Source organism: Pinus tabuliformis, chromosome 8 (assembly GCF_031772625.1).
Source record: "Pinus tabuliformis cultivar Carrire ecotype Pingquan chromosome 8, CPIR1, whole genome shotgun sequence".
Lineage (NCBI taxonomy): Eukaryota > Viridiplantae > Streptophyta > Pinopsida > Pinales > Pinaceae > Pinus > Pinus tabuliformis.
The window spans coordinates 71177929-71322107 of NC_142294.1; positions in this window are offsets into that span (position 1 = coordinate 71177929).

A 144179-nucleotide genomic window follows, 5' to 3' on the forward strand; every position below is an offset into this window, starting at 1 on the left:
CCTGGATATGAGAGAAAAAAACACTAGTTTACTATTTTGGGAAAATGGGCAGAGGTGCATGATTGAAACGGCCACAAAAGGCACTGGATCAAACTAGCTTGGCAAGGAATGGAAGCATGCTATTTTTTTTCCTTATAGGTCAAAGATCATAGCTAGATTTAGCTGAGAAAATATTCATGAAATGTAGAACTGATGGCAGAAATGACACACACAGAGAGGCCACAAAAAAAGTGGCTCAAATTTGGGCAAGATAGGAATACACCTGCAGCTCTGATACCATGTTAAAGACATACATGGTGAAAGCCGAATACGAAGGATAAGCATGATATTTCATCTATTATTCACAATGATACATATATAGTACATTGGTGTGACCCTTGGATTCATTTTCCAATTGTTCTCTTGAACTCCAGTGGCTGTTTACATTCCACACCAACCCATAGAGGATTAGGTGTCCAACAGAATATTGTGAGTATTTTATCCACATACTTTTGTTACAATAACATGACCAACCATTTTTCCTATCTCTATGTTTTCTATACCAAAGATTTGTTTTGCTACTCCTATATCCTTCATATCAAGTAATATCCACTTAAGCATTTAATATCAACCATCACTAATAGAAAATGGTGAAATTAGTGACTAGGTGACTAAAAAAGTTAGTCACCACAACTCTTCCAAGTGAAATACTACCAAAAATTAGCAATATTAAGAGAACCAACTAAAAATGACTAACATAGATGACTATTCTAGTCACCAGTTAAAATATACAACAAGCTAATAAGTAATACTACTAAAAATGACTAACATAAATGACTAATTTAGTCTAGAAAAAAAAATATGACTACCTAACAAAAACTACAATAATATGAATTAGTCGTTTATGTTAGTCATTTTAATTGCGTCACTTCAACAATATAAACTTACAAGTCATAGGGGATTCAAAGGATGTTTTAGATTGGGTGAAAGGTTATAATTCCTTTTACACTTCTTTGTTGGATCAAAGGATGATTAAAATTATGGAGCTTATTAGAATCTTTAGGGTCATATCATTTGATCACATTAACAGGGAATCAAATTCAAAGGTTGACAAATTATCGAAAAGGGGAGTAGGCCAACACCTCCTTTTGCAACAAGACATGACCACCTCTATATGTTGCAATAACATTTCCAACTTATTTAGTTGGTTGCACATGAGAGGGTATGAACTTTGATCAAAGAATGTTCACTTAGTACCAATACCAAATTTCCTTCATGCAACTTGCATGATGATAAATGGATGACATTTGAATGTTACAAATGTATAAGTAGTCGACATTCAACTTTGTTGTCTTCATTGTCCTTAGTAACAACGACAAGTTTGAATATTTCCTTTATTTATCATCGCAAACACATAACTCTTTGTTGTCCCAAACATAGTTAATATTGTTGGTGTATGATCTCTTAATTTTGGAATGGTATCTTGATGATGATAACGAACTCTCAATCTCTAATGCTCATGAATACGATGAATGAATGATCTAATTCCTTACTTGTATGACAATTTATGATTCATTTTCTATTTTTATTGTGCCATTTTATATATGCTTCACTAGCATCTCATGCTATTGAGCAAGATTTATCTTTCTTTTTTCAAGTATAATTTGGTTGCATGAATAAGCATAGCTGTGTAATTAATATCATTCAAAAATTTTAATAATTCATGGTTTGTTTGATTTCACACGCACTTATCCCTGACCTTTTACTTTGAGAGTGAGTAGTGTCAAATCACTAGTCTTCGTTAAGGAACTTCCTTTCATTACTCAATGACCTAGCTTAGCTCGATATTTAAGGATTCCCCCTAGATAAGGATATCCTTAAAGAGTGAGAGAAGGCCACCAAGGTGACATTGGGTGGCTTGCTTGATCGGTGGGGTGAAGACTCTTTTTTTCTATGAGAGTGTTTGAGTGGAGATACAATTTAGAAAATTCTTACAAGAAAATTAGTTTTCTTTATTTCCATCACCTAAACTACTTCCAGTAAAATCATGTTCTTTTAATGAAATCTAATTTTGATAAACAATTAATTCAATAAAATTAAAAAATAAGATTATTAGTATTATTGTTATTTTTTTTTTATATGAGAGAATAGACAACTATAGCATGTTTGTACTTAAGGATCGGTTCTATCCACTACCACAATCACCTCCAAGTGTACCCACATTGCCTCACACGTGGCACACTAAGCTAATTGAAGTTTAAAACAATAAAATCATAAGAAATGCCTTAAAAACCCATTCTATTATCAACTAATATACACCATGGGGAAAATTAAAAATAACTTTTAATATTAAAAAATATAGCCAATTTATTTTATTTGAAAATCAATTTTAACATCTAATTTGAGGAAACTCCGTAAAATAAAATTTAATGTGAAAAATGTTAAGAAAAATAAAGTTGGGGTAAATTATAAAAATAAAAATAAGTAAAGTGAAATATAAAATTAATAATTATATTATAATTAATAATACAATCATATTACTCCTAATTTACCAAGTGTCAGCCCCGGATGCAGGTGCTTGAGGAGATGGGACATGCGATCACCTGTAGCCACCTGCCTGCCATGCGCAGAGGAGCTGTCTACACATGGGAGAAGGGACACTCTCAGCTACAAGGGATAGGAATTAAAGGCATAGAGCAGAGGAGCATAAATGCTCCGTTCACCTCTGCACGCGAAGAAGGGTCAGGCTCCTCGGCTCCCACGAATGCCATCGTAATGGCGGGAGAGCCTCGAGGCAAAGGCAGATGTGTTATATATGTCTGCGGTATGGGACTAACAATGTGAATTTAGGGTTTGTTCCGTTTGTTTATGCTGGTCGCTCCAAGCTTTCGTCTTTCTGCCTGGGCCACTCACCCACATGCATATGGTCTTTCCTTGGCTGTTCTGGGATTCAATTCTACGGTGAGCTCATTCTCGGCCTCAGACATAGAGACTCTGTTGGGCTCTGCAATCATGGTTTGGCCTCGACAGAGAATTCTCAGCCATCGAGGCACCTCCCGAGGCAGGTCCTCGCACCCCCCAGTCGACGAAGACTCTCCCCATCACTGCCATTGCCACTGCCCTCACTCTAAAGGAGCAAGCCTCCTTCGGTCCAGCCAATTTCTGGATGCTAGCACTCCTGGGTCCTCTTCCTCGCCCTCCTTTGGCTCAACAATCTTCAATTTTAACAGTTCTTTGAACCGTCCCCGGATCAACGCCCACGTTTCGGTGCTCTTCATTGAGGAAACCCAAGATGAGGGCGATTCCAGAGCCCAACGGGGGATGATGCCTTCTGAGGGCTCTGCAAGAGCCATGGGGACACCCTCTGCAGATCTTGTGAATGTTTCGGATAGCCCATTTGCTGGTCCCACGAGTGCAAGGGAGATGATGATCAACCAGAATGAGGATGTCAAGATGGAGCCCGTTCCGACAGCTACGGAGGAGGCTTAGGACATGGAAGAATTCAGGTGGTTCAGGGTAGTGGAAGAGGATCCAGAAGACTAGCTGCAACTTCTTTTCAGGTCTCTGCAGCCCAATAGTGCGGGCATTTGGTAATTCTTGTTGTTTTCAGATATGCTCCTGTGTCAAAGCTATGGTGTTACTGTCTGTGTCAAAGTTGTTGGGAATTTGTCTATGTTTAGGTTCTGGGACTTTTTTTCTCTGTGGTTGGGAAAGTTTTTGGCTCCCCTGCGCGGGATTAGTTTGCTGTTCCACTGGCGCCCCTGTGTGGGATTTCTTTTTGGTCTGGTTTGTCCTCTGAGACTGCAGACGCTACTGTTCCATGCTGCCACCACCTCCAGGCAGCTGGTTCTTCTTGCCATGTAATGATGTAATTGTTATTTGTCAATGTAAATAATAGAATAGTTTTAATGAGAAAAAAAAAATTACCAAGTGTCAGAGGCATAAAATCTCTTCATATACAAACCTTTTTTAAAGTGAAAAGAGATTTGATTCCCTCTTCCCTTGGTAAATCCAAAATTCAGATAGATCCAAGCTAGTTTTATATCAATTTATGTAATTGAAAGTAAGGAATTATTATTTTAATGAAAAGTTACTTTCAAAAATATTTGTAATTTCCTTAATTTTAAAATAAAGCGAGCGTAGTTCCATCTTAACTCTGCATCTATCAACCAACGAGAGGGATCACATCTCTTGATGTGTAAACCTCTTTTTTGAGTGCAAAACTTGAGGAGAGGTTTGTACCTCGAGAGATTTGATCCCTCTTGGTGCTTGATAGATCCAGACTTAAGATGGTTCTAGGTTGGCTTTAGTGATGTGCAGCCAAAGAAAATATAATGAAGATATGATTAATTTTATCAATAATACATAAGTTAATCTAATATTAATATAATCATTTTAAATATGCTAATATGTCTCAGATTAATCTGTATATTTTAATTTTAAATTTTCTTAGTTGCCTCAGTTTGTTGTGATGATAATAACTTTAATGATGAAAAATGATGAAATATAAATTTTGAATGTAAAGAGACAATATAATAGTATTGAAGGATATAAAATGTGAATAATAAGAATATAGTCAATTACAAATAGTCTTCATTGTGGTTAATCTAAAACTATTTTTTTCTATTATTCTTATTGTCACCCTTTTTACTTTTTTCATCTTTTCATATTGATTGTCATATTTTCATATTGATTATATGAAAAGGACAAGTTAAACCATAAACCATTTAAATCCTTAGCTCAATCTATTGTAGTAAACATCATTCCTTGTCTCTCCTTCTCTCCAATATTAATAGGTTGAATTACTATAACACAAAAATCAATGTACATTATCAATAATTGTTTGTGCTTACACTGAAATCAATGCACAATGTTAATCCAACCACTTTAAAATTAATGTACCATCATACATCCAATTACATCAAAACAAAAATCAACATTTACACTGAAAAAAATTAATCTAATGCAAGCAATTAAATAAGATTAGAAAACAACAATTACACTAAAATCACTACATCTAATGAAAGCAATCAAATAAGATTAGAAATCAACATTTACACTCAAATCAATTCATCTAGTGCACGTAAGAAAATTGGATTATAAACCAACATCTACACTGAAATTAATGCTCCTAGTGGCAGTAAGAAAAAAGGATTATAAAGCAATATCTACATTGAAATCAATGCATCTAGTGCAAGCAATCAAATAGGATTAGAAATCACCATCTACATTGAAACCAATGAATTTAGTGCAAGCAATAAAATAATATTAGAAATCAGAATCTACACTTAAATCAATGCATCTAGTGCAAGCAATCAAACATTATTAGAAATCAACATCTACATTGAAAACAATGCATCTAGTGCAAGCAATCAAATAGTAATAGAAATCACCATCTACATTGAAATCAATGCATTTAGTGCAAGAAATCAAATAGGATTAGAAATCATCTACATTGAAATTAATGCATCTAGTGAAAGCAATCAAATATAATTAGAAATCAACATCTACACTAAAATCAATGCATATAGTGCAAGAAATCAAATTGGATTAGAAATCACCATTTACACTGAAATCAATGTATCTAGTGCAAGAAACATTCTTCCTTCTCCCCACACTCCCCCATATATATTTATATCTCCCTCCACCTCTCCTTTTTTTCCACTCTATCTCAACCCCCCAAACTCCTTCCATCTCTCCTTATTTTCCACTCTATCTCAACCCGCCAAACACACATGTTATTTCACTTCATATCTATCAATCTCTTTGTTCCTTCCTCCCTCTCTCCATGTCTCTCTTCTTTCCTCTCTTCACTTTCCATCTATATCTCTATCTCCATTTGCCTCTCTATATCACCACCAAAACATACACTCTATTTCTTCAATCTATCTACCTATCCCTCACTCCTCCTCTCTCTCTCTCTCTCTCTCTCTCTCTCTCTTCCCCTTCTCTCCATCTCCCCCGCTTCTATCTCTCTTCCCTACTTCTTTCCTCTCTCCCTCTCTCTCCATCCTCTTTATCACTCCCTCTCTCTCTCTCTCTCCACCTTTCTCTCTATATTTCTTTCTTCTTACCTCTCTCTCTCTCCCTCCAACTTCATCTCTCTTTCCCTCCCTCACTTCACTCTTTCACATCGTCTCTCTCTTCCTTCCTCTCTCTCTCTTACTCTTCAACCTCCAACTCTGTTACCATATCCCTCGCTCTCTCCTTCTCTCCCCCATTCTCTCCATCTCTCCTTTATCTTTATCTCAACCCCAAACATACACACTCTCTCTCCATCTCTCCATCGTTACTCCCTCTCTCTCTCTACTTCTCACTCTCTATGTATTTCTTCTTCCCTCCCTCTCTCCCCTTCCAACTCCATCTCCCTATCCATTCCTCTCTCCTCCTCTCTCCCTCCCTCTCTCCTCCTCTCTCTCAAATCTCCTCTCTTGTACTTCCTCTTTCTCCCTTTCTCTCCTACCTCCCTCTCTCTTCCCTCATAACTCTCTCTCTCTCTCTCTTTTCCCTCTAATCCTCTCTCTTACCCCATCACTATCCTTCTCTCTCTCAAGTATTATCTCTCATTCTTCCTCTCTCTCTCACTCTCTCTCTCTCTCACTCTCTCTTTTCCCTCTAATCCTCTCTCTTACCCCATCACTATCCTTCTCTCTCTCAAGTATTATCTCTCATTCTTCCTCTCTCTCACTCTCTCTCTCATTCTCTCTCTCTCACTCTCTCTCTCTCTACCCTCTCTCTCTCTCTCTCTCTCTCTCTCTCTCTCTCTCTTTCTCTCTCTCTCTACCTATGTTACTATATCCCTCCCTCTCTCCTTTTGTCTCCTTATCTCCCCCATTCTCTCTATTTCTCCTTATTTATCTCTTTATCTCACCCCTAAACACACACTCTTTCTCTCCATCTCTCTCTTGTCATTCCCTCCCTCTCTCTCCACTTCTCACTCGCTATGTCTTTCTTCTTCCCTCCCTCTCCCCCCCTCCAACTCCATATCTCTATCCCTCCCTCTCTCCTCCTCTCGCTCATCCTTCCTCTCTTGCCCTTTCTCTCCTGCGTTTATCTCTCTTCCCCCGTCTCTCTCTCTCTCTCTCTCTCTCTCTCTCTCTCTCTCTCTCTCTATCTCTCTTTATGCCCTCCAATCTTCTCACTATCTCCCTCCCACTCTCCTCTCTCTCCCCCCTCCATCTTTGTGTCTCCCTCTCCCTCTTTTACCCTTCTGTACCTCTCTCTCTTTTTATTCCTCCTCTCCTCTCTCCTTCAGTTTATCTCCATCTCTCCCTTGTCACTCCCCCTATCTCTCCACCTCTATAACTTTATGTCTTTGTTCTTACCTCCCATATATATAGAGTTAATATATATAATGATATATTAATATATATTATAATATAACAAATTTAATATTGGATTAAAACAAAGTTATTATATTTAATAGTATCAATATTATGATATATTAATATGAATATTAGATTTAATAATAATAATAATAATATTTTAATAATAATACTATGGTTAATAGTATTTTTTGCATGGTGTTAATAATAATTTGGCCCATGGTATTTTGCCCATAGGCTTCACATAAATAAAACCTATTTTTTGAGTGTTAGTAAGTGTAAAGAGTTTTATGGAGCAAATATAAAAAGATGTTTTATTTATTTACCATTCCTCTTGTTTATTTATATTTTTATTTATTTATCATATTTCTTTTATTTACAATGGTCTTTGGCCCATAGGCTTGGTATATAATTAGATGTTGATTTCTAATCTTATTCAATATGTTTTTATTTATTTATCATAGATCTTTATACCTCTTTATAAATATGGTAATTGGCCCAAATAAAACCTATTTTTTGAGTTTTCATAAATATAAAGAGGTTAATGGAGTAAAGATAAAAACAGGTTTTATTTATTTACCATACCTCTAGTTTATTTTGAAAGAAATATATTTACCATACCTTTGGAGTAAATATATATAAAAAAAAGAGTCTTATTTATTTACCATACTTCTGGTTTATTTATATTTTTGTTTATTTACCATAGCTCTTTTTTCTACTATTCATAAACCTCTTTATATTTTAAATTTATGTTGTGTTTATACATAATAATAATTAGATTGATTTTTAAATAGGGCCTACATTAGATTAACAATGTTAAATGTTAAATATTAACGTTTACATTTACATTTAAGTTTACATGTTTAGGTTTTTATGCGAGATCTACCCACGGGCGCAATAATTTTCTTAATTACAAATAACTTTGAAAAATACATATAAATAACCAAAAACAATTTTATATTAATTAAAATAAAATAAATTTCAATTAATTGAAAGTTAAAATAATATATTTGAATGAAAAGTTTCTTTCTATTTTCAAAGAGAGTAAAGATTTATAATTATTTTATTTAAACTTTGAATTACAAAAAGTTTAATAATTTAATAATTTAAACTGCCGTAAATTTGGGGTTTTGGGTGATTTTTCCCTAAACTATAGGGGCTATAGATCATCTTGCCTTGATAATTGGCAATGTAAAGACATTGTTTTTTTGGGTGATTTTTCCCTAAACCATAGGGGTTACAGATCATCTTGCCTTGATAATTGGCAATGTAAAGACAATTTTTTACATCTGGCACTATTTCTACCAAGGTAACACCTATCCAAATCTTTGGGAGGATAAAACTGATCCAGATCATGCGGCTTGATTTTCAGTGGATCCATGTGTTTAGTGCCCCTAAAAACCAACATCTCAACCATCATAGTGATTTCAGATTCTATCGGCATTGAACTAGCGACAACTAGTTGGGAACTAGAGAAAGAGAGATGCAGTGAGCTGCTGAAACCTGGAAAAAAACTAGTAGGTTTTTAGATTCGAAGTTCCTTGTAATGGAGACATGGTGGGTGCTTTAGATGTTGGTTACATGTTTGGCAGTTTGAACCACTGCCGATGTATCAATTGATGCTGAGGTTTCATCAAAAGTCGGTATTTGACAAAGTTGAGGAAACCTTCAATCCGATGCTGGATTACTCTCACATTGTTGTTGAGCTAAATCAAATATTCAACTTGCAGAATGATTGATCCAATTGTTATGCACTATGGCAAAGGTGAACTATCTTACTTCTTGTCTGATCCAAATACTGTGCTAGATTTGGTGAGTAACTCTTAATAAAGTATGAAAAAGAATTTCGTAATTAATTTCAGATTTTTTGGAGTATATCCATCCATATTAATTTGTTTTTTATTAGATTACATTTTTCATCTATATCTGGAAGATGACAGTGGATGGTTCCAAACTTAGATTTGGCATTTTTAAATTATTTATATCATATTTATTTGATTTTTTTTGAGCTTCTCTACATTATTTATTTCTTTTGGGAGATCAGATCTTCCATATATGTTTTCAAAAGATCAACCCAAAAAACCATTATCCTTTTTCTTTTAAATGTGTTATTTTTTTGGTTGAATTCAAATTGGAGATATGACGGACATGGTTGCGAATGCAACTTTAGCATCCATGGCCGAACACATAGGAAAGCATGGCGTAAAGGTTTATCAGGTTGCTTCTTCGATGGTAAATCCCATAACAATTCAAGAATTTTTAAAAATAATATTTGAACATTTTAAATGTAATCCCTACATTGATCGCAAAGGAAACCCAGTAAAATTGTTGAAGCAATTTATGGGCAGGCTTTGGACACAACGGTTAGTTCGCCAAACAACGCAAGTTGTAAAGATACTCTGTGTTTCTTACTCGAAATTTTCATGAATATAAGTGGAATTTGAAAAGCTAAAAATTTACTCATGTAAGTTTTGCTTTGCATATAATTTCTACATATAATCTTTGTTTAAGGAGTAGATTTGTTATTTAATCTAAAGAATTATTGATTCGGCATAATTATAATAAAAAAAACACATAGAATGAATCATTGCAAACTGATAGTCATATTGCAGCGCGGTTATCAAGATCATCTATCAAGACCATCTATAGAATATATGTTACAACAATTGAAGCACTTGGAAAAGATCTATGAGCCATATGCATTCTACGAAGGAAGGTGAATTATGTGCAATGGAGATGAAATAGAAATTTATTGGTGTTGTACTGTTTTAAACATTTTGATTGGTAATCAAGCATCATACATTAATCATTTTTTTAATATATTTGTGCAGATACAATTCTAAAAAATTGTTTCAAGAGCTCTTTGAAGATGAATGAGACAATTTCAGATTTGATGTGAAGATGAACGAGATAGTTTCGGATTTGATGTTAAGATTATCGAGTGGAAAAATTACATCGGAAATATTCATATTCCCTTACTTGGTGAATATATCTTAAATGGATGAATATGTATCAGTGGACCACAATGGTTGTAATAGCCATGAAGACATCAATTTTCACTTCACTGGGTTTACTATTTCTAGGAGAGTGATGGGGGCTGTTGGAGCAGAAAGTTGTCCAGATATAAATGGAGGTCATGCCAATGTGAATGTTGAACTCATTTCCACCAGCAATGATCTCATTAATAATGTGTTTACGTCACAGGGAGGCAGTTACATGTTTATAAATATTACTCCAAGGAAATATAGGTTGGTTTCTTCCCATCATGAATATGTAAACTTCATTAATGCTCAAGCAGTATGAGCAGTATACAAATATCAGGTCATATTGATGGGGCCAGCCCACGTGGTCCTACCGTCGTTACACCCCACTTGATGTTGTACTATCAATTGATGTTTATAATCACCAGATTTCATATATACGCAACTTGATTTTCAATCTATGTTTAATTAAGAGGTTCTCCGGTAATGGTACATTGGTTATGTGTTGAGCGGACACCTGTCCCTTCTTGGAATCCTAAAAACCCGCCTTGGTATAGGGTTTTCGCCACCCTTGCGTTCATTTCGTTTTGTGTTTCCTTCGGTCCTTCAGTCTGCGAGCTCTCGGTGACCCTTGCGATTTCACTGTGATTTTTTTCTGTGATGCTTTCATATTTGTTCGAAACTCATCCACCTGGTTCTCTGAGCTACGAGCTGGTAGTCTGCAAGTTTTAATGTGGGTTCTTTTAGCTGGTCCGGGGTTTTGTTGCTCCAAGTTCTTCGAGCTGCATGCTCTTGGCGGTCTTCATGGCTCCATTGGTTCAGAATTTGTTTTGGAAGTGTCTCGTTCGTCTGTTGAACTGTTGAACCCTCGTAAGGTTTGTTTCTTTGCTTGTGTCTAGACTGTTCCTGTGTTTTCTGTTGTCAACTTTACGGGTCTCTGCCTCTGTGCGTCCTTTTCTCGATTTGTCACCTGGGTTTTCACTATTGTCACCTCTGTGTGTTGGTTGATGAGTATGTGGTTCTCAGTCTCGTTCTCCAACACTGATTTGGCTCATGCATGGTCTCAACAAACTAATGGTGGCGTTCTCCGTCGATTCCTCTGCCAACTTGACTGGTAAGCTTTCCTTCTATGCTATATCTTTGTACTTGTTCTTCTTTCTGGTTCTAATCGTCTTCGGCTCCTTGTGAGTAGGAAGACAATCCGAGGTTACGGTGGTCACGGCTTGTCTGTTAGGTAAGCGGAACCCCTGTGTAGTATTTTCTCATTCAAAAATAAAATTGTTTTAATCCTCTGTATTTTGTTTCCACTGTAATTTGAATCTCGGTTGTTGGTTTCCCTTGTAGGTGGAGCGACCGAGCGTTTCAGTGCTTGGACACTCGACTATTCCGAAGGAATTCTGGGTAGCATCATTCTGTTTACTTGTGGTTTTCTTGCCCTGAGTCTTTCGGCGTGTGGTTTGGTATGGTTGTTGGCCTCGAGCCACTGTCTATGCTTAGTTCTGTTGTCGAGTAATGTCTCTGTCGAGTCATAGGAGTGGGTTTGGGGATTTATGGGGTTTTGGTTTATGTTAGTAATGGTTACGGTTCCCAAGTCCATGAACTGGTTTGTTCTTAAGTTTTTGCACAAAATGTAAATGGACAATAACTTTTTGATGACTGTATATGAACTATCTGGAATTGAATTTTGGTTATGCTTTTAAGTTCGCATACCTGGATTTACTGTGGTTGTTCTCTTTACTGTAATGGCAAACTCTAATTTCGTATATAGGAATTTGTATAGACGATTTCTTGTTGTGTGTTTGGTTATTCTGTTGGAGTCACCTGTAGATGGGCGCCATTACTCCTTCTCCAAATTGAACGACCTCTGCATTCGAATACCTCCCTTTTTCGATTTAAGTTCTGTGACCATGCATTGATAATATTCACACAGTCATTCAATACAAAAAATATTTCAGAAATGAATAGGATGCTGTAAGGATCTATGTGCACAGAAAATTGTATTTTTTTCTTTCTATAAATCTCTCTCAGTCCGAACCCCCGTATTGTGATTTTATCCACTATTTAATAGCATTGTTTACAAACCGTTCTAACTGCTGTTAGTTTGTTCAGTTTGTTCAATTAGTTACATCAGTTATGTCCCATACGGAACTTTGTCTGGTTGTCTAGTACATTTTCTTTTCATGCTTTTCACAACAGTAACTAAACTGTTTGAAAACAATGACTCTAATCTAATTATTACTACTCCTAATTACAAGTTATTACAATAAATTTTAAGTAACTTGATAAAAGAAAAGAAAAAAAACAAGTATGTTTTCCACTCAATGAATTAATCTCTCTGTCCTCTTCAGAAACCATATTCCCTCACTTTTGTCTTTGCCCTGTCAGCTAGATGCTCCTGCATCAGGCTCCCGGGGTAAAAGAAATTCATGGCTCCGTTCCATGAGCTCCTCCACCGAATAGCCAGCCTTCTGTATCTGTGCCGCGTCGAGCCATGAGCTGTCCTCCATTGGACGGTCTCTCCACTTGACGAGATATCACAGATATTCCTTCCTACGTGTCTTCTTGGCTACCTGTGTACTGAGAATTCCTTCAATCTCATGGGATTGAGCCGAAGGCATATGCCTCATCCAAGAACTGTCTCCAACTTGGGTGTCCCATTCTGGCCGTACCACACTGTCTTCCTCTGCTTGGGCAGTATATGGGAACAGATCCGCCACATTGAAAATAGGTGATATGCCTATATCAGGTGGCAGCTGAATTTCGTAGGTGTTGGCTGAAAATTTACGTAAGATCTTGTAGGGACCAATTTTCTTATATTTTAGTTTATTATACGTGCCCAGAAATTGTTCCTTGCATAGGTGCGTGAGAACCTCATCTCCAACATTAAATTTCACTTCTCTTCACTTTGAATCTGCTTGTTGCTTATACTTTTGTACGCTGTCCTACAATTTTAATTTGACATGTTCATGTAGCTCGCTCATTGCTTCGGAAAAATCTTCCCCATCCGTGCTTCTCCGCTCCAACTTTCCCAAATCTCGCAGGTCATGTATTCTCTGAGGATGCATGCCATACAAAATCTAGAATGGGCTGTGTTTGGTGCTATGGTGGGGTGAATCGTTATAAGCGAATTCTGCCTGAGCGAGAGCACGATCCCATAACCTTGAATTTTCTCCAGTCAAACTCCGTAATAAATTCCCCAAGCTCCTGTTCACCACTTCCGTTTGTCCATCAGTCTGCGGATGATATGCAGAGCTGAAATTCAATTGCGTGCCCAACTTTTTCCACAGGGTGTGCCAAAAGTGTCCTGTGAATTTTACATCCCTGTCTGAAACGATAGATCTGGGTAGGCCATGTAATCTAACAACCTCCATGAAAAACAGGTGAGCTACGTACGTGGCATCACTAGTTTTCCAGCAAGGAATAAAATGAGCCATTTTTGAAAATCTATCTACCACCACCATCACTGAATCATATCCCCGCTGCGTTCTAGGCAGTCCTAAGACAAAGTCAATGCTGACTGAGTCCCATGGCCTGCTTGGAACAGGTAGCGGCATGTAAAGTCCAGTATTTTGACTGTGTCCTTTCGCCAGCTGGCAGACTTTACACTTGTTCACATATATTTGTACATCCCTGCTCATTTTGGGCCAATAATAAAAATGTCCAAGTTGCTCCAAAGTTTTGTTGATGCCAAAATGTCCCGCTAGTCCACCACTATGCTTCTCCCATACAATATTTTCCCTCATTGAACAGTCCGGGATACCTAACTGTCCACCTCTGAACAATAATCCTTCCTGCAAATTGTAGTCTAACCATGGACTTGCATTCCTCAAAACTGGATTTTGGCAGGCTTCAAAAGCTTCTTTGAAATCTGTGTTGGTCTGGTACAAATCCTTTAGATGTTCGAATCCCATCCCCTGTATTCTACTTTCCTGTAAGAGCAATGCTCTTCTGCTCAAGGCATCTTCCACTTTATTGGCTTGCCCACTAATGTTCTTTAGCATGAAGGTGAAACTCTGCAAGTATTCTACCCATTTGGTGTGCTTATGGTTTAATTTGTGCTACTGCATTACATATTATAATGCTGAATTATCGGAAAATAATACAAACTCGTTGCCCAGCAGGTAGTGTCTCCAATGCTTTAAAGCTTGGACCACGGCATAAAATTCTTTGTCATACAAGGAGTATTTCTGCTGCCTCTCATTTAATTTCTCACTAAAGAATGCCACCGGTCTCTCTTCCTGACTGAGCACAGCGCCAATAGCTATCCCACTTGCGTCACACCGAACCTGAAAGAGTTTATTAAAGTCAGGAAGCCTTAAGATTGGCCTCTCCGTAATCTTCTGCTTCAAAAGCTGAAAACTGTCTTCTACCACCCTAGTCCAACAAAAAGGCTGACTGGCCTTCTTGATGGTGTCTAGCATTGGTGCACAGATTTCACTGAAATTTCTAATAAACTTCCGATAAAAACTTGCCAATCCGTGAAAGCTACGTACCTCAAACAAGCTCTTGGGTGATGGCCAGTTGATGATTGCTGCGATCTTTTCTGGATCCATCTTCAATTCATTTTCTGCGACTACAAACCCCAAATAAACCAGTTCCTTCTGCAGGAAAGTACATTTTTTAAAGTTTATCAGCAGTTTGTTCTGCTGTAACTTCTCTAGCACTCTTCGAACATGCTGAAGGTGTTCTCCCTTCGTTTTGCTGAAAATTAAAATATCATCAAGATAAACTATCACAAACTTGCCAATAAATTCTTTTAACATCTCATTCATCAACCTCATAAAAGTACTAGGAGCGTTGCTCAAACCAAACGGCATGACTAGCCACTCATACAGCCCTTCATTGGTCTTGAAAGTTGTCTTCCACTCATCTCCTTCTCTAATCCTGATCTGATGATATCCACTCTTCAAATCAATCTTAGTGAAATAAGCTACTCCGCTAAGACAATCCATCATGTCATCCATTCTGGGTAAGGGAAATCTGTACCGAAAAGTGATTTTATTGATAGGTCGTGAATATATACACATTCGCCATTCTCCACCTTTCTTAGGTGCGAGTACTGTTGGTATCGCACAAGGGCTAAAACTTTCTCTGATCAGTCCCTTATCCAGCAACTCTTGCACCTGTTTACGAATTTCTTCATTATCTTTCGGGCTCATTCTATATGTTGCCTTGTTCGATAGACTTGCTCCAGGTATAAAATCGATATGATGGCTAATGCTCCTCTTGGGAGGCAACTTATCTGGTAGGTCGTCAACTACAATGTCTTTAAAATCTTCCAATAGCTCCTGAATCACTACAGGCCATTCTGACTTTTCTGTGTTCAGCAACATCATTTTTGTCCTCCTTACAATCGCATAATTGACCTCGTTTTCCTCAATCTGCTTCACAAACTGTTTTCCTCCTATTAACAATGCTTTTGTTCCACTTGATTCTGCTGCATCCTCCTCTTTGATGGGTACAAGCGTATGTTTGACTCCATCTTTCACAAATTTGTAACAATTCGTCTTCCCATCATGTGTCACCTTCCGGTCATACTGCCACGGTCTCCCTAGCAGTATATGGCATACGTCCATTGGCATAATATCGCAGACAACTTTGTCTTGGTATTTGCCAATGTGAAATTCAACCTCACATTGTTCATCAACTAATAATTGGTGGCCTTTCTGTAGCCACGACACCTTGTAAGGTGTGGGATGCTTAAGCCGCTTTAATCCTAGCTTTTCCACCATCTCAGTGGCAACTAAGTTATCTGTACTCCCGCTGTCTATGATTAATTTACAACACTTCCCATGTGATTTGCAAACTGTTCGGAACAGTGCCTTCCGCTGGGTCTGCTCAGCCATCTCCTTTGCTGGCTTCAACAACACTTTGTTTAAAACTAATGCCTCTCCTGTTTCTGCCACATTTTCTACTTCCCGGGGCTGTGCTTCAGCTTCCTCAAGCTGCGCAACAAATGCTCCCCTCTAGCCAGCATGCTCGACTTCCGGGCATTCGAAGGATCTGTGCCCCCACTTATGGCACCTGTAGCACTGGACATTACTCCCTCTTCCGTGACCATTTCCTCTTCCCCGCTGATATGGCCGACCTCCTCTAGTGCTATCTCCATTCTTTACTGTCCCTGAAGCTCTGGAGCTGCTGCCTTCCTCGCTGTTAGTAGCAGTTCTCGCTCTGCTGTAGGACTGTCCTCGTCCTCTCCTATTGTCCTGTTTCCTGTTAATTTTTTCTTCAACCTTTACAACACTATGAAAGGCTTCTTCTATATTTCGTGGAGAGAGAATACTGATCTCATCCAGTATTTCCATCCTCAATCCATTCACATATCTCGATGTCTACTTTGGGGTATCATCAGTATAACCAGCCTGCAAATTCACACGATAAAACTCCTCTGTGTATTCCTTTACGGTCACACCTTTCTGCCTTAGATTCTACACTCATCGATAAAGTTTGACCTGATAGTCTTTAGGCAAAAATCTACCCTTCCGTTTTTCCACCATTCTTGGCCACTTCTTTATCGGTAGCTTGTTCATCCTCTTCCTGTCTGCTTGGACACTATCCCACCATAAATCAGCGTGTCCTTTTAACTTGGTTGCAGCAAATATAACTCTTTTGTCCTCAATGATCTCTTCATTTTCAAAATACTTATCTAACTAGCTTACCCAATCCAGCAGAACATCTGCGGATAGACTGCCATCGTAGTTAGGGATCTCAGGTTTGGGTTTGCTGCTGGCTAATAGTACTGATCTCAACAGTTTTATCTCCAGGGTTTCTTCCTCCGATCCTTCCGTAGCAGTTGCTGTTTCTTCCTCACTATCATACCCAAGTTATGGGTCTCTTCTCCTTCCTGCCTCCACTGCTTCTAAGAGAGCAGTAAGGACTCTCAACTCTTCTCTCAAGCCCTCGTCCGCTACTCTGCGCACACCTCTTCCACGTCCCCATCTTTGAACTTCCATTTTTTTCAATTTCCTGCTCTGATACCACTTGATGGGGCCAGCCCACGTGGTCTCGCTGTCGTTATTCCCCACTTGATGTTGTACTGTCAATTGATGTTTATAATCACCGGATTTCGGATATACGCAACTTGTTATATATCATTTTGGGATTCAACTGCGTTAAGTAAGTCATTCACGTATGACCATTTCCATGAGAGGTAGTTGTAACTGACTAATTTCTCATGATTTTTGAATAGTTCACTTAGCACTCATTGCATCGGGTGATGCTCACAGGGGTGAAGAAGTGGGATTGAAACTAGTGAAATGAATCACATAGCATCAATCATCACTTCCGGGGCTTGCACCTGGTAACTTGATTTTCAATCTATGTTTAATTAAGAGGTTCTACGGTAATGGTACATTGGTTATGTGTTGAGCGGACACCTGTCCCTTCTTGGAATCCTAAAACCCCACCTTGGTATAGGGTTTTCACCACCCTCGCGTTCATTTGGTTTTGTGTTTCCTTCGGTCCTTCAATCTACGAGCTCTCGGTGACCCTTGCGATTTCACTGTGATTTTTTTCTGTGATTCTTTCGTATTTGTTCGAAACTCGTCCACCTGGTTCTCTGAGCTACGAGCTGGTAGTCTGCAAGTTTCAATGTGGGTTCTTTTAGCTAGTCCAGGGTTTTGTTGCTCCGAGTTCTTCGAGCTGCATGCTCTCGGTGGTCTTCACGGCTCCATTGGTTCGGAATTTGTTTTGGAAGTGTCTCGTTCATCTGTTGAACTGTTAAACCCTGGTAAGGTTTGTTTCTCTGCTTGTGTCTAGACTGTTCCTGTGTTTTCTGTTGTCGGCTTTACGGGTCTCTGCCTCTGTGCATCCTTTTCTCGATTTGTTACCTAGGTTTTCACTATTGTCACCTCTGTGTGTTGGTTTATGAGTATGTGGTTCTCAGTCTCGTTCTCCAGCACTCATTCGGCTCATGCACGGTCTCGGCAAACTAATGGTGGCGTTCTCCGTCAATTCCTCCGCCAACTTGAATGGTAAGCTTTCCTTCTATGCTATATCTTTGTACTTGTTCTTCTTTCTGGTTCTAATCGTCTTCTGCTCCTTATGAGCAGGAAGACAATCCGAGGTTACGGTGGTCACGGATTGTCTGTTAGGTAAGCAAAACCCCTATGTAGTATTTGTTCATTCAAAAATAAAATTGTTTTAATCCTCTGTATTTTGTTTCCACTGTAATTTGACTCTCGGTTGTTGGTTTCCCTTGCAGGTGGAGCGATCGAGGGTTTCAGTGCTTAGACACTTGACTATTCCGAAGGAATTCTGTGTAGCATCGTTCTGTTTACTTGTGGTTTGCTTGCCCTGAGTCTTTCGGCGTGTGGTTTGGTATGGTTGTTGGCGTCGATCTACTATCTGTGCTTCGTTCTGTTGTCGAGTAATGTCTCTGTCGAGTCATAGGAGTGGGTTTGGGGATTTATGGGGTTTTGGTTTATGCTGGTAATGGTTACGGTTCCCAAGTCCGTGAACTGGTTCGTTCTTAAGTTTTTGCACAAAATGTAAATGGACAATAACGTTTTGATGACTGTATATGAACTATTTGGAATTGAATTTTGGTTATGATTTTAAGTTCACATAATTGGATTTACTGTGGTTGTTCTCTTCACTGTAATGGCAAACTCCGATTTCGTATATAGGAATTTGTACAGACGATTTCTTGTTGTGTGTTTGGTTATTCTGTTGGAGTCGCCTGTAGATGGGTGTTGTTACTCCTCTGAATTGAACAACCTCTGCATTCGAATATCTCCCTTTTTCGATTTAAGTTCTATGACCACGCATTGATAATATTCACACAGTAATTCAATACAAAAAATATTTCAGAAATGAATAGGACATTGTAAGGATCTATGTGCACAGAAAAATTGTATTTTTTCTTTCTATATTTCTCTCTCAGTCCGAACCCCCGTATTGTGTTTTTTTCCACTATTTAATAGCACTGTTTACAAACCGTTCTAACTGCTGTTAGTTTGTTCAGTTTGTTCAATTAGTTACATAAGTTATTTCCCATACGGGACTTTGTCTGGTTGTCTAGTACATTTTCTTTTCATGCTTTTTACAATAGTAACTGAACTATTTGAAAACAATGACTCTAATATAATTATTACTACTCCTAATTACAACTTATTACAGTAAATTTTAAGTAACTTGATAAAAGAAAAGAAAAAAAACAAGTATGTTTTCCACTCAATGAATTAATCTCTCTATCCTCTTCAGAAACCATATTCCCTCACTTTTGTCTTTTCCCTGTCAACTAGATGCTCCTGCATCACATATCAAATCTCACTACATTTTTTTTTTCAAAAAGGAAAGGCCATGCTATTTTTCTCTCTTTTCCTTCATTTGATACCCAGAATAAGTTTGGAGATTCCTTAAGGATGAGTGTCCATAGGACACAATAGCCCTCCATGAAATCAAATGTGAACAATTGGAAAGAGCAGGGTTTGTTAGCCAATTGTTAAACTGAGGAAGAAGATATAAGATCATACCTAATGTCGATCCTATCTAGGATGGTGCTATGCATGAGGTACAATGATTGAGGTTTATAGAGTATATTTTCTTTAATATTCTCTTTCAAATATGTGATTCTCATGTTCTCTTAACAATTGTCCAAAGAGGCTCTCCGGAGATGGAGTTGGGATTTGGAAATCTGGTAGTAGATGACATCTTTTATGTCCCACGTTATGATATGGATGGCTTAATTGTTTCTCTCAATAACCCTATTTTAGGTGTTCATGTATACCTTTATTCAGATGGTGTCCATGAGGTGAAGTGCCCTCAAATAAGCTCCTTCGCCAAATCAAGTGCTTTGTCATGCAATATCTAATGCATATGGGAAATTTTCTTTTAATTTTATTCCATGTGGAAAATAAAGGTTGTTGCCATTCTACAAGGGTGAGAATACAATATTTGATGTTCCACTTCCATCTATAAAGATTCTTGTTAAGCACAGTCATGTTAATATATCTCAGTCATTTCAGGTCACAGGTTTCTCAGTTGGAGGACTTGTGGTGACTTCTAAAGGAGTCCATTTTGAAGGTGTTAAGATATTAGTTGATGGACAAGAAAGAGCTACAAAAAATGTGTAGGGATATTACAAACTTGATCATGCAACATCAACATGCTACACAATCAAGGCTGAGAAGGATCACTTTGAGTTTAGTAGTTTGGAGAATTTCATGGTTGTGCCAAACATGGCTTCAATCGCAAAGATAGAAGCAACATATTATAATATTTGTGGTTCCCTAAAATTAGTGACAAATGGTTATTATGGAAATCATCAAGTTGGCTTGACACATGGGCAGACAATGTTCAGCCTCAACTAAAGAGGATTGATGATATGGGAAACTTCTGCTTCGAGGTTCAACCATGTTAATATCGAATATCTCCACTGACCACAACAACAGAATATGATTCTGGTTGTTAGCCTCCTATTGCAATAGGTGTTCATCTTTCATGATTGACAGTTGAAAGTGCCAAATATGTCATACTTTGCATTCTGCAATGCTCCATTTTTCCAAAAGAGGCCAAAGAAGAGGCCATGAAAGTGTGCCAGTCTAAATGCCACTGCTGTATTCCAAATTTTGATGAGTTAACCATTTTTGAAGAATTTTCTATGAAGGGAAGGCCAAACAACTTAATCTTGGCTTCCCTAGGTTTCAATTTCTGGTTGTAGAATGTAGAGAATGAAAATCTGTCCAAACAGTGTAATCTTGGCAGATTTGTAGGTAGATAGAGAAACAAAGGAGCCTAACTGCTTAATCTAGGCCCTTGGAAGAAATAAGTGTAGATTTAGATAGGAGGGCAGTCAAAAGAAAAAAGGATAATCAGGGTCTGCAAGTCCAAGTGCACCCATGCAAAAAGAAGAAAAAATGCTAGGTAAGTAGGCTGGGTAAGTAGTTTTGTGGTTGCAGAATCAAGCTGTGTGATCCATTTCATGTTTTCAAGTGTTATATCTATTCAGATCACAAAGTGCAAGGCAATTCCCCTTCGGAGGAGCTCAAGCAAGGCATGTCTAACTCCCCCTTCTTCTCATTCCCCAAATCACTCACTAACATCCCCTTGAGGACCTTGGGATCTACCCAACCAGTCCTGTTATCACTTCATTTTTTGTAAAGCACCAAGTCAAGCTTTGATTTTCTTTAGTGAAAAGAAGCCACACTTCTTGTGTAAAATCATGTCTCCACAGTCCATTCACTTCCTATGTCTAAGTTTCAGCTCACAAACTTAGCCTCTCCCCTACACTTCACCTCACAAAATCATATTAACTCCTAACTCTACTATCTAGCTCCCTAGATCATCTCCTTATCCCCTATTACACAAAAAGCTATATAAAAACCCCAAAATATTACATATCCCCCCTATAGAACTATAGCTATGCACATACAGTTCTGGGATATAATAGTCCACCTGGGACTATTATGAACCCATCCGTGCCATAACTCTGGGATTGGTCTAAACCTCTGGTTAGATCAATAACCTACATACACCCCTTTACCCTTAAAAGAACCTTATAACTCTACCTCCGTAGTCATTTCCCTAATGTATAATGTTTAATAGTTTGGTTAAACATCAAATTAACCTGCAGAACCTACATTTTCTAAAGTTTTGAACCCCGACGGCATAATATTATTTTTATATTCGCGCGGGCCCCACTCCAAAGTTGTGCGCCACCCCAATCAACCCGCCAGCCGTCTGATGCCCAGCATATCAGATCCGACGGTGGGCGGGTGTTATCATATGCCGATCCGCCGGAGGTTAACGTCCGGGGGATGGGCGGTTTCCCCGTCGTACCCCCGCCACGTGTCAGCCTCCCGGTGTGTTTGGAGGCCCCCTCCCCAATACCGCCTGTGCCGAATGGTGGTGCGGGGAAAACCAGATACCGCCTTCTGCCCTCCTACGTCAGCGCCACGTCATCATGACGTCAGCCTCCTACCATCGTGTCCCTGCCACATCACCGCCGTACTGGGGCCCACCCTACTGACGTCATCGTCAAAAAGAGCGAAGCGTGAAATCTACACCAACGGATGCCTGGAATGAAAAACCAAGGCAGTTTTTGATGCTAATCGCGCATCGCTAAGGGAAATAGGCCAAAATGGAAGCCCTCTCATGGCGCAGCTACCAGCGGGCCCGAAATTCGCAAATTCATAGGAATTTCTTCACATAGGTTCGGAAAAGGGGCAAAGACAGTTCTGAAGGCAACAGAGGGCCGAATAGCAGCCATAAAATGTCGATGGGATAGTTTAAAGCATTTAGAAGACATTAAAGAGCCCAGGTTCAGCGAAAGTGTATCAGAGGAAGCGGCGAAGATTATCAGTTAAATGTTTTTAATGGAAATCTTTATTTCCCAAAGTAGGTGAACATTGAATGGCCTCCAACAAAGTCAAAGAAAGTGGTGAAAGCCCATCAAGGCTCTCCGATCACAGTTGAAGCATTTAAAGCCACCGAACATTAATGTATCAAAACCCAAAGCACAGTTATGGCTAAATGATCAGCACAGAGCCATAAAGACAACACATTAACTCTTTTTTGATATAGCTGCCCCCAGCGCAGCTCGAAGATATTTTCTCGCATTTATTTTAGACATATGTTAGGTTAAAGACACTTATTATAGCATATCTGTCTGAGATCTGATTTTTGTAGATATTTTACTTATAAAACCACCCTAATTTACTGTTTAGGGGGTTGGTTGATTAATGCACTCCAAGAGAGACTCGCTCTATATATCTGATATGTTTTCTTTAATCAAAGACTGCTAAAATCTTGGAAAATGGATTGTGTGTTGTGTATCAATGTTTGAAGAATGAATTATGGAATCCTTGTGTTGCAACATGACTCAATAAGTGCCTCTTATATCTGTTTTAAATTCATATATGTTTATATCATACATATATCATCATCTAAATAGCAGAAAGAAATATTAGCTTAGAACTTGCTTGGCTGCACTCTATGCTCAATTTTTGTTGTTTCTTTATGTTTTCATTTGAATTGGTAATGAATATAAAATCCCTTTGGCTCATATTCCCCCTAATTCACTCATGTTTGACAGTTATCTAGGGATTCTTGACTGCTCCTAGATAGAGCTCATTCACCTTCCCTTTGTTAAGCTGAATGGGAAATTCTTAATTGCTTCTCATTCCTTAGCCCACATTCCATCCTTTTAGCTTGAATCATTGTTTCATGTGCAGCCAGCTTGCTCCATATTTCACTCTTGTGACCAAGAAAACACACCAGCAGTCCTAATCCTTGACTCCATGCCCAATGGTTTGAAACTCTCACACTATACTTACCTCTCTACTTGGAAGCCTCATCCATCCCACCAAACTCAAACAAAACCCCTTCAACTCAATAACTAGCCTAAAATCATCATCAACAAAGTTAAATCATAAAGAGAGAGCTCTCTCTGATTGCAGGTGGGCTAGAACCTGCAGTCCAAAGATTGTTTTGTGGTTACCTCGGTCGTATTCCCTTGGGAGTCAAAGGGAACAACCTAAGTGATAACATAATGGCGACTCCAATGGGGAACCAATGGATTTTCCAATTAAAAATACAGATGAAGCCTGAATGTCAGCCAGGGATCCTTTGAAACTATTCTTGCTTTGCATTTATAAGAGTAAATAAATGTTGCTTCACTCAATCTTCATGCTAGTTTTAAGTTATACATAGTTATTCCAACATTTGATCAGTTCATTGCTAATTCTAAAACAATTCACAGAAAATACCAAAACAGGTTCAAAATCTGGCTCCCAAAAGGAACTCACGTTATACAAGGTCAAATCCAAACCCAAATCCCCCAGCTGCTTTTGAAAATCCCAATTTGATCCAAAGAAACCTCAGGAAGCTAGAACGAAGAGAAGATTTTGCTCATTCTAGTCCTAAAACAGTCCAGCCAAGCTGTGTTCCAACCCTTGTCAAAGTTTTATTTCGTTCAACCCCTACTTCTCCTGGTTCATCATCCACCTCTCAAAGCACTTCTTCCACACCTCCATTCACTGCACATACTCCCATTACCACCACTGTTGTTACAGCTGTTCCGGTTGTTCCTGTTGTCCCACTTATCCCTGTGAATATGGCGAATAGATATGCTCCGTTACAGTTGCCTTCTAATCCAGGGGCTATGCCTCAGGATTACCAAAATAAAATCACATATTTTGATGGAACTGGTTCTTGCACAGCCCTTCAGCATACCAAGAAAACGGAAGACTATTTTGAGAACTACGAAATAGATGATGATAGCATGAGAATGAAGATTTTTGTCCAAAGTTTGACAGGTGATGTCAAGACTTGGTTTAGAGCACTCGCATCCAATTCCATAGCAGACCCAGAAGCCTTATACCAGTCATTTATCAATAGATGGGAGAAAAAGAAAGACCCCTTGCATATATTATCTGAATATGACACCATCAAAAGAGGCCCTCAAGAGTCTGTCTTGGACTATTGTCAAGATTCAATAATGTTTATAATGCAATACCACAGAACTTAAGACCTCGACCTGATCTTGCTTTGTATAAATTCCCTGATGGTTTTGATACTGACATGGCTTATTAGTTAAGGGAAAGAGCCCCTCAAACCCTTGTAGACATGCAAAATGTTGCTGTTAGCGTAGAGGCAAATCTAATTGCCAAAAGAAACATAGCTAGAACTGAGAGAAGAACCACCTTTAAGGAAGAACCCTCAGCCTTAGACCAAAAGCTGGATGTTATTATCACTGGCATGCATAGGCTGGGAGATAGAGTGGAAAGCATTGAGAGGAAATCATCATGGGAAGGAAAACAACCTAATACCATAAGGAACCCAAATTTCTGGAAAACTCAGAACACAAATGCTGGTAGGTCTAGCCCAGACCATGATGTAAGGCCCCCTTTTCATGAAAATTATGCTGAAGCATCTACATCTAGTGAGCCCATAGAGGACACTCACATGAACTTAGTGGATTTGAAGGCTGAGCAACAAATTTTCCTAACCCAACAAGACCAAGATGAGAATGACTTTAATCAATTTCAAACTAAATCTAGTGAGTCTTTTGACTTTAAACATGGTTATGATTCAGCTGTTTATGAGGTCCATAAACAGTATAAGCTGAGGACAAGAACCATAGATGTGCCCGAAAAGGTTAAACCAAATGATACCAAGCAACCGAGGAGATCAAAGAAAAGGTTGCCTTCATAGAAACTGCTGATAAAACAGTCCCTAATCCAAAGGATGTCACCATAGAGGATGTCACAGACATGCATCCCTCAAATGATCAGCCTCTGCCACCTTCTTCCTCGAAAGAGAACTTGAACAGTGTTCCAAAAAGCCCTCATAAAACTGAAAAACCACAAGCAATAACTTCCCATAACGTTGATAAACAAGAGCAAATGGCTCATACTCCAATGGAAAAAGGGAAGACTGCCTCTCACAATAATAAAACCCAATCTGAAAAATCATTTGATTTAGAGGCAGAAATAGGTAACTTGAAGATATCTGTCCCTCTCTCGGAACTTGCCAAGCATGATGTGTATAGGCAACAAATTCAAAGATCACTTCAAATGCCAGAAGTCAAGGATGATGTGAATGTTCTAGATGATACCCTTGAACTGCTATTTGGTCCAGAAGTTAATGGAAAATCAACATATGGATCTGTTCTACCCTTTTATGTCAGTTTGCACATACATGACAAAGTCTTGCACAATGCTATGTTTGACTCAGGTGCCTCACACAACCTTATGCCCAAAGCTGTAATGGAGAAGCTAAACCTTGATGTTATAAGACCCTACAAAGACTTATTTTCCTTTGACTCAAGTCAGGTCAAGTGTTTAGGTTTAATCAAAGACTTATGTGTCTCCTTAGTCCAATATCCCAACAAGACAATCCTCATGGATGTGGTGGTTGCTGACATTCCACCAAAGTATGGCATGCTATTGTCAAGATCTTGGGGAGAAAAAATCCAAGGATCTCTCCAACTAGACCTCTCTTATGCCACTATATCTATCTTTGGGCAACCAAAGAGACTGTATAGAGAAACACTGATGAAGTATGTGGTAACTAATGAGGACAAGCCCCAAAATTTTCCTATTCACTCAATCCATTCTGATATGGATTCTTGTATTTTATTTAATGATGAAACAAGTTCTCCCACTGATGATAATAGAACTGGACACACACATCAATGAAAAATTGGTTGCCCATACTGATGAAACTATCAAAACAATCAGGGCAACCAGCATACAAGAAGAACCTCCCCAAATAGAAAATTGAAATATGCCCACTACAAGAATGACTGAAACTCTTGATACTAACCACAAGCAAGAAATCACATGGTATTTAGAGTTTTATGGCTCTGTCAACAAGTTAGGAGCAGGGGCAGGTGTATGGATTCATAATACACATAACAATCATGCAGAAGGCCATGCCTACAGATTGAATTTCAAATGCAATAATAACATGGTAGAGTATGAGGCTCTCCTTTTAGGCCTTAAACTGCTCAAAGCTCTAGGAGCTGCGAAAGTATCCATTCTAGGTGACTCAGATTTAGTCATACAGCAAGTGAAAGGAAACTTTGTTACTAATGACAATAGAATGAGGGCCTATAGGACTGCTGCCACTAATATACTCAATGCATTCACTGAATCCAAGCTTGCCAAGATCTCAAGAGATCATAACATTCATGCACACAGCCTAGCCACTTTTGCTAGTACATGCAAGATTCCCTTTCAGCCAAATCACCATTTCACTACTGAGATTAAACATAGGCCTGCTATCCCAAATAATGTTAAAGATTGGCAAGTGTTTGAAAATGATACCCAGATTAACAATTTCCTCACTCTTGAGCATGAGTTTTCAAATATTAACATTGACATGGATGCTATGACGGATGAACAACAGCAAACAAATGAAAATCAACAGGCTGTAACCACTGTAACAGCCAAACAAATGCTAAACCCAACTGTTTTTGACAATGCAAACATAGAAGAGCTGAAACAGATGCATTTGGAGGAAATAGCCGAAACAGAGGCCGAGATCGTTGATCTAAAAGATAACTTTCTCCCTGCTGGCCTCACTCCATTAGAAGATATGTTTGATGCAAATGATGTTCCCAAAAAACCAAAAATGCAGCCCTTAAACGCTGCTATAGAAGAACACAACATTGGGACAACAGAGAAGCCCAAAATGATCAAACTATCTCAATCTTTGCCACATGATCAAAAGCCCAAATATGTTGATTTGTTCAAAGAATTCCAAGATGTATTTGCTTGGATTTATGAGGACTTGAAGTCCTATGAAACCTCAGTGATCCAGCACACCATTCCCTTAAAACCAAATCAAAAGCCCTTCAAACATAAACTAAGGAGAATTAATCCTGTGCTTCTCCCGTTGATTGAAAAGGAAGTGAAAAGAATGTTTGAAGCAGGTATCATAGCACCCATCAGATTTTCTGAATGGGTGTCCAATCTTGTTCCCACAAGAAAGAAGACAGGTGAGATTAGGCTATGTGTAGATCTAAGAAATTTAAACCAAGTCTCCCTAAAATACCACTACCCATTGCCAAAAATGGACCACATCCTACAAAGAGTAGTGGGGTCATCTAGAATTTCTTTGCTAGATGGCTTTTCAAGTTTCAATCAAATACTGGTTCACCCGAATGACCAAGACAAGATAGCCTTTACCACACCGTGGGGAACATTTAAATATGTGAAGATGCCTTTTGGACTTAAAAACGCTGGTGCTACCTTTCAAAGGACGATGGATATTGCATTTGCCAAGGAAATACATGATTTCCTAGTTGTCTACCTCAATGACTTAACCCCTTTCTCCAAATCTGATCAAGAGCACCTAAAACATTTGAGGCAAATATTCTTGACATGTAGGAAATATGGCATTTCCTTGAACCCCAAGAAGTCTCTCTTTGGACTGGAAGAAGGTAAATTACTAGGCCATATCATATCAAAAGATGGTATTAGAATAGATTCGGAAAGGATCCAAGTCATTTTGCAAATCCCATATCCAAGAAACATAGAAGAGTTGCAAGCATCCCTTGGAAAGATAAATTTCCTAAGGAGATTTATCCCAAATCTAGCCGAGCTGATAAGACTGTTAAGCAACATGTTAAAAAAGGATTCCAAGGTAAAATGGTCTCTCGAAACCAGGCAAGCCTTTGAGAGTATCAAAATTGCCTTAACCCAAGCCCCAGTCCTCACAAGTCCACAATTTGATAGGGACTTCATCATATTCTCATTTGCATCTGAGCACACCATAGCTGTTGTCCTTTTGCAAAAGGATGATCAAGGAGCTAAAAAGACAATTGCATTTTTCAGCCGAGCCTTAAGAGATGCCCCTTTGAAGTACCAAATCATGGAGAAGCAGGCCTATGCCCTTGTTAAAGCAATCAAAGATTTCCGAGTTTACATTTTATATTCACATGTGATTGCCTATGTCCCAAATGCTGTTGTAAAAGACATATTAACCCAAGAGGGGCTAGAAGGAAAAAGAGGCAAGTGGATTGCTAACATCCTTGAGTATGACATAGAAATAAAACCAACCAAGCTCATAAAGGGACAAGGTTTAGCCAAACTGATGTCCGAAACAAACTTTCAAGCCTTAGACATTAACCAACTGGACAATGAACAGGAGCTGGCGACTCCACAGATCAGTGAAACCTTTTTTCAATTCCCATGGTATGCTGATATATGTTTTGTATTGTTAAGCATATTTTCTCCCCCAAGATTGTCCAGAACCAAGAAAAGATTTTTGAAAATGAAGGCTTCAAAGTTTTGTGTCATAGATGGTGCTTTATTTTGGAAAAATCATGAAGGCATACTGCTTAATTGTTTAACCATGAAAGAAACTAACAATGTTATGAAAGAATTCCATGCAGGGGACTGTGGAGGACATCTATATTGGAAGTCCACTGTGGATAAAATTTTAAGGGCTGGTTTCTATTGGCCCTCTCTGTTTGCAAATGTAAAGAAGTTTTCTATCTCATGTCATAAATGCCAAATCTTTGAGGGTAAAAGAAAGCTGTTACCTCTGCCTCTTAAGCCCATCTCAACCGAAAATCCTTTTCAACAATGGGGTCTTGACTTCATTGGAGAAATCCACCCCTCTTCCTCAGGCCAGCATAAGTGGATTCTAATAGCCACCGACTATTTCACTAAGTGGATTGAAGCCATCCCATGTAGACAGGCCAATGAATCCATCATTATCCAATTCCTTGAGACCAACATCCTTTCTAGATTTGGCTGCCCTGAGAAGATCATTACTGATAATGCCGCTGCCTTCAAATCCAAAAAGATGATCAATTTTTGCCATAAATTTCACATTACCTTGGGCCACTCCATAGCTTATTACCCTCAAGGTAATGGCTTGGCCGAATCATCCAACAAAAGCCTCATCAACATCATAAAGAAAGTGCTAGAAGAAAACAAAAAGAACTGGCATAGAAAGCTCACAAATGCCCTATGGGCAGACAGACTTTCAACAAAGAAATCCATTGGGATGAGCCCTTATGAGATGGTGTATGGCATGGAGGCCAGATTTCCATCTTCCTTGGGCATTCCTATCATCAAGCTGTTACAAGATATCCAAGCAGAACCAAATGATATTCAAAGAAGAATAAACCAGACCATTCATCTTCAGCAAACAATAGAACAGATCTATAACAGAGCTCAAATTTTGCAAGAGAAGCTCAGAAAGATGTTTGATAAGAGAGTTAAAGCTGAAGATTTCTGTGTTGGCAACAAAGTTCTAAGGTGGGACTGACGAAGAGAAGACAAAGGCAAACATGCAAAATTTTATTTTTTATGAAAAGGTCCATTTGTTATCAGCGCTGTGCATGGCAATAACACATACTTCCTCAAATCTGTAGAGGATGGCATAACTGAAGAAGGCCCTGTCAATGGCCGAATGCTAAAGCATTATTATGACCCCTTTTGTTGACTACAACACAGCTGTATTATATTTGTACATAAATACTTGTATTTTCAGCATTTTGTTTCTTTTTTAGCAGGCCGAATAATGGAACACTGCAGCAAAGTTTAAAAAAAAAAAAAAAAAAAGGCAGAACCAAAATCAAGGGAAATGCTCCAGTTTTGTTCCCCTATGTCGTGTTTATTTCAAAGGTAGGTTCTTAGGCACAGGTGCATGTAATAATAGAGCACGCAGAAGAAAGTAGGCGATGCTGCTATGGTATAAAAATTCAGTTGATGAGAATACTGTGTTCAGGTTTCAAAATTTTTAATCATTTAACACAACACAAGGGAAGTTTCAGTCTAAAGCAACAATAGAAGATCACGGTAGTCTGACCTGCTGTTCTTGGCTTTTCACAAGGAAAATCCATCCCCAAGTGGAGCCTCTGTTAGCCTCCTATTGCAACAGGTGTTCATCTTTCATGATTGACAGTTGGAAGTGCCAAATATGTCATACTTTGCATTCTGCAATGCTCCATATTTCCAAAAGAGGCCAAAGAAGAGGCCATGAAAGTGTGCCAGTCTAAATGCCACTGCTGTATTCCAAATTTTGAAGAGTTAACTACTTTTGAAGAATTTTCTATTAAGGGAAGGCCAAACAGCTTAATTTTGGCTTCCCTAGGTTTCAATTTCTGGTTCTAGAATGTAGAGAATGAAAATCTGTCCAAACTGTTTAATCTTGGTAGATTTGTAGGTAGATAGAGAAACAGAGGAGCCTAACTGCTTAATCTAGTCCCTTCGAAGAAATAAGTGTATATTTAGATAAGAGGGAAGTCAAAAGAAAAAAGGATAATCAGGGTCTGCAAGTCCAAGTGCACCCATGCAAAAGGAAGAAAAAATGCTAGGTAAGTAGGTTGGGTAAGTAGTTTTATGGTTGCAAAATCAAGCTGTGTGATCCATTTCATGTTTTCAAGTGTTATATCTATTCAAATCACAAAGTGCAAGGCAATTCCCCTTCGGAGGAGCTCAAGCGAGGCATGTCTAACTCCCCCTTCTTCTCATTCCCCAAATCACTCACTAACATCCCCTTGAGGACCTTGGGATCTACCCAATCAGTCCTGTTATCACTTCATTTTTTGTAAAGCACCAAGTCAAGCTTTTATTTTCTTTAGTGAAAAGAAGCCACACTTATTGTGTAAAATCATGTCTCCACAGTCCATTCACTTCCTATGTCTAAGTTTCAGCTCACAAACTTAGCCTCTCCCCTACACTTCACCTCACAAAATCATATTAACTCCTAACTCTACTATCTAGCTCCCTAGATCATCTCCTTATCGCCTATTACACAAAAAGCTATATAAAAACCCCAAAATATTATAAATCCCCCCTATAGCACTATAGCTATGCACATACAATTCTTGGATATAATAGTCCACCTAGGACTATTATGAACCCATCCGTGTCATAACTCTGGGATTGGTCTAAACCTCTGGTTAGACCAATAACCTACAAGAACCCTTAAAACAACCTTCTAACTCTACCTCCGTAGTCATTTCCCTAATGTATAATGTTTAATAGTTTGGTTAAACATTAAATTAACCCACAGAACCCACATTTTCTAAAGTTTTGAACCCCCGCGGCATAATATTATTTTTATATTCGCGCGGGACCCGCCCCAAAGTTGCGCGCCACCCCAATCAACTCGCCATCCGTCCGATGCCCAGCGTATCAGATCGGATGGTGGGTGGGTGTTCTCATATGCCGATCCGCCGGAGGTTAACGTCCGGGGGATGGGCGGTTTCCCTGTCGTACCCTCGCCAAGTGTCAGCGTCCCGGTGTGTTCGGAGGCCCCCTCCCCAATACCGCCTGTGCCAAAAGGTGGTGCGGGGAAAAACGGATACTGCCTTCCACCCTCCTACGTCAGCGCCACATCATCATGACATCATCATCCTACGTCGGCCTCCTGCCACCGTGTCCCTGCCACATCACCGCCGTATTGGGACCCACCCTGCTGACGTCATCGTCAAAAAGAGCAAAGGGCGAAATCTGCACCAACAGATGCCCGGAATGAAAAACCGAGGCAAATTTTGATGCGCGATTAGCGCTTAGCGCTAATCGCGCATCCCTAAGGGAAATAGGCCAAAATGGAAGCCCTCTCATGACGCGGCTACCAGCGAGCCCGAAATTCGCAAATTCATAGGAATTTCTTCACATAGGTTTGGAAAAGGGTCAAAGACAGTTCTAAAGGCAACAGAGGGCCGAACAACAGCCATAAAATGTCGATGGGACAGTTTAAAGCATTCAGAAGACATTAAAGAGCCCAGGTTCAGCGAAAGTGTATCAGAGGAAGCGGCGAAGATTATCAGTTAAATGTTTTTAATGGAAATCTTTATTTCCAAAAGCAGGTGAACATTGAATGGCCTCCAACAAAGTCAAAGAAAGCGGTGAAAGCCCATCAAGGCTCTCCGATCACAGTTGAAGCATTTAAAGCCACCGAACAACAATGGATCAAAATCCAAAGCACAGTTATGGCTAAATGATCAGCACAGAGCCATAAAGACAACACATTAACTCTTTTTTGATACAACTGCCCCCAGTGCAGCTCGAAGATATTTTCTCGCGTTTATTTCAGACATATGTTAGGTTAAAGACACTTATTACAACATATATGTCTGAGATTTGATTTTTGTAGATATTTTACTTATAAAACCACCCTAATTTACTGTTTAGGGGGTTGGTTGGTTAATGCACTCCAAGAGAGACTCGCTCTGTATATCTGATATGTTTTCTTTAATCAAAGACTGCTGAAAGCTTGGAAAATGGACTGTGTGCTGTGTATCAATGTTTGAAGAATGAATTATGGAATTCTTGTGCTGCAACATGACTCAATAAGTGCCTCTTATCTCTGTTTTAAATTCATATATCTTTATATCATACATATATCATCATCTAAATAGCAGAAAGAAAGATTAGCTTAGAACTTGCTTGGCTGCACTCTATGCTCAATTTCTGATGTTTCTTTATGTTTTCTTCTGAATTGGTAATGATATGAAATCCCTTTGGCTCATATTCCCCCTAATTCACTCATGTTTGACAGTTATCTAGGGATTCTTGACTGCTCCTAGATAGAGCTCATTCACCTTCCCTCTGTTAAGCTGAATGGGAAATTCTTAATTGCTTCTCATTCCTTAGCCCTCATTCCATCCTTTTAGCTTGAATCATTGTTTCATGTGCAGCTAGCTTGCTCCATATTTCGCTCTTATGACCAAGAAAACACACCAGCAGTCCTAATCCTTGACTCCATGCCCAATGGTTTGAAACTCTCACACTATACTTACATCTCTACTTGGAAGCCTCATCCATCCCACCAAACTCAAACAAAACCCCTTGAACTCAATAACTAGCCTAAAATCATCATCAACAAAGTTAAATCATAAAGAGAGAGCCCTCTATGATTGCAGGTGGGCTAGAACCTGCAGTCCAAAGATTGGTTTGTGGTTACCTCGGTCGTATTCCCTTGGGAGTCAAAGGGAACAACCTGAGTGATAACACTGGTCTTCAATTTTCACCATCACATATTGATGTGATAGTAACTAGACCAATGTTTGGCATTGAATTTATAAAGTCCCTTGTTGATATCCCTGGATAGGTGATATGCAAGGAAGGATGTGACTCCTCGGTTTCTATATCACTTACTTCTATGGCTGTTGAACTATAGGTTCAGAGAAGATTAACTCTTTAAGTTTAACAAATGAGAGTAGTGACTTCATATTTGAGAAAGTCCTACCTAGTGCATTGCGTGTTGAGGTAAAACATGGAACTTCATATGATTTGTTAGATTGGGATGATGATTGGTGTTGGGAGAGAAAGTTTATTGAGGTCAATATTGGTGTTTCTAATCATTCAGAGATAGTGTTTATCCAAAAAGGCTATTGGTTACGTATTATGTCTACTCATCCTGTGGCTTCTTACATCATACAGCCAAACAAAGAACCAATGAATTTGCTGATTGAGAAAAGATGGTAGCAAATCTATGTAGAAGCTTCTCGTGTGCACATGCTTCATTTCTTGAACTCGTGCATTTTCTTTGGAATGTCTTCATTAGAATTCAATGTACTGAACCATAAGCCTATATATTTGACTGGTGAAAAATATCTACTGATTGGTGAAATACATGTTGATTCAAGTTCTTATCCCAAAGAAAATGAGTTGTCTCAAAGCATTATTATAGACAGATGGCAAAAGGAGGGTGAATTTATAGCTATGATCAATAATGTCGAACTTGTTTCAAGTGCTAATGGACCAAGCAACATTATTGTATCTCAGTACACTCACTGGGCCAATCTTGAAGATGAAATGGTCTTTTTTATGAGAGATAAAAGCAATGCTAGTGAGAAAAATAGTTTTGAAAAGGTCTTGTTTTATCCAAGAAGTCGGCACGTTGCTATTAAAACTGATGGGTGCCAACCTGCTATTCCTTCTTTTGTGGGGTGCATAGGAAAGTACATTCAGGGTCAATGCTCCTATAAATCCTAGGTGTTGACATTAAAATAATTGCTCAAAATGACAGTAGCAATGGTCTTCTGAAAAAGGGTGACTTGGTTCTTCAAACTTGAACAGGATCATATGGTCTGTTTTTGGGTGGTCCTTTGTATGATGATACTGAGTACTATGTTGAAGCTTCTAAGGGATATCATTTAAAAGAACTTGCATAGGACCCCTTTTGAAGTTTAGTTGTATGCTCATCCAATTTGATCAGACGCCCAAATCGACTAGCCAAACCATAAAGAATATTTGATCGCCAGTATTCGACCTTCTGTGCACTCCCTGCATTTGTGGTCCTCAGTAGAGGAATCACTGAATTTGTGTCAAACATCCGCTAGATATGGAAAAAACCTCTTCAATCGCATTGCTTCAAACTACAACCATGTAAGTATGGATTTTACTATTACTTTCAATGCTTTACAATGAAACCAATGTAAATGTGGGTTGTATGTGGATAAAATATAAACCATTGTAAACGCAGCATGTCTTGTATGTGTATGAAGGGGCATACATGATAAAATATTTGAGAGTGAATGAGATACTATTTCAAGAGCTTTCATGCTCTATCTTGAGACTCAATATGCAACGTGGAAGTAATTTTACCGTACTGGAAATGGACTCATATCCCGATAATGCATACAATTTGTTTGTGTACATATTGATTGAGATGATGGGGAGCTTTAAATCATTAAAGGAACTGGTCATATGTGTTGTGCCTTTGCTTAAAGAAATATGTGTCTTGGATTTCAGAGATCTGTGGTTTGTGTTATTTGAATTTTTGATCGGAGAACCCACAGTAATAGAGTTTTTACACCAACGTTTCGAATCCCAAATGGGATCCATCATCAGGGAAAAGAGAAAGATGATCAGAGAAAGATGATAAAAGAAGAAGAGCGAGATGGAGGAATAAATACTCATGAGGGAGGAAAGAAAATTAAAGGCAAAGCACAGGTCGGCAGGAAACCTAATTTTAATTTTAATTTTGATTTTAATTTTAATTTTAATCTTATTTATTTAATATTTTAAACCTTATAATTTTAATTCTAATTTTGATTAAAATTTTTAATAATTAATCTTTATTTATTTAATATTTTAAAACCTTATTTTAATTTTAATTTTGATTTTAATTTTGATTATAATTTTAATAAATTAATCTTATTTATTTAATATATTAAAACAAAATTTTTAAACTAAAATCAAAATAAAAACAATAATCTAAAAACTAATATATATAATAATATTAATATTAATATAAAAAAAACTACAAATAACCTAAAATCTATGTAGATATTAATATCTAACAACTAGAATATATATTAATATCATAACTCTAATAAATAACATAAATATTTATATAACCTAAGGACTATATAACCTACTATTTATGAAACATGATTACTATATAACTAAATAATTATCTGACCTAAAGACTATACAACTTAATATATGTTAGAATTAATATCGATAAAGCCTAATACCTATATCAATATCTAAAAACAATATATATATTAATATCATAAACCTATATATAACCTTAAATCTATATAAATTTATTATCTAAAAACTAATATATATATTAATATTAGAATATATGACTCTATAACTTAATGACTATAAATGACAATATAACTTAATAATAATATATAACTAAATATTAATACATATGACTATATAACTTAATATTAATAAATATATGACTATATAACTTAATGATTATGTAACCTAATATTTTTTTTATTATAAAACTTGATCACTATATAACATAATATTTATATAACCTAAAGTCTATATAGCTTAATATATGAAATGATATCAATAAAAACCTAATATCTATATCACTTATCTAAAATTTTTATTAATAAAACCTAAAATCTATATTAATTCAATATTAAAAACTTAGATTATATTAGAACATACATTAATACTTAAATTATATTAAAAACCAATATTGAGGTTATATTAATAATTAGGGCTTTAATATAATATAAATAACCTAGGACAAAATTAATATTAAAATTATGTTAATATCAATATTAATAACTATCTTACCTGTTAGATGACCGACCTGGGGCCGAGCTGACGTTTCTTGATTTCATTGATCAGGGGAAGCCAGCTTCCGCTAATCTCCAAACCGCTGTCTTCTTAATTTGTTGTTCGAGAGGCTTCCTAATCTCCAATGTTTGTTAATGGGTGACAACTTTATCTTGGTAAAAACAGAATTTCTGCTTTTCTTTTACATGTGCAATGAACAACATGTTTCAATGTTTAAGAATGTTTGCATTTGCTACTTAGTTGTTTTTTTTTTCTATGTTAAGACTAACCTAAGTACCCACGGGGGATTTGAACCGGTGACCTATCGCAAGGAGTGTCTTAACAAGGCACCCATTCACCGTCAATCCAAAGCCCCGTGGGCCATTTGCTACTTAGTTGTTAGGTATAGCATAATTTTTTTTTTTATATACAAAGCATATATTGATGTAGCTTAGGTTGACTATTATGTTTTGGTTCATTATTATGTCCTGTTTGCAGATTTAGTATATCAAATAGATATGAAACAAAACCAAGTAATGAATTTGTTTCATATCTATTCCTTAATGAAAATATACACTACCTAAATAAAAAAAGTTAACCGGCTATAAGATGTGAAAATGCCATTAAATTCTTCCATGGTGCTTTTCCATGATGTTCATAATGGATATTTATGTCTTTTACCTCGTAAATGAGTGCAGAGTTGGCTTATTATGGTTTTGAAATGCAATGCAGAAACTTTCAAAATATCCCATACCTTGACGTCTCAGGTCCCCACTCTCTCATCTTCGTATATACAGGTTTATGTAGACATAACTGAAATTCATGATAGGGTAATCAGTGTATTAGGTTTCTTTCTTCATAGCACCCCTGCTCTAGAGATGATAGAACTTCGTTTAATTGATGACTAGAATTATGACGATCCACGATATGTAAAGTTTTTGGAGGAAGTGATGTATTTGAATAAAGTTTAAAATCAAGCAAGGATATTGGTATGAGAATCTTCTTTTTAAATACACGCTTCAAAATCTTTAAACCGTTGACCAGTAAAAAGGCTTTCGGGCTTCATTTTATTTTATTTTTTTCTTTACGGAAGGGTATGCCCAATGCAGGTTGTATGTGGATACAAGTATGAATTCTACTGTGGATACCAGGATGTGGACACCAGTGGAATGACCTGCTTAGTCTTGGGCAACATCGAGTATGGAAGCGTATGGTAGTCTCATGGAGTGGGTATGCGACATTTTCCCTAATTTTCATTTTATTTCTCATTCGTTGTTTGCGCTAGTTCTAATAGTCAGTTTTAATTATTTATATTTTTTGTATTTATATCATTAACATTCCATCTTTCCCAGGGAAGGTAACATCTTCTGTTATATACTTAGGGGGGATAATATGGGGTACCAAGGGAGGTACCCAAGGTAATAATATAATAATGGGATGGGCCATAGTAATAAATAAGGTGGTTAACCCATGTCATGTAAGGGACCACAAGTAGTTAATAATAATGTAATGGGCCCATGGTATTAGTTGATGGTATGAGGGAACCATGGTAATGACCCATGGTCTTGTATGTATGAGGCCTATATAGAGGCTAGAGACTCCACATGGAGAGATATGAAGAGAAGTATTCTTGTATGAGCAGACATATGGCTTGTGGAGTGTTCTCCTTCCTTAAGGAGTGAATGTATGGTGTTGCCCTACCTTAAGGGTTTGATCAATAAAGAATCATTTCATATTATTCTTGGGTTATTTTATATTCTCATATATTTCTGGGTTATATCTATAACAAGTGGTATCAGAGCACTTTCTTGGGCAAACCGTGGAGATTTTTTTTTTCATTTTTGCAGGGTTTCTGGGGCGGCGAATTTGCAGATCAGATCTGTACGTTTTGGTGCTAGATATGCAGAATCTAATTGTAGATCTGTATTCCTTGTGAAAAAAATACCCAAATTCAAAAAAAAAATCAATTGAATCGGAGTCCGTATGAAGGAGATATCGCTGATTTAAAAATCAGTAGGGTTGCAGACAATTTTCAGGACAGTGAGTTGCGGCGCAGATCTAGAAGTCTTGGTGCTATATCTGCAAGATCTAATTGTAGATCTGGAATCTTTGTGAAAAAACACATGATTTCAAAAAAAAATCAGTCGAATCGGAGTCCGGATGAGGGAGATATCGCTGATTTAAAATCAGCTCTTTTTTGGGTGACGGCGGGAGAGTAGCAGCGCAGATCTGAAATTCCAGTGTCTAAATCAGGATTTCTATCACATGGGCAGATGCAGAATGGTTGTTCCATTTCCAAAAACAGGTTATAATAGAGATTCTGAGCAATATTGACAAAACTGTGACATTTTCAAATTTTCGCCAAGTCAGTGAATTTTTTTCCAAACCATTCATGGCTTCTAGCAAGGATCTATATTTTACAGGAAAAGATGATGGTCCTACTATTGAAGAATACATAAATAAATACAGGACGTTAGTTAGACCCATTTGTAAATGGTGGGTAGTGCAGAACTTTAGAGATGAGGCAACCACATGGTGGGGATTACTTAACCAAAAGAAGTGTTCCAACCTGCCCGATGAATAATTTGAAAAGTTACTTTTAGACAGATGGTCTCATGCCAGAAAAAAATATAAGGAGAAACATGTGGGTCTATTTTCTACTGGTATATCCTTATTGCAGGTTCATGGATTGATTCAGAAGGAGAAAATCATTGTGTCTATAAATCCTAGTTGCAAGCATAATTTCATCCATGTTAATTTGGCAAAAAAATTGCAAGTTCCTGCCAAAAACATTAAAAACACACAGGTGGAGGATGAGGATGTTCAAGTGTATAAGGATTTGAAGATTTCGATGGATAAGTATGTGCTTCATGGTGATTTTTATGCTTCAGATATGGATAATATGGATGTTGTTTTGGGATATCCTTGGATGGAATCCGTGGGTACTATCAATATTAATGTGCAGAAGAAATTCCTGAAGCTACGGTATAAAAAGAAGAAAATTACATTACAGGATATTTCCATCCATAAACAGGTACAGCACATGGAGGCTGACGCAGAAGATGTTCAAGGGACTGACATATCAGATGATGAGCCTTTGATGATCAACAATCAAACACAAACAGAGGCTGCAGAAGAAAAGGTTCCAGGTGATGATACATCAGAGGAGGGCTCAGTGGTTGAAGTCATATTGAAAAAGAAGACACCACAACAGGCACCACAGCAGGGTGAAGTCAAGAAAAAGCCATCGTGGGTTAAAACTTCAACATATCATCACCCACATCACCCCGCAAGACAACCATCATGGAAACCAAGTAGTCACATGATGGATAGAAAGGAGAGACGATCCACCTAGTACACATCAACACAGAAGAGCTACCACGGTCAACTTCCATCTCAAGCGAGCGAGGCACTAGCGAGATCGAGGGTTCACCTTTCTCTTGGATGGCTAGATGCACGTGCATGGTATCAGTGGACTACTCTTTTGAGTAGATCTTATTATTTGTGTTCTTCCCATGTTTCGGGGACGAAAAATGCTTAGGGGGGTGGAATGTTATATACCTAGGGGGATAATATGGGGTACCAAGGGAGGTACCCAAGGTAATAATGTAATAATGGGATGGGCCATAGTAATAAATAAGGTGGTTAACCCATGTCATGTAAGGGACCACAAGTAGTTAATAATAATGTAATGGGCCCATGGTATTAGTTGATGGTATGAGGGAACCATGGTAATGACCCATGGTCTTGTATGTATGAGGCCTATATAGAGGCTAGAGACTCCACATGGAGAGATATGAAGAGAAGTATTCTTGTATGAACAGGCATATGGCTTGTGGAGTGTTCTCCTTCCTTAAGGAGTGAATGTATGGTGTTGCCCTACCTTAAGGGTTTGATCAATAAATAATCATTTCATATTATTCTTGGGTTATTTTCTATTCTCATATATTTCTGGGTTAGATCTATAACATCTTCGGTCGCTTTAGATGAGTAGCTTGTAGGATTAGGATGTTCCCAATGAGTTTTGAACGTTTGTCCAATATGATTTTTCGATTTTGGATTTTCATTGCGGGTTATCACTTTAATTGTTATTCGGTATGACATTTGATTCACAATGAAATACCAATATTTTATAAATTATTTGTATGTTAATTTTTAAAAGTATTTAAGAAATTTGTCTTCAGTAGCCGCACTTCAAACAATGGATTCACACCACTAGGTTTAAGGTTTGGGTTATGTATTTGGTTAAAATTTCCCAAGATTTATATCATATCTCAAGTGTCAGGTTTGGGTTATTTATTTGGTCAAAATTTCCCAAGATTTATATCATATCTCAGCCTTTTGAAATTCATGCATTCATTCCATTCAAATGTAACACGTCACGACAAGGATGAGCCCTATTAAGCTCACCAACTCTGTTACTATAGTTCATGAATCATAATTCAAATGGAATTTGAATTTGGTTCTTTTCCTTGACTAAACAGTATTAAGCAAAATCCTCTCATTCAAACTCAACCTCGAGTCATACTCAAAATTTTGACATGTGAATAACATTGGCTCGGTAGCAAGTTTGACACCCAAGTCCTTGCAATTCATTCAAGACTGTCCATTTAAAAAAAAAATGATCATATCCTTAAATTGTTATCTCTTGGACTCCTTCATTAAAGAAAAGATCATTCTATGATCTTGATAATTGGTCTATCAAAACGTGGATGGGGCGAAATATGAGTTAAGGAGTAGAGAAAGAAATTTTCCTTGACATTGCCTAGAATATTTTGAACTTTTCGGGGCACATCACATGAAACTACCATCACGACACCAAGATTTTTTGGTAAAGTTCCACTGCAAGAGGCATCCATTGATTCATGTTCCTCAACCTGTGACCGTAAAGATGATTCTTCCTGAAAATTTTTCCTAGATGATGATAATGATATATAGTCCCTATCATCATAAAGTATGGATTTTCTTTCTTCACCCATGCTCCACCTTCCCCTTCCCAATTGTGTATAAGAATCAATTTCTCTTACATGATTCCCTCCGATTGCAAAGTTATACCCATACCTGAAATCATCGTCTTGATCTTGGTTCTTATGATTCTCTTCTTCTTATAAACTAAGCAATCGGAAAAACATTACCTCCCTACCACCACAAATAGATAAACCATTTTTCCTACACTATCTTTCAAGCTTCACAAGAGGAATACTAAATAATTATCGAGTTGTTTCTCCATCTCCAATCACCATAGCAACATCTTGATTCTGACCAGATCCATCTGTTATGTCTGTAAGATTGGATTTAGAACTATCAAGGTCCTTCAATGGTGGGGCATCTCCACATATTGAATGAAAGGGAGGGACACCTGAATTTCCAAACTGAAGAAAGGTAGCTCTCCGTCCATTCACATAAGCATATGAAAGGAGAAACTAGTCTGACCAAACTTGGAGAACTTTCATCACTCTCTCCTGCAAGGACACCATAATATAAATGTAAAAAAAATTCACAAAAAGATCCACACAATCATTACACTAATTATGATATTTTTTTTTACGAGTAAAAATTACCAGCCGCCTTGCTAATTGATGACCAATAAGGGGCTTGATCTTAATACATGATCTATTTTCATCATTACTATCCTCAACATGTTTTATTATTTAGAGTGATATTTCATGAATTGGTAGGCGTTTTTTTCCACATTTCTGTTTTTATATCCCACACAATTGGAATCTTGCTACATTTGGCCTCCTCTACTTCCCTAGGCTACATGTGTTAAAGAGGGTACAAAACACTAATGATATGTTCTTTTGCCATAAGTTCTTCTAATTTTTTGGATGAATTATGTGGAAATTTTATTCATGCCAATTATGTGGTACCAAATAATGTTCCATTATTCTTTTTTATCATCTCTTGTTTATGAGTTAGCATGCTTCTATTGTACTAGTTCATGACGACTATGTCATGTAAAGATAAAGCTAAGTGGGTTTTATATTTTATTTCCACTATAGTCAAAAACTAAATATATAAGTTTTCTATTAGGTTGAATGATGTGACAACACACTTTGATTTCCAGTAGTGCTCTCTTTTTCATATACTATCACAAGTGCACAAATACAAACTCACTTTTATTTTTACCTGGATAAGTACATGATGACAACTTTATATTTTGTAGTGACAAGGATAACTATGTATTGGAGCTAGACCTTGAGCCCTTCAATTCATCCTTTACTTACCCAACACGACCATCTCTTATTGGTTAATATATTGCATCATTGTATTTGATATTTAATTCATTATTATTCTATGCCAATAAATCTCTATCAAATAGTAGAGAAGGACGACCTCCCTATTTTATAGATATATAATATGAATTAATTAAACATTCACAAGGTTATTTTGATTCCCATCTTTCTTTTTCACTTCTTTAGAGAAAACTATATATTCAAATACCAACTCAACTCAAACCATACTAAAATAGAGAATCCTAGTTATGAAGATGTTTCTCTCTCCATACCTTATAATGACATTATTTTTTTGAATTATACTTGAAGTTCACTGATAATAACCCGGATTTATATATTTCTCTTAGCACCAAATTGAAATCATGGTAAAAATATGAATATCCCATTAAATATGACCTAAAGATGATTCAAAGAATATCACCTTTAGTCTGAGCAAATGGCAGAGTAATTTCTGAGATGTGAAGTTTTATTAGAGGCATTGTTTGTTTATTTGTTTGGTTAGAAAATGGTTTTCTCTTTCTCTTATGTGACTTTCAATTTATCATATCTAGCATGTTGAGAAATGGGAATGAATAATTTGTGACATTTATCTTGCAGAAATTGTTGTTGAATGAAAGGATAAAGAGTTTAGCCAAGCTACAATCCGCTTTGGTAAAGGTAGAGGGACATCTTAAAAACTTACCTAAGAATACACCATATACATAGTTTTAACATAAGTAATATATGGCTTTTTCGTTTGCAGATATATTCTTTTTCTATCCAAGATATCACAAGAAGACAAATATTGATATTGTAGAAATTGTTAGAGGACCTCATTGAGGTCAATTTTCTGATGTTCTACTTGATTGATACATTCTCATGATAGGAAGGCTTTAAATATGAATTAATATGTTACCAAAACAAATTATATTCAAAGTTTATACATATGAAAGATAAAAACAAATGTAAATTCCTTCATTTGATTGTTACTTGACTCTGGTGTGGGCAGGTTACCTGAAAGGTGATTGGAAAAAGGATGGGGAGACAATATAGAGATCATGTCTTGGATATGATTCATTTGTTGTTGGAGATCCTTCAGGCACTTCAGCCATCAACTTTGGAAATGTTTCTAGTAAGTATTCCTATGGTTTTTAATGTTGTGATTCTTTCACCTCATGATTATTTTGGGCAAGCAATTTTTTTAGGAATGCGTGATAAGATATTGATGGATAGGTAAACAATTTTTTTATAATTGCAATGTCCATTCCATGATATCCTCTCTTTATTGTTTTATTGTATTTTGAACATTTATTTCGATTTTTCTTTGTATTGTAACTATGAAATTGACAGTACTTGGTATAATGTCTGTTTAAGTGTGTTTAAACAACAACCAAAGCTTGAAGATGAAATTAATATTACACGATATTGATTGAAATCCTTTTAATTGTTTTTCATTGAAATATTTTCATGATTATTAGAAAAGTTTACTTTCATGATGTTATTTGAGAACATGTTGTTTATATACTTGACCAAGTTCATGCATTAGAAAACAAATTGTTGTTGTGAATAAAATGACAAGGATTAGACATCACACCTCAGATTATTTGTTTTAACAAGTTATTTACAGCTTGAGCTTTTTATCATGTAACTTAGTTGTCATGATTGTGCCTAAGCTTTCCCTGAAGGTTGAATACTAAGTTACTAAGGTGTTCTTTTCTATGGTGACCTTAATTTGTTTATACATGTCATCTAGGCACATAGTGGCCACTATCGATCAACTAAAGAAAACTTGTTCGAGTTTCTTTCTCTTATGGGGAAGAATGGCTTTGACATTGTTGATGTTGAGGTATATGTAATATAAATCCTTTATATTCTACTTTCATTTATATTCTAGTTTTCATCGTCTTTCATATCTTACACTCTACATTCTAGTTTCTTTTGTTTTCAGAAAAGGAACTCAATATTGATGGTAAGCAGAAGGATTTGAAGAAAGAGGAGAGCACTAACAATGGAGCGACAAATGCAAAAAGAGAGAGAAGAGAACCAGTCTATTGGTACCCATAAAGCCAATATCCAGCATAAGACACACACATAGAGACTGATGTTCAAGTCTTCATAGTTGGTTAATTCAATTGCAATGACTTGAAAACACAATGATAATGTTTTATAGTGATGAAACAACATTTCATGTGTAAATTGTAGTTCAGCCAATGTTATGTTGGAAACTCATATTGTAATACTCGATATTTCATATAATATAATTTCTTTGGTTGAAATTATTTGTAGCTGCACCTGATATTGTTTAGTATTTTAACTAACATATGTAATTTTGAATTTTCATATTAGATGAACCAATTCAAACTGTATGATGTTTTTTTAATTTAGTCGAAAAATCATACTAATTAATCTATGTTGATTAATAATGAACACATAAAATCAATCTAAAACTATTAAATTAGTAGTTTATATTGATTAATGATGAACACAAATAAAATGAATATACGACTAAATTAGTCGTTTATAATGATTATTAATGAAAATAAATGAAATGAATATAAAATACTAAAGTAGTTGTTTATATAATGAATATGAAACTACCAAAAAAATATAAATGACTACTGCAAATGATTAATTTTTCATTACAAATGACAACTAAATTTTTCATATATATGACTATTAGTAGCTAATCTACAATATCTTATAACACGACAAAAATTTAGTCATATTTCTTTGGTCATTAATTGGTTTCAAACGATGACTAAAATTTGCATAAATATGACTATTAGTAGCTAATTTATAGTATCGTATAACACGAACAACATTTTTTTCATTAAGTAGTTTTCTCAGATGATCATATAGTAATATATTTTGTTGTATATTTGGTCATTAGTTGTGGCAATTAATGACTAAATCGATAACTAAATTAATGACCAAATTAATGACTAAATATACTGCTAGATGATAAAACTAAGACAATCAATTAATGACTAAAAGTTGGTCTTGTTATAAGATACTATAAATTAGCTACTACTGGTCACCGACTGAAAAATAGTCATTTATATGAAAATTTTAGTCGTTGTTTTAGTAACTAATTAGCCATTTTGTACTAATGCATGTTTTTTCTTGCAAGAAGCATATCATCAACATATAAGATCAACACCAAGATAATCAATATACCATCGAAACTCTTAAAGTAAACAAAATGGTCATACTTACTTTTAGTATAACTCTACTCCACCTCCATGAACAACTTGTCTTACAAAATGGTATTTAATATCAATATCCATAGTCTTCCTATGATAGACTAGATTAGTAGCCAAAGGAATATCACTTTGACTATTTGTTCTTCCAAACTCATCGAAAGTACCCTTTAACCAAATTTCTTTCTTACATGCATGTGAAACAATAATATACTCTGTATCATAAATGGGTATTTTTATTGTATCTTGAAGTTTTATAACCAAGTAATAGGTTCTCCTACAAGGGTAAATAGGTATCATGAACTAGATATCCCATTGTCTAAATCAAGGTCTCCTCTTGTCCAAATCACATGCAAGATCTGGGTTATCAAAGACAGAGGAAAAATACAATTGTCAAACGTTACGAAATAATTACTAGTGCCTCTAATATGCCAAAACAACCATTTCACTACTTTCAAATTCACTTTTCATGGATTTTCCATGTATCGACTAATAATACTAAATTCATGTGAAATATCTTATCTAGTACATATCATTGGATACAATAAAATTCATATTATACTACTATATTTTATATGAGACACACAATCCTTTTCCTATTCACTATTGGGACATAAAATTGAAGAAATCTTAAAATGTGAAGCTAAAGGGATATCGAGAGGTTTCAAATTATTCATATTGAATTTTGTGAGTATTTTATCCACATACTTCTATTGCAATACCATGAGATCACCATTTTTCTTATGTTTGTATATTTCTATGCCAAAGATTTGTTTTGTTGCTCCTAGGCCCTTCATATCAAGTAATATCCACTTGAGCATTTAACTCAACCATATTTTTTCTTGCAACAAGAATATTTTCAACATATAACACTGACATTAATATAATGAATATAACATTCAAACTCTTAAAGTAAACACCATGTTCCTACTTACTTTTAGTATAATTCTAGCTCACTATGAAAGAATCAAACTTCTTGTACCATTTCCTAGGCACTTTAGGCCATATAATGACTTCTTACACCTCCAAACAAAACCTCTTTTGTGATGTTAAACAAATATTTCTCGCTATTCCATGTGTATTTACTTGTCCATATCTCGATGTAAAAATGTTGTTTTAACATATAAAAAATGCACTAATTCAAGGTCAAGTTTCCAAGTGTCCAAAGAGATTTTCAAAGAATCTAGAGGGATCAAATCACTCTAGGTACAAACATTTTTTTTGAGATTTGCACTATAAAAGAGATTTTCACGTCAAATGATGTAATCCCTCTCGGTGCTTACTAAATTCATGATTAAAATGGATCTATAATGGTTCATAATAAAATGAACCATTAATTGCAAGTAATGGTCTTGACAACTTGCGACACTAATCCTTCCTGTACTAAGAACCATTGATACCATTTTCCCCACTTATTTTCATACCAATAACACTTAATCTTGAAAAAAATATTCTCCAATAATAAAATTGTTAGTCAAAACTAAAATTAAAAAATAATAAATATAATTATTAAAAAATATATATTCAAATAATTTAATAGTTTTTTAATTTTCATTATATTTCTATAAATTATTTTATATTATTTTTTTCTATTCAAAAAATATTCATCAATATCTTACAAATTATATTAATAAAGTAACAACTTTTAAATATCTATGAATTTAATATTATTATATATATTTTTTTCTCTCTTTAAATATAAATAGTAGCATAGTAGGAATACATAACATTCTCTTAATTTGTATGTTAGTTTAATTTTGATATTTATTTTTATATTAAAATTAATGAATAATTTTGTTTTAGGTAGCTTTTTTATTTACTGGTTTGTTCATAATTTGCAGGACTAATCCATGGTTTAAGAAACGAGAACCCACATATATCTAATCCATGAAAATCACACAAAAAATCGAACATACCACCCTTATTATTGTTGGATTTGTTGGTGTCCCCTCCTATCAATCATGAGTTTCTATCATAGTACCCATCTTACAAAACTAAACCCTCAAAAGCCATTAATAGAAAAGACTTCAAAAACATTCCCATTTAAACAAATCCATAATTTAAAATTAAAAATAAATAAATAACTTAACAAAATATTAAATTTATTTATTTTTAAATGAAAAAGTAAATATAAAGTAGTTATGACTGTCACCCTATCCACCATCATCATTCTGGTCACCATTCAGTTTAATTCTTCTCATTATCATTCTCATCTACATTCCCTTACTTTATATAATTATCATTATCCACTTTGTCTTATAAGCATATTTTTTATGTCAATTTCATCATCTTTATCATCATAATCATAATCATTATCATTATCATTATTTAATCTTACTTTATATTATAATTATATTTATGGATTATTTGATTTTATTACTTTAAAAAATAATAATTAATATTTTATGTATATTTTTAATAAGTTATTTATTTATAAATATTTAAGAATGTTATAATTAATAAATTTTATTAATTTATATTTAATTTCAAAATTTTCTATGAATATAAATGTGAGGTTAGTAAAAATACATAATTCCCTCTTAATTGTGTTTAAACACAAATTCCAATTTCAACGTTTATGATATAATAAATATAACGAAAGTTTTTAAATTCAAATAATTTCATTAATAAGAAATTGATTTTATTTATTTAAAAAAAAAATTGAATGTAAAATAAATCAAACTTTTCAAAAAAACAAAATTTCTTAATATTTATTAATTTACTAAATTAAAAAGAAATTATAAATAATAACAAATTAATATTATTTGTCGGTGAAAACTAATTTTCATCCTTCTGTTAGTGGATCAATTGAAAAATAACAAATAAATATTTATTGTAGGTGAAAACTAATTTTCATACTTCTTTTAGTGGATCAATTGAAAAATAACCAATAAATATTTATTGTAGGTGAAAACTAATTTTCATACTTCTTTTAGTGGATCAACTGAAAAAATAGTGATATCCAATTTATTATTATTCTAAAACATTTAAATGTATATATCATCTAAAAGGTATCAAATATCCTATAGCATTGGACTTGCATATACTAAATATCACTACACATAAGAGACACAAACACTATAAAGTTATTAATTGAAGGAGACGCTTACTCATTGTAACTTAGGTTGATGATCATCTTCATTATTATTTTGTGCTCTATGAGCATCTCCATTGTAGGGGTCAAGCTTGAGACCATATGATTGTTTCTTAATTGCAACCAAGGAATCTTAACTTGTAATTGGTGAATCTCATCTTCTCATTCATTTTATGCTTCTTCTCTAATGCTTCTATGATTTGTCATCTAGGTTCCTATGCTCTCAAGAGATTGAATCTATAGCCACACCTTTGAGTACCTCATTTAACATACTGTTTTGGGAAAATTTAGTGTTTTATCAAACGCCTAACCCTCTAGGCTTAGTAGCTAGCCTAGAAACAACAAACAATGTAATTCGCTACCTTTTCTTTAATCAACAGATAAGAGAGGTAAGAAAAGAAACCAACCTGTAGCTTTCTCTTGCTTCCTCTCTCCTTTGACCGATTCCACCGCTCCTTTCCGTACTTAACTCGCTTGGAAAGTACTGCACACAAGCCGAGATAGAAACCCATCAAAGCATATAATAAAGATCTGTTAATTAAACATATCATAGAATCTAGAATACGATATACATCATATAAGAACATGAATGCAAAAAGTTTTGAATTCTTTATTGATAAAAGGAAAGATTACAACCCATGAATGTTCATGCTTGATTCGGTGTCTTCCTTCCAGTTTCGATCCCTTCTCTCATCATGAAGTAGCAATTTGACATCATTACAATACTCTTACTAATATCATTCAAACAACATTTCCTTAGCTCAAGAAATTCCAACCTAGACCAGCCTTTGAATTCTTGGTCAATTTATAGCTGAATGGAGGAGGTTAAGCCTTTAATGGCCTTCATGAATGCTCTGCCAAATTTGGGAGGTGGTTCCATGGAGGAAGGGATAATGGATTGAGGTTAATTCATCCTTTTCTTCATCCAAATGCGAGTTCAACCAACCTGGAAACTTCCAGAAGTATCCATTGGATGAGGAATCCAATGGATTCATTTAAATAATTCGTTGAAACTCGCTCAGCACTGGTGAAACAAAGGCTAAGTGTGTTGCAGCGCACCCAGTCAGTGCAGTTCCTGCATTGCAATGTAGCCTGATAGAAGGCTACCTGCGCTGATCTCCTTAGGGGCATTTTTTGGATGAATGGTGTCATGGAAACTCTTGGGAGGCAAGCATGATGTAGATTAACCTCATTAGGGAATGAAAACAACTAAATTAGGGATTGATGGACCCTAATAGTACTGATCTAGAAGTCAGGGTTGATGTGCCCAAATTGACCTGTGATAGTTGCCCCCTAAAGCATGAAGTCAAAAATAAACATGTCGAGTGAGATGCTTTACCATTTGGAGAGAAGGTTTCGAAGTGGAAGGTGATATGCATCAGTTACAATACAAATATCATGATAATTTGATTTTTCCTCATGAACGAGCTAAGGGAAGGCATACCCATGCTCAGCTTATAAACTTTCATTACATGTACAAATATAATAGTCTACAGATATAGACCCATGAATAGATGACCATGAATGTGGAGCCATTTGTACATTTGATATAGTACTCCTGAAAAATATGTCGCAGCTCGGATGGATGAAACTAGATCCGGGGTCTTCAATCTCGTTCAATCTTCACTCAATGTACAAGTCTAACCATGTGAATAGATGATCCGAGGTCGAACATGGAGAGACATCGTCTGATTACCAGCCAATGATGTAAGTCGTTAACAGACACGAGAGGAATCACCGATAATGATAATGACCCTCAAGGTACTACAGTACATTTCGCATGGTGTGAATAAATGATTTCATGTCGAACACCATACGAATTCTTTTGGTCGAAGGCCATTGATGTCAACCTATCACCTAAAGCGAGAAACTTGCGATTGATGTATGCAAGCATCAAGGTACTGGAGGGGTGTTTCTAAGTCAACTTCTTGGATGATGTGCTGATGTCGACAAGAAGCGACTCGTCACAGGAGGGCCTTGATGTATCCCACATCAACGACACGAAACGAGGTAAATGATTTTGGAGATCAAACACCGACTAACGACACAAGGTTCAGGAATGGTGGGCATGAAAATAAAGGTTTACTGTATTGTAAAGGATGAAGTTTTGAACTGAATGACTTCTCTTGAAAATATCGGCGAAATTGAAGTGAATTGGTAGAATTGACCCAAAACAAAGTGATGGATGGTTTGATAGACCAACGGTATGATAACCATCAAGCTGAATGACCCAACCCACATAGTCATGGTGATGAGGTGAAAGTGTCATGTTCAAGAGCGACCTGCTACCATAAAGTGTTCTCAGCTTTTCCCATTTCTCCCAGTCATTTCTAACTAGTACCTCTTTATTTTTTTATCAAGCTTGAGGAGGATAACATATGCTTGTTGTATAATTCCACCCTTTGGGTGAATCTGTCGCTATTTCATGTTTTAACGAGTCTAGAGAAGGTGAAACTCGGTCTTGTATAGATGGACAAGTTTGTCACTATTTAATGTTTTTAACGAGTTTAATGACAAAGATAACTCAGTCCTTTTCACATTTAGAGAGTTTGAAAAGGGACTAAAAGGAAACTCCACAAGTTCTTTTTTGTAAATTTTTCTCTCAAGTTTGAAAAAGCGTAAAACAATACAAGGGAGAACCTATTGACCATGTTCGATCAACGAGTACCTTTTTCATAGTTAATCTACTCAGCCTGAAGAATGGGTAAAAATGTCCTGAGTAGATATCAATTCTAATCCATTAACAAGCTATAAATGACAAGTGATCGGCAATCCTTTAATGTTTAGAGAGTCTGAAAAGAGCTTAAAGAGGACTCCATTTTGAGGAACGAGTGGTGTCTAGGGTAGCAACTAGTTCTCGTAATGTTGGAACTTCTCAAAACATGTTGATTTATGTGAAGAGGTTGGCTAACAAGACCACTCATTGCAACTGTTCCTCAAAAAGGGTAAAACAACCAAGTGAAAGCGTATGATCAGTCAAAGAGATGGTGGTGATGAAATGAAACAACCAAGGTTCATCTGATAGAAAACACTGATAGAATGGCAATCACCAAGGGTTAAAATGAAATGGGTTCATTTTTACACAAGCTTGAACCATAGGGAACTATGCTTGGGTTCAGTTTCATTTATACACAAGCTAAAATGAAAAACTATGCTTTGGATTGGTTTACATGCCCCCAACATGATGAAAGGGAGAGTCTCCTGTAACCAGATGGAAGTCGCTGCGGTGAATCAGGACGGTTATCCAACACCTTTTTGACTTCGTCCAGATATGGACAAAGGTGAATGGGGTGATTCCCTTCACATAACCTACATGAAAACTCAACTTTACCATAATGTGCATGCCCCCCTAGCTTCATTACATTCACCTAAGTAGACTACTCATGGCCATTAGGTGGATGGAATGAAGGTTCGTCTATGAGATCAAGTGAAATACTCAACTGGTATTTTACGAGATCTTGTCAAAGAATCGACTTGGAACTTTGCTCCAGGGGACCTTGTTTCATTTTTTAATGATCTTGGCACAAGATAAGGAACTCTGCTTAATTTCCTTGTTTCATTTTTAACGAGGTTGACACTAGACCAGGAACTATCCTCATGGACCTGTTTCATTTTTTAACGAGGTTGACACAGTAAATGAACTATCCTCATGGACCTATTTCATTTTTTAACAAGGTTGACACAGTAAAAGAATTGTCCTCATATCCTCCATTTCATTTTTTAATGACATTGACACAAGACAAGGAACTATCCTCATAGACCCTTGTTTAATTTTTTAACGAGGTTGACACAAGACAACGAACTATACTCGGAGACCCTTGTTTCATTTTTTAACAAGGTTGACACAAGACAACGAACTATCCTCGAAGACCCTTGTTTCATTTTTTAACGAGGTTGACACAAGACAACAAACTATCCTCGAATTCCTTGGTTTCATTTTTTAACGAGGTTGATACAAGACAAGGAACTGTCCTCATACCCTTAGTTTCATTTTTTAACGAGCTTGACACAAGACCAGGAACTATCCTCGGGCCTATTTCATTTTTTAACGAGGTTGACACAGTAAAAGAACTATCCTCGTGGTCAATCACAAATCATAAGTGGTCATGAAGGAGATATCTGGTTCCAATGCCCCCAGTACATGCTGTACAACATCACTGAATTGATTGTCAGTTGATGTAGGTATGGAACGGGTTGCCACATAATTAACCCGTGGCGGGGATGATACCATCAGAACAAAAGGACCATTTAGGGAAGATGGTTGACTGGGAGCCATATTTGGACTAGGAAATGAAAGCTCATCTACGGTGACAATTCTGCCTTCATGTGGGAAACAAATCACTCGAAAGAGTGTTGAAACAATAGCTCCCATGCCATAAACATAGTCACGCCTAAGAAGTAAATTGTAATTTAATGGGCCCGGGACTACCATCACATTCAGATAAACAATTTTTCCTCCCAAATTAATAGGTAACTGAGGGAGGATCCCTAATGGTTGACTGGTTACTCTGTTAAAACCCAACAGATTCTGGGTAACTGGCACAAGCGGCAGCGAACCAAGTGCTTGCCAAGCAGTTGAGGAAAGGATACTCACTGATGCATCTTCATCTATAATAGTGCCAGGTACAATCATATTACAAACTTGTACTATGATATAGAAAGGCACATAAGAAGGAAGACGAAATCCTGCTAGTCGATTCCAATCAAAGGAAGTGACTAGACTACTTCGAGGGGGTACTGCAGAAATGGGAGAATTAACCCCTTGAGTTACGAGAACAGGAGCATTTTACTCATGTCTTGATGGAACAAGAGGATTTCCCCCAAGCTCATTAGAATCTGAAGAAACAAAAAGAACTTGAGTGGTATCATATTCACTCTCTTCGGGAAGGGTACGATTTACTGAAGGTGAAATTGGGTCATCTGTTACCTCGACCTGTTGATTTGGGTTGGGTATAGACTCATAAGATTCACTTTTATAGAGAGTGGGTTTGACCGACGATTTATTTTGGTTAGTCAATTAATCAACTAGTGAAGGAGTTAGGGAAATTTTCCTATAACCAGATGGAAGTTCCTGTGGCGAAGCAGGACGGTTATCCAACACTTTTTTGGCTTCATATAGGGACAAAGGTGAATGGGGTGATTCCCTTCACATAACCTACATGGAAACTTAACTTTTCCCTTCTTTCCATGAACTTTACTACCACTAGTTGATGGTGTGTCACCAACATGATCTCCAGAAGTTGATGACACAGGATGATGTGAATGAGAAGACCATTCTTCTAAGATCTGAGGAATATTAGGACAATTTCGAAGAAGATGGTCTCCTGCACAAAGTTTGCATGGATATCAAACTTTGTGAGGCTTGATGGATGGTTTCTCATCATATTTTGCATTCAAAGCAATGGTTGCTTGGTTGCCCCTCTGCTGAATTTGCTTCTTCTTCTTCTTCTTCCCTTTCTTCTTCTTTTTAGCCACCTAGTTACTAGTATCAATACTTTCACTAGGTGAAGAGGAAGAAGGGCAGGAAGAAACAAACGAGGAAGAAGGCAAAGGATCAACTTTAGGATCAACTGGAGGTTGATTTTGTCTAGTTGGATGTGTACTCGATTGTGGAGAAATCACGACATTCTGAACCAAGGAGGTTGAAAGCAACCATACTTGCAAGCCAATGGTAAATCCTGGAAGGGACAATGTAGCCATATATGGAGCACCAATATTTCCAAATGGAGGAAAAGGACTAGGATTCCCATCAAAAGGAATTCCTTGATTGGTGGACTCTGGATTTGTTGCCATATGTTTCAACCTAAGATCAACTAAGGAGCAAGCATGGAGGATGTTATCCGTGGTCAATTAATTTTTACGACACTAGAACACAACTTTGCTTTTTCATTTTTAAGGAGTCGAGAAAAGACAAAAGATGACTCTAGTCACTTTCGATGTTTAATGAGCCTGAAAGGACAAGTGCTCAGATGATCCTTTTCTTTTAAAGAGTAAAAAAGGAATGAAAGTGACTGCTTTGGAGATTCTAGACAAGAGGGTTTACCAGACTAATCGCAAAACTGCAATATACACCTTGGTGATAAATGAAAGAGAAATGACCAAGGACTTTACGTACGACAGTCAATCTTCCCGAATGCTGTGTTCGATGCGTTGCGATCAGTAACGCGACAGACTCGACTTCCTATGGATAAAGGATTTCAACCTATTGGGGTCTCCCACCATATACTCGACGGTACAGGGAGCACAAGTCTGTACTATCACTTATCGAATCAGAGAGGAGGAATCACCCAACCTCAATGAAAACGACAACCACTAGGTTTAAAGATGCCAGAACACGTCTCTAGCCTAGAACTCTAGATGTTTTTCGTTAAGTTCCAATGCGTTATTAGATTAATTCAGATAAATTTTAACTTGATCTTCTTTAGAATTTACCTTTCAAGGTTCACCACGTGATGTATGTTTGCAATTCCTAAGAATGTAACTAGAATGAGAAGCACTCTTTCCATTTAATTTCAGCAATGAAAATCCTAGCTACTAGGGATAGAGCGAACAAGTACTTTTTGATCAATCAATAAAGAGCACAAACTAGATGCAATTCCATAAACCATTCCTTTCAAGCATACACAAACTCTTTTCAATGCAATATGCATGTATTTATTTTCAATTTCCCTTAATGTTATGATGAACAAAATGGAAATATGCACAATAAATCTCTTTTCATAAAAATGACGATTTGCGACAATTTCTTTTAAAGGGAAAGGAAGACTGTATGGCACTTTTGATTTTAAAGAAATGAAGATTTTTGACACTTTAAATGAAAATACAAATTAAATGCACACATCAATCAATTGGTCTTTCATGAATGAAGACTTTACGACAATTCAACTTTCGAAAGAAAAGATGATTTTACGACACTTTCTTTCGACAAAGATGAATCAAGTACATTCTAACTTTGATTATAGACTAATAATGACACAGAAAACATTAAAGAAACATTAATCAATCCAATCAAAGTAGGGATGGATTAAGGAGATGAAAAACTATTTTCAGAGATAAGACATCATTGATATTTAGCAAGCAAGCAATCAGAAGAATCTTGGCAAAAACGTAATCCAAAGGTGGGAATTTAACCTAAGGTTGATCAGTGCAGGTCACAGAGGAGCTAGCTACACTACAGAGCACTGGCTCTCACTAAAGACTGCGCTGATTTCAATGATTTCAAAACTGATCAGCACAGGTCAAAGAGGGCCACACTGCACTGATCAAAATATTCCAAGATTAATCAGTGCAGGTCAAAGAAGGCCTAATTGTGCTGCAGCACACTGTCTCTAAGGCTAGCCCTCATTGATTCCTATGTGGCCACTCAAGAGTCATCTAACCTCAAATTTTGACCAAAGTTCAATGAAAAAGGCTAAATTACAACAAGTAAAGTATGTCAAGGTGTCTAAGGAGGTGGATAAGCTACTAAAAGGGTTAAAACGATCCCCAGTGGAGTCACCAATTTGATTTGGGAAAATTTAGCGTTTTATCAAATGCCTAACCATCTAGGCTTAGTAGCTAGCCTAGAAACAACAGACAAAGTAATTCGCTACCTTTTCTTTAATAAACAGATAAGAGAGGTAAGAAAAGAAACCAACCTATAGCTTTCGCTTGCTTCCTCTCTCCTTTGACCAATTCCACTGCTCCTTTTCATACTTAACTCGCTTGGAAAGTACTTGCACACAAGCCGAGACAAAAACCCATCAATGCATACAATAAATATTTGTTAATTAAACATATCATATAATCTAGAATACAATATACATCATATAAGAACATGAATGGAAAAAAGCTTTGAATTCTTTATTGATAAAAGAAAAGACTACAACCCATGAATGTTCATGCTTGATTCAGTGTCTTCCTTCCAGTTTCGATCCCTTCTCTCCTCATGAAGCAACAATTTGACATCATTACAATGCTCTTACTAATCTCATTCAAACAACATTTCCTTAGCTCAATAAATTCCAACCTAGACCAGCCTTTGAATGCTTGGTCAATTTATAGCTAAATGGAGGAGGTTAAGCCTTTAATGGCCTTCATGAATGCTCTGCGGAATTTGGGAGGTGGTTCCATGGAGGAAGGGATAATGGATTGAGGTTCATTCATCCTCTTCCTCATCCAAATGCGAACTCAACCAACCTGGAAACTTCCAGAAGTATCCATTGGATGAGGAATCCAATGGATTCATTTAAAAAATTCGTTGAAACTAGCTTAGCGCAGGTGAAACAAAGGCTAAGTGCGCTGCAACACACCCAGTCAGTGTAGTTCCTGCATTGCAATGCAACCTGATAGAAGGCTACCTGCGCTGATCTCCTTAGGGACATATTTTGCATGAATGGTGTCATGGAAACTCTTGTGATCTGAATTGGATCCATGAAAATTATCGGAGTTCTATGACTGTTTCAAATCATGACAGACTTCAAAATCTTGTAGACAACGAGCTATCAGAACTAACCTCTGTATAATGGAAAATTGCAGCCAGCACAGAGCAACGAGGACCTTTGGTCAAAGCGTGCTGACTGTTGGCCCATGGTGACCGTGCATGGCGCAAAAATGGCAAATAGGGAGTCTGGATTAGAAAACAGAGGCCGTTTTTGATGCACGATTAGCGCAAAACCCCTCGAGAAGGAAAAGCCCTGAGCACACGGTTGTAAGGGAAGCCAAGAAACTGTGGGAAAAGTGCTGAAACAACATCCAGGTCTCGCGTTCCAAAACCAGCGGAATATCGGAGGTATTTCGGGTGGTAAGCGGGTTTGTTAGAGGACCAAGCGATTCCATACGTTGAATGACGCGTGTCCGACGGATGAGAGAGAAAAACCGATCTCATCGTGGGCTAACGTTCGAGAAAGTCACCCATGCGATAAAAGAAATAACCGTAGGATCTGGAGGCCCCAGATCTAACGACAGAGATTGCACCCAATGGGAAACCAGATTTGGAGGGAGAAATAAGCTACGACGCATAAAAGTTTGAAGTCCGATTTGACCGCTGAGCTGGCGGATGAATCATTTCACAAAGTAACTGAAATAACGAACCGTTCAAGGAAGAGCTGGCACTCAGTTCGTGAGAGGACAAGTGGCCACCTCCTGTGAAATGTTACACAGTGGCGATGACATAGAAGCAGGGAATTCCAAGCGAACAGAGGTAGGTGAATCAAAGGGACAGAAGAGGAAGTGAATAGTCAAGGGACGGATTGGCTTTAAGCCATGAACAGAGACAAGGAGACAGAAGAGACAGAATATAGAGTGAAGCAAGAACCAGAGAATAGAAGTCGAGTTGACCTGCAGAGCTAAGGCAACATCGAGCAGACAGAACTGGGAAGGATTGAGAGGTTCAGGAAAATCCCTTTGAGGATATCAGTTGGGAAGTGAGTACCAAATTGGACTCATCCCATTAAGACTAGTTGAGGTCGAGCCTTGGTAAGGGGGAGTCTGTGTACTCTAGTGGCTTGGGGAATCGAAGTACCACCCTACTAAGCATCATCTGTTACAGGAGACTCAAATTGAGCTCCTCATTGTAAAAAATCTACTTAAAGACACAATAAAGAAAGGCCACCACTGACTCCTTATTAATTTGTTGTGTTTTTGTATTTGCTTGTTGTGTTTCTCTTACTGTTTTCCAATGCCTGTGTATTTCGCAATCTTATTGATCCATTGCTTAAAATAACATAGGCACACCAACACATGAGTATGTAATACCTACGTTAATTAACTGAGATCATACATAAGTGATTTTCAGATCAAGTGGTATCAGAGATATTGGTTGTTATGGTTAGACAAGCTTGTGATGGATTTAGCTGTTGAATGCTAACTAGATCAAAGCTCAAATTAGGAGAAGGAGAGTTGGTCAAAACTAATCCTAAGATTGGAAGAGTCTATCCTCAGAAGCCAATGTTAGAGGAAGGTCCTGTGGGGCCAGACCCTCAATTTATAGATAGTTTCCTGGCCATAAGGTCCATGGTGGAGGAAATGTATAAGGATTTTAGAAAACATAAAGAAGAAGACTCATCAGGCTCTAAACAAGATAAAGGAGAAGAAGAGTCTCTCCTCCATGACCACTCAAAAGGCAAAGGGAAAGAAGAAAGCTTTATCACACCTCCTAATAGCCCTGAACATAAAAAGAAGACATCTTTGATTAAACTAGATGTTAAATTTGATCTACCAATATATGATGGAGAGTTGAATGCAGAAAAGTTGGACAATTGGATCAGACAAATTGATGTTTATTGCAGAGTCCAGAGTATTGATTCAGACAAGAGTAAGATTCAACTGGCTAGCCTATGCCTTGGAGGCACTGCCTTGGTTTGGTGGGAAGGCAAAACCCAAGCTGACATGAAAAGACATGGTAAGAATCTTTCTATATGGAGTGAATTTGTTTCTGCAATAAAAAAGCAATTCTATCCACTGGCCTACATGGAGCAAGCCATGATGAGCTGGCAAACTCTTCGTCAATTGAAAGGGAAAAGTGTACAAGATTACACCCAAGAATTTAGGAAGACAACATTGATTCTAGGAATCTCATTAGACTCACCTGAGACTCTGTTGAAGTACATCGGTGGTCTACACAGCTACATGAGGCACACTATCCTCATGTTTAATCTCACTAGTATAGATGAGGTATCTGTTCAAGCTACGCATCTAGAAGCTAGAGGAAAGAATGGAAACCCAGAAGTTGGGGGATCATCCCAACCCAATGCAAGCAAGAATAAGGAGAAAAGAAAATAGAAATGGAAAGTAAGGAAGGCCAATACTGCACAAAAAAGCAAGTCTTCATGCACTCACTGTAAGAAGGATGGGCATGATGATGAGCATTGTTGGATTCTGCATGCGGAGCTGAGACCTAAGAAGTTCGAGGGAAAGAAGAAGAAGATTTCTACAGCTATTCAGAAAGATTTGGGGTTGGACTCAAGAGACGAAACAACCATTTCAGCAACAAGTATAAAAGGTAAGAATTCTGAAGCATCTACTAGTAATTCTGTACAATCTACTATTGATGAAGAAAATGAGAGAAAAATACATGAGCTTTTCCATATTCGAGTTATTTCCAAACATCAAAAGATTGATACTTTGTTTGATAGTGGCTCACAAGTAAATTTAATTTCTGAAGCAATTGTAAAGAAGTTGGGATTACTGACTACACCTCACAAGAAACCATACCCATTAGGATGGTTAAGTGATAAAGCACAACTACAAGTGACTAGACAATGCAAACTCAAGTTTTCTTTTGGGTCAGCATTTGTAGATGAGGTTGAGTTAGACATAATTACTTTGGATATATGTGGAATTGTTTTAGGAAGTCCTTACTTGTATGATAGAAAAGCTATTTTCTATAGAGCTGAGAACAAGTATCTACTCGTTAAAGATGGAATCGAATGCTTTGTAAGAGCTCATAAGCTCAAGAATAATTACACTCTCATAAACTCAGGGAAGATGAAACGAATGATAAATTCATGCAAACAATTTTTACTGATGGTTTTAAAGGAAAAGAAACCTGATAAAACCAATGTATTTGAGGGCTGTGATGCTAAACAGAAAGCTGATTTAGAAAAAGTTATTTCAAATTATGATATCTTGTTTCAAGAACCTAAAGGTCTGCCACCCAAAAAGGAAATAGTGCATGAAATTAATTTGCAGCAAGATGCTCCATTGCCTAACATTGGAATGTACAGTTTGTCTACTTTAGAGAATGTAGAAATCAAGAAGCAGGTGTAGGAGTTGCTCGAGAAGGGGTTCATCAGACCTAGCACATCACCATGTGGGTCTCCAATCATTTTGGTGAGAAAGAAAGATGGCTCGTGGAGAATGTGCATTGATTACCGAGCACTAAATAAGATAACAATAAAAAATCGTTATCCCCTTTCTTGCATAGATGATCTATTAGATCAATTGAAAGAAGCTGTTTATTTTTCCAGGTTAGACTTGCATAGTGGATATCATTAGGTCAAATTTGCAGAACAAGATGCATGGAAGACTGCTTTCAAAATAAAGCAGGGATTGTATGAGTGGTTGGTTATGCCCTTTGGCTTAACTAATGCTCCTGCAATTTTCATGAGAATAATGAATGATGTACTCAAACCTTTTCTTGATGATTTTGTTATTGTATATCTGGATGACATTCTAATATTTAGCAAAACATGGGAAGAACATTTAAAGCATGTTAAGAAGACACTAGATGTTTTTAAAAGAGAAAAAATTTGTGTTAAACTCTCAAAATGTGAATTTGGCAAAACATCTTTGAATTATTTGGGACATATAGTAGGGGGTGGTCAATTGAAGATAGATCCCTCTAAGGTGGTATTCATTGTAAATTGGCCTAAGCCCAAATCTGCTACAGAAGTTAGGAGCTTCTTAGGAGCAGCACAATATTGGAGAAAGTTGATTTCTAACTTTTCCTTAATTGCAGCTCCCTTACATGCTTTAACAGGATTGAGCAAGGTGTTTCAGTGGGGAGGCAAACAACAGAAAGCCTTCGACACCTTGAAAAAAAAGATTAGTACAACACCAGTACTAGCACTGCTTGATCTTCAAAGACCCTTTGAGATCCAAATGGATGCCAGTGACTATGCCATGGGAGCAGTGTTGATACATCACGGTAAACCCATATGTTATCATTATGAAACATTTAATTCTGCAGTAGTTAAATATCCTACATTAGTACAAAGTGTGAAAAAGTGGAAACATTACTTAATGGGCAAAGAGACAGTAATACATACTGATCATCAACCACTTCAATATCTACACTCCCAAACTAAGTTGCAGTAATCAAGACACTATAGATGGATGGGTTTTCTACAACAGTTTCATTTAGTCATCAGATATAAAAAGGGCATACACAATAAAGTTGCAGATATGTTATCTAGACCCATTATAAATGCATCTACTATACTTAAGCATAATTTTGTGTTACATGAGATCTACATTGAACAATATGCTCAAGATATAGACTTTAACGATGTATATGGAACTTTAAGTCAAGGCAAACGAGTAGAAGAATTGGATTATCATATTAAGGACCAACTCCTATATCATTGTGGGAAGCTATGCATTCCACAAACTGAAAGAGTAAAGATAATTCGAGAAGCACACACTTCTCTAATATCAGGTCACTTTGGGGTAAGTAAAACAGTTGCACAACTGCAAAGATATTTTTATTGGCCAAAAATGAACGTGACAGTGTCTAGATATGTAAGAGGGTGTACTATGTGTGCTACAAGCAAGCCCAACAATAGAAAACTAGGCTTGTACACTCCATTACCAGTTCCTTCTCATCCTTGGGAAAGTGTTTCCATGGAATTTGTTGGAGGATTGCCCAAATCTAGGAAAGGTCATGATTATCTGTATGTTTTTGTGGATAGGTTCAACAAAATGTGTATTTTGATACCTTGTAATAAATAGATTACAGCTAAACAAACTGCAAAACTGTTCTTTCAACATGTATGGGTTCATTTTGGATTACCCACTTCCATTATATCTGATCGAGACACCCGATTTGTGGGAAAGTTTTGGTCAAGTCTGTGGGAACTGATGGACACCAAATTGAAGAAAAGTTTCCATCCACAAACCGATGGCCAAAAGTGGTCAACAGGATAGTGATCCAGTTTCTTAGAGGATATTGCAGCAAACATCCTAAGCTGTGGGATGAACATTTGTGTTATGTGCAGCATGCTTACAACAGAGCCAAACATTCTTCTACACAAAGATCTCCTTTTGAGACCTATTTTGGTTTCACACCGAGGTCATCGTTGGATTTTGTCTTTGGAAAGGACACAACAGTTGAGGGACATAGTGATGTGGACAGGAAAACTAGGTTCATCGAACAAATCCAAGAGATTCACCAGGCAGTAGAGGAACATCTGGAAAAGAGCCAGGACAAATACAAGGCAAGGCATGACAAGCATAAGATGGAGCATAGTTTCCAAGTTGGTGATTAAGTCTTGTTGTATATCAGCAAGGACAGGATGCAAGGTGAAGGTAAAAAGCTAAAGCCTATCAGGTATGGACCTTTCAAGATACTTGAGAAAATTGGTGAGAATGCTTTTCGCCTTGATCTACCAGCTTACATGCACATCTACTTAGTCGTAAATGTAGATAGCTTGAGATTGTTTGAACCTTCATTAATTGAGGATCCTGAAGAAGAGAGTCAATTGCCTTTATTGATGACTTGCTACCTGAATATCTTAATGAATTGTAGGAAGACACAGTTGTGGACAGGAAGGTGAGAACGATGTGCAGGGGAGATGTTGAGTACCTTAGAATTGGGCTCAGGGGTTCAAAGCCAAGTAGTGCAAAATGGATAGAGATTGGACGAGTGAGACAATTGTACCCTCACTTAGTAGATACTTGAAAACCAACTTTTGGTGGTCCAAAAACTTTTTCAGTGGGAAGGCTGTGATCCGAATTGGATCCATGAAAATTATCGGAGTTCTATGATTGTTTCAAATCATGGCAGACTTCAAAATCTTGTAGACAATGAGCTATCAGAAATAACCTCTGTATGATGGAAAATTGTAGCCAGCACGGAGCAACGAGGACCTTCGGTCAAAGCACTCTGACCGTTGGTCCATGGGGACTGTGCATGGCGCAAAAATGGAAAATAGGGAGTCCAGATAACAAAATAGAGGTTTTTTCTGATGCACGATTAGCACAATCGCGCATTGCTGGGCAAAACCCCTCGAGAAGGAAAAGCCCCGGGCACACGGTCACAAGGGAAGCCAAGAAACCGTGGGAAAAGCACTAAAATGACATGCGGGTCCCGCGCTCCAAAACTGGCAGAATATCGGAGGCATTTCGGGCGGTAAGCGGGTTTGTCAGAGGACCAAGCGATTCCATACGTTGAATGACGTGTGTCCAGCAGATGAGAGAGAAAAAGCGCTCTCATTGCGGGCTAACGTTCAAGCAAGTCACCCAAGTGATAAAAGCGATAATCGTAGGATCTGGAGGCCCCAGATCTAACGACGGAGATTGCACCTGATGGGAAACAGGATTTGGAGGGAGAAATAAGCTACGACACATAAAATTTTGAAGCCTGATTTGACCGCTGAGCTGGCAGATGAATCATTTCACAAAGTAACTGAAATAACAAATCGTTCAAGGAAGAGCTGGCGCTCAATTCATGAGAGGACAAGTGGCCACCTCCTGTGAAATGTTACACAGTGGCGATGACACAGAAGTAGGGAATTCCAAGCGAACAGAGGCAGGTGAACCGAAGGGATGGAAGAGGAAGTGAACAATCAAGGTACGGATTGGCTTTAAGCCATGAACAGAGACAAGGAGACAGAAGAGATAGAATAGAGAGTGAAGCAAGAAGCAGAGAATAGAAGTTGAGCTGACTTGCAGAGCTAAGGCAACATCGAGGAGACAGAACTGGGAAGGCTTGAGAGGTTCAAGCAAATCCCTGTGAGGATATGAGTTGGGAACTGAGTACCAAATTGGAATCATCCCATTAAGACCAGTTGAGGTTGAGACTTGGTAAGCGGGAGTCTGTGTACTCTAGTGGCTTGGCGAATCCAAGTACCACCCTACTAAGGATCATCTGTTACAGGAGACTCAAATTGAGCTCCTCATTGTAAAAACTCTGCTTAAAAACATCAAATAGTGATGGGTTCACCTGAAGGGTGAAATTATACAACAAGCATATGTTATCCTCTTCAAGCTTGATAAAAATAAAGAGGTACTAGTCAACAATGACTGGGGAAAATGGGAAAAAGTGGAAAAACACTTTATGGTAGCAGGTCGGTCTTGAACATGACACTTTCACTCCATCACTGTGACTATTTGGGTTGGGTTATTAGCTTGATGGTCATGATACCGTTGGTCTATCATACCATCCATCACTTTGTTGTGGTTCAATGCTACCAATTAATTTTAGTGTCACCGACATGTTCAAGAGAAGTCATTCAGTCAAAATCCGTCCTTTGCAATACCATAAACCTTCATTTCCATGACCGCCATTCCTGAACCTTGTGTAATTAGTCAAATTTTGTCTTCAAAATCACTACACTTGTTTCGTGTCATTGATGTGGGATACATCAAGGCCCTCTTGCGATGAGTCGCTTCTTGTCGACATCAGCACATTATCCAAGAATTTGACTTAGAAACACCCTTCCAATACCTTGAGGCTTGCATGCATCAATGGCAGGTTTCTCACTTCTGGCGACAGGCATACATCAATGGCCTTTGACCGAAAGACATTGTATGGTGTTCGACACCAAATCATCCATTCACACCATGCAAAATGTACTGTAGTACTTTGAGTATCATTATCATTATTGGTGATCCCTCTCGCATCTGTTAACAACTTAGATCATTGACCGGTAATTAGATGGTGTCTTCCCATGTTTGACTTCAAATCATTTATTCACATGGTTAGACTCGTACTTGAGCGAATGATTGAACGAGATAGAAGACCCCGAATCTAGTTTCATCCATCTGGGCTGCGATTTCAGGAGTACTAAATCATATGTACAATGGCTTTACATTGATGGTCATTCCGATCATGGGTCTATATCTGTAGATGAATGTTTATGTACATTTAATGAAAGTTTATAAGCTGATCATGGGTATGCCTTCCCTTAGCGATTCATGCGAAAACAATATCATGATATATGTATTGTAATTGATGCAGGTCACCTTCCACTTCGATACCTCCTCATCACATAGTAAAGCATTTCATTCGACATTGGCATTTTTCCAACTTCATGCTTTAGGGGGTAGCTGTTACAGATCCATTTGGGAACATGTTGGCTTAGTGGGGCCTGACCCAGGTTCGGAAGTGATTTAGCTAAAAAAATCCCACTACTACTAGCCCTTTCGGAAATAGTCCACGGAGCATGGACTGAGGTCTCACCCAAAGTAGTATGGGAGGGTGTTGGAACCAAGTTTCCGCACCCTAGGGATGTCTTCATGAAGTTTCTAGAGGTTCGCAATCCGAACCTATGTGCTTGCACTACTCCGCGCAGCTGTCTATCCTTCGCGACCTGACCACTACCTCTGTGCACCTCTATAAGGGCACGAAGAAAGTACTATCCTAATCTCTATTCTTATTGTGCTATTAAATTAGTGCTTAACTTAAATTGTGAGGGCCCAATATTCTTATTACTTCATTCAACATTCAGGTAAGTACGTGTAATCATAAATAGTATAAATGCATAAAGATAAACAGAAACATAGATGCACAATATTCCGAATCAAACTTATCTTTATTAGTATTCATTTTCAAGTACAATACCACTTACAGACCCGACTCCTCCCTACGCACTCAACTGCAAGGGTCCACGCACTCAGCTGCGGACTCTATTAGGCCTTTGCGCACTCAACTACAGAGCCTCTTCCTACCACTATGACTTAGTAAACTTCAAATTCCACTCTATGCTCTAACCATGCCTTCGCTATTCCATCTATTCTCTACCAAGTTAAGCTATCTTTACACTTAGAGCCTCGCTCTATTTGAACAATCCCATGGTCCGCAAACCATGGGTAGGCCGACACAACTTTACATTACATTACAATATTTTAGGGTGGACATCACTATGACTCGATTGTACACTTCACACTTGTGCCCATACTTCGTGGAGTTCTACACCATCTTTGACCAAAACTTTGGATTTTAGCCCCAAAACCGACTACAGGGGATCCCATGCCCAACAAGCCACCAACACAATCATCGTGACTCATCCCGAGTCACTCTACAGGTGCAGCGATCTTGGCATGGAGCCCCTCCAACTGTGCCTATGCTATGCAAAGGTCCGCAGTGCAGTGTTCTGTTGTCTGTTGGGTTTTCTCTACTCTTTCTTCCGAATTCTCACTTTCAGGGGAAAATACCTATCTTAAGGCATGCAACACCTTCATTTGTGCGAGCTTTCCTTTGATATCAACAGTGATGCAAAAGGCCTTATCAATCCAGGGCTGGACGCGTGCTTTAAGTACTGCCTCTTTCTGTCACGCGACATCCACCTATTCCTTCAACAACTTCACCTGTTGTAGCTTCGCCAACCACTGGGTTAGGACAACTACCTGCGCTGTTCCACACACACTATCATACTACACTTGAAGCTCCCACACTTTTGTTTCCAGGTGCTATATGGTGGGGTCCTCTTGTACGGAAGTGAGGACCGCGAGGGAGTCTTCCAACATCATAGTACAGTCCTGCACTGCCTGTCCTATTTCCTCTAGTCCCTTTTAGATAGCATTAGTGAACTGTTCCCTAACTTCCGGGGCCATGGATGACTACGCATTTGATCACAGTTCGGAAATCTAAAGGTTGAGGTCTAGCTGTATCCGCATTGCTTCCTCCTTTCCCTCGCAGAATCCACTAGTCAATCTATGAATTCGCACTCCAACTGGTAGGTTAGTCACAATTTCTAACTCTGGAGCATGGCGACATGCTTCCTCTACTATCTACTCCAGCTATTGATTCTGCGCCAGCACTTCATCACGTTGTAGACTAAGCTACTCAATTTTGATTCGCTGTTCGTTGAGCATTTGTACCATGCGGCCTTCCCTAGTGTGGAGTTCTATTGTCACTGTCTTGTAGCTAGTACAATGTATCCTGCAGAAGGGAAACCAAGTTTAGGCCAAGTCCCTTGATCTGGCCCACCACGGCTCTATCCTCTGTGCTATCTGCTGTCAGTGCTCCTTCTAGCAGTGTGACAATGTTAGCCATCTTGGCCCATAGTAACTGATCCATTGTCGATGTACCCGAGGCACCGTAGGCAGCTACCATTCCCTCCTATGGGGGCCACACCTGAAGTTGCTGCAACTATGCCCTGAGGGCCCCCAACACATTCTGCTGCTCTGTCATTGCTTCCTAGAGCACTTCCCTGGTGACCTCACGAACTGTGTCATCGATGTCGTAAAGGTCACCCTCTGTTAGTGTAATAGGTTCACTATCTAGTTTGGAAGCCTTGGTCTTCTTCCATGGGCTTGTCATTCCATACCGCGCGGCCATTTTAGTTGTGCATATGTCGCACTTGGGTCTGCGCCTTCTTCTGTTCCCTCTGTTCCTTGTCCCATGGTCAAGTTCGGGCCCCATTCCTCCTACGTCGTGGTGGCCCCTGTTGCCGGTGTTGATGCTGCTTTTTTGGTGGCCTTGGTCTGCTCTGCAGTAGCCTTTGCTACCTCGTGGGAAGCCCTTACCTCCTCGGCCAACTGCTCGTTGCACTTCTATTATGCCAGTAGCTTGGTGGCATCCTTCTATTTTTGTATTGTTGTCTTATCGCACGCTGCTAGATCTGGGGCATGCCACTCGAGTGGCCATGATTCAAGCACAGCAAAAATGACATCATCAATCGCGATGAAAGGAAGTTTGGTCCAATTCTACACCGGATCCTTACGCGCCTTGATATACACATTGTGCATATCCGCCTTGACGTCTAAAACACTTCGCAGACTCTCGTACACTATGGGGGATAGGCGCGGGCTTTTGTTGATCCACATTCAGATTCTCACCTCCATGAGCACCCATAATATCTTGGTCTCGTGGATTCACGTGGCATCCTTCGTTGCCCAGAGCGACATGTATTTTGCTGCCTCTGGCAAGTCCTATTCAAGGGGAGGGAACTAACTGCCCTTAGGCAGTTCCCTTGTCACCAATAAGATAAACAAGAGCAACCACGCATAGTGGAAGGTCTTGCCCTGCTCTTGAGCTTCTTTTCAGTTGGTTAGGAATTCCTCACGGAGGAATTCAGCCCAGTTGAATTGGACCCCCTCTGTGCATTTTTCGGCTAGTGCAACAACCATCACTAGTACCTCGTTGCCGCAACATTTTCTCATCACCTTCTTGGCCAACAGCTGGGTGGCTATGCGCACCCCTTTTGTCTTGAATGCTACTAATTACGTAGCCTCTCTTCTTCTTTTCCAAGTTGTATTTCTTCTTCATGGCCTCTACGAGCACAAAATCTCCACTTTTGCCAGCTATTTCTATGGGGTCCCTTCCCATATAGGGAAGCTGAGAAATCTTGTGAATAAGCTCTGTTATGATGGGAATAGGCTCCTCCAGCCATAGGTACCCATCATGCACCAGGAAAAGTAGTTTCCTGATGATAATGATCGTGATCAGTGCCCGGTGAAAGTGTGGAATCCATAGTAGGTGGAGTAGCTCGGTCTCCTTCACCCCGCGAAGCCATTTCCATGGCTCTAGCACTGTAACTGACCCATCCTTGCTCTGTTTCATGAGGTTGCTAGTCTCCAAATGTGGAAACTTTTTGCTGTTAGAGAGGTCCAAATCTTCAAATTTCATCATGGGCATGCGGCCCAGAATTGAACCTTCAAATAGGATTCCATTTGGGAGGAGCGGGGTTTGGAGTGAGCTCTTAACGACATCCAAATCCTTGGGTATATTTGCTTTCCCTTTCTGTGGAGGGACACACTTGGGCAGTTTTGCTGCAACGCGCACTAGCTAAATGTCTTCTTCCATTTCTTCATCTTCCTCGATCTCTTCTACGAAAGCTTGGAGGTCCTCCTCCTCATCATCTTTATCAACGTTAACAATCTTGCCCTTGCCTTCGATAGAATGTTTACCAAACCGCAGATTTCACAGAGACATGTGGACTGGTCCTCCTACCTGTGGATCTGTTTTGGGCCTCAGCATCCAGGGCAATTTTGGAATTTCTGGTGCATCCCCCACTTGCAGCATAGGGCTCTACGCAGCTTCCCCGGTTGTCGACATCATTCTATTCAGGAGGTCTTGCGTCTCCTTCAACAATGTATCAAACACGGAACTTGCTCTCAAAGTCTCCAAATTCGTAAGGTCCATACCCACTTCATAGCGCAACAACTAAATTCTCAAAACGCCAAGGGTTGTTCGCTGGATAGCCACCTGTGATTTATAGGCCTTTTTGAATTCAAATTCAACCATTTCCCCCACATTCGACCCATTAATGCTAGATTGATGGTAGATCGTCCCAAATCTAGTTCTGACTTCATCTCTTAATTGCCCGCCGCCTGCTACTCTTTGCCTTAAATTGGACATATTGTCATGAATAGTGACACCAACGGTCACCTCCCAGCCTACCCACGCAGCAGTGTAGCCCCATATACGTGGGCGCGATCCCTGTGACATACTAATCCTGCATACCCTCCTGACCATGCAGCTCCCACACATACTCTTTTATAGTCCCGTGCTCTCTTTCAACTGCTTCGAGGGCTGAGACTGTGCTCCTTACAGATAGTCAGGTGGTTGCACCACCTGTGCGAGGTTTCAATTCACCTTCTAGCTTAGTCCGTGGGCACTTCTCAATTATCCTTGTGATAGTCAGCACCGCATGTTATTCCTTCTGTGGTGCGCTCCTCTGGTTACTTTGCTTGGTCAAGTGCGGTCACAGCCATGGTAGTACAGTCACAAATGCTCGGTGACAATATTCTAATGCAGTAGTATGGCTACCCATATCTTGTCCTATCATCCTTAGTTTATCAATGCAACATGCTTACGCGATTTCATTTTCTAGTTTTTTGATCTCTGTGTCCATTAACATGCTTTTCTTCCTCATTCGTACCCGATCTTCTTCGAGTTCACGAATTTTACAGTTCCCTCGCTGAACGGCTTCCTGAATCTACATATGTTCATCCTCGTGTAGCTACATAATTCCTTCGTCCTGGTCCTCGTGTGCTTTCCCAATTGTGGGAGCTATTGTGTGAGCATTCCTTTCCTTCAAAAATATGATCTTGACTCCACTCCTCAGCTTTGAAATCATCTCCACGCTCAGGTTTTTTCACATGGCCCTATAGGCCCATAGAATCGCTGGCACGCACAGGTCCCAGTCTGGTTTTCTTGTCTAGTGAACCCTGTTCAGGACTTCGCATACCTTCTTGAATGATCCTACGTGGAACATTTGTGGTGCATGTCACCTCTCCTACTGCTGTGTCCTGTTCTTATTTTCACTCATGAATTTGGGGTGTGCTTGTGTGGACTTCACAGCACATGTCTGTACCCATCGAGACAGGTGGGTGCGCAAGGTGTTCCATCCTTGCTGACTGACTTTTGTTTGAAGCTGGGGACTTCCAAACCATAGGTGCATTATCCTTCTATATTCACGATAGTCCTCAAAGGTTCCTTGATGTGTACCCCACCATCGTGTGAGTGTTGAGCGCAGTGCCCACTTCAGCACATCAAACCATTGTTGTGCCAGTACTACACATTCAAATTTTCTCAAGAATTCATCCACAACTATTAATCCATCATATGTTGGCAACTCTCTTTCTTTCGTTGTCACGTAGTGCAGTGATCTAACCATCATGTAGCAATTCAGCGTTTTCACTTCGTGCAACTGATTCTGCTAGTGCTCTACTTCTTTGTTTGAATCCAAAGTGCAGGAGCTTTCATGCTCCCATGAGATCCTCCCATCTACAGTCAGATTCACCCAATCCTAGTCTCACGCAATTATCTTGTAAATAAAATCAAGATCATCTTCTCTATCATTTTTGCGCACTGGTTCAATGTAGCGTGCTCCTTCCACTAGGTCCAGTGGGACTACTACGCATAGTGACTTTTTCTCGAAGATCATTTTGCGCTTCTTCAGATTGATGACTTTGTTCATATTGGTGGCCTAGTTTATTCCTAACAACACGGGATAGGGATTGTTGTCATCGAAAATCTCTATTACTTCAAAATCCGCCTACATGCTTGAGCCTTCAATATCAACTGTCACCCCTTGCAACCTCCCCATGGGCAAAATCTTCTGTTGGTTCACCATTTGTAATTGAATAGGGGACCACTGTAACGCAGGCCTACCCATGTGTTCCCATGTTTGCTTCGATAATACATTCACGTCCGAACCCAGATCTAGGGTTACCTAATCCATTTCATACTCACCAATCTGTGCAGTCAACCTCATTTCCCTTCCAGTGCGTAATGCATGCTTTCCTAATTTCTTGACTATGCGCAGTTCTCCTGACCCCACACACCTGGTGATCAACTCCTGTAGCCCTTTAACTGCCTTCTTGTCATGCAGCAATTTCATGCATGTCTCCAGAAAGGTAGTGAGCATTGAAGGATCCATTCCTGGCTCTAGTTGATCCTTACTACTTGAAGTGGAGGCCTCCGTGAAGCTCTTCTTAGCTTTCATGAATGTCTCCTTTGCACGTTCTAAGTCAAACTCAGGTTCCTTCGCAGGAGCCTTGTGAACCCATGTACTTTCCTTTGGTTGTTTCCCCGTATCCTCTCCCATGGCTGTACTGCTTCTAAGCATCATGTTTACATTTGGGTCTTCTTCGCGTAGCTCATACCTCATCATTTGTATTTTCTGAGTCAGGGGAGGCTGGAATACCCCTTTTCTGCGCATCTTTGTGATCAACGTAGGACAATATATTGTTTCATGATCAAACTGAGCACAATACGAATAGGATATCCTCGTCAGGTTGGTATAATCATGGGCATAGTGCCCTGGTCCTCCGCAATTGTAACAAATTAATTGTCCGCAGCCCCTTCCTGGTCCCATTCCACCTCATCCCAAACCTCGCCCCTAAAATCCAGCGCATGCCATCCCCGCATCTGGGTCAAGGGCTCGCGTTTTGGTCTACATCCTATAGGCTGGGGTACGATCCATCATTAACTTGTAACTGTGGCAAGTGTGTTGATCGTGGCCTACCGACCTGCAGAAATTACAAAACAATTGTTGGGGTGTTTGTGTATATTTCTGCAGCAAATGACAATTGTCCGTTGTGTGTTTCCCTCCTATCTGACAGATCACACACCATAAAGTGGGTGCTGCACTTGGCCCTGCCTGTGCCTCCGGTCTCAACGGCATTGGCCCTCCTCCTGCCAAGTAGTTCGCGAACACTGGACAGTGATCCTTGTCATGGCCCTACCCTTTTCATTTTATGCACCATACCTCCTTGCGCACCTTGGGCCATGGCGCCCTATCCTACTTCAAGATTTGCATTTCCAAACACAGATTCTCAATTGCACATGGATTTGTTGAACTCCCAAACTAGGGTCCTGTATGGGGGTCTCATGTAATCTCATCGCCATCTCTAACGCTTCGACCTGAGTAGAAAGTTTCTGCTGTGACAGTGTCATCCTCAAGTGTGGTGTTGGAGATGCTACAAACCATGCACGATGCTGTGAATCCGTTAGCGTCATATTGGCCTCGCAGATCGTACTCTTCAACCTTTGGTCTTGTTATCACCCCAAGAAAATCTCCTAGGTTGTATATCAGAGATGCTCGGGAACATTACAAACTGAACAAATAGTTGGAAAATTGATGGATGAATGAAACAAATGCTGCATATTCAAGCCAGATAACCACTTCTACTGTGCTTGTCCCCAAACATGGGTAAACACCCCCTAGACTACAAGGCTTTTAACCACCAATTACTCACATTTAAAGAAAATGTGAGGATGGAGAACACTAATCACACCAACAGATGCACAGGACCCTGTGATGGCCAACTGCAACCAGTTAAAAGGTCTGTAAATCTATTTTCTAATACACATATAGGATGATAGCTCTCTGACATTAAAATAATAGAAACCTACAAAAAAATTCAATGATACATGCTAAATCCTAACACAGAGGTGGGATGACAGCCCCTCTAATGCTAAACATTAACAGCACATGAATAAATGCAAAATAGGCATAGCCTGGAATAGGAAGGAGAAGTGGAAAGTGAGCAATTAATAGCAAAAGAAGCTTGTATTAGCTGGAAATGAAGACCAGAAGCTGCAGGTTACACAGTAGTTACAGTCTCCAGAAGTTGAAGCTTACAACAGAATAACACTCATCAATCTCATTACATCTTTTTTCTGGGTATATATTGAGGTTGGATACAAAATTGCTCTGCAGACCCACGCGTGAAGGAGTCATAACTGACCACCAACCACATTTACAATCAGATATGGGTCTCTGATAACAATTTGATTGTTTTTAATGAACAAAATGGCACTTTCTGTACTATGATGTCCTTCCTGAATAGGTGAAATATGATTTTAATGCATTTCCATAATTGTTGCAGCCATTTAGTTGCTCGAGGGTGTCCTTTCTGTCCTTCGACCATTCAGTCTTTAAAAGCAGTTGGTTGCAGATTAAATGCGCTGAGCTCTTCTCTTCTTCGGGTGCACAAGACTGCCATAAACACGTAAAATGCATGGATAATGAACCAAGAGCTGATAAAGAATGCTGGCCGCTAGACCTGGTAGATTGACAGCTGAGATTAGATCTGAGAGGGGTATTAGGCGGGTATGTGAACAGATGAACGATGGCCGTTGGATCGCGGTGGGAATGATCCAATGGCCGACGAGAGGCAGAGATGAACACAAGTTAATTGGTGGGGAGCCGGGTACAGTGGCGGGAAGTGGTTTCCCCACACCACTTATGTGCAATGGCGGTAAACATACAGGGAGGGTGCGATACGAGTCAACGAGTGCTGTGTGTCTAATTTGATAGGCGCGAAACCACTTTCCCCATGAGTTATCACATGCACAGGTTCACAGAGCGGGGGAAGCGTCTACCATTGGATCCTGGCAAGGTAAGATCAAGCGGCACGGAATTAACATACGTTTTGGTTGATATGATAGGTGATGTGACAGGTAAGGTGCCCGCCGATAGGTTATGTTTCTATTGTATGCACGACGATAATGGATTAAACATTAGAGCCAGGGTTAAAATGAAAACAAAGGTTAATGTGGGTTTTTTTAAAGGTTTTTGGGGTTTATAAGTTTTAAACCAAAGGAAGCCCGGGGGCCCGAAAAAGGGTTTAGGCAGAATTATGGGGGGAAAACAAGGACAAAGGGGTTTAAAGGTGAATGAAGAAAATCAAGAGGAAGGAGGAAACGGGAAGCGGGGAGTTAAAAGAGCATAAGGCAAATGAAAGGGAGAGATAAAACAAACTGCTGCAAACCCTTTGCAACCCAAACCAGCATTGCCTGACCTGATTTCATCCAACAAGTATTGCAAACTGTAGCAGAGCTAACACTAGCTCCTTCTGGGGATGAGATCCTCCCTGTGAGGTCTCAAGAACCTTCAAACCAATGCCTTCCAGCTAAGAACAAATCAGCCAAAATTCCTAATGTTCGATTGGGCATGGAGTCTACTGCATCTATACTAAAACTGATAAAAACACAATATTTACAACCTTTAAGGCTAGAGACCTTAAACAACATAAAATTTCAAAAACCACCCATTAACTGGGCCATGAAAAATTGTCTCTCCTCCCATACTTTTCAGTATGAAGGTGTTGCTCCCTTGAACCTATGAAATGATGAAAGGCCTGGTCTAGAAAGCATCAAATTTCCCATGGTTGCCCTTCTTTTCCTTCAATGCATCCCACTTCAAAACCAAGTCACCAATCTAAAAATTATTTGTTTTTTCCTTCTTGTCAAAGGCTTCCTTGACCTTTCTTCGATGTGCTGCAGCTTTTTCAACTAGCTCTTCTTTAATCTGATGTATTTCTGCTAGATAAGTGATCCTCTTTTCCATGTATTATTCCTCATTCTGCTCTTCTTGAAGGAATTTTGCCATAGGGAGAATTAATTAAATTGCGATTACAGCATCAATGCCATATACCAGCTTGAAAGGAGAGTTGCCTATGGATTTTTTAATGGTTACTCTGTCAGCCCACAGTGCATACTTGAGCTTTGAATCCCAATTCTTTTTACTGTCGTCTAACAACTTTTTAATTATCCTAATCAGACTTTTATTAGAGGATTCTGCTAGACCATTTCCTTGTGGATAATATAAGGTCGAATGAACAAGTTTAATACCAATTGAATCACACATTTCCACCAATTCTTTTTCCCTGAAAGCTACTGCATTATTTGTTATCAATTTATGTGAACAACCAAATCTGTTGAAGATATTTTCTGTCAAAAACTTCATAACCACTTTGTGAAATAATCAGTGGCTACTAATATCCACCTGTGCTGGCCACTGGAATGTGGATTAATTTCTCCGATAAAATCCAAGCCCCACTACTAAAAAGGTCATTTTACCAGAATTGGTTTTAGGGGCAGGGATTTCAACTGCTGTTTTCCTTCAAATCTTTGGCGCCTGTCATAGGATTTAACATAAGAAATACATCAGAAAATAAGGTGGGCCAATAATACCTAGCTTTGAGAATTTTGTGGGTTGTAGTTTTCCAATAATGGTGCCCTCCACATATGCTGTTATGAAACTGTTGCATAGCTTCTTTTGATTGTTCCTTGTCCAGACACCTTAAAAGCACACCAAATGGATCCCTCCAGTAGAGCAGATTTTCATTGATACAATATTTTGCTGCCCTAAGCTTTAAAGTTCTAGCTTGACTTTGAGTAAATCCTGAAGGGATTTCTATCTTCAACAAGAAATTAATTATTTAAACATACCAGCTACAAGAAGCTAGGTTCTCGGCCACTAATTTCTTTCTCTCTGTTTCAGCTGCTTCCTCTTCTTTATTTGTCTGACCTTTTGCTGTAGTTGTGCACAAGATATCAATATCTAAGGACCTGCAATTTTCTTCAGCGAATAACTTGGCAAGCCCCTGACCTCTAACCAGTTTAGTGGGCTTCAGCTCTATGTTAAATTTTATCATCTTTGCAATCCATTTTTCCCTTCTTCCATCAGCATCAGCTTGTGTTAAGACATCTTTAATTGCAACAGAGGGCACATATGCAATTATTTTTGAATGCAAGATATAAACTCTAAAAGCCTTTAAGGATTTAATAAGAGCATATGCCTGTTTTTCTATAATATCATACCTTAGTTCAACATCCCTCAAGTTCTTACTAAAAAATTCTACTGGATGTTCTGAACCTTCTTCATCTACCTGCAATAAAACAACTGCACTGGTGTCTTCAAAGGCAAAAGAAAATATATGGAACTCCTTGTTGTAATCAGGGTTGGTTAGTGTGGGAGCCTCCATAATAGCTTTTTTGATGGAATCAAATGATTTTCTTGCTGCATCTATCCACTTAACCTCTGATCCTTTCTTCAACATGGAGGTCACATGCTTAACCAATTCAGCAAAGTTTGGAATAAACCTCCTGACAAAATTAATTTTGCCCAAAAAAGATTGAATATCCTTCTTTGATCTAGGGACAGACAAAGTCTAAATTGCTTTGACTCTTTCTGGATCAATCTGAACACCTACAGCAGACACAATATGTCCTAACAACTTGCCTTCATTGAAAGCAAATTGAGATTTTTTGGGATTGACTGAAATTCCAAACCTCCTGCACTTCAAAAACAACTTTTTCAAATGGTGTAAATGATTTTGATGGTTGCTGGAGTAAACTGTTATATCATCAAGGTAGATAAGCACAAATTTGTCCTTCTCTCCCACAAATGCTATATCCATAGCTCTTTGAAAGGTGGCTCCAGCATTCATCAATCCAAATGGCATTTTGGCATACATAAAGGTGCCCCAAGGAGTGGTAAATGAAGTCTTTTCTTGATCATCTGGGTGCACAGAAATATGATTGAAGCCTAAAAATCCATCCAAAAATGACATCACTTTAGCTCCTGGGACTTTTTGCAGCAAATGCTCCATCTTTGGCAGAGGATAGTTGTCTTTCTTGGAGCATTTGTTCAAATTTCTGAAATCAACACACAGTCTGATTTAACCACTTTTCTTCCTCACCACCACTAGATTGGCTACCCATTTGGAATATCTGAGAGGTACTATGATCTTGGCAGCCAACAATTTTTTTATTTCTTTTTCAATCAAAGGAAGAAGCATAGGATTTATTGGTCTCAGCTTTTGTTTGAATGGTATAGTGTCTTTCTCCAGAGGGATTTTATGCTGAATTATGTTCTTATCATACGTTTAACACATCAGCGAATTGCCTCATTAAATTGCAGTATTCAACACTTTGATCAGCAAACAAATAAGTAGACAGATTCACATATCTAGGCTGACCTGGACTTCCTATGTCATGCTTACAGACTGCAGATTGGTCTTCTTTTTGGGCAGCCTTGTAAGGTACATCATTTTGGTCAAATAGTCTATCAAGAGGAATTAGACCCTTAGGAATATGGTTACTAGGAAGCTGGACTACGCTGTCTTTACCAACCTTATTTCTAAGCTAGGACTGGGGCTTTTCTAACAAGAGATCATTTTCTTGGTCAATTTGCATTTCAGAGAACTCATCAATGACTTGAAGGAACCTATTTAATTCATCATCATTTCAAAGACTCTCCAATGGTGGACATTATCGGGCAAGGATGGTCTATACTTCATTTGAACTTCAAACACTAGTCTGGGAGGCATGGGAGGAATAAATAAACTAGCGAAAACAGCAAGGGAATTAGCAAGTTGATTTTGGGCTCTACGAATGTATGAAATACAAAAAAAATCAAAAGAATATATGATTCTCCATACCTCATCTCTATATGCTTTCAGCCTTGGGTGCCTTGCCTGAAATGTTTTATTCACTTGCTGTATAATTAAATCAGCATCTCCAAACACCTTCAGCTTCCTGATTCCTATGTCTTTTGCTACATTAAGGCTCAATAGCAAAGCTTCATATTCTGCTATGTTGTTTGTGACTTGAAAACCAGCTTAAAAGACAGTTGAATGCTTTCTTTCTTTACAGATACAAGCACCACCCCTGATCCTGCAGTCTCCTTGGAACACGCTCCATCAAAGAACATCTCCCAAATCTAACTTCCTTACTCTTTCTCAGCCTGCACTATTGGTTTCCTGATCTGCAATAAGCCCTTCTGGGATTCTTCTATTTGGAGAATGCATGCTCCAAAATTAGTGTCCACTTCATAAATGGGATGATTTGTAGGATTCTTCTCATCACTGATGATATATGCCAACTGTGCTTCTCAGTACAATCTCCTGTTTTCTCCTCCAAACACTGGGACAGTGGCATAAGATAAATCATTATGTAATGTCCCACCTAGTCTCTTAATCCACCCTCTGAACAGCAACATGCGAAACTTAGGAGGGACATCTGCTACCACAATATCCATAATCATACTCTTCACGGGCAGCTGAGTTAAGGTAATAGCCAGATCTTTAATCAATCCAAGACATTTCACCTTCCTTCAATCAAAAGAAAATAAATCATGATAGGGTTTGGTGATATCAAGACCTAACTCTTCTATGACAGCTTTAGGTGTTAAATTATGGCTGGCCCCTGTGTCTAGCAGGAAATTGTGGAGGATTTTGTCAGGAATGGTCAATGAGACATAAAAATATGGGAAATTATTATCAGCAGGTTCAATCATAGGACTGAGCACAATGGCAGGCTTGTCATCTTGTAAATTGACAGAGTCAGTGGAGGTTTGTTTGGTTTCTAGCTCAAGGGCTTCAAGGATAGGTTTCCTAAATACTTCACTCTTCACCAACTCAACCAGAGGCACAGATATTTTCAATTTCTAAACTTCTGACTCAAAGCTGAAAGAAGAAGATGACTTATCAGAACTTTTTACCTCTTGAACTGGAGCTTTGAGGATGACTGGATCAGTTGCTGGCTTTCTCTGCTTGACATTCTATGATTCTGCTCGGACAGTAGCTCTTTGAGCAGGATTCTCCTTGGAATTTTTTGCATTGGACCTCAGATTATATCTCTGCTGGTCACCAGTTTGTAGAATAGCTCCTCTGTCCCATTCTTGACTGTCTTGTTACTGCAGCAATGATTGTTCATACTCAGCCAATGTCAAAAATGCAGCACTGCCTTTATCTTCCATGCAGTGAATTCATCCTCATCTTCTTCAAATTGTTCCTCCTCCATGACTACATTGTGGAAAGTGTTAACTCCCAGGTTGTTCCCTTTGACTCTTGAGGGAATACGGCCGGGGTAACCACTAACCAAGCTTTGGATTACAGGTTCTAGCCAACCTGTAATCAGAGAGGGCTCTCTCTTATGATTTTTCACTAAGTTCTTAGGGATCTTAGGCTAGCTATGAGGTGAGGATTTTGGTTTTATGATTTGGGTTGAATGATGTCTTTCAGTACCTAAGATGATATCTTCAGACAGTTTTAGTTTATTGGGCAATGGAGTCTGTGGTTACAGGCTGTTTGAAATGCTTAAGTGGGATTGTTGAAACTGCAGGGCCATTTAAATATTTCATGAAACAAACTTGAAATTGAGATGATGAAGTATGTTTAACCAGTGGAAGGCATTTAAGAATTTTCCACTAGGCCGGTGATGTGAGAAAGAGATGTATTGCCCAGGAGCAGGTTTGAATTCCTGAACAATAATCACTGTGCTAGGTACAGTCCAAAGGTGCAGCAATTAAGAATCACACTCTTATAACTATAACTGAGGAGAAACATTCATAACAACATAGATTGAGTCCAGGGTATTCTATGAATAAATCCTGAAACTATTCTTTTTCTTTGCCATTAAACTATGAAACATAGAACATGAAATGGATTATGAAGGAAATAACAAACATAACGAAGAGGTTAAAGAAACTTATTGTTCCATGAAATACGCAGGAATCCTGTAGCATTCAGCAAACACACCATAACGCGTCAAATAACACAGAACTTTGGAAATTCCATCAGCTTTTGTATTAAAACTCTGAACATTTACAGCATAGGATCTCTTGAAGAGAAAATCAACAACCTCTGCACACTTATGCGAGGGGATATATATACAATGAGTTTTACAAAATATCTAAACGCTGAGTCAATTACTCAATAAATGCGTTCACCAACTTTCAGAACAGCAGATAAAAGAGTTATTGCTACTCTAAATATACAATAAATGGCTTTTCATTTCTGTCAGAGATCTTTTTGACCTTTGGAGGCCACTGAGTTGGTTGAGCGTTCTGCATTAATGCTGAATGATGTGTCTTTATGGCTCTGTCATACTGTAGAGTCCTCGGCCTTGTCACCTGTAGCTGCCAGTGTTGCTGCGGTGGCCGAATCTGTCTGCTGAGTTGGCTCAGCCTAGTCTTTTCTAGTCATACTGAATGCATTAAATTTTTTGAACATGCTGATTATATATTTTTATGCAAAATTTGATGGATACCTGTTGGTTCACAGCAACATTTGTATCATGCTGGTCCACCATTCCTGTGTAGGCAATTGATGCCTCAAAATTGCACCTAAGGTTTCATCTGCCTCTGTATATTTGTAGAAATTTGGAGGCACCTCGAACAAATGCCTGATTTCATTCATAATAAAAAACAAATTCTCCACCTTTTCATAAAGGCTCTACCCAGATGCAGGCCCTACTTCCTCTGGAGTGCTTGATCCTGCAGTGATCTGATTAGTGGAAAATGCATTTACCCTTTTTGCATAGTTCTCATGTGATAGTAGCCTTCCTGCGCTGTTCAGTAAGCTGGGAAGGCCTCTGTTATGCAATACTGTGAATTTTTCCACAAACTTATTTACTTCTGTTTGCATCTCCTGGCACCTTCTATCCAAGGTCTGCACCAGGCTTCTCAAAGTGAGCACTCTTTTTATCAGTAATATGGTGTCAGTTCTGCCAGAGATACCCATGGCTGTCAGCTGAGAGCCTGTACGGTTGTTGAGGACGTTGATCATCCTGTTGGCTATCTCAGGCATGTTTCCAAGAGATGCCCTTGCCTTTTGAATTTCCTTGTGAGCCCTGCTGATGAGATCCATCTGCTCATGAATAGTCTCTATATACTGCCATTGATCTGTTATTGATTGGCCAATGTTGGCCCATAAAACCTTCTTGATCTCGGCCACCACTTTGTCAAGAGTGAGCTCCTTTTCCAGCTCCTTTATCTTCTCCTTAAGAGCTTTTATTTCTCTTCCTTTTTCAGCTACACTTTGCTTAGATTTGTCATATTTTTCATTAAGAGTAGCTAGCTTTTCCTTGGCCTCATTCAGCTCTGTCATCTGAGCTTCTAAGACTTGAATCTCATTCATCAACTTCTGCATGTCAAGGCTTGGAGCCTGCTCTGATGTTGGTGCTGGTGCTGATGTTGATGGAGCTGTCTCAACTGTCTGTTCTATAGGAGGAGTGACAATTTGAGGGGGGTCCTCAAGGTTGATTACTTGCTGAGGTGGCTGAGATGTTTGGCCTCCTTCTTTCTATTGTAGGGCTGCCTGCAATGCAGCCTATGTTTCTACCAATTTTCCCTCTGTCTGGACAAGTTGTTTATGGAGTGATACCAGCATGGCTACTACATCTTGGTCCTGCCTTCGCTGGGCAACCTCTTCCGTTTGAGGGTGAAGGGTTGCTGGGATCTTTATCATCTTTCTTAAGGCTGCAATGTCTGAATCTCTTATCTTTAGCAACTCCTTTATAGCTTTAGGATCCTTTGGGTCATGCCCAAGCTCTATGATTATATCCTCCAAAGACCTGATCCTGTTGTCTTTGGCCTGAGAGGATGCCTTCTCCAACTCAAGTTGGGCAGTTGTATTGTTCAGGCTATTTTCTAACCTATGTGCCAAGAAGGTCTTGTCTTCCAATGTCGAATACACCATCTCACCCGTTTGCTTGTGAAGTTCTATTTGATCCATAGGGTGGATGTCTTTTGCAAGAACCTCAAGGTTGGTCCTTATATAGTCTGCAGCTGACTGTGGCTGCAGCATGGTTGGCATGAAATGACTCATGGTCATTTTCCCCTCTGTTATGTCATAAGCTGACATAAGCCTCTGTTGGTTTGTAGGGGCCATTTTAAGCAATTGATTGTAGAGCTGGAGCCTGAGTGGCTCATTTCTCTTTTTTATGTCAATGAATTGTTGCTTGATGCCTGTTTCGGCTCTCCTTTGCTGACTTGAGGAGCTGACCTCTCCTCCGATTATTCTTTCTTGTTCCTGTTGAAAGGAACTCGCAGATGCCTCCATGCTTGGTGGGCCCATGCCCAAGGATTGCCCAATAGGCATCTCTTCTTCTGAAAGGGGATTTATCCTCTGACTTTTCTCCCCTTGAGTTGTGGATGTGGTGAGGGGAGTATCCTGCACCATCTGCTTTTCTTTACCCTTGTTTGATACCTGATGATCAGTTCTAGCTGCTTGTTGGTGGGCTGTAGAGGATGAGGCAGCTGCTCCAAGTTGCCTTTGATAGGAAGAGGAAACCTGCCCACAAGTTTCCAAGTCAGCCTCTTTCTCAATGTTCTTTGCCTCTCTTTGTAGCATTTTCTCTCTAGTGATCGCCTCTTCTAGAGTGCCCTCTTTCCAACTTAATAAATTGGCATATTTTTCAATATGAGGCAATCTGATGTGAGCATAGCAACCCAATTTATGTTTTACCCTCCTGAGAGAAATGAAATGGTTAGGGTCATAAGGTACCCAGCGGAAATTGGTTTCTAATTGGAGGGTCTCTAGGATCCTATCTGCTTCCTTTCATCCCTCCTCCCTTTTGTTGTAAAGAAATGGGCCTAGCTAGTTCCTGACCTTTAGTTGCACCTTCTTGTTTTTACTGTGGAAATGGACCTGGTCTGCATTTCCAAATTGCCTGAAATACTCCAAGGCAAAGAGTCTCATAGGGACATATCTTGGCAGCCTATAAGGGTCCAACTCACGGCCATATATTCTGATTACTGTATGGTGTTCGTAAAAGTACCAATCACCAATGTTGTAGGCCTTTGAGAGCTGGAGTATTCTTTGCATCTCATCAGTCAATCTTGGAGGAGGGACACCAAATAACAAGGTCATAGCTGGATGGATAAAAAGGTCTATGAATTCACAGTATGTGTATGGTGAACAGGAGGTGTGATGAAAAACTGAAGTCCAAAATACTACAGACCTTGGGTTTCCCTGGGCATCAAGCTTCTTGAGAGGAATAGGGAAACTGTCAGGTTGATAAAATAAGAACAAGTGATAGATGTATGAGGTGTATCTAAACACCTTTTCCCTCTCTAGATTCATCAGTTGCTCATGAATCTTATTGGCAATGTATGTAGCATAATCATAGTGCACAGCAGGAGGCTTTCCAGGGGAAAAAATGGACAGCATGGCCATAATGGTGTCATCAACATCCTCACATCCCCTGTACCCCAGGACATAACTGATCAAATCCACCAGCATTTTGCCCAAGTCATTGAGATATGGATTTCCAATAGGAGGTGTTCTCATAGCTTCAGAGCTTGGCTGAATAAATAATTGATTAATCTTGATGACCTGGGCACTGGACAGCTTGCCCCCCTTCTTTAACAAGTCCATCATGGAAAGAGGAGTTAGTGGCTTTGCAGTGTGAAAGTGCAGCATCTCATTTATGGCCTCAGGGGTGATATGGAACAAGACTGAACCTGTGGGACTGAGAACAACTCTTTGACATGGATCATAGTTTTCACAGCATCTATGGATCAAGTCTGGAAGGAAATTGACTTGAGGAAGGTTGAAAATGGGCAAATTGGAGTCCCAAATCCCTAAAATATCAGCTCCACTGAGCTGTTGAGCCTTTAACTCATTTAGCATATGGATGTTAAACTTGGAATTCATTGAGAATGACTCTGTCATCTGATAATCTTTATCACCTAGGGCCTTCCACTCTAACTCTCTGTGTGGGGCATTCAGAGGTGGGACATTTAATGCTACTGGTGTTTCCATGGCCAATTAGGACTCTGATTTGTACTAGAGCTTGTGTTACTGGACAGAGCAACACAGAGGGGTATTTTGCAAGAGTGAGGCAATTTGCAGGGGAAAACGGGGTAAATTGTGGTGAGAACAATTGAAATGCTCCCAAGAGAGATAAATGAGCAACTGTTGGGACTAGTACCACTGTTTTCCCGGTGAATTAGTGCAGCTCAGGTTTCAAGTCCACGAATGTGCAGACTGACTGTTAATTTATGGAAATTTAGCTCAATGCTGGTTCCCGTAGGCGAATTTCGACCTTACGACTGAAAATAAAGCTGGTCACTGGAGAATTGCTCGTAATTACAGTGATTTTGACTCTTTTTATGCTTGCTTGGTAAATTATACTCAAAACCAGGTGCGGAGGGGAAACTCGGATAAATACCTGGTGAATTGTCGGCAATGGTTACAATGCAGGTGGATTGGAAGCGCCCACGGTCTTTAAGTTGAATTCTATAGATTGGAGGCGAAAAGATCGTATTTTGCATGCAAACCGGAGCAATAGTTCTTTTGGCCAAAGTGACAAAAAACACGAATTTTGGCGAAAATATGGACTTTTTGGGTTATTGGCGCTTTTTTTGGATGACGTCAGCATGACGTCATCGGGTGGGGTCGGGTACGGAAGGGTGATGTGGCGGCCTGTGAGTGGTCCACGAGGACTGGTTAGGTGGCGGACAGGTTGGAGCAGTGGCGGTCCGGGCGCTGACACGGTGCTGAGTTAACATGACGTGGGCGTGACGTAGCGATGATGTGGGCATGCGGTTTACAAAGGGCGGTAAGCGGTTCCATCAGACCGCTTATGGTACGGTGGTGGTAATGGCAGGCGGCCTCCCGATGAGATTTGGGAGCGACGCGTGGCAGAGGCCTGACGTCACCCTCTGCCATTTCTCGGGAGGTAACGTCCGGTCATCGGGGCTGACCCGATATGGATATGGGCCGTCGGATGGGAGAGCCCAGATCCGACGGTCGACGGGTCGATAACATGCAAGGACCATACGGCAGCGGGGCGGGAATATTTTATTATATTCCTTGAAATGTGCGCCCGGGCGGTACTTTGAAGACCAAAGGAATATGTGTTTTTCAATGTATTTCTGTGTAAAGCGCGCTATACATCCAAACTTTGGATAAAAGGAAAAATGGGTTTATTTGGTGCTTTTTGTGTTGAAATGCGCATTACAGCAAACTTAGGATAAGGGGTAAAGGTGGGTTTTTACAAGGTTTTTTGTAGGTAAAGTGGGTAAATGATTTCGAAGGGTTGTAAAGGGAAAAAAGGGGTAGGGCTTAGGTTATTAAACTGACCAGAGGTCAATTTAATCCCTGACTTTGGACATATGGCTATAATGCCAAGGGGAAGGGAATATACATATTGCTGGGGTTTTATACACCATGGTGTTATAGTAATAGGGAAAGGGAAACATAGGGAATTAAGTAGTAAGAAATTAGGAGTTAATATGAGTGGAAAAGGTGGATGAGGGGGGAAAAACACTAAGTTTTATATGAAATTAACTTAGTTTAGGAAGTAGATCAAAATGAAAAGAATTTTTACACAAGAAATGTGGCTTTTGAAGAAACAAGAACCAACAAAAGACTTTGACTTCCTTTCATGAACATAGGTCGTGTTGGGATGTTAGCAATGCATGTAATGGGGGATAATCAGGGAGTTAGACATGCTTCATTGTATTACTGCAAAACTGCTGAATAAGAGACCTGCATTGGCACCATGTTTTTCCTTTGCCCAGGCCAGTGACATAAAAGAAATCATGCTTCTGCAACCCCATCTACCTACCCACTCTATTGCCTAGCATTTTTTGTTACTCCAAGGAGGGTGCACTTAGACTTGCAAACCCTTATGTGCCGTTTCTTTTCCTTTGGCTTTTTCTTTTGATTTTCTATCTAAGGCTAGCCTTATCACTTCCAAGGCCCCAGATTAAATAGTTGGGAACCTTCATTCTCTACCTGACTACTTTATCTGCCAAGATTGAACTATTTGGACAGATTTCTTTCTCTAATCTACAACAAAAATTGAAACATGGCATGACCCAGCTTAGACTGTTGGATCACCCATTCAGAAGTGGGGCAGCATCAACCAACTGTAAACATGTGTCTTTCATCAAAATATGAGATCTTTGCATCACCAAAGCAGATCATATTGGCACTTCCCCTGCTAATCATGAAACATGAAACCTATTGGTATAGGTAGCTAACAGTGGCTCCACTTGGGGATGGTTTTTCTTCTTGAAAGACCAAGAACAGCAGGTCAGACTGCCTTGGCTTTTGACTTCTCTTCAAAACTTGAAAACTTTCTCTTTGGACTTCAAAACTGGAATCTGCCACACTTGTGGAACTTGCTGAACTAAAAGCCTTTTCCTGCTTATATACAATACTTCTTAAACTGAGCTATTTACATGCTGAAAGAAAATAGTATATACAACAGATTATGTACAGGGGAGAAGCTATGTTATACACATGGGAAGTAATCAAAGTAGTGCTTTAACATCCGGCCATTTACAGGGCCCTCTTCAGTTTCAGTGCCATCCAGACTTTCCAAGAAATAAGTATTATTTCCTTGTACTGCTTGAATCACAAAAGGCCCTCTCCAAAGTGAGTCAAATTTGCCATGTTTGCCCTTGTCTTCTCTTCTTGAATCCCATTTAAGCACTTTATCACCAATAAAGAAATCTTCAGCCTTGGTTCTTCTATCAAAGGCCTTTTTTAGCTTCTCATGTAGGATTTGAACTCTGTTATACACTTGATCTCTGGTTTGTTGTAAGCATATAATTTGGTTTACTCTTCTTTGGATGTCATTTGGTTCAGCTTGACTTTCTTGAAGTAACTTCATGATCGGGACCCCTAATGATGAAGGAAATTTGGCTTCCAATCCATAAACCAATTCATATGGGCTGACCCCTATAGATCTCTTGGTGGTTAGCCTGTCTGCCCATAAGGCAGTTACAAGCTTCTTATGCCAATTTTTCTTATTCTCTTCCAATACTTTCTTGATGATGTTGATAAGACTTTTGTTAGAAGATTCAGCTAAACCATTGCCTTGAGGGTAGTATGCTGTGGAGTGACCCAAAGTGATATGGAATTTGTGACAAAAGTTCACCATCTTCTTGGATCTGAAAGCAGCAGCATTGTGTGTTATAACCTTGTCAGGACAACCAAATCTAGAAAGGATATTGGTCTCAAGGAACTGAATGATAGTTGAATCATTTGCCTGCCTACATGGAACAACTTCAATCCATTTCGTAAAGTAATCTGTGGCTGTTAGAATCTATCTATGTTGGCCTGAGGATGAAGGATGAATTTCCCCAATGAATTCCAAGCCCCATTGCTGAAAGGGTTTCTCTGTTGCAATAGGCCTCAAAGGAAGTGGCAGTAACTTTCTCTTTCCCTCAAATATTTGACACTTGTGACATGAAGTGGTAAATTTTTTAACATCAGAGAACAGAGTAGGCCAATAGTAACCAGCTCTTAATATCTTATCCACAGTGGACTTCTAGTACAAATGTCCACCACAATCTCCTGCATGAAATTCTTTCATAACATTGTTAGTCTCATCCATATTCAAACAGTTCAACAGTATGCCTTCATGATTTTTCCATAGTAAATTACCATCTATAACACAAAATTTTGAAGCTTTCATTTTTAGAAATCTAGATTTGGTTCTGGACAATCCTGGGGGAGCACACAGGTTTTGCAATACATAACAAATATCAGAATACCACAGGGATTGTTCAAAGGCTACATTGATCTTTGGAGTCGCCAGCTCCGGTTCATTGTCCAGTTGGTTTATATCCAAGGCTTGGAAATTTGCTTCAGACATTAGTTTGGCCAAACCTTGCCCTTTTATCAGTTTTGTAGGTTTTATTTCAATGTCAAATTCTAAAATGCTGGCAATCCATTTTCCTTTCCTACCCTCTAAGTTTTCTTGAGTGAGTATGTCTTTCACAATGGGACTTGGTACATAAGCTATAACATGGGAGTATAAGATGTAGATCCTAAAGTCTTTGATGGCTTTGACCAAAGCATAAGCTTGCTTCTCCATGATCTGATATTTGAGAGGTGCATCTCTGAGGGCTCTACTAAAGAAAGCAATAGGTTTTTCATTTCCTTGGTCATCTTTCTGCAATAAGACAACAACAATGGTATGTTGGGAGGCGAAAGAGAAAATGATAAACTCTCTGTCAAATTGAGGATTTGTTAGGACTGGGGTTTGGGTAAGGGCCAATTTTATACCTTCAAAAGCTTGATTTGCTTCTACTGTCCATTTTACCTTTGAATCCTTCTTTAGCATGTTATTTAGTAATATGATCAATTCTGCTAAATTTGGGATAAACCTCCTTAAGAAGTTGATATTTCCCAAGAAGGCTTGCAATTCTTTGATGTTTCTTGGATGGGGCATTTGCAGGATGGCCTGTATTCTGTCTGGGTCAATTCTAATGCCATCCTTTGAAATGATATGACCCAACAACTTACCTTCTTCCAAACCAAATAGAGACTTTTTGGGATTTAAGGAAATTCCATACTTCCTACATTTTATGAATATCTGTCTCAAGTGTTTTAGATGTTCTTGGTCAGATTTTGAAAAAGGTGTGAGGTCATCTAAGTAAATAACAAGGAAGTCATGAATCTCTTTAGCAAAAGCAATATCCATTGCTCTCTGAAATGTAGCTCCTGCATTTTTCAATCCGAAAGGCATTTTGACATATTTGAAAGTTCCCCATGGGGTTGTGAATGCTGTTTTATCTTGATCATTAGGGTGGACTAGGATCTGATTAAAGCCTGAGAATCCATCAAGTAATGATATTCTTGAAGCCCCCACCACTCTTTGGAGAATGTGATCCATTTTTGGTAAGGGGTAGTTGTCTTTAAGGGATACTTGATTCAAATTCCATAGATCAACACAAAGTCTAATCTCACTGGTTTTCTTTCTTGTGGGCACCAAATTTGAAATCCAGTCTGAGAACCTGATTGGTGCTATGATACCAGCTTTAAACATTTTTTGCACCTCTTTTTCAATTGAAGGAAGAAGCATGGGATTGATCCTTCTCAATTTCTGCTTGAATGGCTTTTGATTAGGCTTGAGAGGGATGGTGTGTTGGATAACAGAGGTGTCATAGGATTTTAAATCCTCATAACTCCATGCAAAGACATCTTGGAACTCTTTAAAGAGGTCAACGTATTTAGGCTTCTAGTCAGGAGGTAAAGATGCAGACAATTTTATTATTTTGGGTTTTTCAGGAGTCCCAATGTTGCATTCTTCAATGGCAGCATTGAGGGGCTGCATTTTCGATTTCCTAGGGACATCATTTGAGTAAAAAATATCCTCCAATGGAGTTAGGCCTGTTGGTAGAAAGTTATCCTTTAGCTCTATGATTTCAGCCTCTGTTCCAGCTGCTTCATCAAAATGGAATTGTTGAAGTTCTTGTATTTTCTCCTTGTCAAAGTCAGTTGGACAAAGCATTTGATTTGCTGTTTTGGGTGATATTGCTGTTTGGTCTTGTTCACTCAATGGTTGTATGTCTTTCACAGAATCAACATCAATGTTCAAACCTGAAAATTCATGCTGCAAGGTTAAGAAATTATTTATCTGTGTATCATCCTCAAATACTTGCCAGTCTTTAACATTGTTTGGGACAGAAGGTCTGTGTTTTATCTCAGCTATAAAACAATGGTTAGGTTCAAAAGGCAATTTGCATGTACTAGCAAATGCGGCTAAACTGTGTGCATGAAGGTTGTGGGTTCTAGCTATTTTGGTTATTTGAAATTCACTAAACGTTTTGAGCATTTCAATAGCAGCAAACCTGTATGACCTTAGTCTTTTGTCATTGGTGACAAAATTGCCTTTTACTTGTTGAATAATGAGGTCTGAATCTCCCATGATTGAAACTTTTGTGGCCTGCAATGATTTAACCAATTTGAGGCCTAGTAGAAGAGCTTCATATTCTGCCATATTGTTAGTACATCTGAAATTGAGCCTAAAGGCTCGGCCTTCCACATGATTGCTTTGTTTGTTATGAATCCACACTCCAGCTCCTGCCCCTAATTTGTTGACTGATCCATCAAACTCAAGGAACCATAGGATCTCTTGGTTCAAGGGATTTTCAACATTTTCTCTATGACTTGGGATTATAAGTTGGAGTTCTTGTTTTTCACCTGGCTTACCTCCTAGAACAGTTTCATTACTAGATTGCACACCCTTGTTTTCTTGGGAACTTGATTCCTCACTTATATGCAGATCTTGTTCAAGCATGATAGATTTGTTATTGCCCATTGGACTTACATCATCGTTGAACAGAATAAAGGAGTCCATATCTGAATGGACTGCATAAATGGGGAAATTTTGAGGTTTTTCTTCACTGCTCACCATGTATTTCATGAGTGACTCTCTGTATAGCCTCTTGGGTTGCCCAAAGACAGAGATGGTGGCATATGACATGTCTAATTGCAGGGAACCTTGGAGTTTAGCCCCCCATGATCTTGATAACAGCATTCCATACTTGGGTGGGATATCAGCAACTACAACATCCATCAAGATTGTCTTATTTGGGTATTGGACAAGTGACACACATAGATCCTTTATGAGGCCTAAACACTTAACTTGGCTGGAGTCAAACGAAAATAGGTCCTTATATGGTCTTGTAATATCCAGATTTAGCCTTTCCATGACTGATTTGGGCATCAGGTTGTGAGAGGCGCCTGAGTCAAACATTGCATTATGTAATATCTTATCATGAACATGCAAGCTGACATAAAAAGGTAAGATTCTAGTAACTGTTGTCTTTCCATCAACCTCTGGGCCGAAAAGTAGCTCTGGGGTGTCATCCAACACATTAACATCATCTTTATTTTGAGTGAGTTGCAGGGATTTCTTAATTTGTTGTTTATAGATGCTATGCTTGGCTAACTCTGAAAGAGGTATGGCTATCTTCAATTTTCCAATTTCAGCTTCTAGATCAAAAGGTCTTTCAGATTGGGTCTTGGTGTCTTGCTTAACAGCCTTTTCTTTGCTAATTAAGTTTTCTTCTTGACTCTCACTTTGATCTTGAGGCTTATCCCTTTTACTCATCTTTTGAGAATTATTGCTTGGATCAGGTTGCAAGGGTGATGTAGCCATTGGTTGTTGTTTTGAGGGAGATGCTTCAGTTATTTCTTCAACTGTTACTTCATTTTTAATTGAATCAGTTTTGTCAATTGGCTCTGTGACAATGGTTTTCTTAGGCAGTAGAGTGTCCTTTGTTTTCTCAGGCTGTGTCACATTTATAGTTCTGCTCCTTAGCTTGTATTGCTTATGAACTTCATAAACAGCTGTGTCATAGCCTTGCTTAAAATCAAATGACTCACCTGATTTGGTTTGGAACTCCTTTATGTCATCATCCTTATGATCTTCTTGACTTAGAAAAATTTGTTGATCATCGTTCAGGCCCATTAGGTTAATGTGGGTATCATCTATCTGCTCATTAGAAGTAGATGTTTCAGCATAGTTTTCCTGGAATGGTGGTCTAATTTCTGGTTCAGGGCTTGCTCTACCAACATTAGGATTTTGATTTCTTCTAAAATTGGGGTTCCTGATTGGGTTATTTTGTGGTGCTTCCCATGATGACTTCCTCTCAACTGATTCTACTCTGTCACCTGATCTCTGCATACCAGTGATTATTGCATCCAGTTTTTGATCCCAGCCTGAAGGCTCTTCTTTAAAGGTAGTCTTTCTCTCAGTTCTTGTCCTATTTCTCTTGGCTATCAGGTTAGCTTCTACACTCACTGCTATATCTTGCATTTCAGCTAAATTTCGGGGAGCCCTTTCCCTTAATTGATATGCCATATCTGAATCAAACCCATCAGGAAAGGTATATAAAGCTAGATCCGGAGGGGGTCTAAGATTTTGGGGAATAGCATTGTAGACATTGTTAAACCGAGCACAGTAGTCCAGGACAGTCTCTTGTGGACCTCTTTTGATTGTATTGTATTCGGATAAAATATGAAGTGGATCCTTCTTCTTCTCCCATCTGTTGATAAATGTTTGATACAGGGCTTCAGGGTCAGCTATTGAGTTTGTTGTAAGTGACCTAAACCATGTTCTTACATCTGCTGTTAGGCTTTGCACAAAAATTTTCATTCTAACCGCATCATCATCTATTTCGTAGTTTTCAAAGTAGTCCTGCATTTTCTTAGTATGTTGAAGGGCTGGATAAGAGTCAGTACCATCAAAGTATGAGATCTTTCTCTGGTAGTCTTGAGGCATAGGGGCTGGATTGGCCGGTAACTGCAGTGGAGCATATCTATTAGCCATGTTTGGAGGGATGATATGAATAACAGGGATGAATGGGACAAGTGGGGGAAAGGGGGTGAAAGGGGTATGTGTAGTTGATGGAGGGGTTGGAAGAATACCTTGTGAAGTGGATGATGAACTAGTAGACTGTGGACCAGTGGTATGAGGATGAAGAGAAGCCTTAGCAGGGGTTGGAATGTCAGTTTGAATACCTGCTTCTGAACTGGATTCTGATAAAGTCCCTTCTGATTTGTGTCTCTTGAGGATTCTTGAAATCAAGTTTGGGTTTTGAAACTCAGGTGATGGGTCAGGATCTGGGTTAGATCTTGTATAGCGAGTTTTCTTCTTAGGAGCCAGCTTCTGTGATTTTTATTTAGGAGAATTTTCAAGGAGGCTAATGATATTTGATAAGGACTGATCAGATATAGCGCAACTGTATGGAACTTAAGACTGAATAAAGATTGACTGAGGCAGCTTTTATATACTCCTGCAAATGCAAAGCAGAGGCAGTTTCTAAGGCTATCTGGCTGTCACTCAGGCTTTATCTACAGCATTAAGAATCAGACAGGAGGTTGCAAAGTTCATCCAGTTCCCCAGCGGAGTCGCCATTTATGTTAACTCCCAGGTTGTTCCCTTTGACTCCTGAGGGAATACGGCCAGGGTAACCACTAACCAAGCTTTGGATTACAGGTTCTAGCCAACCTGTAATCAGAGAGGGCTCTCTCTTATGATTTTTCACTAAGTTCTTAGGGATCTTAGGCTAGCTATGAGGTGAGGATTTTGGTTTTATGATTTGGGTTGAATGATGTCTTTCAGTACCTAAGATGATATCTTCAGACAGTTTTAGTTTATTGGGCAATGGAGTCTGTGGTTACAGGCTGTTTGAAATGCTTAAGTGGGATTGTTGAAACTGCAGGGCCATTTAAATATTTCATGAAACAAACTTGAAATTGAGATGATGAAGTATGTTTAACCAGTGGAAGGCATTTAAGAATTTTCCACTAGGCTGGTGATGTGAGAAAGAGATGTATTGCCCAGGAGCAGGTTTTAATTCCTGAACAATAATCACTGTGCTAGGTACAGTCCGAAGGTGCAGCAATTAAGAATCACACTCTTATAACTATAACTGAGGAGAAACATTCATAACAACATAGATTGAGTCCAGGGTATTCTATGAATAAATCCTGAAACTATTCTTTTTCTTTGCCATTAAACTGTGAAACATAGAACATGAAATGGATTATGAAGGAAATAACAAACATAACGAAGAGGTTAAAGAAACTTATTGTTCCATGAAATACGCAGGAATCCTGTAGCATTCAGCAAACACACCATAACGCGTCAGACAACACAGAACCTTGGAAATTCCATCAGCTTTTGTATTAAAACTCTGAACATTTACAGCATAGGATCTCTTGAAGAGAAAATCAACAACCTTTGCAAACTTATGCGAGGGGATATAGTTTTACAAAATATCTAAATGTTGAGTCAATTACTCAATAAATGTGTTCACCAACTTTCAGAACAGCAGATAAAAGAGTTATTGCTACTCTAAATATACAATAAATGGCTTTTCATTTCTGTCAGAGATCTTTTTGACCTTTGGAGGCCACTGAGTCGGTTGAGCGTTCTGCATTAATGCTGAATGATGTGTCTTTATGGCTCTGTCATACTGTAGAGTCCTCGGCCTTGTCACCTGTAGCTGCCAGTGTTGCTGCGGTGGCCGAATCTGTCTGCTGAGTTGGCTCAGCCTAGTCTTTTCCAGTCATACTGAATGCATTAAATTTTTTGAACATGCTGATTATATATTTTTATACAAAATTTGATGGATACCTGTTGGTTCACAGCAACATCTGTATCATGCTGGTCCACCATTCCTGTGTAGGCAATTGATGCCTCAAAATTGCACCTAAGGTTTCATCTGCCTCTGTATATTTGTAGAAATTTGGAGGCACCTCGAACAAATGCCTGATTTCATTCATAATAAAAAACAAATTCTCCACCTTTTCATAAAGGCTCTACCCAGATGCAGGCCCTACTTCCTCTGGAGTGCTTGAACCTGCAGTGATCTGATTAGTGGAAAATGCATTTACCCTTTTTGCATAGTTCTCATGTGATAGTAGCCTTCCTGCGCTGTTCAGTAAGCTGGGAAGGTCTCTGTTATGCAATACTGTGAACTTTTCCACAAACTTATTTACTTCTGTTTGCATCTCCTGGCACCTTCTATCCAAGGTCTGCACCAGGCTTCTCAAAGTGAGCACTCTTTTTATCAGTAATATGGTGTCAGTTCTGCCAGAGATACCCATGGATGTCAGCTGAGAGCCAGTACGGTTGTTGAGGACGTTGATCATCTTGTTGGCTATCTCAGGCATGTTTCCAAGAGATGCCCTTGCCTTTTAAATTTCCTTGTGAGCCCTGCTGATGAGATCCATTTGCTCATGAATAGTCTCTATATACTGCCACTGATCTGTTATTGATTGGCCAATGTTGGCCCATAACACCTTCTTGATCTCGACCACCACTTTGTCAAGAGTGAGCTCCTTTTCCAGATCCTTTATCTTCTCCTTAAGAGCTTTTATTTCTCTTCCTCTTTCAGCTACACTTTGCTTAGATTTGTCATATTTTTCATTAAGAGTAGCTAGCTTTTCCTTGGCCTCATTCAGTTCCGTCATCTGAGCTTCTAAGACTTGAATCTCATTCATCAACTTCTGCATGTCAAGGCTTGGAGCCTACTCTGATGTTGGTGCTGGTGCTGATGTTGATGGAGCTGTCTCAAATGTCTGTTCTATAGGAGGAGTGACAATTTGAGGGGGGTCCTCAAGGTTGATTACTTGCTGAGGTGGCTGAGATGTTTGGCCTCCTTCTTTCTGTTGTAGGGCTGCCTGCAATGCAGCCTATGTTTCTACCAATTTTCCCTCTGTCTGGACAAGTTGTTTATGGAGTGATACCAGCATGGCTACTACATCTTGGTCCTGCCTTCGCTGGGCAACCTCTTCCGTTTGAGGGTGAAGGGTTGCTGGGATCTTTATCATCTTTCTTAAGGCTGCAATGTCTGAATCTCTTATCTTTAGCAACTCCTTTATAGCTTTAGGATCCTTTGGGTCATGCCCAAGCTCTATGATTATATCCTCCAAAGACCTGATCTTGTTGTCTTTGGCCTGAGAGGATTCCTTCTCCAACTCAAGTTGGGCAGTTGTATTGTTCAGGCTATTTTCTAACCTATGTGCCAAGAAGGTCTTGTCTTCCAATGTCGAATACACCATCTCACCCGTTTGCTTGTGAAGTTATATTTGATCCATAGGGTGGATGTCTTTTGCAAGAACCTCAAGGTTGGTCCTTATATAGTCTGCAGCTGACTGTGGCTGCAGCATGGTTGGCATGAAATGACTCATGGTCATTTTCCCCTCTGTTATGTCATAAGCTAACATAAGCCTTTGTTGGTTTGTAGGGGCCATGTTAAGCAATTGATTGTAGAGCTGGAGCCTGAGTGGCTCATTTCTCTTTTTTATGTCAATGAATTGTTGCATGATGCCTGTTTCGGCTTTCCTTTGCTGACTTGATGATCTGACCTCTCCTCCGATTATTCTTTCTTGTTCCTGCTGAAAGGAACTGGCAGATGCCTCCATGCTTGGTGGGCCCATGCCCAAGGATTGCCCAATAGGCATCTCTTCTTCTAAAAGGGGATTTATCCTCTGCCTTTTCTCCACTTGAGTTGTGGATGTGGTGAGGGGAGTCTCCTGCTCCATCTACTTTTCTTTACCCTTGTTTGATACCTGATGATCAGTTCTAGCTGCTTGCTGGTGGGCTGTAGAGGATGAGGCAGCTGCTCCAAGTTGCCTTTGATAGGAAGAGGAAACCTACCCACAAGTTTCCAAGTCAGCCTCTTTCTCAATGTTCTTTGCCTCTCTTTGTAGCATTTTCTCTCTAGTGATTGCCTCTTCTAGAGTGCCCTCTTTCCAACTTAATAAATTGGCATATTTTTCAATATGAGGCAATCTGATGTGAGCATAGCCACCCAATTTATGTTTTACCCTCCTGAGAGAAATGAAATGATTAGGGTCATAAGGTACCCAGCGGAAACTGGTTTCTAATTGGAGGGTCTCTAGGATCCTATCTGCTTCCTTCCATCCCTCCTCCCTTTTGTTGTAAAGAAATGGGCCTAGCTGGTTCCTGACCTTTAGTTGCACCTTCTTGTTTTTACTGTGGAAATGGACCTAGTCTGCATTTCCAAATTGCCTGAAATACTCCAAGGCAAAGAGTCTCATAGGGACATATCTTGGCAGCCTATAAGGGTCCAACTCACAGCCATATATTCTAATTACTGTATGGTGTTGGTAAAAGTACCAATCACCAATGCTGTAGGCCTTTGAGAGCTGGAGTATTCTTTGCATCTCATCGGTCAATCTTGGAGGAGGGACACCAAATAACAAGGTCATAGCTGGATGGATAAAAAGGTCTATGAATTCACAGTATGTGTATGGTGAACAGGAGGTGTGATGAAAAACTGAAGTCCAAAATACTACAGACCTTGGGTCTCCCTGGGCATCAAGCTTCTTGAGAGGAATAGGGAAACTGTCAGGTTGATAAAATAAGAACAAGTGACAGATGTATGAGGTGTATCTAAACACCTTTTCCCTCTCTAGATTCATCAATTGCTCATGAATCTTATGGGCAATGTATGTAGCATAATCATAGTGCACAGCAGGAGGCTTTCCAGGGGAAAAAATGGACAGCATGGCCATAATGGTGTCATCAACATCCTCACATCCCCTGTACCCCAGGACATAACTGATCAAATCCACCAGCATTTTGCCCAAGTCATTGAGATATGGATTTCCAATAGGAGGTGTTCTCACAGCTTCAGAGCTTGGCTGAATAAATAATTGATTAATCTTGATGACCTGGGCACTGGAAAGCTTGCCCCCGTTCTTTAACAAGTCCATCATGGAAAGAGGAGTTAGTGGCTTTGCAGTGTGAAAGTGCAGCATCTCATTTATGGCCTCAGGGGTGATATGGAACAAGACTGAACCGGTGGGACTGAGAACAGCTCTTTGACATGGATCATAGTTTTCACAGCATCTATGGATCAAGTCTGGAAGGACATTGACTTGAGGAAGGTTGAAAATGGGCAAATTAGAGTCCCAAATCCCTAAAATATCAGCTCCACTGAGGTGTTGAGCCTTTAACTCATTTAGCATATGGATGTTAAACTTGGAATTCATTGAGAATGACTCTGTCATCTGATAATCTTTATCACCTAGGGCCTTCCACTCTAACTCTCTGTGTGGGGCATTCAGAGGTGGGACATTTAATGCTACTGGTGTTTCCATGGCTAATTAGGACTCTGATTTGTACTAGAACTTGTGTTACTGGACAGAGCAACACAGAGGGGTATTTTGCAAGAGTGAGGCAATTTGCAGGGGAAAACGGGGTAAATTGTGGCGAGAACAATTGAAATGCTCCAAAGAGAGATAAATGAGCAACTGCTGGGACTAGTACCACTGTTTTCCCGGTGAATTAGTGCAGCTCAGGTTTCAAGTCCACGAATGCGCGGACTGACTGTTAATTTATGGAAATTTAGCTCAATGCTGGTTCCCGTAGGCGAATTTCGACCTTACGACTGAAAATAAAGCTGGTCACTGGAGAATTGCTGGTAATTACAGTGATTTTGACTCTTTTTATGCTTGCTTGGTATATTATACTCAAAACCAGGCGCGGAGGGGAAACTCGGATAAATACCTGGTGAATTGTCGGCAATGGTCACAATGCAGGTGGATTGGAAGGAACCACGGTCTTTAAGTTGAATTCTGCAGATTGGCAGCGAAAAGATCGTATTTTGCATGCAAACCGGAGCAATAGTTCTTTTGGCCAAAGTGACAAAAAACACGAATTTTGGCAAAAATATGGACTTTTTGGGTTATTGGCACTTTTTTTGGATGACGTCAGCATGACGTCATCGGGTGGGGTCGGGTATGGAAGGGTGACGTGGCGGCCTGTGAGTGGTCCACGAGGACTGGTTAGTTGGCGGACAGGTTGGAGCAGTGGCGGGCTGGGCACTGACACGGCACTGAGTTAACATGACGTGGGCGTGACGTAGCGATGATGTGGGCAGGCGGTTTACGAAGGGCGGTAAGCAGTTCCATCAGACCGCTTATGGTACAGTGTTGGTAATGGCAGGCGGCCTCCCGATGAGATTTGGGAGTGACGCGTGGCAGAGGCCTGACGTCACCCTCTGCCATTTCTCGGGAGGTAACGTCCGGTCATCGGGGCTGACCCGATATGGATATGGGCCGTTGGATGGGAGAGCCCAGATCCGACGGTCGACGGGTCGATAACATGCAAGGACCATACAGCAGCGGGGCAGGAATATTTTATTATATTCCTTGAAATGTGCGCCCGGGCGGTACTTTGAAGACCAAAGGAATATGCGTTTTTCAAAGTATTTCTGTGTAAAGCGCACTATACATCCAAACTTTGGATAAAAGGAAAAATGGGTTTATTTGGTGCTTTTTGTGTTGAAATGCACATTACAGCAAACTTAGGATAAGGGGTAAAGGTGGGTTTTTACAAGGTTTTTTGTAGGTAAAGTGGGTAAATGATTTCGAAGGGTTTGTAAAGGGAAAAAAGGGGTAGGGCTTAGGTTATTAAACTGACCAGAGGTCAATTTAATCCCTGACTTTGGACATATGGCTATAATGCCAAGGGGAAGGGAATATACATATTGCTGGGGTTTTATACACCATGGTGTTATAGTAATAGGGAAATGGAAACATAGGGAATTAAGTAGTAAGAAATTAGGAGTTAATATGAGTGGAAAAGGTGGATGAGGGGGGAAAAACACTAAGTTTTATATGAAATAAACTTAGTTTAGGAAGTAGATCAAAATGAAAAGAATTTTTACACAAGAAATGTGGCTTTTGAAGAAACAAGAACCAACAAAAGACTTTGACTTCCTTTCATGAACATAGGTCGTGTTGCGATGTTAGCAATGAATGTAATGGGGGATAATCAGGGAGTTAGACATGCTTCATTGTATTACTGCAAAACTGCTGAATAAGAGACCTGCACTGGCACCATGTTTTTCCTTTGCTCAGGCCAGTCACATAAACGAAATCATGCTTCTGCAACCCCATCTACCTACCCACTCTATTGCCTAGCATTTTTTGTTACTCCAAGGAGGGTGCACTTAGAATTGCAAACCCTTATGTGCCTTTTCTTTTCCTTTGGCTTTTTCTTTTGATTTTCTATCTAAGGCTAGCCTTATCACTTCCAAGGCCCCAGATTAAACAGTTGTGTCACACGGATCTTGTCAAGGGTGCGGACACGACTGACCTTCCTAGAAGTCTAAGACATTCTAATGACAAACAAGACAAAATGGAGTGATCTTTCTCTAAATACACCTTTTACAACATGAAAACTACAAGTGTTTAGGCTTACCTTATTCCAAAACGCTGTTGTTGAAGTCCGTTCTTGACGATCCGGATGAGCTCCTCCTTCAAGTCAATTCCTGCAACCACAAACAATCAAACAATTACCAAGCACTTGCATTTCATATAATAAAACATATATTCAACATGCAGACCAAGGAACACATGAAATAACTCATTAACACAAGCTATTGAGAAAAATAAACCAGTTTGTATTAATAACGAAACAAAGAAACTCTTACAACCTGGCCTTGGTGTTGTGCAAATTCCTCCCAGGGTCCATCAAGGGTTTTCCTCTACTTTGACAAAGCTCACCCTCTCCCAAGTAGAATCAAGTGAAGACAATCTCTCCTCACAAAGGCTCTAATGGAAGACCTAAATCCTGCAGCATTTACCCAAAGAAAATGTATAGCTCCAACCTCTTCTCCTTCTGGCTCAATGCCTTCATTTATAGTGCTGTAAAGAGGTTATTCAGGTCCACTATCAATGGGATCATCCCCCTTTATGGGTGGGATAGCTCCCTTATTGATGGGATAAGTTCCCCCTTAATAGAGATACATGAACCAACTGGAGGCGCATCCATTTCATCAAACCGACCTCTAGAATGTTCTAGAAGTAACCACAAGTAACTTTTTCAAGATAAAACTCGCGCATTTTGCCTTTTACAGAGGGACGCACCTGTCCCTTAACATACAGAGCGTCTATGGACGCGGATTTTGTGAACATGGTCAGCGTCCCCGCAGGTAAGGCTAGAGAGAACCTGCGACCCCAGAGATAAACATGATTTTTACAAGACTTTCTCTCTTCTTTGAGTTTGAGATGGATAACAGAGGCATGAGACTTGCCTAAGAGGGTAGCATGACTTGTTGATTGGAGCCATACTAACTGTAAGTAGTCAAGGTGACATTTTTTAGTGTAACAGATTGCCCCCTAAAGTGCGAAGCCTGGAATAGAATAGGGTTTTGTAATTCTAGGAAGGGTGAAGCGCTTTATCATTTCAAGGATTGCCTTGTGGATGGCCTGGTTGGAACCTGCAATTTTCAACACAAAATACATGGATAAGATTATATCATCACTGAGGTAGGCATTCCCATACTCAGATTCAAAACTTTAACTAATGGACTAACTATTCTGATACAGGAATGATCTTGCAGTACATCATTTTTATAGACTTTTGTAGACACAGTATGGACGCAGCCATCTGTTTATGATTAGTCTACATAGATAATGAATACAAAACTCCTCGCAGCCTAGATGGTAGAAACTAGATCCAGGGTCTTCACTTCTACTTCCCAAATTGGTACGATTCTAGCCATGTGATTAAATGATTCGATGTCGAACATGGTAGAAACCACTTGATTACCAGTCAATGATGTAAACTGTTAACAAGCGTGAGAGAAACCACTAGTAATGTCAATGGTTCTCAAAGTACCAAGCACAACCCGTGAAATGTGAATAGATGTTTTGATGTCGAACACTTCACGGAATCCTCTGATCGAAAGTCAATGATGTAAACTGACGTCAAAGGCGAGAAACCTGCCATTGATGCATGCAGACTTCAAGGTACTGTCGATTCCTAAGTCATCTTTCTAGATAATGTGTCGATGTCGATAGAAAGCGACCCGTTGCAGGCAAGCCTGCAACACGAAATCATTGTTCAAGTTGAAGAAATGTTGCTGTAAGGACTGACTCAGGGATGGTCAATGGATGACAAGTATTTTGCAGATGAAAGTTTTGCTTGCAGACCTCTTGAACACATAACGACACAACAGATGGTTTGGTGACGAATAACTCAAAGTTGATCCCTGAACCCGGTTAAAGATTTTCAAAGTGATTTAGTCAACTGTGAGGTAAAAGATTTCCCAACCCAGGTGAATGAAAAGTGTCGTGTTCAAGAGCGGTAATAAAGTTTCTTCTGAGGCAAAAGGTGACAAATAGGTTCATTCTTCTCTTTTTTCCCCCACCATTTCTGGCAAGTACCTCTTTATTTTTAACAAGCTTGAGGAGGATAACATATGCTTGATTATAAGCTCATCCTTCGGACGAGTCCAACCTAGTTTAAATGCGAACCCTAGGAAGGAGTGGTTCGTTCCTGTTTGTAATTGAACAGGTCCTTTACTGTAAAAGTTTAACGAGCCCAGTATAGGAGAAACTCGGCGTTTTTCAATTTTAGAGAGTCTGAAAAACTTAAGGAAACTCCACGTTGAACTTTTTCGTATATTTGTGTCCCTCAAGCCCGAAAAAGTATAAAATAATACCTAGGGGAACCGCTTGATCTTGCGACCAAGGAGTACTTTCATAATAGTATCGTTGACCTGAAAAGTAAAAAGCGATCAAAGACACGTCGTTTTATTTCCTTATCGAGTTTGAAACGACAAAAACCCGGCAATCTTTTCCTGATTTTACGGTCAGAAAAGAGCTAAAAGGGGACCGTCTTTTAATTCCGTTTTAACGAGTGAAAAAGAAACACTCGGCGATCTTTTCATGTTTTAGGAGTCAGAAAAGGGCTTAAAAGATGACTCTGAAATTTTGTTTGTGAAAAATTACAATTTCCCTTGAAATCCCTTCGTCCTGCACAAAAGCGACACATTACTCATACCTGTTTAAAATAGGCAAAAATACATTTGAAAACATCTTTTCATGGTAAAAAATGAACTAATTCATCCAAAAAACCTATAAAAAGACCTTTTACCATGTCATTTTTACCGTTTCACTGTTGAGGTTGAAAAAGGAGCTTTTGACAAGAAACTTCCCGTGGTTGCTGCGGAAAATCTGACCGTCGGAATCGAACGCCGCTTCACCGAGGTATTTTACACATCCCACTCTTCATTTTTATCCGTTTAGTTTTTTGTTTTTGGTCTCTGTTTCATTTTTTGGGGGGGTTTTGGGTTCAAAATGCGCCCCTCGGCGGACGCAGGTGCCCTTCGGGTGAGCCGCGTCCCCCGACTTTTTCTCACACGGGAAAAAGGTCTGGGGACGCAGTCCGCCTTCAGGCGAGCTGCGTCCGGACGCCCTGTGCTAAAAAGCCGGGGTGCGTCTTCCACAAAGGGCGCATTTCAAAACCCTAACTCTCTCAAAAAACCACCAAATTTTCTCAAATTAATTTCTAATTGACTCTTTTGATGTGCAGGGCCCAAAACATGTTAGACTGGAGAGAGAGAGAGCACGTAGAAGACGATGAAGCTGCGATTAACCACCAACCCTCTCTGGATGCCTCAAGAACATGTGGATTGTACAAATATTGGACCATACCGGGCATGAGGGGCCAGGTAAGATTTTTGGAATGGCTAGTTGAGCGATGGAACGTCCAAGATCAATGCTTTTACATTGGAGGGCACCAGCTCGAGATAGAGCCCTCGGATGTATACTTTCTCACTGGCTTGCCAAACAGAGGTGAGCAACTCAACCTTGCGGGGACCAGGCCGGGTGGCCAATCCCTTGATGATCTCCGCGAGGAGTGGTGCAGACCAGGGACTCGCCATAAAAAGGGCGTGGAGATAAAGCACATCGCTCTGGCGGAACTTAGAGTTATTGCATTTACGGTCACTAGGATTTGTGGCGCGGCCGCCTTGCACATTGCTTCCGGATCCCAAATGCGGATGGCAGTTGACTGTTACCAAGGCACCATCTTCAACTGGTGCGAAGCTGTGTCGGCTCATATGAAGAGCCAACTAACCAAGGCAAAGAACGGACGACTAAAGACTTTTGGATATGGGCCTCTAGTCGTGAGCTTTGCCTTGGAGAGAGTTCCTATGCTGATCCCTCAGCAACTCACTGTTGATGACTTGGGTCCTCGGGAGCCAAAGCTTGTTCGATGGGTTGCGGTGATGGCCTGGCATCCTGACGAGGGTGCTGCAGTGGTTCGATTCTCTGACAGTTACTTCGACTGGCTAGAGGGCCAGCTTTTTGTGATACAAGACTTTCCATATGCCGGAATGGATTTCAGAGGTGATCCGGACATGGTTCTTCCACAGGGAGAACAATGGGATGACAGAGGTACTTTCATTTTCACAAGTTTTCTAATTATGTATTTTTTTATTTTTCATATATATCGTCTCAAAGTAACAGTAAAATTTTAAAAATGCAGATGTTGGACCACAGCGTCCAGCCAATCTCCGGCCTTACGACAGACGACATCCAGCTGCACCGGCACCGGCCTTACAGGATGCGACAGCAGAAGTACTAGCCGATTTGGAGCATGATCTAGAGCGTCTCACGGCAGATATACCTGAGACTACTATGGATGACATTCCAATGAGGCTTCAGCGCTTCGTGGTTGCAGTCCCTGGACCGTTTAGGAGATTTCTGTGCAAGATAGCCCGCGCAGTGGTGTCGTACAGAGAGCACCACCAGTGATTGACTAGTCACTTTTGTAGTCACATGTGACATTTTTGACTTTTTGCACTATCATTTTGCCGATCATAAGGTGTGTTAAACCTATGATCGAAGACGATGTATATATTTTTGGACACACTTCTATCTATATCTATATATCACTATTATCGGCTTATCTTGTTTAACATGTATGATGAAATGTCTTTAAATTCACTTGCATGATTATTATAAATGTCTGTCCAACACTTGAGAAGCAATTGCATCTGCTAATGTATTCAAAGACCTTGGAATATGTTGATATTCAATGTAATCAAATTCACGTTCCAAGAGACGCACTCTCAAAAACAACCTTAATAACACAGGATTTCTAATGGCATAAACTCTATTAAGCTGTAATACAACAAGTTCAGAATCTAACCTCACTATCAAACGTCGAATTCCAAATGAAATAGATTCGGATAATAATTCAACCACTGCACTGTATTCTGCAATGTTATTCGTTGTTTGACCGAGGCTTACCCCATGCATAGAAACTAACTCGTCAGAGGGCGAATAGATAACCCAAGCTGCGGAAGAGATATTCCGTGTACTACGACAAGCACCATCAGCAAATCCAATGTATGTTTGGAGAGGCGTCGACATCTACAATATCAAGAGTAAAACCAAGATGAGCCAAAATAATGACGAAAAACCACACTTGCTAAGCTAAGCACACTGACTAAACTAACACACTTGCTAGCTAGAAAGGAAATCTAACCTATCTAAAAATTTCTCCATCCACCATTTTAAGCATAATACCTCTTTAGGTAAAGTCCATTTCTGGGTTTGCCCAAAGAGTCCCCATCAAAATCAACTAACTCATAAGCCCCTTTTGCTAGCTTTCGCTTTACAATGTAGGGCCCATGCCACATGGGAACGAATTTTCCAGCACCTAGCTTATCGTTTGCTTGATCATATAATAGTACTAGGTCTCCTTCCGAAAAACTTCGAGGGGTTACATTTTTATCGTACTGAGCTTTCATTCGTTTCGCGTGAGTCTCGATAGCTAAAGTAGCGTCACGTCGAGTCTCATCTAATTTAGCTAAGTATAACAACCGTTTCTCCTCTTCGGAAGTAGCTGGAAGTAATTCGACAGCCATTTGAAGTGATGGGATTTCGCACTCAATAGGTAACACAGCTTCTAAGCCATAAACTAGCTGAAAAGGGGTGAAACCTGTTGAATTTTTCACTGAAGTTCGATATGCCCATAGTGCCGAAAATAACATGTTATGCCAATTCGTTCGATGGATACCAATGATCCGTCGAATCATGACGACTAGAACTTTGTTGATTGACTCAACCAAACCGTTGGCTTGCGGATAATAAGGTGTAGAGCTATCGTGGCGCAAACCAAGCTGGCTTGTAAGTTCAGTCATCATGACATTTCGAAAATGGCTTCCATGGTCCGTAATGATTGCTTGTGGGACACCAAACCTAGTTATGATATGATTGAATACGAAAAGTGCAGCTGTCTTGCCGCTTGCGTCGAATGTAGGCATCGCCTCGGCCCACTTAGTAAAATAATCAACCGCAAGGATGATATACGCATGCCCCCCGGCCGAGTGAGGGTTACAAGTAATAAAGTCAATGCCCCATTTGGCGAATGGACCAGCGGCAATTATAGGGTGGAGAGGAGCAGGTGGAGCGCGCATCTTGCGATCAAACACTTGACAGTTGTGGCATTTTCTGACGGCAAGGATACAATCTTTAAACATAGACGGCCAGAAATAGCCAGCGCGCAACACCTTCTGAGCTGTGGCATACCCAGACATATGACCGCCACATGCTCCAGAGTGACAATCATTCAAAACTCTCTCAGCCTCATCGTGAGTTAAACAACGTCGAAAAACTAAGTCTGCCCCCAGGCGATAAAGTGTATCTCCAATAATTCTGTATTGCTGGGATTGAAACCGAATTTTTCGACGGTTTTCCTTGGAAGTTTCAGGCCGAAAGGTTTGGGTTTGGAGATAGATGATTATATCCCCATACCACGGATCTACAGTGCTAATAAGAAACAAAGATTCGTCCGCAATGGACTCCTCTGCCACAGTCTCTGTGTCAGCACTCGGGAAATCACACATCAATTCCGCGAAGACTAAAGATTTCTTAGACTTGGACTTCTCAAACTCTAAGTCGAACTCTTGCAGGATGACGATCCATTTAGAGTACTTGCCCCCTAGCAGTTGTTTTGTCAAGATATAAATCATAGGGTTGCAATCCGAAATAACAGTAGTTTTGCGGAGAAGAATGTAGTGACGAAAACGCTGGACAGCTTGAACGGCTGCCAGGGCCAATTTCTCCACATGCGAATATTTTAATTCAGTTGGATTTAAGGTTCTGCTAAGGTAATATATCACATGCTCTGCCTTGAATTCATCTTCTTGAACTAACACCATTCCAATGGTGGAATGCGAAGCTGCGAGGTATAAGAAGTAGTCCTGGTTGTAGTTGGGAGGATGCAATAACGGTGCATGGGTCAACGCGTGTTTCAGTGCATCAAAAGATTGTTGAGCAATCTCGTCCCAAAAGAATTGTACATTCTGTTTCAACAACCGTGTAAAACCTTTAGTGACCTCGGCGTAGTTAGGGATGAATCGGCGTAAAAAGTTTGCTTTCCCTATTCATCGGACTGTGATTGATGAGGGAGCTTCTACGTGTATTATGTCGATTCAATGTTGGAGATCGCTTGGTTCTCCTTCGTTGAACCAATCCCCCACCATCCTTAAGGCCTTTGATGGCCGTGGGTTCCGTCCGTTTGGTATTCTACAAGAATTGCCTATAGGGGTCGAAGGTAAAACCGTTAGTCTGGATGTGGAAGTGGTTGATGCCCCTCTAGACTACAACCTTCTTTTGGGTCGAAGTTGGTCATATGCTATGACAGCGGTCGTTTCATCGGTCTTCAGAGTCATTAAGTTTCCACATAACGGTAAGATCGTGACTATTGATCAGCTGACATACTTTTCATCCGACCCAACCTCTTTAGAAACTATCCAGCATGTTGGTAAAACGACGATCCCTTATAGGGACATTCCCCAGTGGAGTCGCCAATTTGTCACACGGATCTTGTCAAGGGTGCGGACACGACTGACCTTCCTAGAAGTCTAAGACATTCTAATGACAAACAAGACAAAATGGAGTGATCTTTCTCTAAATACACCTTTTACAACATGAAAACTACAAGTGTTTAGGCTTACCTTATTCCAAAACGCTGTTGTTGAAGTCCGTTCTTGACGATCCGGATGAGCTCCTCCTTCAAGTCAATTCCTGCAACCACAAACAATCAAACAATTACCAAGCACTTGCATTTCATATAATAAAACATATATTCAACATGCAGACCAAGGAACACATGAAATAACTCATTAACACAAGCTATTGAGAAAAATAAACCAGTTTGTATTAATAACGAAACAAAGAAACTCTTACAACCTGGCCTTGGTGTTGTGCAAATTCCTCCCAGGGTCCATCAAGGGTTTTCCTCTACTTTGACAAAGCTCACCCTCTCCCAAGTAGAATCAAGTGAAGACAATCTCTCCTCACAAAGGCTCTAATGGAAGACCTAAATCCTGCAGCATTTACCCAAAGAAAATGTATAGCTCCAACCTCTTCTCCTTCTGGCTCAATGCCTTCATTTATAGTGCTGTAAAGAGGTTATTCAGGTCCACTATCAATGGGATCATCCCCCTTTATGGGTGGGATAGCTCCCTTATTGATGGGATAAGTTCCCCCTTAATAGAGATACATGAACCAACTGGAGGCGCATCCATTTCATCAAACCGACCTCTAGAATGTTCTAGAAGTAACCACAAGTAACTTTTTCAAGATAAAACTCGCGCATTTTGCCTTTTACAGAGGGACGCACCTGTCCCTTAACATACAGAGCGTCTATGGACGCGGATTTTGTGAACATGGTCAGCGTCCCCGCAGGTAAGGCTAGAGAGAACCTGCGACCCCAGAGATAAACATGATTTTTACAAGACTTTCTCTCTTCTTTGAGTTTGAGATGGATAACAGAGGCATGAGACTTGCCTAAGAGGGTAGCATGACTTGTTGATTGGAGCCATACTAACTGTAAGTAGTCAAGGTGACATTTTTTAGTGTAACAAGTTGGGAACCTTCATTCTCTACCTGACTACTTTATCTGCCAAGATTGAACTGTTTGGATAGATTTCTTTCTCTAATCTACAACAAAAATTGAAACATGGCATGACCCAAATTAGACTGTTCGATCACCCATTCAGAAGTGGGGCAGCATCAACCAACTGTAAACATGTGTCTTTCATCAAAATATGAGATCTTTGTATCACCAAAGCAGATCATATTGGCACTTCCTCTGCTAATCATGAAACATGAAACCTATTGGTATAGGTAGCTAACAGAAAGGAGCTTTGACTTTCTGTTCTTCTTTTTATTCTTCACCTCTCTGCATAATCTGTAAGTGCTCATTTGCTCTTCTGAATGGATTGGAGTTTCTTGGAACAAATGTGTTTTGTTGCCTTGTTTTCCCTGAGTTCTCCTCAATCTTTAACTTAGAAATTTCAGCAGCCAATGACTCTATCATCTTGGTTATTTTATCTAATTTAGGCTCTGAAGATGAAGCAGAAGAAGTAGAAGCCTGACCTCTCTCCCTCCTTCTGTCGGCTTGACTTTTTAGCTTTTCTGCAACCATGATATTTGATTCTACTTCTAGGGCTGCATCCTGCATATCCGCCAGCGTGGCACATCTCCTTTCTCTCAATAACAAGCAGAAATTAGAGTCAAAAGCATTGGCATAAGTGAGTTTGGCAGAAGTAAGAGTAGGCTTTACCTCTGCTAGTATCTTGATGTACATATGATTGAATCTTTTATTGAAATCAGGTATTGATTCCCCATTTTCCCTCTTCAGATTATCAAACTCTGTGTGGTAATATAGCAAGTCCTTTTTGTCTCCCCATTGCTTCAAAAATGTATCATCTAATGCTTCAATATCAGTTATAGATCTCTAGGGCAATTCTCTAAACCACTTCCTAGCCTCTCCATCAAGGCTCTAGACAAAAACTCTCACCCACACATCATTTTCACTTATATCTAAATTATCAGCATAACTGTAAAAAGCTTCAATGTGTTCTTCTATTGTCACTCCCTCTGTTTCAGTGAATTATATTTTTGATATTCTCCCACAGGCATAGGATTTAAAGGCACAGGCAAGACTAAAGGTCCATATCTGGCAGCTACAATTCTTTCTATCCTCGTAGGTGCTTGCTGTCCTGCCATGACCAGAATATTTCAAAGAATACTAGCAGATTGAATGGTAGGGAGTAATGTGATGGATGGCAGAGGAAAAGGGATGTTTTGGACTAAATGGGAAGCTTTCTTTGGACTAAGATTCAAAGGGGAACTAACTGAACAAGGGGCTAAACTAATCTCTGAAGGTTTTTCCTTATTAACAATGTTGTGCTCTAAATCTTCAAACTATAAATCTTCAGCTACAACTTTATCTTTTAGAGATGAATTAGATTTCTTAGCCTTACCTAATCCTGATGTCCCTTTCTGTGAAGCTTTCTTCGATTTAGTAGTCCTCTCAGGTTCAGGCACTAGTTCAGCTAGTGATTTCTAAGGATTTCTTCAAGTATGTCTCACAAACTGAGCCAGAACTTCAATGTGGAGTCGCCAAAGGTTGGTCTTCCTCCAATGGAGTCACCAGATAGATGATTACAACCAAAAACTGTGTTCAAACCTTGTCTATCATCAAAGCTTGAGGCTGTGTCATTCTCCCAGGGAAGCTGAGCTTCAATTCTCCTCTCCCCGGCAATGACGCCAATTAATGTTATCACCCCAATAAACTCTTCTAGGTTGTATATCAAAGATGCTCGAGAACATTACAAACTCAACAAACAGTTGGAAAATTGGTGGATGAATGAAACAAATGCTGCATATTCAAGCCAGATAACCACTTCTACTGTGCTTGACCCTAGACATGGGTGAAAACCCCCCAGACTACAAGGCTTTTAACCACCAATTACCCACAGATTTAAAGAAAATGTGAGGATGGAGAACATTGATCACACCAACAAATGCACAGGATCCTGTGATAGCCAGCTGCAACTAGTTAAAAGGTTTGTAAATCTGTTTTCTAATACACAGACAAGATGACAGCTCTCTGGCATTAAAATAACAGCAACCTGCAAACAAATTCAATGATACATGCTAAATCCTAACACAGAGGTGGGATGACAGCCCCTCTAATGCTAAACATTAACAACACATGAATAAATGCAAAACAATCACAGCCTGGAACAGGAAGGAGAAGTGGAAAGTGAGCAATTAACAGCAAAAGAAGCTTGTATTAGCTGGAAATGAAGACCAGAAGTTGCAGGTTACACAGTAGTTACAGTATCTAGAAGTTGAAGCTTACAATAGAATAACACTCATCAATCTCATTACATCTTTTTTTTGGGTATATATTGAGGTTGGATACAAAATTTCTCTACAGACCCATGCATGAAGGGGTCATAACTGACCACCAACCGCATTTACAATTAGATATGGGTTTCTGATAACAATTTGATTATTTTTAATGAACAAAATTGCTCTTTCTGTACTATGATGTCCTTCCTAAATAGGTGAAATATGATTTGAATGCATTTTCATAATTGCTGCAGTCATTTAGTTTCTCGAGGGTGTCCTTTTTGTCCTTCGGCCATTCGGTCTTTAAAAGCAGTTGGTTGTAGATTAAATGTGCTGAGCTCTTCTCTTATTCAGGTGCACAGGATTGCCATAAACACGTAAAATGCATGGATAATGAACCAAGAGCTGATAAAGAATGTTGGCCGCTAGACCTGGTAGATTGACAGTTGATATTAGATCTGAGAGGGCTATCGGGCGGGTATGTGAAAAAATGAACGATGGCCATTGGATCGCGGTGGGAATGATCCAACGGCCGATGAGAGGCGAAGATGAACACAGGTTAATGGGCGAGAGCCAGGTACGGTGGCGGGAAGTGGCTTCCCCGCACCGCTTATGTGCAATGGCGGTAAATGTATAAGGAGGGTGCGATACGAGTCAGCGAGTGCCGCGTGTCTGATTTGACAGGCGCAAAACCGCTTTCCCCGCGATCTATCGCATGCGCAGGTTCACGGAGCGGGGAAGCGTCTATCGTTGGATCCTAGCGAGGTAAGATCGGACGGCGGGGAATTAACATGCATTTTGGTTGATATGACAGGTGATGTGATAGGTAAGGGGCCCGCCGATAGGTTATGTTTCTATTGTATGCACAGCGATAATGGATTAAACATTAGAGCCAGGTTAAAATGAAAACAAAGGTTAATGCGGGTTTTTTTAAAGGTTTTCAAGGTTTATAAGTTTTAAACCAAAGGAAGCCCAGGGGCCCGGAAAAGGGTTTAGGTGGAATTATGAGGGGAAACAAGGACAAAGGGGTTTAAAGGGGAATGAAGAAAATCAAGAGGAAGGAGGAAACGGGAAGCGGGGAGTTAAAATAGCATAAGGCAAATGAAAGGAAGAGATAAAAAAAACTGTTTCAAACCCTTTGCAACCCAAACCAGCATTGCCTGACCTGATTTCATCCAACAAGTATTGCAAACTGTAGCAGAGCTAATAGGTCCAGATCCCAGGGGGTCTCACCCGAAAGCATCACTATCCCTTTAAACCTGATGATTGACTGCATCTCTGATTTTGGCCTGCTAAATTCTCTGTTCAATGCATTTTGGATCTTTTCTATCCCTGTGTTTTGGTGGTCATTTTAGTGCTTGATGTACCATGTTAATGCACGATCCTGCAGCATGCTCACCAATGTAGCCTTCTTAATATTGTCATTCGTGACACCTTGTGCTTCCCATACTACTCTTACCATGAACCAGAATTGGTCCGGATCCTCATTCCCTACCCCTCTGAATACTGGTAATTTGATCGCGCTCGCCATACTGAATTGTGGAGGTGGTGGAGGTGGAGTGGGTGGAGATGGTGGTGAGGGAGGTGAAGCCGGTGGTGATGTGGGTGGAGGTGGTAACCGTGGAATCCGTTTCCTTATCAAACTGACCACGCTTCTCGGAGAAACCTTCGCAAGCTCGTCCTTGCTCTCTCGCGAGGGTGAAATTAAGGGACTTTCCCAATTCTTCGTTACTTCCGCTTCTATGGCTCTTTCTACTCCATGTAGTCCAAAACATTAATTTATTTTCATAACTCGCTTCTCACATAAAAGCATATTAATCAAGGTATTCAAAGATTTAATATACTTACATCGCTGTCCCTTAAGAAAACATCGCTTTGCTTTGCTGTAACTGATGGTCATGTCCACCGCGAACTCAGTGACAAATCCTCCTATTATTCAGTCGAGCTAGTGGTCCACAGCTCGCGCTATCTTATCCTCTGAGGCTTCTAGTCTGTGCACTAGTTCCGAGGTCCACACTATTGGTTTTTCGAGCCTACACCTTCCTTGGTTGTCTGCTAACTTCGTGATCCACTCTGTTAGGTGCCTATACCAACAGGAGTCATAATTTTTGAATGCTTGAGATTAAACCTGTAATATGTACATACCTTTGCTTTCTACAAATGTTTTCCATATTAAAAAAAAAAAACAACTAAAAAATGTAAAAAGGGTATGTCCTAAAAGAATAATCAAAGGACAAAAAGACTAAAAAGTTCAGAAAAGATGAAAAATATGAACCCCAAGAAAAGAAAAGACCATGAAAGTGTGCAAGTAAAATGCCACTACTATTTACTTTTTGTCCAAAATAAATGATTGTGTGCAGCTTGTAATCTTTTCCACAATCCATGATAGTCAAAATGTTTAAACTTGGCTATTTCATGTTTCAATTTCATGTCCATAGATAGAGAATAAAATCTGACCAAACTGTTTAATCTTGGTAGATAAGTAGATAGGTAGAGTAAATAAAAGGAGCTCAACTATTTAATCTGAGCCCTTGGATGTAATAAGGTAATACTTAGTTAGTTTACCATTGTAAAGAAAAAGAAAAATGTTTGATAAGAGTTTGCTAGCTCAAATGCACCCTAATAAAGAGAAGTAAAAATGGTAGGATGAGTAGATGGGTAAGTAGTAGAAAGGTTGCAAAAATTTGATGATTGATTAGAAAAAGGCATGTGTATCATCCTTTTCATCATACAAGTTCCAAATGTGAATGGGAAGTCAAGAATGCAGATGGACATCAAATTCAATTAATTAATTTCCCTCATTCATTTCACCTTTTACTTAACTAATTCCCCTAAATAAAGATCAAAGTACTTAAAAACTCTAAGTCAAAGAGGCTCAGAGCATTTCTCTGACTTTTGGAGGGACCATACCCTTGGCTCAATGACTTATAGGCAATAAATACTAAAATTCCCTTATAAACATTCATTGCCCCCTTCAATTCATTCATTTGTCCTAATAATACTCTTTTCCTAAGGTTAAATCACTTTTACCTAGGAAGAGTAATTTCGTCCCCCACATAACTCATTTTCATATCCAAAATCCAAAAAACACTATATCCTAAGTTTTATCGGAAAGCATTAAAAACATGAAAATACTATGCTTAGGGTATGGTGTCCCTTCCGCTCATTGAACTAAATTCCTAATTTATTTATTAAATCCTTTGTGAAAACTCGTTCCCATATATATATTAACTCCCACAATAATTAATTAATCCCACCCCAGTTTAATTATATAAACTAAGGTTTTCTACCCTGGACCCACTAACTAATCGATCCTCGATTAAGTTAGTTAATAAACCCAGTTAAATCCCGCCCAATGCCTTAATCCATGCCTTAATCCCACATTAAACTTAAATCGCTGCCTTTAAACGCCCGCCGGGCCCCCCCATTACCTTCCCTACAACTCCATCGCCCGACCATGACACAATCTCTCCCCTCCCCATCTGACAGCCTGTGTTGATTTCGGAAGGACCCGAAATCCGAACATTACCGGCACGAAACGGGTTGTTTTCAACTGTGCCCCCGAGGCGACGTGGCGCTTGATGAATGGAATCGAGCAGCCTCCCCCCAATACCGCCAAGCGCCCAAAAGCTATGCGAAGTAAACCACTTACCGCCAGCCCACTACCCACCAAAATAACCACTATTCACCCCGCCACATGAAAAATGATCATTGTACCCCCATACCCGTCAAATTGGCTTTTTAGGCATAAATCCAAAAAAGCCTCAAATCATTGTTTTTATCGTATTTTTCAACTGTAAACTTCCATGCACGTGCCTGTGAACGTTGAAAGCCATCAACCCACATACAATTTCACTCTGAAGACACCAAAAGCTCCTAGATTTCCTTCCAGCCTGATTGAAGCCTTTTCAACCGTTTAGAATTGCCAGTTACCTAGTTCAGACCCAGTACTCCAAATTCCAGGTATTTAAACCAGAATCCACTGAAAACCTTGTCAATTTTTGAACAAGTCACTAAGTTTTCTTAATAGAAACTAAAGGAAAACTCTAGTAACAGAAACCCACCTGGAATTGACTCACCTTGCCCTAAAAACTGAAAATTTACCTTCCCCATTCTTAAATCCACAAGAACTAAGAATGGCTGCCCCAATTGCCATGGATGTCAAGCCAATTTCCACTCCTCACCTGGACTTGGACCACCTTCCCCTTGCTGATAAATATTTCCAAATCAAGGACACCTCTGTCCTTGAATCTCCCATAAAACTATACTTTCGATATAGAGATCAATACCTTAACTGTTGGCATTATGTTTCTGGTATGGCTCTATGATTCATGTGTTGTACTTGATGGCAACTCATACAGGTGGCAATGCTCTGATCAGGCTCTCAAAATGTTGGAAATTAAGAGGTACGCAGGAGAATAGTTCAAAAGGTGCGTACCCACACGCCGGCCAGGAAGTGCGTTCATACCCGCAGGTTACCCGTTCATGAGGTGCGTACCCCTAGTTCACTCACTTCAAGGCAGAGAAGTGCGCTCACGTGGGGTTTCTTATGTTTGGCCCGTGGTATTTAGCCCACTGTTCTTGATTCTATGGTTTTGGCCCGTGGTATAGGATCTATTTTAGCCCCAGTTTGGATCCCTTGTATTGGTTATTGATGGTTTTGTCCCATGGTGTGAATAAGGGCTTAACTATAAATAGGGAAGGAGATCACTTGGCTAATGCATCTTTTGCAAATTGAATATCTGAAGATCTGAAATATTGGGTTATCGGTTTAAGAGCTTGATCTATATAAAAGTGAAGTTGAAGGTGAATCTATGAAGGGTGATCTCTCGGGCGCATGATCAGATCTGGGCATCTAACTATCTGTGGCACACTGGGGGACTGCCAATTAAGCCCTAACCAGAGGTACGCAGGTGATTGATAGTGCAAGTGCGTGGGTATGCACAGTAGAAGAAGGCACACTACGTGGGTACGCAGAGCAGAAGAAGGCGCAGTGCGTGGGTACGCAATGCGACAGAGGATCAGGTGCAGAGGCACAGTGAAAGTACGCGGCGCTACAGAAGCCGCAGGTGAGTAGATACACGGCGTGATAGCATCTGAGAGGGTGTGTCCACAGTAGCCGTACGCGGCGCGATAGAAGCAGTGGGTGCGTGGGAACAGTAAAGGTACGCGGCGCATTTAAAGGAACAGTGCGTGGATACGCAGAGCAGTTAAAGGATCTATGCGGGTATACGCAGAGGTGCAGAAGCTGAAGTGCGTAGCAATGCATGCTAGAGAAATAAAAACTGCGTATCTGTATTAAGGCATTTATTTGACTGAATTTTCTCTGTTGATAAGGTGTTCTGGGTTTAGTTTACTGTTACTATTGATCTGGTTACTGCAGTTTACTGGGTGATTTACTTGTACTTGATGATCTCTTGATGTTTATGGATCCAGTTTGAAAATTTATGAAAAGTGGTCCTTGAAAGAAAAAAAGTAGGGGGGTTGTAGCTCCCTTCCAGGAGAGACTGGAAAATGAGAGAGAGTTGTAGCTCTCTACAGGTTGCAGCCTGCGTACTAGTAAAGGATTGCACCAGTACAAAACCATTGTAAAAGGATTTTCTAATTTAAAAGAAGATAGAGACATATTGCAGTAGGTGGTTTTCACCCACATTGGGTTTCCACCTTATATCTGGTGTTCTTTGGTGTGACTATCTATTTTTCTTGTTCATGCTCATTATTTTTTATGGTACTGACATGCAAAAATAATTCGAAGTATAAATAAGGAAGATTTATTAAAAGAACTTGATAATACTGATTCACCCCCCCTCTCAGTATTATTTCCAACATTAACCACTATGATAAAATTGGTCTTTGGGAGTCCAATTTACCCAAGTATCAATTCCCTGAGGTCCACATCTTTCCAGAAATTTCCCATTATTGCCATGCAAACTACATCTTGAGTCAAAGAGCAGTGATGTCCCCAAAACAAACTGTACTTTTCACCATCATTGCTGAAAAAATTAATGAAATTCTACAACTTCGACCAGGGAAAAATTTAACCCCTATTTCAATTGGAGACCTATTAGACCGTTTACCCAAGCTTACCACTGCCAAACTTGTTGAAATGTTTCAAACCTTCATTAGGGAGGAAAAGCATATCCTAAAAGATCCTCCTCCATATGTAGCTACCATATTTTCCCCACTTGGTCAGGACATTGTAGCAATGATTTCTAGTGTTTTAGGATACACCACTAGTGAGTATATAGATGAAATGATCTTAGCCTTCATGTCAATTTTCGCTCCAGGACAACCTCCTGCTATCATGTATGATTATGGCAAGTTCATAGTTGGTAAGTGTTATAGACATTTTTGTGCCTTACAACTATAAGCATGAAATGTCCATAATTCAAGGGATCTAACGTCCCTAAAGATGTTGTTACAGCTCCTAAAGGAACAAGGTCAACCAATGACAGCTTCTCCCAGAAGTTCTCCACCAAAAACCACTTAGAAACAGTCAATTCAGGATCAATTCAGAGGCTCCACTAGCTGTCTGCATTGAAATGCAGAGATTACACTGGCTAGGTGCACTGCAACGCAGGTAGAAGCACTACCAGGGTGCGCTGAGTGGGAAATGACAAATGGCAAGTTCATTCAACGAGGTGGAAAGACCATGGAAGCTTCCAGAATCTTCCTCAATGACACTTGCCTCAATGAGTTCGACTAGTAATGAGTAAGAGGTTGTCAACCTCCAAGTGGAAGCAAGAACTGACAGAGAGAAGCCACAAGTGAAAACACGAGCTGACTCATCCTCTCTGCTCACATCTATATATGGATCTCTCACCCAGAGGTTCAGGAGGCTGGAATTTTGTACTTTGCAGAGAATTGTTGTTGGTTTGAGATTGATATTAGCACATTGGGTGATTTATGCTTTGTTGGAGGAGAGGAAGGGATTCTTTTGCTGGGAGGTAGATGCTGGATCGAAACTCACTTGGTTGTATCTACTCTCAGACTTTATTATCTTATCAATAAACTATTTGAGTTTCTCCTACATGTTGTATACCAATGATGTTTTGTTATGCTTACATGTTTAGCTTAATCTGATCTTGAGCTTTTTATGAATGTATATCTGTATCTTTGTGTAGTTTCTCTCTCTTGTGATCTTGTAGGAATTTGGTGAAGCTGGTCCGGTGAAGGAGCAAGAAGCTGGGAGCTACTGAAGAGAGGAGCGATTTGGATCGACAAACTAGCGGAAGATACAGGTTAGTTAGATCCTTTTCCTCACTTGCATTTCATAAAGAAGAAAACTCGAATAAGTTTACCTGTTTTTTGCTAAGGCACTATCACCTCTTAGAGTGGGATAGGGGCATTCCGTATTGGATACTTTTCCCAACAACAAATTGGCGACTCCGCTGGGGATCGTATCTTGTTGGTTTATTTGTGTTTCTATTGTTGTTCTTCTCATAAACTCAGGAGTGCCGAATCGAAATGCACTTGCCATTTTCAAGTGCAAAGTAGAGATCTGCCACTCTAGTCCAATCACTGGGCCTATTTTTCTGATCTGAACAAACTGATCCACAAGTGCTCTAACAGCCCTTTGTGATAGATCTTAGTCCTCCTATAAATCATCCTCCTAATTGTACCTAATTGATAGCTTTGATCCAGCCAAAAACTGTTGATTTAACTGCAAACCGTAACCCAGAACCCAGAAACAACTCTCGTTTCTGCTTTAGCGCAGACTCTGTGCAGAGGTTCTGCATTTCAACGCAGGTCCCGTGAAGGCTACCTACGCTGAATGTTAAAACCTCTGTGTTGGGAGTGCGCTGATCAGTCTTTGCCTTATGCAGCTGTGGTTCCCTGATTCCTTTTGCTCAGTTTTATCTCTGTTTTTTGCAGCCTGCTATCAGTCAGTGTACCTATCTGAAACCCCTTCTCTTTGCCTCAATTGCGCCTCAGTTGTATAAAGAAACTGTATTTGTTCTTTGTGTATTTGTTACATCATTTGCAGTTTCCCATTACAAAAGTAAACTAGTCATGCTGTCGCCCTTAGATCTAGACCTGTCGTAAGTGTCATTTTGATCTTAGGAGTGAGTTTGTTTGTTGTTCACAGTTGATTGAGCTTTTACTTTTGTCGTTTGGTTTGAATTTATGTATTTCTAGTGTCGAAACAAGTAAATCATAAGGTGTCGTAATCGTCTTTTTGATTTTGAAAAAGGAACTTGTTTATGTTTTCACTTGAAATTGAATTCAAATTTGTACAACAGCTTTCTTTTTAGGCATCAATATTAAGGAAGCGAAAACAAATACATGCATTTGTGCATTTGCATTTTGATAGTTTGCATGCTTTGATTTAGGAAAAAGTGCATTACAGTGTGCTCTATGCTCTTTGAGAAAAGTTGTATCTTCCTTTTCCCCTTGTAGCTAGGATTTTCATTGTTGAAAAGATATAAAAGCTTGCTTACCATCTTTAGACTGCATTTAGGAATTGTATCATACATCTCGTGGTGATCCAAAAAGGAAAAATTCTAAGAAAGATCAACCTAAAATAAATTGAATGAACTTAACAACGCTTTGTAACATAACGCACAACATAGAGGTCTAGGCTAGAGACGTGTTCCGGCGTCGTAAAACCTGGTGACTGTCGATCTCGCTGATGGTTGGGTGATTCCTCTTGAGGGACGATAGCGCCAGTACGGATTGTGCTCCCACGTACTGTCGAGTATATATTGGGAGACCCCTATAGGCATAAAACCTTTATCCTTAGGAAGCCGTGTCGGCCGCCCTACTGATCGCAATGCACTGAACACAGCATTCGGGAAGATTGACCGCCCGTACCTTAAAAAGTATTCTGCGGTTTTGCGAAAAGTTTGGCACACCCTCTACCTAGAACTCCAGAGCAGTTCCTTTTGGCCTTTTTCAGACTCTATAACGGAAAAATTCCATCCGAGCATTTGTCACTTCGGGCTCGTTAAAACATCGAAGGAGACTAGAGTCATCTTTAGCTTTTTCTCGACTCTTTAAAATTTAAAAAGCAAGTTGTGTCTAAAGCGTCGTTAAAATTTATTTTAAACGGAACAATCACCCCTTTTTCCTGCGTTGATCTTTAGGTTGAGAAAATGGAGCAAACCAACCAAGGAATTCCCCTTGGTGGAAATCCTAGTCCCTTCTCCTCTTGGGGAGATGTTGGTGCGCCCCATATGGCCACATTGTCGCTTCCAGGACTGACAATTGGCTTGCCGGTCTGGCTCTTCTCAACCAATGTCGTTCAGAACACCACTATTCCTGAACAGTCGAATCAACAGTCAAACCAGTCCAGAGTTGCCCACCAGCCTTCTACATCCTCTAATTCTTCCTCTCCCCCTTCCTCTTCGCTTGACAGAACTGGTAAAACAAAAAACCAAGTTCCTAAGGAGAAGAAGGAAAAGAAGAAGAAAGAGAAGAAGAAGAAGGAGCCAAAAGCGACTGGGGGCAAACAAGTGTCGTCTGACAAAAATCCACACACAGCACTGACTAGGCCTAAATCGCCATGTGTCATATGCAAGGGAGACCACTTCCACAGAAATTGTACCTGCATCCCTCAGATACTAAGGGACTGGTCTCCCCGTTTGCACAATCCGGTGGCATCAACCTCTGATAGCCATGTTGAATGCATACCGTCAACTAGCGAGAGTGAAGTCCTTGGACAAAAAGGGAGAGCTAGATCTCTCTGTAGACTGTGCGAAGGCAACCACGCCATCCACCGTTGTCCCTTCTTAGACGAAGCGAAAAGAGTTTTGGATGATCGTCCGGTTTCACCGTTACGACTTCCTCCTGGATATAAAAAACTCTTGCCGAGTCCTTCGTTAGTTGAAAATCCAGCTGGCCCGCTCAAGTGGTTAGCTGAAGCGCCGGTCATTGAAGATGAACCAGTTGAATCCATACCCGACGAAAGTCAAAAGGTCGAGGCGGCAGTTGACCCGGTCTTGCCTTCAGAGGTTTTATCTTCGAATGATCCAGTCACTAAAGAAAATAAAGATGACACCATCCTAATTCTCTTCATCAACACAGACGCCGACGAGCACGGGGGCACTCCCCCCATTCCTTTATCGCAGGAAGGAAGTTCGTCAGAGCGATACCCGGCCGTTTACTCGGTCCCACCGCCAAGCAACCTAGTTGTCTCCTTCGACTGGAACCAACTAGGCAGACCCCGTTTTCCGGCAAGCATACCATTCAGAATTATCGTCCAAATATACATAATGGTCATGGCTGGCACCATCATTGATGAAGGGGCATCTGTGAGTATCCTTTCCTCCACTGCTTGGAAAGCGCTTGGTTCGCCAGCGCTTTTGCCTGAAATGAGAAATCTGACAGGCTTTGATAAAGGAACCAGTCAACCTTTAGGTATCCTCCCCAATGTGCCTATCACATTGAAAGGGAAGACCGTTCAAATGAACGTGATGGTCATTCAAGGACCCTTGGATTATAACCTACTCCTTGGACGAGACTATATATATTGCATGGGAGCCATCGTCTCCTCACTCTTTAGAGTAATGTGTTTTCCGCACGAAGGAAGAGTGGTCAAGCTCACAGACCAGCTTTCATTTCCCGGATCGCGCATCGCAAATAGTCATATACCTTCCCTAAATGGTCTCTTCACACAAGAAATGTCTCAACCCACGGTCCGTCCTCCTGATGAGCGCGAGTGATTCAGAAGGATATGACTAGAACCCAGGGGGCATGCATCCTGGTCTGCTTCGGCAGGAAAACTTTGGGTATAGGGTAGGTTTCCGCGGGAGAATATGACTAGTCTGTACCCCGTCCGTCTTGGAAGAGGGGTTATTCTAGAATAATATTCTTTTGTCAAAGTTATGTGTTTGGTGCTCGTTGTCACTCACCTTTGTCTATCTCGGTAGACATCGCCGAAGAAGTGTTTTGTTCACTGCATTGATGAAACAATCTTTGGGTAACCTGAAAGAGGTAGGCCTCTCCCGTTAAAAAAAATGTTTTATTGGACTAAGAAGGGGTAACCTTGAAACCATACTTTATATCTGGGGGCATGCAAACCTTTTGGAGTGCAAGCAAGGGGCGACTATTTATTTTTAAAATTTTTAGGTCCTCCCTTTAAACCTGTAGGTCTAACCCTTTAAACTCGTAGGATTAGTCGTTTCCGAACTTGCATAACGAAAGGATGCGGGGCATAGCTTTGGTAAGGCGCAAGCTCCATAAAAAATGGCATCTTACATGAGACATTCTTATCATATGACTGGATTATCGAGCAGTTTTAGCACATAGTTCATGCTCGTTAAAAAATAAACATAAGATCGAGCAGTTTTAGCACATAGTTCATGCTCGTTAAAAAATAAACATAAGACTGAGCAGTTTTTTTCCGCGTTTAAGCTCGTTAAAAAATGAACTCTCTTCCGGTAAATAACCACCGTGAATGTAACATTATCAGCCATTAAAGCCTTGGTCGTGTTTGCACCGTCACCTCCACGTTTCCATTGGCCGATCGTTCACCTCCATATGATTGTTTACCCATTTTGAGGAACAGCTGCGAAGAGTGATTTCGCTAGCCATCCTTGTGACACTGTCGTGATTGGAAAATTCCAACCTTTACCTGGAATCAGCTGCTAACCCGTTTTATCACTTGTTCCTCAAAAGACGAGTCTTCTTTAAGCTCTTTTCATCTGACTCGTAAAATATGAAAAGATTGCCGAGTTTTGGCCTTCCAGCTCGTTAAAGCGACCGGAAGTGCTATCCCTCCTCTAGAGTTTAATCTTTTTGGACCTGAGCGATTATTGCACAAAAAGATCGAGCGCTTGTTTTGTTCGGCTCGTTAAAACTATCGAAAACTCATCCCTTCTGTATTGTTTTATACTTTTTCGGACTTAAGGGATTAGATGACGAAAAAGGACTTTCGGAGTTGACTTTACGTACCTTTTCAGACTCTCTAAAAATGAAAAGGACCGAGTTATCTTTGTCGTTAGACTCGTTAAAAACATTAAATAGCGACAAACTTGTCTTTAGACGAGAACGAGTTTCACTATCGCTAGGCTCATTAAAACATAGCGATGGGATTGCCCGAAGGGCAAATTATAGAACAAGCATATGTTATCCTCCTCAAGCTTGACAAAAATAAAGAGGTACTGGTCAGCAATGACTGGGGAAAAATTGGGAGAAACTCAAAGAACTTTATTGGTAGCAAGTCGCTCTTGAACATGACACTTCCACTCCGTGCCTGAGTCGGGTTGGGTTGTTTCATTCACTGGTCACATCACCATGGTCTCGCCATACCATCCACCTTTGGGGTAAATGCTACCAATCCATCACACAAGTGTCACCGATATGTTCAAGAGAATTCATCCAGAGAAGTCAACCATGTCCCATCCACTACCGTACATTATCCTTCATCCTTTCATGACCGCCACCCTGAACCATATATCATCAGATCGTTTTCACCTCCATCAAAATCATTTGCTCCGTTCCGTGTCACTGATGTGGGATACATTAAGGCCCTCCTTTGATGGATCGCTTCTTGTCGACATCAGCTCATTATCCAAGAAGTTGATCTAGGAACAAACCCTTCAGTACTTTGAAGCTTGCATGCCTCAATGGCAAGTTTCTCACTTCCAGCGACAGGTATACATCAATGACCTTCGACCGAAAGATTTTGCGTGGTGTTCGACGCCAAGTCCTTTATTCACACCACGTGAATTGTACTGCAGTACCTTGAGGGTCATTATCATTATTGGTGATTCCTCTCGCGCTTGTTAACGGTTTACCTCATTGACCGGTAATCAAGCGATGTCTTTCCATGTTCGACTTCAGAACATTTCTCACATGGATCGACTTGTACTTAGAGTGAAGATCGGACGAGATTGAAGACCCCAGATCTAGTTTCATCCATCCGGGCTACGATATATATTCAGGAAAAATAAAGACATTGACATGTACAGCATTACAGCAGATAATCATCCTACCAAAATGATGATGATTTCATCAAAATCATCAGTCTACCATCAGACGATTGTCTGTTCTATGTACAGAAAAATGAATTTATAAAGCTGAGCATGGGAATGCCCGCCTCAGCTAGATCATGAAAGCAGTATGAAAAATAATGTATTGTATTGTATCTTATTACAGGTCTCCTCCTAGCATTGGAAGAACTTCGGATCCTCCTAATAAAGCATTTCACCTGATAAACGGCCTCATACTTTAGGGGGCAACTGTTATAGACATTTTTGTGCCTTATAGCTATAAGCATGAAATTTCCATAATTCAAGGGATCCAAAGTCCCTAAAGATGTTGTTACAGCTCCTAAAGGAACAAGGTCAACCAATGACAGCTTCTCCCAGAAGTTCTCCACCAAAAACCACTCAGAAACAGTCAATTCAGGATCAATTCAGAGGCTCCACTAGCTGTCTGTGCTGAAATGCAGAGATTACACTGGCTAGGTGCACTGCAACGCAGGTAGAAGCACTACCAGGGTGCGCTGAGCGGGAAATGACAAATGGCAAGTTCATTCAATGAGGTGGAAAGACCATGGAAGCTTCCAGAATCTTCCTCAATGACACTTGCCTCAATGAATTTGACTAGTGATGAGTAAGAGGTTCTCAACCTCCAAGTGGAAGCAAGAACTGACAAAGAGAAGCCACAAGTCAAAACATGAGCTGACTCATCCTCTCTGCTCACATCTATATATGGATCTCTCACCCAGAGGTTCAGGAGGTTGGAATTTTGTACTTTGCAGAGAATTGTTGTTGGTTTGAGATTGATATTAGCACATTGGGTGATTTATGCTTTGTTGGAGGAGAGGAAGGGATTCTTTTGCTGGGAGGTAGATGCTGGATCGGAACTCACTTGGTTGTATCTCCTCTCATACTTTATTATCTTATCAATAAACTATTTGAGTTTCTCCTACATGTTGTATACCAATGATGTTTTGTTATGCTTACATGTTTAGCTTAATCTGATCTTGAGCTTTTTATGAATGTATATCTGTATCTTTGTGTAGTTTCTCTCTCTTGTGATCTTGCAGGAATTCGGTGAAGCTGGGCCGGTGAAGGAACAAGAAGCTGGGAGCTACTGAAGAGAGGAGTGATTTGGATCGGCAAACTAGCGGAAGATACAGGTTAGTTAGATCCTTCTTCCTCACTTGCATTTCATAAAGAAGAAAACTCGAATAAGTTTACCTGTTTGTTGCTAAGGCACTATCACCTCTTAGAGTGGGATAGGGGCATTCCGTATTGGATACTTTTCCCAACAACAGTAAGATGCATGAAAATTTTCTTAGAATGAGTAATGAAAGAGTATTCAAGTATTCCTCAGTTTTGTACCATCTTTTTCTATATTACCAAGCTGACAAGTTCCCCTTCACTCTCCAAAACCTTGATACCAAAGGTCATCCTAGGTCAGTGATATTTTGGAATCCTCTGATCCATAAACATGACTCGCCATATCCATACACAGACTTCATAGATATTTTTGTACATCATATAGTAACAATGTTGTTAGGAAGTCCTCCTCCAAGAATCAATTCAGATATCAAAAGGATCCTGCAGCTTTCAAAACAACACAAAGTGGGAGATTGGTACTTGTACCAAAATCACACTAAAATTAGGATCTATGGCTATGAGTTGGCCCCATATAAACTGCCTAGATACCTCCCAATGAGGTTATTTTCTCTGGAGTACTACAGGCAGATAGTCAACTCAAATGAGGTGCATTTGGTTAAAGCCAAAAAGAAGGCCCAGATCAGAATTAAAGATCAACTAGGCCCCTTTGTGTGTAATAGCTAAGACGCTGGAAAAGAAGCAGAGCAAATCCTTTAGAGACTTAAACTAAAATAGATTTTCATGTGGAGATATGATCCTTGTGAATTCATCTGCAACAAAAGGCAAAAAAACAAGATGGTTCCCTACATTCACCACCGAATCCCTGAAATAGAAAAATATGCAAATCAATTGGAATGGGTGGAGAATACTTTAGTGGACAGGGATAGCATTGAAGTTGCAGTTGAAAATGCTCTAATTGATCTAGAGAAAAGGATTGACGAGGGTTCTTTCCTACAGGTGCTAGGAGAATCTCAAGCCCAAGGAGAATCTCAAATCTAAGAAGAACCACAGGCACAAAGTGAATCACATATAGAAGAAGAATCTCAGGTGCAAGAAGAGTCAGAACATCCAGGCCTATCAGAGGAATTAAATCAAACAGGCATACCAAATCCCATCATGAGTACTCCCCCTATCTTGCAAACTCCTCTAAATGAGGAGAAAAGCCTCAAAAGAAATAGGGAAGAGACCACTACTTCAGGCAAGGCAACCACACAGACATATGCAGAGGCCAGCCTAGTCAAAAGGCAAAGGCTAAATCCTATCTCTGAATAGGAATTCACAGAAGAGACAATTGGGGCCACTAGCACAGAAAGAGAAGGAAGCATTCCTGCCACTCCTTATGGGGGCACACTAGAACCTTTCGCATCACACACTCAGATGTTGGAAAGGTAGCAGAGTGTTGAAGTGTCCTCATTTAGGATTCCAGCTGACAGGGACCAAGACATCAAGGAAAGATACAAGGATATAAAAGCTAGGAATGAGAGGCTAAAAGATGGGACTTATGCACAATACCTAAATATGGCACCTACCAATCAGACAAGGCTTATGTCAACCTATGATCTGAAAGACGACAAAATGCAGATGAAATTTATGAAGCCTACTACTCAGCAACCAAGAACAATAGCGGACTTCAAAAGGATAGATTTTGAAGTACTGTCAAAGGACATTCATCCTATTGACCAGATTGAGCTGCACAAGCAGACATGAGAGATGATTTACTGCACCTTGACAGGGAAAGCCATTGCATCTCACCAATTAAAAAACTCCCTGAATAACATATCAACTCAGTTTGAATTGGAGAAGACCTCTTCACAGGCCAAATACACCAGAATCAAGTCCTTAACGGACTTAATCATTGAGTTGGACATGATACCAAAGATGTAAAGGCCACCAAAAAATTGATAAAGAAGAAGAATGATGACATAACTGCTTTGAAGAAGCAACTCAAGATTGAACCCCTACATCACCCAGAAATAGTAGAAGTCCTGGAGACACAAAAAAGACAAGAAGAGCTTATGGACTTGGTCCTAAAGATAAATGACCAAATAAAATAAATAGAGAAAGAGTTGGACACATTTATTCAGTCCAAACAAAGTGACTTGGCCACCACTTCTAGGACTGCCATTCCCATTGTTTCTATTGTAGTTCCTTCAACATTGGCAACATCATTGGCACCTAAAGCTCCACCTGCCACAACACTGCCTATCACTACTGAATCTACAACAGCAGGTGCTTCAACAAAGAAAACAATAGTGCTGGTAAAAACCATGGCGGGTATGTCAATCTAGGCAACAGAGCTCAAAAGGCTAAAGCAGAAAGTGGCAAGCTTAGAAACTGACTATAATCTTGCCCAAATTCAGCAGAGAGAGGAAACACAGAAAGCCCTAAGGATGGGTGAGAAGATCAAGGTCCTAGAAAAATATTTAACTCTACAAAAACCACTAGGACAGACCAAGGAGATGCTCTGGGCCAATATCATTGACTGTGTCAATGATATTTTGCCATCAATTCAAGTAATATTTGAGAAAAATGAATTGGTAAAAGTGGCCACTGAAGCAATTCAAAAATTAAAGGAAGATTTAGGAGACCAACCTAAGTATGCTAATCGACTCATCCACTTCTTGAACAGTAAAAACAGACATGAGCTTAATGAGCTTGGTGTAGAGGATAGGACTAAAGCCATCATAAAAATCAAAAAGGTTCTTTCCAAAAGAAACCTTATGGTCAACTTAGAGGAAAAATGTCATAACATGCAGGTGGGCATTGGCAGATTCACGGCCAAATTTCAAATTTTTAGGGATAAAGGCCTTCCCAGTCCTATGGTCATTCATGATAAATGTTGGCATTATGATTCAAGTGTTGTCCTTGATGGCAACTCACTCAGAGGTTGGTACAGGTGATGGTAACTTAATCAGAGGATAGATCTTAGTACAGCAGGCCAAGAAAGTTCATACACGCAGGTTCATTAAGCCCAAGTCGCGTATACATGCTGGTTCACTATATACCAAGTCGCGTGTACGTAGGTTCGCTATATACCAAGTAAGGTATACACGCAGTTTCATGAACGAAAAAGAGCGTACATGTCGGAAAGCTTACTTTTGGTCCGTGGTAGTTAGTCCTTGGAATTTGTGCCTATGGTTTTGGACCATGGAGTCTCGACAGACGTGTTGATCCCTAGTATTGAGTTGATGGTATTGGGTTACTATGGTTTTGGACTGTGGTATTGTGAAGGACCTAAAGCTATATACGGAGAAAGATCATTAGGCCAGAGGAAGCAGTGAGTGTGTGTGAGTGATGAAGATCTGAGGAAGTGTGAGATCCAAATGTTGGTTATGGGTTGGTGATCTGAACCAAGGTTCACTCATGTGGAGGATGATGGATCGAGATCTCAAGGCTTGGAATAATTATCTTCATAGGGTTTGACTGTGGACAGACTAGATCTACTGATGCATGTTTATTATTATTATGATCTTGGTATGTTTTGATGTCTGATATAGTTGCGGAGTTTTAAGCTTGAATTTGCAGATCTGTACGCAGGTTGGTTTTGGTAAAAGAGCGTATACACGCAGGTTGGGTTCATCCAAGTAGCGTATGCATAATAAGATTTGATATTTCAGGTTGCTGTTGATTCTGGTGGTTGTTGCAGAGTTCTGGGCTCTGGTTTGTGTTCTGTGTTCTTGATGACAGGGTTTCAGTGATTCAGTATTGGGTGATTCAGAGATTGATGATGCAGGTTGTTTTATGGATCCAGTATGAAAATGTATGAAACGTGGTCCCGGGAAGATCGTAGGCCGGAACCTACATACTGGTAAACATATCAGCCAGTACAAGAGCCAGGGGGTTGTAGCTCCCTTCCAGGAGCAGCTGGAAAATGAGTGAAGGTTGTAGCCTTCTGTAGGGTTGGCACCTACGTACTAGTAAATGGATCGGCTAGTACAAGAGCTATGAGGGTTGTAGCCCTCTGTAGGTTGTAGCCTGCGTGCTGGTAAAGGACTGCACCAGTGCATTGTAAAAGAAGTTTCTTATTAAAGGAAGATAGAAACAAATTGCAGCAGGTGGTTTTCACCCACATTGGGTTTCCACCTTATATCATGGTGTTCATGTGTGTGCCTTATGTGTGATGATCTGTTCTGTTATACTGCACCTGTTTACTGTTAATATGGTTAATAATGTTCTGATGCATTTACTGAAGATAAGCTAACTGAATCATAAGATTACTGCATGTACGCTAGTTGCCCTTAACGAAGTCGCGTATATACGCTGATATCCTTAACTGAAGCTGCGTGTATGAATCTGAGTATGAAATTTAAAAAGTTTTATCTGATCTGATAATACTGATTCACCCCCCCCTCTCAGTATTATTTCCAACAATTAGTATCAGAGCCGGTCCTTCAGAGAAGCTTGATCGCTTGAAGGAGATTCGTAGAACAATGGGGAAGAAAGCACGTCAGAAGAAGAAGACAGCTCAAAGGAACAATGAAAACCTACCGTTGAGTGGAAGCAAGTATTCAGATCCTGAATCACCTCAGATTGAAGATGGACAAGCAAATGAAGCATCAGATCAAATCATAGATCAGCAAGATCTACCTAGCAAAAGGGAGAATGCCCTCAAAGAAGAAATCATCATATTAAAAGATCAGTTGGAATGTGCATCCAGAATTCGACAAATGCTGCTAGCACTGAATAAAGAACAAGAAAACGAGATCCTCAAACTAAGGCATCAGTTGGATGAAGGAAGGAAATTTGAAGAGACCTTGAAGAAGCAATGTTTGGAAAAAGAAGAACAACATCAAGTTGAGGTAAATATCTTGAAAATTAAATTAGAAGAAAAAGATAAACTATTACGATTTCAAGATAGTACTAAGATCTTGGATGATATTCTTAGTAGTCAAAGGTCCCCTGCTATCAAAACTGGTCTTGGTTTTCATGAGTCTATTGAAGGTGAATCTGGTTCACAAAGTAAGACAAGAATCTCTAATGCAAAATCTGAAAGGCTCTACAAGGAAATGAAAGGACAACCCCATCAACAGTCAAGGAAAGAGACTCCTCAAAGAAAATCTTTTACTCCTCCCATGAATAATGTTGAATGTTATGTATGTCATAATCTTGGACATGTTGCAGCCATATGTAGAAGAAGAAGGTTTCAAGACCATCATGCAGAAAGATCATCACATTCAAGGTACTTTAATGGATATTTCTTTTCTTGCAATATGTTTGGCCACAAAGCTGCTGATTGCTATAGGAGGAATATGAAACATGTAAGATGCTATGCATGTAACAAGTTTGGACATAGAGCAAAGGATTGCAGGAACAAAGCTCATGATAAGAAGAAATCATCAACATGCCTGAAGATATGGAAGAAGAAGGAAGTTTAGTAAGAAAGATGTGGCACAGCACAGGGTACTCAGCACAGCACAGACATAACAGACTCAGGGGGAGCTGAAGGTGTAAAAATTCAGTGTTCTAACTCTCATACGCAAGTTTAATGAAGAGAAGCCGCGTATATACGTGAGTTTCACACTGCAAAATCGCGTATATGTCAGTCTGAAGAAAAGCAGTGGGGACAGACTCAGAAAAGGGGTCTGATATGTTTCAGTCCAGTATATGCTCTATTGGTTAACAGTTACAGTCTGCTGAGGAGGTCTGGAAATGTCTTAAGATGATAGAAGTGTTTTAATCCTAACTTGATGATGATGATATCTTGATGCTTATTACTGATGTATGCATGATCAGATCTAACTGAAAACAGATGGCACAAGATCATGGGGAGCATATACTTCAAATAATGCATTGTTGGCATTATGATTACAAGTTGTTGATAAAGTCTATGAAGCTAAATGATACATCTTGTTGTTTGATCAAAGGAATGGTATTGCAGGCTGATGCTTATGGTACAGATCATATATGATGAATGATAGTCATGGTCTTGAATGAATTGCTGGTCTTAGAACCTGCATCTGCTCAGGGGGAGCACATTTGGAGATTTCAGCAGGTACTCAGGGGGAGTATGTACAGCAAAAGGTATACCAAAGAGGAGAATATCTCGGTCCGCCCTTTGCCCTTGATGTCAAAGGGGGAGAGTGACTTGGTGTGGTGGTTGCCATCAAGTCCAAAGGGGGAGATTGTTGGCATTATGATTCAAGTGTTGTCCTTGATGGCAACTCACTCAGAGGTTGGTACAGGTGATGGCAACTTAATCAGAGGACAGATCTTAGTACAGAAGGCCAAGAAAGTTCATACACACAGGTTCATTAAGCCCAAGTCGCGTATACACGCTGGTTCACTATATACCAAGTCGTGTACGCAGGTTCGCTATATACCAAGTAGGGTATACACACAGTTTCATGAACGAAAAAGAGCGTACATGTCAGAAAGCTTACTTTTGGTCCGTGGTAGTTAGTCCTTGGAATTTGTGCCTATGGTTTTGGACCATGGAGTCTCGACAGACGTGTTGATCCCTAGTATTGAGTTGATGGTATTGGGTTACTATGGTTTTGGACCGTGGTATTATGAAGGGCCTAAAGCTATATAAGGAGAAAGATCATTAGGCCAGAGGAAGCAGTGAGTGTGTGTGAGTGATGAAGATCTGAGGAAGTGTGAGATCCGAATGCTGATTATGGGTTGGTGATCTGAACCAAGGTTCACTCATGTGGAGGATGATGGAACGAGATCTCAAGGCTTGGAATAATTATCTTCATAGGGTTTGACTGTGGACAAACTAGATCTACTGACGCATGTTTATTATTATTATGATCTAGGTATGTTTTGATGTCTGATATAGCTGCGGAGTTTTAAGCTTGAATTTTCAGATCTGTACGCAGGTTGGTTTTGGTAAAAGAGCATATACACGTAGGTTGGGTTCATCCAAGTAGCGTATGCATAATAAGATTTGATATTTCAGGTTGCTGTTGATTCTGGTGGTTGTTGCAGAGTTCTGGGCTCTGGTTTGTGTTCTATGTTCTTGATGACAGGGTTTCAGTGATTCAGTATTGGGTGATTCAGAGATTGATGATGCAGGTTGTTTTATGGATCCAGTATGAAAATGTATGAAACGTGGTCCCGGGAAGATCGTAGGTCGGCACCTACGTACTGGTAAACATATCAGCCAGTACAAGAGCCAGGGGGTTGTAGCTCCCTTCCAGGAGCAACTGGAAAACGAGTGAAGGTTGTAGCCTTCTGTAGGGTTGGCACCTACGTACTAGTAAATGGATCGGCTAGTACAAGAGCTATGAGGGTTGTAGCCCTCTGCAGGTTGTAGCCTGCGTGCTGGTAAAGGACTACACCAGTACATTGTAAAAGAAGTTTCTTATTAAAGGAAGATAGAAACAAATTGCTGCAGGTGGTTTTCACCCACATTGGGTTTCCACCTTATATCATGGTGTTCATGTGTGTGCCTTATGTGTGATGATATGTTCTGTTATACTGCACCTGTTTACTGTTAATATGGTTAATAATGTTCTGATGTATTTACTGAAGATAAGCTAACTGAATCATAAGATTACTTCATGTACGCTAGTTGCCCTTAACGAAGTCGCGTATATAGGCTGATATCCTTAACTGAAGCTGCGTGTATGAATCTGAGTATGAAATTTAAAAAGTTTTATCTGATCTGATAATACTGATTCACCCCCCCCCCCCCCCCTCTCAGTATTATTTCCAACAATAAACTTATGACCCAATTGGACTACACTGACAGACTAAGGAAATTGGCCAAGGAACAAGCAAGCACTTCAGGTATCAAAGCCTTGCCAACTAGAAAAGTATTGTATGCTACTTTGGAGAATATTTTTTTTCTAGAGCATAAGGTGAAGCATTTTTTTGTCACAAAGCCTAATTTTCCCAAATACACAGAAGCAGATGAAATCTACAGTAGAATCCTCAAAGTAAAGTTACCTGAGGATGAATTGTGGGAAAAGATGACAGATTTACTATAAGTTACCACAGTAAATCTGAAGGCAGGTAAGAGACAGATAAACAAGGTCAAAGAGTAGTAGGTTAAACAATATCAGTGAAAGATTAAAGATAAAGATGATTCTAGCATACAAATATCAGCCAGCTTAAAGGGCTCAAATCCAACTGCAACAGCCAGCACTACCACAATAAGAGGGACAACATGATGCATTTTTCCATCTATCCCTACCTTCATGCTTGAAGATATTTTGATTCCCTAGATTAAATCTCATATTGTTATGAGATATTTTGTAAATATTTTTGTATAAATACTTCACATTTCGAAGTATTGAGGGTGGATTTAAAGACATTTCTATAGACTTTATATCTAAAATCAAAGTGCTAAGGTATCAAAACTAGATTGGCTTGTTGGATCATGGAATAAAGCTAAGATATTTTTCAAGATTGTTGTGTAAAGTGGAAATCAAATAAGTATTCTCTCATGTGTATTATTTTTTTTCCTTATGTTTATTAATAATAATATGTGTTTGTATGAAATCTAAATGGTAGACTAGGAATGATATTTTAGAACTTGCTTTAATGCACTTTGTCTTGACTATTTACATTCTTAATGTTTTCTGCTAAACTATCTTAGTTAGGGAATTCTTAAATGCTCCCTTACTTCTGTAGTTTCTCCCCTTGGTCTATAGCAAAGGATTCTTAATTGCTCTTTGTTCATGATCACAAGTTTCCTTTCATTTTGATCCTGGTCTAAGGATTCTTCATTGCCCTTTCACCCTAGTTAGAACCATCCCATCCATTAAACTTGAAGATTTGTCTTTTGCTTTTCTAGCCTTCCCTGTGAACATTCCCTTTAATGATCTAGTTCAGTTAAGCTATCCTTTGATTGATTCCATAGCCAAATGGATTGAAGACCCAGCTCTATCCATCTGTTCTAAGAATTCCACCACCCAACTTTCAATCCAAAATCAAAATCCTCATGAACACTAAGAACTACCCTGAAATATAATAAAAAAAAAGTTAAATCATAAAGAGAGAGCCCTATCTGGACTTAGGTTGGCTATAACCTGAGTCTAAAAGATTCGTTTGTGGTTACCTCGGATTATTCCTTCTTTTGATAACTTCTAGGGAAAACTTATGAGTGATAACATAGTGGCAACCATATTGGGGACTCAAATTCTCAGTCTTAATAAACCTTTGAGAAATTTAAAATATTTATTTAAAGCCTCTTGAAGGGTTTATTAGAAGTTATTTAAAAAAAAATTACAAAAAGAAAATAATTAGAAAAAGCTTGAAATATGGCTTTAAGAATAACTCATTATACTAGGGCCAATCCTGATCCAAATCCTCCCCCAATAGCGGATAATGCCAACTTTATTTCAAGAAGATCCAGAAGACAAGAAAGTTCAGTAAGTCCAACACCTTCGATCAAAGCAGATTCATGCCCTGATGAGTGGTTGTTTTTAGAAGACCTCCCTTTTGATGAGTCATTTTACCTTTCCTTATTTAGAATTAGGTCTGAAAGTGCACTTGATGACATAGTTCTAGATCCAGAGTTTATTGTAGATATTGAAGTCCAAAAGGCAAACCTATCAATTGATGAGTATATTTTAAATTCCCCTCAGTCATCCCTTACTATTGTTAAGATCCTTGAACTTTCTGAAATAGTTTCAACTTCCTTTATTTCACCACTATTCCCTTCCACCTTTGAAGTTCATTCCTCACCTCCATTCATACCCTCACTTCCCTACCAACCTATCGTTACCCATCAAACACCCATTGTTCCTAATTCTCCATCCACTATTGTATTATCCCCTACTACCCCTACTCCACTTCTTAGCCCTGCCCAACTTAGAGCCATGGAAAATAGATATACCCCCATTGTGTTATCTGCTCCACCAGGTGCCATGCCACAAGACTACCAGAACAAAATTGTCCAATTTGATGGCATAGGACCTTATTCAACACAAAAACATGTAAACAAGATGACAAATTACTTTGAATTACATGAAATTGATGTTGGAGATGTTCAAATGAGACTATTTGCTCAGACTCTAGCTGGTGATGTTTGGAAATGGTTTATAGCATTGCCTACTAATATCATAGATAGTTTAGAAGTATTTTATTAGCAATTTTTAAATAGATGGGAAAAGAAAAAGAACCCTTTGTAGATTCTTTCAGAATACAAGATCATCAGGAGAGGACCAAATGAAACATTCGAGGATTACTGTACCAGATTTAACAATATATACAATGCAATACCTGTCAATCTTAGACCCCCACCTGACTTAGCTCTGATAAAGTTTCCTGATGGGTTTGATATTGATATGGAATTCCAACTTAGGGAGAGAAATACTCCAACCTTATAATACATGTAGAGTGTAGCAGTTAGTGCAGAAGCTAACTTGCTAGCAAAAAGAGCTAGGGTTAGGAATGAAAGAAGATGACCTGTGAAAGATGAAGTCTCACCCTCTGACCTTAAAATAGATGTCCTAACCAAAGGAATGGAAAAACTGATGGATAGGACAGAGAACATTGAAAGGAAGCCTCAATGGGATAATCAACAAGCAGCTCTAGTGAGAAATCCAAATTTTAGAAAGAATCAAAATCAAAATACTGGAAAAAATGGACTTGATCAGAATATTAGGTTTTCTTTTCAAGAAAATTATGCTAAAACATCCCATTCAGAAGACCCTAAACAAGACACACAAATAAACTTAATGGGATTAGATGAAGAGGAAACTGTCTTCTTGACTCAAGATGATCAGGAATTACATATGCTTCAGCAATTGCATACCCAATCCGAAGAATCATTCGATTATAATCAAGGGTATGATTCTGCTATCTTCGAAGTGCACAAACAGTACAACTTGAGGAGTAAAAATAACACTGATATTCCTGACGAAAACAGGAAAGCAATACCAAATCAAACTAAGAAAATCAAAACAGCTCCAGTTACTAAAACACTCCAAATCCTCCCTAGACCAAATTAGAACCCTCCTAGTCCCACCATTGTAGATATAACTCATGACCAACCCCCTAATGATCAACCATCCACTTCAATTCCCTCAAAGGAGACAATGGAGAAATCTCTAAACACCATATTAGAAAATCCTCAGAAAGATACTTCAAATGCAGAAAAATAAGAACAATCTAGTCAAACTCCTACCATGAAAATTCCAAGCCCTCAAATAGAGAAAGTCCCCTTTCCTTTCAATTTGGGAGCAGAAGTGACTAAGCTAAAAATTTCAGTCCCCTTAATAGAGTTGATTAAAAATGAAACTTACAAGTCTCAAATAAGCAAATTCTTAAACTTTGTTGAGAATGAAGACTCTGTTAACTTGTTTGATGATAAACCTGAGCTTATATTTGGTCTTGATGTTAATGGAAAACCATTAGAAGGAGGGATACCACCCTTTTATAGTAGCCTTAACATTCATGATAAAATCTTACACAATGCAATGTGAGATTCTGGGGCTTCACATAATTTAATGCCTAAATCTGTTATGGAAAAATTAATCTTGGACATTAGTAGGCCTTATAAGGACCTATTTTCATTTGATTCAAGTCATGTAAAGTGTCTAGGGTTAATTAAAGACTCATGTGTTTCCTTAGTACAATATCCTACTAAAACCATTCTCATGGATATAGTTGTTGCTGATATACCACCTAAATATGGCATGTTATTGTCTAGATCATGGGGGGCTAAACTCCAAGGATCTTTGCAACTTGACATGTCATATGCCACAATTTCAATCTCTGGACATCCTAAAAAATTGTACAGAGATACTTTAATGAAATATGTAGTGAGTAGCCAAGATAGGCCTCAAAACTTTCCTATCTATTCCATGAATTCTGACATCGATTCTTTTATTTTGTACAATGCTGAACAAACACTAGAAACTAATTTAAACAAAACTATTTCAGAACCAAAATAAATTGTAGTAGCAGCTGAAAAATAGAATTTCCAAACTCAAGAGCTTTCAGATAAAAAAGATGATCAAGACACCCTAATCAATGAAAATTTTGTCCCCCCAGACAATAAGAATTATGAACATGAAATATTATGGCATCTTGAATTTGATGGGTCAGTGGATAAACTAGGAGCAGGAGTAGGAGTGTGGATATACAATTTAGAGAATGATCACTCAGAGGGCCATGCTTGCAAACTAAATTTCAAATGCACTAATAACATGGCTGAGTACGAAACACTTATTTTAGGTCTCAAATTGGTTAGAAAGTTAGGAGCTATAAGAGTTTCTATTATGGGAGATTCTGAGTTGGTTATAAAACAAATTAATGTTGTATATATGACCAAAGATCCTAGGTTAAGTTTTTATAGAGGAACGGTTGTAGAAATATTGAACACTATTCTAGAAGCTAAGCTTGCAGTCATCCCAAGGAAACATAATATGTAGGCTCATAGTTTAGCAATGTTTTCCAGCACTTTTAAGTTACCATTCCAACCTAACCATCAGTACACTGATGAGGTTAGGCACAAACCTGCTATCCCAAATAACTTAAAAAACTAGCAAGTATTCACTAATGACCAACAAATAAATAATTTTTTAACCTTAGAGAAGGAATTTGTCAATAGTAATATAGATACTCACATAACATTAGATCCTTGTTTTACAAAAAAAATAGAAATTAACAAATTAGAAGATGAAGAGATAGATAGATTCCATTCTACTAAATTTACAAAATCAGATGTACAAAACCTAAAGCAAGTTGAAATTGAAGAGATAATTAACGAAGATTCTAAAATTATTAATCTCAAAGACAACTTTTTGCCCAAAGGATTAACTCCTTTGGAAGACTTGTTTGATTCAAATGATGTCCCTATAAAACCAAAGATGGAATCCTTGAAATCTGATATAGAGGAGTGTAATATAGGTACTGAAGAAAATCCAAAATTGATAAAACTTTCAAAGTCCTTACCTCCTACTGAAAAAGTGAAAAAATTGAGCTATTAAAGGAATTCCAAGATGTCTTCGCTTGGAGTTATCAGGACCTCAAGTCCTATGACACCAGCATAATACAACAAACCATCCCCATAAAAAAAAAACTAGAAACCTTTTAGACAGAAGATTAGGAGGATTATTCCTATTCTATTGCCTTCTATTGAAAAGGAAAGCAGAAGAATGTATGAATCCAAGATAATAGCACCAATTAGATTCTCTGATTGGGTTTCAAATTTGGTGCCCACAAGGAAGAAAACTGGTGAGATTAGACTGTGTGTTGATCTCAGGAATCTCAATAAAGTTTCACTCAAAGACAATTACCCTCTCCCTAAAATGGATCATATATTATAGAGGGTGGTAGGGTCAACCAGAATCTCATTATTGGATGGGTTTTCTGGTTACAATCAGATTTTAGTTCACTCAGATGACTAGGCTAAAACTGCATTCACTACTCCTTGGGGCACATTCATGTATGTGAAGATGCCTTTTGGATTAAAGAATGCAGGGGCCACTTTTCAAAGAGCTATGGACATAGCTTTTTGTAAGGAAATTCATGACTTCATAGTAATATACTTAGATGATATCACTGTATTCTCAAAATCTGATAAAAAACACTTAGATCATCTAAGGCAAGTCTTCATCAAATGTAGGAAGTATGGAATTTATTTGAATCCTAAAAAATATCTATTTGGGTTAGAAGAGGGAAAGTTATTAGGCCATATAATCTCAAAAGATGGTATCCGAATAGATCCTGCAAGAATTGAAGCCATCTTACAGGTACAAAATCCTAGGAGCATTAGGGAATTACAAGCCTTTTTAGGGAAAATAAACTTTCTTAGGAGATTTATTTCTAACTTAGCAGAATTAATTATATCACTGAATAACATGTTGAAGAAAGATTCGACCATAAAATGGACAGTTGAGTCTAAGAGATCCTTTGAAGATATAAGCTAGCCTTAACAAAAACACCAGTTTTTGTCCATCCAATGTTTGATAGGGATTTCATTATATTTTCCTTTGCCTCTGAACATACAATTGCTATAGTCCTACTACAGAAAAATGATCAGGGTTATGAACAACCTATTGCCTTTTTTAACAAAGCCTTAAGAGATGCCCCTCTAAAATAAAATATAATGGAAAAGCAAGCTTTTGCTTTGGTCAAAGCTATCAAAGATTTTAGAGTTCACATTTTATATTCTCATATAATAGCCTATGTCCCCAATGTAGTAGTCAACGATATCCTAACTCAAGATGGTCTAGATGGAAAGGGAGGGTGTTGCACAAAATATTGTCACCATGACATTCTGCAATCAATGTGAGTCTATCACCACTCATACTTTCCTCCTATGTGTAGGAATTTGCAGGGTAAGTTCCTCAGACAAAACACCAAAGGACATCGCTCACAAACAGATCACAAATCAATACACCAGTACTTTTGACGTGGTTAAAACCCCCAAAGAGGGAAACAGTCCACGGCCTGAGCCAACGCGGCCAATTCAGGCAATTTATTAATAAGAGAATGAAAATTTACATAAGCTTCTCTCATGAACGGTTAACCTATAAATGACCCTCCATGCTCTTTAAATAGAGATCATGGACCAATTGGGTCTTAAGCCACGGATCAAGTGTCGATAATACCGAGGAGAGAATGAACCGTCGGATCACTACATATTGTAAGTTACAAAATGTACATAGTAAAGAAACACACTTTACCTAACTCTATACTAGACCAAGTTATACTTAACTATTTCCTATGTGTCGTAATATCCTAACATCCCCCCTTAAGAACAACTTGGGATAGGATTGAAGGATTTACAAATATGACACAATAGGAGAAGGAAGGAGGCACTAGAGCCTATCCCCCCTTAGTGACAACTTCCTGAACTCCAACCATAAATTGAAGTTTAGTGAACCTCGCCTCTGTGAGAGCCTTTGTAAAGAAGTCTGCAACTTGATCATCTGTTGAACAATATTGCACTTCAATAACATGGTCATGGATGAGATTTTTGATGATGTGCATGTGCAGTTCAATGTGTTTGCTGCGCTGATGTTGGACTGGATCTTTGCATAATTGAATGGCACTTTGATTATCACACCAAAGTGTAGTCGAATGCTGCTGCTGAAAGCCAAACTCTGACAGGATCTAACGAAGCCACAAGGCTTCCTTACTAGCTTCTACGACACCACGATACTCTGCTTCTACTGAAGAAAGAAAAATGGCACCTTGTTTCTCGCAAGCCCATGTAATAGGTCCTGAACCAAGAGTGAACACATAACCTGCAGTAGACTTCCGATCATCAGGGTCACCAGCCCAATCGAAATTAGTGAAACCAACCAATAGAGGAGATGCTTTGGCACTGTAATGAATCCCAAACTGAACTGTACCTCAAACATAACGAAGTATTCTTTTAGTTGCTTTCCAATGACTTTCACGTGGGTTTTTCATAAACCGAGAAACAAGGCCAACAGCAAAGGAAAGGTCAGGACGAGTATGGGTTAGATACAAAAGTTTTCCTACAAGTTGATGGTATAAGGTAGCATCAACTTCAGGAGAAGTACAAGTGACTGAAAGTTTAACTCCAGACTGAAAGGGAGAAGGGGCTGGCTTACAGTCTTCCATGTGAAAATGGCGTATAATATCACATGCATACTTGGACTGGGAAAGGGAAATACCTTCCTTGGATTGCAAGACTTGAAGACCAAGAAAATAATGTAAGTGTCCTAAGTCTGTCATTTCAAACTTCCTTTTAAGGCTAGACTTCAGATGGTTTATAAGGTTGGGATCACTACCAGTCAGGATAAGATCATCAACATAAAGAACAAGAATGATAAGAGACTTGCCCACTTTCTTGGTGTAGACAGTATTGTCAGAATGACACCTAGAAAAGCCAAATTCTAAAAGAAAGTTATCCATTTTGGCATACCAAGCTCGAGGAGCTTGCTTGAGACCATAAAGGGATTTCTTAAGCCGACATACAAGGCTGGATTCTGTTTGTATAAATCCAATAAGTTGTTCCATATAGATTTCTTCATGCAAGTCCCCATGCAAGAAGGCGGATTTAACATCCATCTGATGGACTTCCCATTTGAAAGAGGCAGCAAGGGAAAGAACAAGGCAGATAGAGTTCATTTTGGCAACAGGGGAGAAGGTTTCAGTATAGTCAATGCCTTCAACTTGTGAAAAACCCTTAGCAACAAGACAAGCTTTATGTTTATCAACTTTCCCATCTGGTCCATACTTGGTTCTGTAACCCATTTGCATCTAACAAATTTTCGTCCCTTTGGTAGAGGAACAAGATCCCATGTATCATTTGCCAATAATGAATGATATTCTTCATTCATAGCTACTTCCCAATCTGGATGGCTTGAATCTTCTGCAAAGGTTTCAGGATCATAATTCACTGAAGCTTGAGCCAGTAAAGAAGAGGCTCTATCAAACTGAGAACGTGTACATCACCGATCTACAGGATCAATGGTAAGATCACCTACTGCATCTCGAGTAGCACGGACCCATTTTGGAAGCTGAGGAGCTGAAGGAGGATCCTGAGAAGGTGGGGGAGGATTTTCATCCTCGCTTTCATCATCTGAGGAAGAAATATTTTCAAAAGTAGAAGAGATAGGGAGAGGTGGCACATCCACCGAACTAGGCTCGCAGGCCGATATATTTTTAGAAAACTTTACATCTCTTCTAATGATAACATTTTTCGACTTAATTGGAATAAGTCTATATCCTTGGACATCTTCAGAATATCCAACAAAAATACATTTTTCACTCTTAGGTTCTAAAGCTTTATGTTTCTCATCTGGAATATGGGCCCATGCTTCACTTCCAAAAACATGAAAGTGACTTACATCTGGTTTAATTGAGCTCCATGCTTCTTCTAGAGTGATATTCTTTAAAACCTTAGTAGGAGTGCGATTTATTATGTAATTTTCACAGTTAATTGCTTCTGCCCAATAATTAAGACTAAGTCCTTTAGAGTGAAGCATACAATTAGCCATTTCCTTTAAGGTGCGATTCTTCCTTTCAGCTACACCATTTTGTTGTGGAGTACATGGAACAATATGTTGCATTTGAATTCCATTCTCAGTGCAAAAGTTGATGAATTTTTTGTTAAAATATTCTCCGCCATTATCAGATCTTAGCTTAAGAATTTGATTTCCAGATTTTTTTTCAACAAAGGCCTTAAAGGCTAAGAACATGTTAAATACTTCACTCTTGAGTGTTAAGAAGTATACCCAAGTGCGTCTAGAGAAATCATCAATGAAAGTTAAGAAATACTTGTATCCAGAGAATGAAACAACTGGAAGTGGACCACATAAATCACTATGCACGAGCTGTAAAGGGGCTGAGGCGTGCCAAGAGGCACGTTTTTCAAAACTGTCCCGTTGATGTTTTCCGAGTACACATCCAGAACAAACACCGTCTCTGCAAGATACCATTGAAAGACCTGTCACCATATTTTCTTTACATAGATTCTGAAGAGAGCAATAGTTTAAGTGACCAAATCGCTCATGCCAAAGTTTGCTCACTTCATCATTATGAGCAAAAAATACTGAGGGAAGATTTGATGACCCAAAGTTGTGAAACTTATACAACCTTGTAGAATCATCAGCAATGCCAGTAGCTAAAATCTGTCTAGGATCTCTTAGGTCCTTAATTACAACATCATGAGGTGAAAATTCAACGATTTTACCTTCACCTGAATGGGTTATCTGATATACAGATAGAAGGTTGCGAGATAAGGTTGGAACACATAATACATCATTAAACTGACCATTGTCTATATGAACAGTTCCAGTCCCTACAACACTAAGAGATCTATCATCATCAACATATATATTTTTGGTGTTACAATAATTTAAAGAAGAAAACATGGCTTTGTTTTTGGCGATGTGATAAGAAGCTCCAGAATCAATGAGCCACTCATGAGAATGAGAAGAAGAAGATACATTTAGTGCATAGCCAGACCGAGATGCTTGACAACCACATGCAGAAAGTGCCATTCCTGAAGATGAAGTTGAAGTTGAAGAGTGCTCCAAATGGATGTTATGCTTCTTCATTGCTGCTTCCAAGGCTTCCATCTTCTTAAAGCATTTGGATTCTAAGTGGCCATCTCGATTACAAAAGTTGCAATGTCTATCAGTCTTCTTCCCTTTGTTTTTATTTGTCTTATCATTTTGTTGAAATGATTTTTCATTTTGAGGCTAAAATTGCTTAGGACCCTTGTTTGGTTTAGAACCATTCCTTTTAGGATACAACTTCTTAGGATTCTTTGGATTTGGTTGCTGTTGGGCGGCTAACGCTTCCTTATAAGAGTTTCCAAGATTAAGAAGACCAAGGTGTAAGATTTTTTCTTGTTCTCTTATTAAAGAATCACAAAAAGAATCAAAGGAAGGGGACTTGTAGTCTTGTCCTTGGGAAATGAAGGCTTCTCTTGTAGAATGGAAGGTGGAAACAAACGCAAAGTAGGCCGGTCCCAACTTAGTAAGAATGGAATAGATAAGGTTACTATCTTCTTTCTTAACCTTAACACCTTCCAAGAGAAGTCTAAGGGTCTTGAACTTGGACAAAAAATCTTCAATGCAAGAAAAAAATATTGGGGTCCAATGTAAGCAACTCATTTTCAAGTTGATGGGCTCTAAGTTCATTTTTTATTCCAAAAAATTTAGTAATCTGTTTCAATGCTTCATCAGGAGTATCAAGTTCTGCAATATGGAATCTAAGATCTGGAGAAAGAGACATCCCTATCAACCCACGTGCTTGATCTTGCCTATTTTCCCATTTAGCTGCCTTATCTTCATCTTTTGGTTTGGTTTCTTGGCCTGAGGCTATTCTGTAGAGACCTTTACTTCTAAGTAAATCCACAATGTAGGACCACCATTGGAAGTAGTTGGTGCTGTCAAGAATAACTTGGCATGGACTTTCCATTTTAATAGAAACTGAAGCTATAGATGCTAAAAATAAGTGTTCCAATGGAAAGATCTCAAAAAATTAGGCTGTTTAAAAAAAAAAACGGTTCTGAAAACGGCTTCCGGATGAAGAAGTTATGGCTTTTTGAAGAAAATTT